General features: G+C 47.4%; 1 protein-coding gene and 1 non-coding gene across 2 annotated transcripts; one reads left to right on the top strand and one right to left on the bottom strand.

Annotated features, from left to right (window-relative positions):
* Positions 1-13845: 13845 nt before the first annotated feature.
* Positions 13846-13985, bottom strand: LOC144756889 (U4 spliceosomal RNA). The gene has a single exon (XR_013595377.1). It is a non-coding gene; the product is annotated as a U4 spliceosomal RNA (small nuclear RNA).
* A 39533-nt stretch (positions 13986-53518) lies between these two features.
* On the top strand, positions 53519-133584 carry LOC144756380 (bile salt-activated lipase-like). Its single transcript, XM_078646159.1, has 11 exons — positions 53519-53624; positions 68535-68688; positions 78095-78217; positions 79537-79734; positions 86431-86561; positions 94535-94642; positions 101091-101208; positions 104272-104458; positions 105533-105736; positions 110695-110892; positions 133282-133584. The coding sequence occupies exons 1-11, from the start codon at positions 53559-53561 to the stop codon at positions 133472-133474; spliced, it is 1680 nt and encodes a 559-aa protein (XP_078502285.1). The 5' UTR covers positions 53519-53558; the 3' UTR covers positions 133475-133584.
* The last annotated feature ends 10595 nt before the right edge of the window (positions 133585-144179 follow it).

Genomic DNA, 144179 nt, shown 5'->3' with positions numbered 1-144179 from the left:
CGTTTAATATCGAACCAAGTAACCCCCACAGTTTACTTGACTTTAATGGTGGCTCTGTTGCATCCCGCTCCTGTAGGACAGACACGTACCTATAGAAGCAAATAAGGCACCACAAGCCCACTCGGGCCCTAATTCGGTGGGGGGAGTGGGGGGTGGGGGGAGGGTGGGGGGTCGGGGGGGGGGGGGGCGGACATTGAAAGAAAGTAAAGTTTTTACAGAGTGACACTAACAGGACACCTAAAAGCAAAACCTCGTTTAAATCTGTTGAGTGTTGAAATCTCGCCCCACAAAGGTACCGTACAGGCACAGTAAAACAGGCACTAGCCCACTGTGTTGTACAAACTCCACAGGGCCTCCGACTTTATCCCTGCCGACTCCGCGTTTACCGCCCCGTGTCTCTCCCAGCTTCACTCACTCAGACCCTCGTACCCTGGTTTCTCTTTACGTGCGCACGACATACAGTCTCAGGGTTTCCCTTTGTTCACTCACGGGAACCAGAAAACAATACATTTACATTTTTCTGTAGAGTACTAAAGTAAGCGCTTGTATTCTCCGCTTTGTTTCAGACATGCTGCGCCGGCCAGGGCTGGGGTTCATGTAAGTGAGGGGTGCCCCTGCTGCTGAGGGATGGGGAGTTAAAGCACATAACACACGTGTCTGGACCCTTCCTCACCGCCAGACCCCCCACCACCAGCCACTGCCCTGCGCATAAGCGGCAGCTGTGGGCCCTGCAAGAGGAGGGGGGGGGGGGGGGCTCACGCGCCAGTGGCATAACAAAAGCTGAAACGCAGGACTGGCAGCTCGGAGCTCCGGAGCCCCCTGCCCCCCACCACCACCACTGGCACGTCCCTAGCATTAGAACTCAGGACTGGGCACTAGTAAGCACTATATAAATATAATATACAAATTACAATTGACACGCATGACGCTGTGCCGATCTGCTATTGTATTTGTATTTATTGAGCGCACAGCTTCCCGAAGGTTTCCTCTCTGAGCTGCTGGAACTGGTCTATGCATCCTCAAAGATGGAGCACTAAAGGAGGAGAACGACAAGAATCAGCAAGTTGTAACATTCAGTGAAGAGCTGGTCCCGAAATACACAAGGCACAATTTTTGCATCAAACCAACAGTACACATTCGCTAGGTAGATGCCATTGCTATGCAATATGCCCCAGTTGTATTAGCCTCATCATCTGATGTGTCAATGTTGTGCAATTGTCCAAATAAACTTGCAGGCCCGCTACTTTTCTTCGAAGCTTGCCGTTTAAAAAAAAAAGTAAATCATCCACTTTATTTTTGTATGCATTGTTTCTGGAGTGCTACTAATCACTGTTGAGCTACCTAAAAGTGCTTAAGAATAACGAAGCATAGGGTTACTCGCAATCATGCATTGTACTATAAAGGATAGAAAACCCTGTCCTATTCAAACTGCACTAAAAATCATGCTTTGAAGGGAGGAACACGCATTTAAGATACAAACTCTTATACGGTCCCATCTGTTTCACCCTTAAGTTTTTACCGCAGCCAGCCTTCTCATCCATGAAGCTTTATCGAGTTGTTTCACAGAGTAGCATATCTATCACTAGAAGTATTCAACAAAACAATGTCTTCACCGCTGTTTCACGAGCTGTTCCACGTGTAGCTGCAGGCTGTCGATCTTGTCCCCAAACTCCTGCTTGAAGAGCCTGTTAGCGTCCTCTGCTGACTGGCGATCTCGCTCTGCCTGTCGCAATCTGGATTTGAGCCACATGAACTTGTGATAAAAAACAAAAGCCATGGTGGGGAGGAAAAACGAGTTTTAAACAACAAAAAATAATAACCCAAATGAAATGGCGTAGAGGGGAAGAGCAAGTAAAGCATGGGAAAAAACAAGCAGGAAAGTTTGAAGGAAATAAAGGTAAAACGAGGACACGGGGGGGGCGGGAGAGGACACGAACGGCGGGAGGGGGGCGGGAGAGGACGAGGGGGGCGGGAGAGACAGGCACATGCGGAAATGACATTTCTTTCCACTGGGGGCTACTCCACAGGAAAAACAAGCACCTACGAGGACAGGGGGGGCGGGAGAGGACACGGACGGCGGGAGGGGGGGCGGGAGAGGACGAGGGGGCGGGAGAGGACACGAACGGCGGGAGGGGGGCGGGAGAGGACGAGGGGGGCGGGAGAGGACACGAACGGCGGGAGGGGGGCGGGAGAGGACACGGACGGCAGGAGGGAGGCGGGAAACGTGCACAGGACAGCGAGGGGAGGGGGGACGGCGGGAGGAGGGACACGGAGGAAGGCAGGACAGCAGCAAGCACGGCCCGGCCGGACCAGATTCGGGGGCGTTCCCGGCTTTTGGCTGACATAGCATGACGTAGCCAAAAGCCCAAAATTCTCGGGAACGCCCCCGAATCTGGTCCGGCCATGACGGACGCCTCTCTGTTCCAATGGCTAGCCTCCATTTATGGAGCTAGCCAATGAAACAGAGGGCGGATTCCAGAGCCACATACTGTAACTCAATAGATTTCTCCTGCGCAAAAGCTGCTTGCGCAGCTTTTTGCAGTCGAAACCTAAAAAGTAGGCCTCTTCTACGTTAGGTGCGTAGATTGATGCAATGATAACTGACTGTCCATCCAATCTGCTCTTAACAAGGATGTAGCGACCTTTCGGATCAATGAGAGAGTCCACTATGAGGAAAGGGGTGCCTGGCCTAACCCAGATTAATGTTCCCCTAGCATACGCCGAGTATCCTGTGGCATGGAGCTGCCCTCTCCTCCTCCTCTGTAAATGCTTTACCTCAGACGCTGACAAGCGATCTGTATATGATGGCGTTTCAGATATGAATAGATGAGATATCTGCGGGAAGGGCTGTGTATGCCTCTCGCATTCCACGTACCTATCTTGACAGGGGCCAAGGCATCAGGAAGAGATGAGCCTGTGGACCATGTGTGGTCCAGGGGTCATGAGGACCGGTAGAGTTCATGTCTGGAGTAATGGGTGATTGCAGGCTCGTTGAGTGACTGGTACCCAATGGGCATCGACCTAGTGCATGACAGACGAAAAACCAGCAACTAACTTTAACATACAAAGCCAAAAGGGCGAGAATGCAGCATGCAGTCGTCTAAACAATACAAAGAAACGACATTTCGTCCAAGACGGGGGGGTTCCCACACAGGTAGGGTGCTGTTACAGAATACTAAGCGATGTATGATAAAGACTCACCCTCCCCGCAAAAATAAACAGATAGCCTGGTCTCTGCAGCTGTAGGTGAAAACTGTTAGCGTATAGAAAACCATAGAGTCTGGGGCCTAGATCTATGACATCCCGCACCCTGACTCCCAGGCCGCCCTCCTCTACAGACTATAAAGAGCCCACCTGTACAGTAAAGAAATAGTAGCATCATGAAACAGTGGTAACAATGTCCAGGTATACTTGCAGGACCCAGGATATATAGTCTGGGCCCTGCAAAGACAGAGTGCGTTCGTGAAGTCTTCACTATGTCGTATGCAGTCTGAGGGGTGACCACTGGGATGTTCTCCGATTTGTGTGAGTACAGGGTGTTGTCCGATAGATCTCCTTCACTTTCACACCCCTGCATATTAGAAGCGGGAGATGCATCACCTGGGGTCCCGCTGATTTCAACCTCCGCCTGGAGAGCATTACGTTGATCCTGGATCATCTGGTCAAGATTAGGGCCAAGGCCCTGGGATGAGTGGGTCTTCCTGCGTCTTCTTTCTGCTCTGCGCCGACCTGGAAGACCACCATGACTTGTGTCGGCCGATTCCACCGCCAGGGGGGCGACACCCATAGAATCTCGAATGTCCAGTCATTCTCCTGCCGTCCCAGGATTGTCAAAGAAGTGGGTTTTGCCAATTGTGATCACCCGCAGGCGTGTTGGGAGTACTTAAGATCCTGTTGCCGTAGGCGGAGCTTCTCCGCCATGTAGGAGTACAGCTGCTTCTGTACCAGTGCTGTGTAATCAGGAAAAAACATGATGGTGTGATTCTTCACTTGTACACTAGGCATTTTCCTGGTTTCCTGAAGGATAAAGTCCCTGTAGTTCATCACTCGTAACAAGAGTGGTCTGAGATTGGCACCTGGGGTGGGGGGGAGCGCTTGTCCGGAACCCTGTGTGCGCATTCGATGAAAAAGTGAGGAGATTGTGACCCTTACGGCAGCAGGTCTCCTAGCCAAGCTTCAGTGTATACCACCGGTGTCCTTCTCCTCCGCGCCTTCCGGAAGGCTCACCATGCGCACGTTGGTTTGTCTTGACAGACCTTCAGCATCTTCGACACAATGTTCCAAGAAATTCAATCGGTCAGCAAGGTCGTTGTGGCGTTTCTTCGCTGCTGTCACCTGAGGGGAAATTATCTTCATGGTGTCTTCTACTGCAGAGGTCCTGTCCGCAAGCTTGTGGTGGTCCGCATGCAGGGGGTTCAGGCCAATGGCCACCTTATCTATTTTGCTTTCGAGGGAAGTGCGCGTCTGCTCCATTGTCTTTCCCAGTTTCTCCACCGCCGCCAGAACAGCATCCAGTGTGCTGGACATTGGGTCAGTTGTCGCCACCCCGGACATCTTGTCAGACTGTGCACGTGTCAGGGGGGGCTGAATTGGTGGCCCCCAGTGCCAGCCCGAGGTCGTACCCTGTGTGACATAGGAGTATTGCAGAGCGTGCGATGGTGGCCACCTCAGAGTGTAGTTTTAGAGCAGACAAAAAGGAACTCGCTCCCTAGTTCAATCCGTCGTCCAAGTTATGTTATGTTATGTTATGTTAATTAAAATTTATTAAGCGCGCATACGCCCAAAGGCTTCTTGGCGCTGGAAAGAGATTAAAAAACATAACAAGGGTGGATCAAACGAAAGTCTCTATTTCAGATATGCCTGTGTGAATAAATGCGTTTTGAATGCCTTTCTAAAGGCAAGAAAATCCTTGCACTGCCTAAGAGCTGGCGGCAAAGAGTTCCACAGGGTTGCTGCTAAAAAATGAAAACTACTGCCTCCCTGTCGTTTCTTCTTAAAGCGAGGTACCTCAAGTAGGTCTTTGTGGGCTGACCTCAAGCTGCGTGAAGGAACGTATCTGCCAATCAGCTGTTTAATAAAGGAAGGGCCCTTCCCTTGCAAAGCCTTAAAAATAATGCAGCCAGCTTTGAATTCGGCTCTTTGAGCCACAGGAAGCCAATGCAGGGTCTCTAAACCAGATTTGATCGAGACCCATTTGGGAACGTTACAGATCAGTCTCGCGGCTTGGTTCTGCAGGTACTGCAGTCTTCTAAGTTGGCCTATAGGTAGGCCTAGATAGAGACTGTTGGAAAAATCAATGTGGGAAAGGATTAGGGCCATGACCACCTGGATTAGGGCAGAGTGGGTGAGGAGGTGTGCGATTTTCCTGATTTTTCTTAATTGGAAAAAACCAGAAGAAACCACCGTGCCGATCTGAGATTTTAAGGAGAGGTCCTCACTAATAGTTACCCCCAAGCTCTTTACTGTTTGTGATTTCTTTGGGGGAAGGCCCATGTCCATGGGCCAAAAATTAGGGCTCCAACCGATTTCACTCTTACCAGGCAGAATAAGCTCGGTTTTCCCCGGATTTAATTTAGGATGATTTAGAGACATCCAATTCTGGATTAGGGTCATGGTCAAGTGGTGCTTTGAGGGAGATATCCAGGTTCAGCCCTGCCGTATTAATACAACCGGAGGGTGCCATGGGTCCCACTCAGTGATGCTGTTGTCAGTGAAGGAAGAGTGCCCAGGAAAGGGGGCCTCTGCAGTTATACCATGCAGTGATTCATTGTGGTCACGTGGCTATGAGAGCGATGGGCTAATGCACCGGGGGGCATCCCCTAGCTGACTGCTCACCACCACCGATATCCAGCTGCTGGCTCATCACTTGTGCCCCAAAGTCTGTGTTGCCCCTTCCATTAGTGGCTATACATTTGCTTTGCGATGTCCCTTGGGTCACGGTCCCGTTTCTTACAGAAACCACGCAGGTGGTGGAAATCACAAGCAGGCATCAAGTCTCTGGTCCACCTCAACGCATCAGGCCTCCCAAGACATAGAACCCCAGTGCCTCTGCTCACACCCAATGTTCCAGGCCGCTTGGTAGGGCTTGACTCCACTGATCTCCGCAGGGGGCCACCAAATCCACTGCACCTCGAGACGGGCTCCTCTACCGTCATCCGTTCAGAGCCTTGGTCCCAATGGCCCTTAATTTTCCCACTCTCCGCGGGTCCGTCGATGTGCAGCGGAGCCCAGGGCTGCGTGCCCCCAGCAGTTTATCCCTCATCTGTGTGATGGCCATGTGTTCAGCAGGGATCACCGCCGACCGCCATGCCACGAGGCCGCCATATTGTGGGTTTTACAAGCACTCAGGCGTGGTTGGTGCCCCAGGGTGTCCACGCTCGTGTCAATAGAGCTAGCGGGTCTCCAATTGATCGCCAAAGTGTGTTATTAGTACTGTCCTGCCCCAGGAACTGAAGGATTCAGTACCTCTGTTCACATCTAGTGCCGTGGCCCGGTGGGCAGGGTCTATCACCGGTGTTTCCTGCAAGCAGCTGCCGGCCTTGTCGTGTCTCCAGGCAGCAAGGCCGTACTGGGAAGCTAAACTGGTCCTAGAAAACTGCTCGGCCAGCTCATAGGAGGGGGGAGAGGGAGGTGCGGCCGAGCTGTTAGTTAGTGCCGGTTTCAGCCAATTTTGTTTCTAGGGGCCTATATTGACGGCCCCCGGTAAGAAAACCAGACCCAACCCTGGCGGCCCACCGGGAAACGCCCGGGGCCTGCTATGGCCAGTCCGGCCCTGCCAGTCAGGTGCCTCCTCCCCTACTCGGCTGTAGACTCAACGATTCTCGTCTGCTGCAGCCCAAATGGCACAGCATATCGCAGGTCCTGTCAGGGATCAGCCAGCCCATGTGTGCTGCCTTCTGCAGCACACATAGAAGCAGAAAATCACCTTCCTGCACGTAAACAATCGTTTGAAAAATGACGATTTGCAACTTCTATGTGTGCTGCACAATGCAGCTCACATAGAAATTACAATTTACCATCCATGCTGGATTGGTAGTGTGCAGGGAGGGACACATTCCTACACATAAACAATCATTCCCTCAATGCAGGCACCCTTGCCCTATGGTGCAAGGGTGCCTGCGTTGGCTCTAGGGAGAACGTAGGGATGTGCTGTACCACTGTAAATACGGTGAGTCCCTGCGTTTTCAGAATGGCAGAACGTGGCATTAGCAAGATTTGATTAACCCCACATTTAACCATTCCCTTGTAAATATGCTCAGTAGTTTGGTGTGCGTGCAAATCCTGCATTGCCGATCCCTGGTAAGTTAGACTACTACTGCAGAAACAAGGCCAATAGAGGTACCAATGGGTGAGGCGGACTGGCCTCAAGGGTCCTGTGACCTCTTGCTCTAGGGTGTGCTGCGTCGTAGGCCTGCCCACAGCACTGGAGGTGAACTTCAGTATGGATTGTGGTGGACAGGCCTTCAAGGTGCTAAGACACCAGGGCTTCTAAGGTCCTGTGGGGCCTGTCTAGAATGGGAATGTGCTTCCTCAGGAGAGTGGTCTGGTGGACTGCTCATGAAGGCAGAACCTGGTTCCGCAGTTCCAAATTCGGCAGCTCTAGCCATGGCGCCACATCTTCTCCCCCACTGAATACCATACTGACCGAAAGAGAGAAACTTGCACTGCCTTAAGCTACAAACCTATAGTGCCCGGCTATAAACACCTGGATGCGACTCAATTCAAATTATGCGGTAGACAAGAATAATAAGCTGCCTAAAAAAAGGGAACATCCTGGAAAAAGCAAACACACATAGGGAATGCAAGATTAAGTAAAGCATGTGAAATGTAAGCAGGAACAACATGGTTACCTTAACGCTTTCACACTCATTCAGAAATCAGTGAGTGCTTTTGCCTGAAAACTTAAGGTCATGATGACTCCAGGGCCTGGAAGGGACCCGTTTCAATGTGCATTGCTTATATCCTTACAAAGCGTGAGCAGCTGGGTTTAAAAAGACAACTAATCAAATGGGGTGAAAACAAACAGGGTGAGCTATGGCGCTCACCGTTCACGGTGTATCAAAAAGGGCCTTAATCTATGTTGTGTGCTCTAAAAGAAGGAGGAGTCACCATGTCCCTTAACCCCATCGCTGCGAGCCACGGTGCTCGTGTGCTCATGACGAACTGAGCTCGTCATAACGGATCCAACGCTCGCACGCGGGGCTAATTCCCCCGCTGTGCTGAGCGTCCCACACAAATGGGTGTGGCCGTGACGAGCTCAGCTCATCATGAGCACACGAGCACCGTGGCTCATGACGAGCTGAGCTCGTCACGAGCACCGGGGCGCTGTGTGCGCCCCCCCGCCCTCCAGCACAGCGGGGGAATTACCCCCGCTGGGAAGGAACTAAATTCGATCTCATGGATCACTGTAACAATACATAAACATTCCCTGTGTGCTCTGTGAATGTGTATGTATGGTTTAAAAGACCACGGGGTAGATTTACAAGCCCCATGCAGCGCCGGTGCATCACGTTGCATGACGCACCGGTGGCACAGCCTGCTAAGGGATATTTACAAGCACAGGTAAAATCACCTTGCTTGACTTAACCTGTACTTGTAAATTTCACCCTGTTCAAGCAGCACTTTGCATGTTAGGGGCGGGACATAGGTGTTGCTGTGGGTGCTCTCACGCAACACCCATGTCCACTGATGCATTTCCAGATTTACGAGAAAACGTAAACCTGGAAATGCGTCAGTTTGCTGCACCACCATAGGGGTGGCGTAGCCAAGCAAAACAAGGAGAAATGTTTTCATTTCTCCTCGTGTTTTCCTCTTTCAGTGCGTGCTGCATTCTACAGCAAGCATTGAGAGAGGAAAATGTCTGCAGTGATTGCTTTTGTGCAGGAAGGTGCCCCTTCCTGCACATAAACAATCTCCCCATGGCACAGGCATCCTTGCACCATGGTGCCAGGGTGCCTGTGCTGGCGAATGGCAGCTGTTCCTGCGCCAGCACTGGGGAGAGCACAGAAATGCAACATATCATTGTAGATATTTCGCATTCTTGTGATTTGAAAGTGCTGCAGCGTGCCGCAGCCACAGGGCTTGCGGTGCCGCGCTGCGGCACTTTCTTGTAGATCTGCCCCCACATCCCTGAACACAGAGCCCCAGGTACACATTTTATAAACTAAAATAAGGAAAAGAGCTGATAAGGATCACATTAAACGTTTTTTACTTTATGCACCAACCAGGCACATAGCTGCCATTGTTGCAGATTGCTATGTGTGACATTTTCATAATTTCAGTTTAATTATGAGTGACATTCAACGACTATGAGTGACACTTCCTGTGAGAAAAATCAAGCAGTGAAGATGAGGGAAACATAAACAAATCTGAAATTTCACCCATTTGAGCAACGAGAAACTCTAAGAAGATCTTAAAACTTCGGCAAACCACCTTTAATGGAAGGGCACTGTGAGACCCGACCCTACCCAACATGATGTGAGAGGCCCCAGCGCCCATGATCTCACCTGCCTGCTAATAAGTTATCATAAATACTCAGTCACGACAGCTGATTTGCAGAGAGAGTGAGAGGCTGCACACACAGAAGTGAATTAAATTAAAAAGAAGATACCAGTTACTCTGGCCCTTACTAGATTAAAACCAACAAAGGGGCATATTATCAAGGACCGGCGTTAAAATTATCGCTGGTTTAGCGGCAGAAAACTGCAGCTAAAACGGCGATAATGGGCTTGATAATATGCCCTGGAAAATTCCCATAGAAGCCCAGGTTCACACCAGAACATGGACTTCTATTGGAATTCTCAAAGGCATATTATCAAGCCCATTATTGCCGCTTCAGCTGCAGTTTTCTGCCGCTAAACCAGCGATAATTTTAACGCCGGTCCTTGATAATATTCCCCAAAGTTTTGCCCATGTGCCTAAGCAAAATGCGCTTTACAACCGAGTTCAAATGAACATCACTGCACGATGTATATAACTAGTCAAACATATTAACCTACAGCCATATATGGGACAACATTTTGAAACTCGCAATGCGGTGAATCAGCAACGCTGGGCCTCCGTTGAGTCATTCATAAGAAGACTTCATTTCCATCTCATTTGTTCTTAAGAATAAATACATAGATTTAACTTCCCATCTGCGGTTATGTGCACAAAAAAGACAGTAAAAAAAAGTCAGCTTTAACCACAAGTAACGGAGTAACCATATTAAAAATACTTGCCGCTGACTTCGTAATGAAGGCGCAAACTCGGCTAATGACTTCTACATACTTCTGGGAATAATTCAACCCATTTCAGGGCCCTCAGGGCCGCTTGGCATTCACTTGAGCTCAACCTTGTAAATATGTATTCTATACCTGTATTAACCTCGTTTTGCCACCGCTAATATTTTTTTTACTATCTTGAATGTATTTGTAGCTTGTTAGAGTGTTTAGTGTATCTTGTGTACCTTATGTAACTTACTTGGTTCTATTGTAAAGCGCTCTGACACCTTTGGGTAAGTCTGCACTATATAAAACTGCATTTAATATATAAATAAATAAATAAATAACTAAATACATACAAGTACCTCCTCCCAGAGTCACAACGCCCTTGATCGGACACAACCCCAGGGACGGCCACGACACGGGGCTGGTCAGCAGCATGTACAGGCAGGAGGGGGAAACATCCTTTACCACGCAACTTTTACCACGCAGTGCCTTTACAACGCAGGTTTTACAACGAAAACCATTACAACGCATTGCACTGGGGGGGCGCTCTAGGATATGGAATAGTTTTAATTTACTATCCAACACCTTCCCTACTATCCACGGGGACTGGAGTTGGAATAGTAAATTAAACTATTCACTATCCAGCACCCCCCAAAGCAATGCGTTGTAAAGGCTTGCGTTGTAACAGCATGCGTGGTAAAAGCATGTGTTGTAACAACGTACATCCGGCAGGAGGTCGAACACATTCACTCCACACCGGAATGCAGCTGCAATTCCAGGGGGCCCGCCGGGCAGGCAGGAAATTGAAAAAAAACATCTTGCCATAGCCTACGTTGACCGGGACACGCCCTTCAGCCATCAGCCAAACACAAGTCTGAAGGCCCGAGTTCAGGTCAAACTGGGGTGTCAGGCAATCTGAGTGATAATATTTCATATTTATTAAAAGCAGTGCAGTGCGACCAGTAGCACTGACTGCACACAGTCTCTCAGCTGTGCACCAGAAGAGTCACACAGCAGCGCCCGGGCGGCAGGACGGCTCAGGAGGCTGAGTCCAGGGCTCACAAACCTCCTGCCAACCCTCCTGAGCTGCAGCCCCGGGGACGGCTGTCCCTCCAACAGAGCACTTGGACACTGCGCTGCTGTAATCAAAGCAAAACCAAAGGGGATGATGGACGGAGTGTTGAACATTGCAAGCGGGCTAAAGAATGATGATGGATTAAACCCAGATCAGTTGACTGGGGGTGAGTGCTTGCAATGTTCAACACTCCGTCCATCATCCCCTTTGGTTTTGCTTTGTTCGCCCTTAGTTGGCAGGGTATGCCCAGACGTGGGTCCCTCACTCTGCCATTCATGATTCGCGACTAAGTGCTGGATGTGGGACCTACTGGTCCGCAGGGTAGGCCTGAACCCTCATTCACATGTCGCAGGCTGGCGTTGAACAGGGTTAGTGGCACCTCCTGTGGCCGGCTGGCGTTGAGCAGGGTTAGTGGCACCACGTGTCGCAGGCCTGCCATAGGGAAATATGCCTCACTGATCGAAGGGAGTCTGTTGCTGTGGCCGCTGCCACTGACTTGGGGTTACTGCCATTAAGGACTCAGGACACAGTTCTACATGTGGGACCTACTGGGACGAAGCACAGGTCGCTGGGCTGATGCTTGGAGCTTGCACCGGCACGTGGTGGGCCCACTTTGACACACGCCGGTGTAGGCAGGTGAGTGGTGCGCTGGGGCAGGCTTGACGGGTCTGGGGACCAGCGGCCCGGGATGCAACAGGTGCTCTGGGACGCAGTCCCCGATGTGCCGCGCTCAGCGCAGGACTCGTGGCGGGCTGAGAGGTGCCGCCCTGGCTGACGCGTGGTCCATTCCGAATGAGAACCACGACCAGTGCGACAGGCTTTTTGTTCACACCTCTACGCAGGCCTGGCGTACGCAGGTCCAACCCACTACACACGCGCATGCAGGGGCGGACATAACGGGTGACATTTCCACGTTCTGCCCCACAGTCTGTGGGGACATGGTAGCGTCCGCTGGCCACTACACTCCATGCACCAGCAGTTGCTCTCCACATGGCCATTTCCGTGGTTTGCACCCTGTGGTCTGTCCAGCCCCTCCACGCCACACCTGGCATTGGGTAGGTTCACTTGCCCCGCTTTCGCACATGCCTGCTCCATGGCTCTCCTCACATCCTGCTATTGTGTGTCTGTGGTGCCATGCCGTGTTTGGGTTGTGGGCATGGCAAGGCAGGATTCCCAATTGAGTCGTGTTGTTGTGTCTGGTCGGTTGGCATGTTGTGTGTCATGTTGGATGTAGTTGTGCTGCGTGCCCATTGGCAGTGTTGTGAGTTGATGACTGTGGGCGGCAGGAGCATTTCAGGTGGGTCCGCTGTCTTTGTGTACGCTGCCTCTGTGGTGTTCCCGCGGGAGGGAGAGGAAATGGGTCCTCGGGGTGGTGGCGGGCCTAGGGTGGTTGCAGTGGGTGTTGTGGCCGTCCTGGGTATCCGCGTTGCATGATCATTGTCTCCATGGCATCTGTGGGTCTTCAGGTGTGGCTCTTGGCTGGGCTCCCTTTCATGCTGTGGGTAGTTGTCTTGCTTAACACCAGCAAAAGGCAGGTGTTAATTCCTTGCTGCTATCGCGGCTTATCGCCTGTTTTTTGTTTCGCATCGCAGATCTGGCAGTTCGTTGTGAAAGAGGTGGTATGGTTTTTCCGTGTGTTTTTGCGCGGGAACGCCTACTCTGCATCTCATATGGGTTAGTTGATGGAGTCCACCGTGGTGATACATTTTGGGGCAGTTATCACAGGAATACAGGCGATGCCTGCAGTTTGCATCAGCTTGTGGATGGGGTGTTAAATCTATCTCCACTTTTGATGCGTTAAGGTGGGGATAAATCAGAGATAAGTCCTTGTGAGTATCCCCCTAAGAGTGGTAATGCAGCTGTTATGAAGTAGTCATCAATAGCGCCTCCTTCTGGGCGGCTGCAACTGATTTTTTATTGTATCAAAATATAATTAAGTGCATGCACGTTTGTCATCAGCACTCCATGAAACTGGTGCCACAGCATGCGAGGGAGTGCAGTGTTTCCATGGTATTTACAAGCATGTGTGGCAAACACCTGCCTAAGCAGTGCTGTGCTGGGTCTGCCTCTTTCCTATGCTGGGCTGGGGATAGACTACACACAGCACAATAGGACGTGTTGTAGGAGAAACAATCTCTTCGCTCTCAAACTTTCCTTTCAAGGGTCACGTGTCTCACGTGCTCACTCAGTGCATTTCTACTTGGCTCTTTCTCCCCTGCCACGGTCCAATGGTAGCGTCCACCGCTGCGCGCGCCAAAGGTCACTATAGCGACAGGGGCTTGAAATTCAGTCAGGTAAGGGGTGTCCCCGTCTCTCAAAGGTACTGGGGAGTCTTGGGGTGCTCTGCGGCAAGAAGAGATCCGGGAAGCAAAGGTGGGAACAAAGATTAAGAAATAGGAAAAACGTTCATTGAATAAACACCGCGTAGAACACCTACCAGAGAATATCTAAATGCATAATTGTTATTTAATAGACATATACCATCTCCATGTAATCTCTGATCGATGCACGCTCACATCCGCGACTAAATCGAAGTTTTACTGCTTTCACAGGATTATTCAGTCTCCTTGGAAACTGTCAAAAAGTGCGATAGCGACTGTATTTCAAGCCGCCACAGCAGGGTATTGGGTCAAGCTCTCAATAAGCAATAATCGCGCCTCGGTTAGACCTCATTGGCTACGATACTGCCACTGCGCAAAGCTGAGGATGTCTTTGTGAATTACATGACCCCTCGCCAAAGGTACCTCGGGGCAGATTTACAAGCCCCTTGCGCCGCTTTTACGCCGCCGTTGAGTCACTTTTGTGACGCAGCGGCGGCACAAAAGATGCACCATGGTGCGGGGTATTTACAACATGACGCATCTCCCAGATGCGTCACGTTGTAAAGCCCTGCGCCTGAAGAGGTGTACCATCGCAGGGGGAGGGGTTCCGGCGCAGGAACGCCCCCCAAAAGTGGCTAGATTTCACTCAGTCACTTTTGGGCCCATGCTGTATCAAAACACTGCGCCTGCTTGAAGCAGGCGTAAGGATTGACGCAGCATTGTGCACATAGGGCCCACCTGATCATTTCTGGAGCTGCGTCGTGCTTGCGACGCAACTCCAGCAATGCGCTGCTTTTACGGCACAGATGCATGACGCATCTGTGCCGTTTTTGCCCCATGGTGCGCCGCATTATAAATGTGGCGCATCATGGGTGGTGGAGCTGCTGCGCACAATTACTGGCGCATCCCTGCTGATTTGCAGGGATGCGCCAGTAATTGTAAATCTGCCCCCTCGTATTACAGAGAGCACGGAAACCATGTAAACCATGTATCAGTGTGAGGGCTTAGTATAGCACTGTTGATTTATAGCAGTCAAAATATTGAATGTGGTGGCGTAATATCTGCAATTTCGATCAGCTCTCCGGAGCCAAACGTTTCCCTGAGACGCGCAGAGGACTCTGGGAAATTGCATTGTAAGTAGCTAGTTAGCCCGAGCACTTCACTGGTTCCAATGCCTCATGTTGGTGCTTGGAGCCACATGTGCATTGTAGAAATGGAAGCAGCAGCTTCGTCACGGGCACAGAGGGCCCGATTCACAGAACTAACTTAAGACAAAATCCTAAACTTACTACTTTTGGTATTCACAGAAGTTAGGATTTTGTTTTAAGACAAATTTAAGACAAAATCCTAACTTCTGTGAATACCAAAAGTAGTAGGTTTTGGATTTTGTCTTAAATTAGTTCTGTGAAGCGGCCCCACGTTCCTTAACTAGGTACCAAAGGATGCGTGATAATAATAAAGCGAAATATAAATAATGCTGCAATTTTTCGACATAGCCTTTACTGCAGGTGAGCCGCCTCACGGAGCTATACTGCTGAACTTGCAGCATTTCAGTCTCAGATTTAAGAGGAAAAGTTTTGGCTTCATTGTTTTCAAATAATTACTCCTCCAGATCTAAAACTCAAGAGATTCATTTTATTAAAACGGTATATTATTAGCCACCTAAGAGAAATAACTGTGGTTTATATTGCAGATTTGTTTAGGCCTAGAATTCGTGCTCGGTTCAGATATGTTGCATCAGGGGTCTCCAATCACTCAGCAGGACCTACTGGCAGCTCGCTGGCACCCTTTGTGCAGTGCGTTGCCACCCGTTGCGCAGCTCGCTGTCACCCTTTGGGTGGCAGCTGGCAGTCACCCTTTGGGCAGCTCACAGTCACCTTTTGGGCATTTCACAGTCACCCTTCGGGCAGCTCGCTGGCACCCTTTGGACAGCTCGCAGTCACCCTTAGGGCATCTCACAGTCACCCTTTGGGCAGCTCGCAGTCACCCTTTGGGCAGCTCGCAGTCACCCTTTGGACAGCTCGCAGTCACCCTTAGGGCATCTCACAGTCACCCTTTGGGCAGCTTGCAGTCACCCTTTGGGCAGCTCGCAGTCACCTTTTGGGCAGTTCACAGTCACCCTTCGGACAGCTCGCTGGCACCCTTTGGACAGCTTGCTGGCACCCTTAGGGCATCTCACAGTCACCCTTTGGGCAGCTGGCAGTCACCCTTTGGGCAGCTCACAGTCACCTTTTGGGCATTTCACAGTCACCCTTCGGGCAGCTCGCTGGCACCCTTTGGACAGCTTGCTGGCACCCTTAGGGCATCTCACAGTCACCCTTTGGGCAGCTCGCAGTCACCCTTTGGGCAGCTCGCAGTCACCCTTTGGACAGCTCGCAGTCACCCTTAGGGCATCTCACAGTCACCCTTTGGGTAGCTTGCAGTCACCCTTTGGGCAGCTCGCAGTCACCTTTTGGGCAGTTCACAGTCACCCTTCGGACAGCTCGCTGGCACCCTTATGGGCAGCTCACTGGCACCCTTTGAGCTGTTCGCTGGTACCCTTTGGACAGCTCACTGTCATCCTTTGGGCCGCTCGCTGGCACCCTTCGGGCAGCTCGCTGGCACCCTTTGGGAAGCTCACAGTCACCCTTAGGGCAGCTCACAGTCACCCTTTGGGCAGCTCGCAGTCACCCTTAGGGCATCTCACAGTCACCCTTTGGGCAGCTTGCAGTCACCCTTAGGGCATCTCACAGTCACCTTTTGGGCAGCTCGCAGTCACCTTTTGGGCAGCTCGCAGTCACCTTTTGGGCAGCTCGCAGTCACCCTTAGGGCATCTCACAGTCACCCTTTGGGCAGCTTGCAGTCACCTTTTGGGCAGCTCACAGTCACCTTTTGGGCAGCTCGCAGTCACCTTTTGGGCAGCTCGCAGTCACCTTTTGGGCAGCTCGCAGTCACCCTTAGGGCATCTCACAGTCACCCTTTGGGCAGCTCGCAGTCACCTTTTGGGCAGCTCGCAGTAACCTTTTGGGCAGCTCGCAGTCACCTTTTGGGCAGCTCGCAGTCACCCTTAGGGCATCTCACAGTCACCCTTTGGGCAGCTTGCAGTCACCCTTAGGGCATCTCACAGTCACCCTTTGGGCAGCTCGCAGTCACCCTTAGGGCATCTCACAGTTACCCTTTGGGCAGCTTGCAGTCACCTTTTGGGCAGCTCGCAGTCACCTTTTGGGCAGCTCGCAGTCACCCTTAGGGCATCTCACAATCACCCTTTGGGCAGCTTGCAGTCACCTTTTGGGCAGCTCGCAGTCACCTTTTGGGCAGCTCGCAGTCACCTTTTGGGCAGCTCGCAGTCACCCTTAGGGCATCTCACAGTCACCCTTTGGGCAGCTTGCAGTCACCTTTTGGGCAGCTCACAGTCACCTTTTGGGCAGCTCGCAGTCACCTTTTGGGCAGCTCGCAGTCACCTTTTGGGCAGCTCGCAGTCACCCTCAGGGCATCTCACAGTCACCCTTTGGGCAGCTTGCAGTCACCTTTTGGGCAGCTCGCAGTAACCTTTTGGGCAGCTCGCAGTCACCTTTTGGGCAGCTCGCAGTCACCTTTTGGGCAGTTCACAGTCACCCTTTGGGCATCTCGCAGTCACCTTTTGGGCAGTTCACAGTTACCCTTCGGGCAGCTCGCTGGCACCCTTCGGGCAGCTCACTGGCACCTTTTTGGCAGCTTGCTGGCACCCTTTGGGCAGCTCACTGGCACTTTTTAGGCAGCTTGCTGGCACCCTTTGGGCAGCTCACTGGCACTTTTTAGGCAGCTTGCTGGCACCCTTTGGGCAGCTCACTGGCACTTTTTGGCAGCTTGCTGGCACCCTTTGGGCAGCTCACTGGCACCTTTTGGGCAGCTTGCTGGCACCCTTTGGGCAGCTCACTGGCACTTTTTAGGCAGCTTGCTGGCACCCTTTGGGCAGCTCACTGGCACTTTTTGGCAGCTTGCTGGCACCCTTTGGGCAGCTCACTGGCACCTTTTGGGCAGCTTACTGGCACCCTTTGGGCAGCTCACTGGCACTTTTTAGGCAGCTTGCTGGCACCCTTTGGGCAGCTCACTGGCACTTTTTGGCAGCTTGCTGGCACCCTTTGGGCAGCTCACTGGCACTTTTTAGGCAGCTTGCTGGCACCCTTTGGGCAGCTCACTGGCACTTTTTAGGCAGCATGCTGGCACCCTTTGGGCAGCTCACTGGCACCTTTTGGGCAGCTTGCTGGCACCCTTAGGGCAGCTCGCTGGCACCCTTTGGGAAGCTCGTAGTCACCCTTTAGGCAGCTCGCTGGCACCCTTTGGGGACCTCGCTGGCACCCTTTGGGAAGCTCGCAGTCACCCTTTGGGAAGCTCGCAGTCACCCTTTGGGAAGCTCGCAGTCACCCTTTGGGCAGCTCGCTGGCACCCTTTGGGCAGCTCACTGGCACCCTTTGGGCAGCTCACTGGCACCCTTTGGGCAGCTCGCTCTCACCCTTTGGGAAGCTCGCAATCACCCTTTGGGCAGCTCGCTCTCACCCTTTGGGAAGCTCGCAGTCACCCTTCGGGCAGCTCGCTCTCACCCTTTGGGCAGCTCGCAGTCACCCTTTGGGCAGCTCGCTGGCACTCTTCAGGCAGCTCGCTGGCACCCTTTGGTCACCTCGCTGTCGTCCTTTGAGCAGCTCTCTGGCACCCTTTGGGCAGCTCGCAGTCCAGCATCTCCCTTTAGGCCTGTTTTAGTCCATTTTTATTGTTTCGCTTAATGTAAGGCCCATGTGCAGTACTTGCCGCCCTCACCCAAAACAGCTGCTCGGATTGGATGAATTTAGCTTAGCCCTGGGCGAGGAGGGGTGAAGCGGGTGATGGCAATGTCAAACCCCAGCACAAGCAGCATTAGACTGCCCACCGTAAACCACCCTGCCTGCCTTCTGCAGCTCGACACAGAATTTCTATCCTGCACTACCAGTCCTGCCAAGTACCACGCATCAGGCGTTAAATTAACGCATTTTAATGGGGTGGTCTGAATTACCACATTGAAATGCATTGATCACGCACTTTGAGCTGTGAGTGGTGAGGCAGGGTGGCCTCGACCGTCTAAGCTGCATTTAATTATAGCAGGGCAGCGTCCAAGCGCTCTGCTTAATGAGGGACAGCCGTCCCCGGGGCTGCAGCTCAGGAGGCATGGCGGGAGGATTGAGAGCCCTCGAGTCGGCCCCCAGAGCCTGCGTGCCTGCCACCCGGGCAATGCTGTGTGAATCGTCTGGTGTGGCATGGCTGTGAAGACGCGTGTAGCCCGGATGCATTTGCGCACCCAGGGGCAGATTTACAAGAAAGTGACGTATCTGTCTGGATGCGTCACTTTCCCTGCGCCACCATGCAAAACTCATGTGCCACCATGGATGCGCCGTATTTACAATACGGCGCACCATGGTGCAAGGATTGACAGATGCGTCAGAAATTCTGATGTATCTGTTGATGGAAAAGTCATGCATTGCTGGAGTCGTGTTGCAAGCATGATGCAACTCCAGCAATACGTGTTACAGCCTATTCTCAATAAACTGCGTCACTCCATACGCCTGCTTCAAGCAGGCGTAAGGTGTGACGCAGTGGTGTCCTAAAAGTCACGCGGTGAAATCTTGTAGATTTCGCTGCGTCACTTTTACGAAGCTTTCCTGTGTGGGAATGCCGACCCTGCATACATTATACCTGACGCAGGTATAGTGTCATGCAGGGCTTTACAACGCGACGCATCTTCCTAGATGCGGCACGTTGTAAATGGGCCTCAACTTTTACACCGCCGTTGCATCACAAAAGTGATGCAACTATGGTGCAAAAGTGATGCAAGGGGCTTGTAAATCTGTCCCACAGTGTGTTGGGTGGCTGCTGCATGGTGGTGCTAGTGGGCGCAGTAGGGCGTGGCCAGAATGCGGCTGTGCTCAGCTCACCCGAAACCAAGAGGTGAGTGCATGGAACCGCAGCAACGCCTGGCTGGGTGGTTGAGTGCATGGTGCACTGTCCCTCATCGTCAGTTGTGACTTCTGGCTGCCAATGAGCCTATGCAGCAGGGCGGTGATTGGGTAGGCCGTGCTAGCAATGGCTTAACTGAAGACACACACACAGGGTCTTGGATGGTGCTGAACTGCCCAACTCTGGGCTCCTCTCTTCTATTTATGCCCTTGGGTCTTCTGACCTCCGGAGCGCAAACATTTCCCACTCTCAAGGCTAGCTAGGTCATACAAGTTCTTATCTGCAATGACAGGGTACCCTTCACCCACAAAAGGTCCAATCCACAGATGCCACAAGAGGCAGTCCCTCACCCTCAGGACAGTCGTCTTCGCCTTCATTTCTGGAAGCCAACCCTCTTTACGCACAAGACCATTAATCTGCAGTTACAAAAGGAGGGTTGTCCTACCCATGAGACAATCCTATCCACAGTCACCACTGGAGGGAGCCTTTCACTCATGAAACACTCCCCACCTGCGATCACCACCAGAGGGAGCCCTCCACCCACAATATGATTGTATCACACCAGCGGGCATCTCTCACCCACAAGATGCTTCTATCACCGGCAGAAGGTACCTCTCAACCACAAGATGTTTTCAACACCCCTAGAGGGAGCCCTGCGCCCAGAAGATGCTCCTGTCCCCAGCTGTTGCCAGCGGGCACTGTAATGTCTGACCCACTCTTGGAGTGAAGCGAGTGGGTCATTTAGAAGGGATGTTTTCCCTGTTGTCCCCCAGGGTTCTGAGAGTGGTTGTATAGCCCCAGGGCACAAGTCCTAAAAAAAGAAGTGGTGGGGACTATTCAAGTTAGGCAGTATGCAAATGACATCATGACGCATGACATCTCCTTGCGTGACATCACGGCACCTGACATCGCATGTGGAATCACAGGAAGTGGCATCATAACCCATGACCTCATAGGAAGTGACATCAGATCTTAAGACCTCTCACATGTCATATGTTTTGCAGGTCTATCATGAGTACATTTAAACACATTACAATATTTAACAAATGAGATTTTGTGTTGGAGTTGTGCCAAAAAAGTGACACAACTCCTAGGCAAAATCTGGGCCTCAATTTGTACACCTATTTAAAAAAAAAATACCCTGCCACAAAGAAATTGGCAACAAAGAGAAATGTGGCAGTAAATCTGTTCTGCTTAATTGGTTGTAAAGTCTGCATTTTAAAATATCTTATGGGGTTAAGGCAGCTGCAGAGAACTTTGTGTTCCAGCTAAATCTTGGAATAATAATAATGTTAAGATAACTCTGGAGGTTAAGGTATTTGAGGAGAGATCTGTGTTTTGTCTAGTCACAGTTTTGAATCAAAGTGCTGTAGAAGTTTAATATGTCCTCCGCAAAGCACTTCATGTGACACACAGATGAAGGATTTTTATTTTATGTAAATGGGTAACTGCTTTTAACACAGAGATCCTTAAGTTACTTTCAGTTCATAAACTGTAAAATGATAATCCTTTTAATGCAGCACGGTGAGGTATGAAGGACATGTGGTTCCTACATCTTGTAACCCTCACTATCTTATGCAACACATCCTTACATTGATTTACACACATATGATTTATTGCCAATTTATAATGTGTATGTGTGATGTAAAGCACTTTGACACCCTGCCAGCCGCGGTGCGTCCATTGGGGCGTGGGGGCGTAGCCCCACCAGCCACATGGACCCGCATCGCGGCCGCCGCCGCAATCCTTTCAATAAATTACTCTGTACCTTGCATTGGGATGTGTAGCACTATAGCACTATAAAACAAATAAAATAAAATAGTGGTATTTAAATTGTTATTTGTGTAAATGCTGGGACAAACCAACACATCTGATATTCTTACAGTATATGCATATCTCTTATATACAGGGAGTGAAGAAAGTGTAAAGCATGCCTCGCTTAACTACCTGTGAAGTGATTAGCTGTGTGCCTTTGTTTCCCCTCCATTGTATTGCGTGTAAGGCTCCAGATAGCTCTCAGTTAGGAAATTTCAACAAATATTTTTTTGGCCTTTTTTATGTGCCCAGCTGGAATCTGATGGATGTATGTCGTCACTACGCATGCTTTTACAACGCATGCCTTTACCACGCAACTTTTACAACGCAAGTCGTTACAACGACTTGCGTTGGGGGCGCTGGATAGTAATTAGTTTAATTTACTATTCCAACTCCAGTCCCCGTGGATAGTAGGGAAGGTTTTGGATAGTAAATTAAACTATTCCCTATCCTACAGCGCCCTCCAGCGCAAGTCGTTGTAACGACCTGCATTGTAAAAGTTGCGTGGTAAAGGTAGTGCGTGGTAAAAGTTGCGTTGTAAACGCTGTTTACCGAATCTGATAAGCCCTCTCCCACGCCTGCATGTTGCTGCTTGAAGGAAAGCAAACAAGGTGCAGGCACTACTGAATATGTCCTGGTGTTTGAAAGTTACACCGTGACAAGTTCAGCATATTTCTGTGGGTCCTAACCTCGTGCATGGTAGATAGTGTCCACCCTGTGAAAAGAATGAGTAGACACCATCTACCGGCAAGTGACTTGTGCCCTATTTAGCTCCGAAGTTAAGGGATTTGTGGCCAGATGTACGAAAGCATTTAGCATTTCTTAACATACCGAATCGCTATTTCAGACCGTTAAGAAATGTTAAATGGGTTTTCTATATTTACAAAGGCCATTTGGGAATTGCAAAATGTGATTTCTACAAGATAGATATCGCATTTTACAATATTCAAATTGGAAATCTCAAATAGGGATTTCCTAAGCACATGTACAAAGCATTCCCAAAATGCGAAATGTGCATATAGGAAATGCAATTACAATTGACTCCAAATTGATGGTAACCATGTGCAATTAAAAAAAAAGCACCCAATATGCTTTTTTAAAAGGGTTGTAAAGGGTATGTGTCTACTTTACATGTGCACCACTTTGTACGGGGTGCATCAAGGGGGTCCGTAGGCCGATAGTCCCCCTTGCTTTAGCATTTCTTAATTTGCGATTTCCTATTAGGAAATCATAAATTAGGAAATGTAAAACCATTCGTTCCTATGGGGCGAACGAATGGTTGGGTATTTTTTAAATAGCGATTTCCTAATAGCGATTCCTACTCTCTAGGAGTCGCTTTTTTTGTACATTCCATTTTGCATTCCTTAAATAGCAATTTCTTAGGATTTGCTATTTAGGAAATGCAAAATTGGAATTTCGTACATCACTAAAATTACTTTCATGTTTCATCATACTAATTCAACACTAATCCTGATGGGTTCCAGAGTAGCGTGCTACTTGCGCTTCAAAACCCCATCAGGGGTAGCAAGCGCTATATAAATACAAACCTCTTTCCCTTCACTATCCCGCCACCTACCCTTCTCTACCCAAATAACTGAATAACATATCCAGTACTCAAATTACTTAATATTTTACTATACTAATTTTCAACACAAATCCTTTATGGGTTCCGGAGTGGCGTGCTATTAGCCAGAAAAGCGCTTCAACATCCATCAGGGGTAACAAGCGCTATGTAAATACAAACCTTTGTTCTCCTCTATCCTTCTGCTATCATTCCAAATCCAAATAACTGATTAACCTATCCACCACTTCAAATGTACTTGCATTTTTCACTATACTAATTCAACACAAATCCTCTATGGGTCCCGGAGTAGCGTGCTACTCGCCGAAAAAGCGCTTTGACGCCTCGTCAGGGGTTGTAAGCGCTATATAAATGCAATTAGAATACAATACAATACAGAGAATCTAACTGAGCCCTGTGCCCCGCACCACAAAAGACACCTCTCAGCCACACGATATTTTCACCACCACCAGAGGGAGTCATGCACCCAGAAGACGCTCATGTCCCTAGCTTCCACCAGAAGTCACTTCTCAACCACAAGGTGTTTTCGACCACATTCATCTCTGGAGGCCAACCTTCACTCATGAGAAGATTCAATCCATAGCCACTACCAAAGAGGGAGCCCCTCACCCCCAATATGTTTCTGTCACCACCAGAGGGCGTACCTCACCTACTTAAGAGTTCAACTGCCTGTTACAATCACAGGGCAGGGCACACCCACGAGACGGTCCCACCTCCACTTAAGGGTCCCTCTCACTCACAAGATTACCCATCATCACCACCAGAGGGCGCCCCATCTAGGCTGCCCTTCTTTTCCCAACACATTCACCAGCTCCCTCTGATGTTGCTGCCTTCTCAGAGCCATTTTTAGGGTGATTTCCAAGATGGGGAATGTTGAGGTCCCCTCCTGCGCAAGAGGTAAGAGGTGCATTAGACGGAGACCTTGGGGCTCAGCACCAACTGTAGTGACCAGGTACCCCGGAGAATGCTCCGTGTACTTCCTGCTTCATTTCCATGCACTGGGATGAATGCTCACATTTACAAGTGTGCCCCACCTGCCACACATTTATGCACAGGCGTGCCACCTCACATTTACTGATCCATCCCCAGGGTTATACTCCCATACACCCAGCTCAATGCAGCCATTTTGAGCATACTTAGTAATTGTGAAGTTAAATGGTCTCTGATGGTGCCGGGGAACAGGAAGATGCAGCAATTTGCCCAGGATCACAAGATTTAGTCGAGTGGGGCAACCAGGACTCAAAGGGAGGGACTGTGGCTCTTAAGTCTCGAGATGAACCAAGAGACTACATCCATCTCCTCCTTGCGTTATTTTCATACCTACAAACAGTTTATAAGTAAGGTGGAGAGGTGTGGTGCAGCGGCCAGAGCGGTTGACTCCGGAGCATGAGGCTCACTGTTCGATCCCTATCCCCGGAGGCTGCTCAGCTCAGCACCCTGTGACTCTGGGCAATAGCTCACTTAATCTCTACGACGGTCCCCAGTTCCTTGAGACTCCTAGGGGTGATTAGTTTGTGCTTTACAAATACCAGATATGGGTGAACAGACTTTTAGAACCAAAACAACAGGACAGTCCTAACAACAGTAATAGGACTAAATTTTGGCCCCTAGCTAGACGAGGAAGTGTCACAATGACATAGGACTACATGGAGTAATATACAATTATAGTACAAATGGTACAATAAAACATAAAAATGTGTTTCAGAAGTTGTGCACCTCGTTCCTATCCAAAAACGTAAGAACTGCTCACATTCAGTCCGATTTATTTGCATTCTGGGACTTGTAGTCCTGTTTATATAATTTTATAAAAGAAGACTACAAATGGAAAAAAAAAACAGGACTGGTAAGCTTCCATTTGTGTTCTGTAAGCAGGGCCAGACAGGCCGTTGCGGGTACCGGGCAATCCCCCGGTGCGCCGCAAGGGTGTGGGCGGCTTTGGGACCCTGGGGGCCGTTTCGGCCCTGTAGCAAAATCGGCCAAAAACCGGCCCCGGCAAAGAGCTCGGTCGCACCCCCAACGGCCCCCCTCCACCCGGTGGGGGGGGAGGGTGGAGGGGGGCGAGCACTTTGCCAACGCCGGTTTTCATTCCCAGTCCGGCCCTGTCTGGAAGAGGGAGTTAGTGGTGGCTTCGAGATGGGCGGTTCACCCCACATTCCCCACTGAGATTCTTCCTGCTCCCCGTGACCACGGCCCCCCCACCTGCCTCAATCCCGGAGCTGCTCTGAGCGCACCCAACTCTGTCATTCACATCCTTACCATGGTGGGTAGCGTCCCAGGGCAATGATGCACTTGTGGTAGATGATCTCTGAACCCCAACATTTAGACACCCCAAAATATAGATCACCTCAAATTTACTTTTGGCGATTCTGCTCCTTACACTTGATTTTGCGATAAAAATCATCATCTTCAAATTCAGACCCAACAATAGTTAGCAGAGTGATACAATAAGTAACTGGGTCCACTCAATAACTGAGTTCAAGATCACAGAAAAGTTGAATGGTTTTATTACAAAATCTCAAATATCAAGCAGCACAGAATAAATATTAAATGCCATGCAGACATAAAACTAGAGTACGTAATCAGAAACTAGAATAATTTGAAGTCTCAATGAACAGTAAAATCATAAAAGGAATGAGGCAGGATCCCGAACTGCAAGATGTTGAGGAAAATCTCTGGCTCAACCCCAAAACCAATGGGGATTTTTTTCACATTTTCAGAATAATTGAAAAAAAGCAAAGTCTGTATTCTTGCAGTGGCACGACCAGAGATAACACATTTCAGGCAAAGCAGAACATGAGATGTAATTATTTATTTATTTATTTATTTTATTGTAAAAGTTTTATAGAGCGCGAAAAAGACCCTTGCGGATATCAGAGCGCTTTACAGACATTGAGGTTACTTATACAACAAGTAGGATACTTATACATCAAATAAAGCATGTAGAACAGGTATACATAACAGCTTGTGCAACAAAGCAAAGAGGATGTCATTGCATTAAGTCCCACTTTTAAGAAAGCGTCAAACAGCTTCTGCGTGCTTGTTGTCCGGATTCCACAAGTCAGCGTGCTATATTAATATGGACAATGACCCATACGCTAGAGCTTTCTTGCCGGCCACATCAGAAATGCAGTGGAAAAGACCTTGGGCCTCATTTATGAGGCCGTGCGTCACTTTTACGCCGCCGGTGCGTCACTTTTTGTGACGCATCTGCGGCGTAAAAATGTGCCTTGTTGCACCATATTTGCAAAGTGACGCATCTAGATAGATGCGTCACTTTGTAAACCCCTGCGCTACATTATACCTACGCCAGGTATAATGTATGAAGGGGGGCGTTCTGATGCAAGAAAGGGTCATAGAAATGACGGAGTGAAATCTATAAGATTTCACTGCACCACTTCTAGGACACAAATGCGTCAATTTCTTACGCCTGCCTCACAGCAGGCGTAAGACTGACGCAAGCCCTTTCACCTGGGGCTTGCCCCAGGTGAAAGGACACATTGCTGGAGTTGCGTCACTTTTGTGATACACTCCAGCAATGCGCCACTTTTGCACCATTCAGATACGCCAGAAATACTGGCGTATCTGTAACTCCTTGCGCCATGATGCGTCATACTGTAAATATGATGCATCATTGGTGTCGCAAGGAGAGCGCAGTGAAAATTGACGCATCGCTGTTTTCACGCAGCGATGCTTCACTTTTCATAAATCAGGCCCCTTGGACTTTAGATACTGTTAGAATACGACGAAAAGTCAACTTACAGTACATGCAATGTTGGGCCGGGTCCCAGGCACAGCGCTCCACGTGCTGATGCGTCGCTCTTGCTCCTGTCTTCTTCTTGCTTTTCCCCCATTCTCACTGTTTTCCTGTTGCTTTTCCCCAGGTTTTGAGCACCTTCTCCTTGCCAGGAAATGACTCAAGACCTGGCTGTTCGAATGAACAGATCACCACGAAGCAGTTAGCAACTCCAGCGCCTTGAGACCCTCGCGGGTGATTTGTGGCGCTTTATAAATCCTCGATTGGTTGATGCACTCTCATGAAAATAACCAGTCACGTCACAGTCTCGCTTGCTCTGCGAGGAGTGTGGGGAGAGAAGGTACGCAGGGGACGTGAGAGGATAGGGGATGAGCAGGAGCGATGTGAAGAGAACATCAGAACAGCATCCATGTCATTAACATGATGGCTTTGTGAAAATTTGGCACAACTAAAAAGCATTAATAAACACTTCTAAATGTCATATTCAATTTGTTTTCAGTGCAATGTTATTAATTCATTGTTTGTGTCTAGAATGCATTATAAAATCATCAATATTCAAAGTTAATTTCTGTAAAAAAAGCCTGGACACACTGGATACAAACCTTCTTAACACCTGCTCTGCTCCGTGAACGGGACAGGACACTCTTTGGGGCTTCTTTACAAGCCCCTTGCCTCACCGGTGTGCCACTTTTTGTGACGCACTGGCGGCGCAACCTGCTGCCCGATATTTACAAGGCTAGTTAAAGCCACCCTGCGTGGATTATTGTGTACTTGTAAATATGGCCCCTTTACATGTAACACTTTGCGTAAAAGAGGTGTGCCATGGGTGTTGCTGTGGGTGTTCCCACGCAACACCCATGGCTTCTGCTGCATTTTCAGATTTACAAGAAATCGTAAACTTGGAAATGTGTCAGAATGCTATGCCTCCCCTGGGGAGGCGTGGGGAGGCGCAACGAGGAGAAATGTTTTCATTTCTCATTTTCTTTCCCTCTTTCTATGTGTGCTGCATTCTGCAGCACACATAGGAAGAGGAAATCACCTCTTGTGATTATTTTTGTGCAGGAAGGGATACCTTCCTGCACAAAAACAATCACCCCAGTGACGCAGGCACCCTTGCACTATGGTGCAAGAGTGCCAGCATCGGCAAAAGGCAGCTAACTGTGTGCCAGCTCTGGGGAAAGCAAAGGGATCTGTCATATCATGGTAGACTTCTTCAGATCTCAACTTAATCAAACCATAAATCGCCCCAAGAAACTTTTCGAAATTGTAAATCAACAATCGATCAATGCGCCCATCTGCACTGACCCGGGTGAAGGCACTCCTACTTGCGATGAATTGGCCGCCTTCTTCATGCAATATCACAACAAACAGTGGAGAGAGGGTCAAAGGGATACACAGTTTTAAGACCCTTGCCTGGTTCAAATCCCCAGCTACACGATATGATCAACACAAAAGAACACAGGGGGTCTGGAAGCCAAATAATCTGGCTTGGCTGTCTTTAATGACTATCAAGTCAATTGGTACCCGGGTCACCACCGAACAACCTCAGAACAGGGAATAACTACCAGTTTGGCAACACATGAATCACTCAACAGACACGAAATGTATCCAAAGCTGGTCGACAAGATCCATACCATCAAATAGTGGATTACCATCAAAAAAGACTTAGTGATCAGTCATATCATCTGGCTGTCCACCTTGTGAATAGGCTAGTCCCTTGATCATCGAGACTAAATGCCACACAATCAATTAATAGTATTGGATCTGGTCCACAGGTATCTATGAACCGCCTTCGATTAGCTATCAGAAGGTGGTTCATAGATACCTGTGGACCAGATCCAATACTATTAATTGATTGTGTGGCATTTAGTCTCGATGATCCAGGGACTAGCCTATTCGCCTTCTTCACGCATCAATATAGACCTAGAATTAAAAAGGGCTCTTCTTCCAAATTCTGGACGCAGTGCTCCACCTAACCACCAGGAGCTGCCCGTACTCTCTAGTACTAGACCCAAGAATAATGCCGCTTGGCACACATTTACACCCATCAGTGAAAATGACATCTATAACACTCTTCATGCGATCAAACATTCCAACCACTTCAATCACCCTCTACGTCTCCCATATTCAAAGAAATTAAAGCTGCCATCCTACTCATTTGGACAAAGATTGTTAATGCTTCTTTACTGCAAGGCATGATACCCGACTGCCCATAAGCAGCGCAAGCATCCCCCATTCTAAAAAAAAACAAACGCAGACAGTTCTGATCTGAATAACTTCGGTCCTATCTCCAACATCCCCACACTGGTGAAACTTTTAGAAAAGTGTGAGCAATCTCATTGAGAAATTACAACTGTTGGATCAATATCAATCAGGCTTTCGGAGAGGCCACAGCACAGATTCTACACACACTCACATCCTGGTTGACATTTTAAAGTTGCTAGACCAAAATGATTCCTGCCTCCTTATTCTCCTTGACCTATATTCTGCCTTCGGCACTGTTAACCACAGCAAATTACTTTCCATGCTAGAAACCCGGATGGGTCTATCAGGTGTGGTTTTGCAATGGTTCTCTTCCTTTCTCCACAACAGATGTCAAAGAGTCAAAGTGAATCAATCCCTATCTCAGCCGGCTACAGTCTTAATGGGGGTTCCACAAGGGTCTGACTTTTCACCCATACCCTTCAATCTATTGCTGGAACCTCTAGCTAATGCCCTGAATTCAGCGAACATTCTCTTTCACATGTACGCAGATGACACTCAACTTTATTTGAAAGTCTCCTCCCCGGAATACTTCATTTCACTCAATTCCATCTTGATGATCTCCCAAAACTGGCTCACTGAAAACTACCTCATGCTCAACACCTCCAAAACTGAATTCCTTCTCATTGCTCTCCTTAATCATACCCCCGAGATTGACCTTTGGATACATCATCTTTCAGCCTTCAACTGCTCCCCCCACATTATCGAGTCTGCTAAATCTCTAGGAATCACCATTGACAGGCCCCTGAACATGCAGAAACATATTAGAAATGCATCCAAGGGTGCTAAACACCAGATGAGGCCAATAAGGAATCTCAAACCATTCCTCCCGCAGGGAGACTTCAAATGGGCGGTTCAAGCTTTAGTATTGCCAAGGATAGACTATGGTAATTCCACGCTTTGCGGTCTCCCCAAACAAAGCTTGGTTGCACTTTTGGCTTGCATTAATGCCGCAGCCAGATTGATTACTGGTACAAAAAGAAATGATCACATATCCCCAGCCTTAAAATCCCTAAACTGGCTACCTTATGAAGCTAGAATACAACTAAAGATCGCTTGCTTGACTCACAAAGCACTGCACTTCTAGACCCCCATCTATCTGGCTCTCAAATTAGAATGATCAGGGGGTGGCCATCCGTCTCGAAGTGCAAACTCACTGCTCCTGAAACCTCAAATTTTCCACAAAAAGAGAATGAGTTACAGAGCATTTTCAAGCATGGCCCGAAGATTTGGAATTCCCTTCCTCTGGAAGTCTGCTGAATCCCATCCACCGCTTCCTTCAAAATAGTGAAAAAAATCATAATGCTGAAGTTCCTGCCCTAAAGCCCTGGTTCAACTACTTCAATACGGCTCTCTTCTCCGATATGATGACTGTCCATTGCAGTTATACTCCTGGAATTAACAGCGTGAACAGGCCACTGCACAACTTTGTATGTTATTTATGGAATGTTTCTCTCCCATAACCTTATTGTTGTCTTTTACATTTGTGTAACCCGGTCATTAATGGTGTTGGCAGGCTATGATTTCATTGGTACTGTTTACATTGCCTACTCCTCTCTATTATTGGATCCATCCAGTCTTGTTTTTTAAATGCTCTGAATAATGTTGTTGTCATGCTCTTGTCTTGAACCTATTTGTAACGATTATGCTTGTCCCACTTTGGTATCCTGCCTACGTCAACTGTGAAGAGCTCTGATACCATTCTGGGTCTTGTTCGCACTATACAAAGATTTATAAATAAAATAAAACAAATGATGCATCCCTTTGCTTTGGAAATAGCGTAGTGTGGTGCAGCCAAACGGCTAGCAGCACCGTTCTGCGTTAATTCCTTGTAAATAAGGCGCTTTGAGTCCTGGAACTTCTAGTTCTCGTGTGAAAAGAGGGCTGGTGAAAATGTGAGCCTGACCCTGTCGATTCTTCAGTACACATCTGGCTGGCTTTCCTCCCTGTCCTGGAGGGCCGTCCCTCCACTGTTTAGAATGCCAAATCACTCGATTTTACCAAGGACAGCCTTCTTACCTGCCAAAGCCACATCGCAGCCAAGGGCAAGAGTGCCCGATGCCAGCTACAACAGCTGTGAAGAATCAGACAACTAATCCCAAAACAGGAACCTAAAACACAGTTGTTCAAGACTGGACTGCGGGGTCGCAGTTGTCTCACTCTTCTACCGAGTTTACCTACAGTGGCATAGCTAGAGCTTTTGCTGCCCGGAGCCGTCCCTGAGTTTGCCACCCTTCTTACACACCAAAAATACAATGGTGGCACTGACTGGGGCACTGGTCCATGGACCATGGGGTAAGTGCATAGGCACTGGGTGGCTTTCCTGTGACAAACGGAGGCGGCCAGAAGTATATCAGTGAGACTCGATTGCTTGCTTGGAGGCGGCTGCCTGCTCACTGGCTCCCTCTGGGAAACATTGTTTACAACAAAACTTTTACCACGCACTACCATTACAATGCAGGAATTCGAAAGTCGTTACAACAACTTTCGCTGGAGGGCGCTGTTGGATAGGGAATAGTTTAATTTTCTATCCAACACCTTCCCTACTGTCCACGGGGACTGGAGTTGGAATCGAAAATTAAACTATTCCACTATCCAGCGCCCCCCAACGCAAGTCGTTGTAATGACTTGCGTTGTAATACCTGCGTTGTAAAGGCATGCGTGGTAAAAGCATGCGTTGAAATGTCATACATCCCTCCCTCTCTTGCACTGCCTGCACGCCCGCCTACACTCACCTTCTCCCTCATACCTGTCTGAGGAACTGAGGGGCTCATTTACAAGCTGCTTGCGGCAATTTTGCGTTATTTTTAACATGGGAAAAGTGACGTACGAGTGGCACAAGGGGCTTGTAAATAAGGCAGCCTTGACGAAGTTGCCTGAATTGTCTCTTGGCAACGAAACATGTTGGCTTATAATAATTGATCATGGTTTGATGGGAACCACTTATAATTTGGAAAGCTTGCAGCACTGAATAAAGTTATCCCTAGCTAGTTAGCTTTACCAATTTTTAAAGGTGAGGATTATCTATCTACATTCTCATGGGGTCCAAAGGGCATGCACTGCAGAAGTGGAGAAGTGTGGCTCAATGGTTAGAGCGGCAGACCCTGATGCAGAGGTCTAGCCTGGGACCAGGGTTCAATTCCCCGCCTCGGCGAGTCTTGGGCTCAAAATTCCACGGACCTGATAATTCTCGCCTCGGTGCCTATTCCAATCATGGAGTCCCACTCTGCAACTCTGGGCAATAGCTTGCTTAATCTCCACAATATCCCCCACAACGCTAAGGATGCCTGGCCTCCACCTTGGGGGTGCCCAGGAGTGGACACCTCACAGGGAAAGCCAGGATGGGTTCCACAGCGGTATTTGTACAAGCGCCTTGAGACCCTTGCGGGTGAGTAGTGCGCTATACAAGTATCAATTTACATTACTTTACAATTTACAATAGCGTGCATAGATAGTGCATTCACATTTAGGTCTTCATATTTGTTTGATTTCATGGATTTGAGATTTTGTTTATAATAACACACACACATTTCTTTCTTTTTCTTCTCAGAGAGAAGGTAACCAATGATGATAAGTGGACCTGCTGACGAGTACCAGCCAGCGGTCCCTTTGGTGTTGTTACCGTGAGATGCTTTCTCTCTGTCCCACACCTTTTTCTTTGTACATAGGTGGGTCTATGATAGTAGATTATTTTAATTAAGACACACCACAACACAGTGACTTAGATAAGTCTGTGAGGGAGTTATAAGAATTTTAGGCGACCCCTCGAGTGTTGAAAACGCAGATTTGGGTGTAATTTTGGATGATCAGGCCTTTTGTTGGTTTGTATAGCTTGTAAATAAGGCCCTGAACACTTTGGGTGGCAACTGGGGCTCTAGAAATGCTCAATCTTTTCTCCTCGAGTCTGCCGCCTTCCATCGAAATCGATTCGCGAGCCCTGCCACCGTCAGAAAATATCTGGAAGTATCCACTGACTTCCTCAGGGCAAATGCGTAAATATATTCATATCCTCTCAGACTCGAGACTCGAAATCAATAGATGTAAGAAATGATGTTTCCTCAAAAGGACTGCCATTGAATCATGAGGAGCACTCTCCTGGAGGATTTCATTTTGAGGACGCATAATTTCTTACATCTTCTGATTTTGAGTCTAGAAAATGAGAGGATGTGAATATAATAATGCTTTTCCATAAACGTTGATGCTTTTGCCCTGAGGAAGACAGTGGATACTTCCACAAGACGAAACGTGTTGGCTGAAGTTGCTTTCTGATGGAAATTGATGTAACCAAGCTGAATTTGGAATAAACAAGATTGAAAACCAGAGAAGATCTCAACGGAATACTCTGTGGACTTGTATTCTATTTGGACAATTGCTCAGGATATTGACCTTTATTGTTTCATATATTTGTAGACTGCTGTCTACAAAGTTAGTAACGTCAGGTGGCCGTTACCCTTTATCCTTTGAGTAACCCTGGGCGGAGTATGCGGAGTGGTGCTCCGGGCGGTTCCATGGAATTTAAAAAAACACTCAGTGGAACTACGCTCCGCGCCCTCCCCCCTCCCAAAGTAATTAAAAATAATTAAAAAGGCACTTACCAGCCGCGTCTGCCTCAGCTGCCTCCTCCTCGCAATGGCTGCTCACTCCTGCTTCCTCCTTACAGTGAACAACCCCTACGTTGTACATCTTGCACATGTGCACGCAAATTTGCAAGACATACAACGTAGGGGTTATTCAGTGCGAGGATGAGGCAGGAGAGAGCAGCCATTGCGAGGAGGAGGCGACCGAGCCAGACATGGCAGGTAAGAACCTTTTTAATTATTTTTAATAAATTTGGGAGCGTGGAGGGGCCAGCTAACTACACTCCGCTACGGAGTCATAGTTTCGCCAGAACTCCGTGTTTGCAGCGGAACGCGGAGTAGGCAATACTACGCAAACTACACCGGCGGAGTGTAGTTACCCACCCGGGTTTACCTTTGAGCAGTTTTGGGGATATATATTGCTTGCTGTGTGACTTTACATGACCTAGCGCAAATTGTACCCAGCCTCCAACCTTTTCTAAGGTTATAGTCTCTATATAGGCCGTTCTGATGAGATTAAATATTAGCTTATCTGTGTGGATTCTTCAGATGCTGTCAGAGGTTGCAGTTTAGGTTCCTCTGTTGTCATGAAACATTAGATTCCTGTTGAGAGATTCTGAGTTACAGCATTGGTGGCGGAGGCCAGCGATAGAGGCTGATGGTGATATAGGGTGGAGGCCAGTGATAGAGGCTGCTGGTGATCTAGGGTGGAGGCTAGTGATAGAGGATGCTGGTGATATAGGGTGGAGGCCAGTGATAGAGGCTGCTGGTGATATAGGGTGGAGGCCAGTGATAGAGGCTGCTGGTGATATAGGGTGGAGGCCAGTGATAGAGGATGCTGGTGATATAGGGTGGAGGCTGGGAATAGAGGCTGCTGGTGATCTAGGGTGGTGAAGGCCAGTGATAGAGGCTGCTGGTGATCTAGGGTGGAGGCTAGCAATAGAGGCTGCTGGTGATCCAGGGTGGAGGCCATTGATAGAGACAGCTGGTGATCTAGGGTGGAGGCTAGCGATAGAGGCTGCTGGTGATCTAGGGTTGAAGCATTAGGGCCTTGGCCTTCAAATAGCAATTGAGGCAACGTCTAGTAAAGTTCTACAAGGTAAACCTGTGCCATGTAACTGGGCATTGAGGCACCACCCGTGTGCCATAGCTGTCTGCCGTGTTGACCTGTACTAAAATTGGGAGATGCCTCAGCTGCAGTGTTCTGACACTGACCTGTCATGACATAGGCTGCTCTTGAGGGTTTTTATATAGACCTGTGGGGAGAGGTTAGATGGCCTCGTTGGAACCAGTTTGGACAACTGGACATCATCGCCTCTCTGCTGGCTGCACTGAACATCTGCCCCTCTCTTAGGCACTGCTGCTCCTCTGGTGCCTACATCACGACTGCTTAAGTAAATTATTTTAAAATAAGTGGCTCTGAGATTTGTAGTTAGAGGTCCCCTTGTAAAAATGGATTTCCAGAGTCTTGAATTTGACAATCTTTTTGTAATTTTCAGGTTCACTTCCCCCATGCAGTGTGTGATGGGCTTTTTCCTTCCACGCCTGGCTGTACTGTCAGAAGGTTGACAGTTTTAAGTTGGAAAGAGTCTTGAGCCAGGAAAAATAGCTTTTTCATCTGTAGCCACATGCATTGGACATGTCAACAAACACCCTTCCGCGCATTTGGAATGGATGCCACTGGCACTGCGCGTATACGCTGGTCGCGGAGGCGCGCCAGGTCAGAGGGTTCTGCACACGGTAGAGCTGCCAGGTACTGACTGACGCCAAAGACCCTGTTAGCTGAAGGACAGGGGAGTCCAGGTGACTTGTTCCCATTGGCAGACAAGTGCGGGGCGTGGCCATTATCAGCGAACCTCATTGGCTGCTTCATATCACTGTTAAGCGCTGCTTTCTGGATATTAACCTTTCCATTGCAGCAAATGAGCAAGACACAAACTGCTTTTTTTCAATTGTTCTGACATTTTCAAAAGAAATGTAATAAAGTATTTATTTTAAAGACAAACCATATCCTCGTGTTTACAATGCATTTTTTTTATTTGCCTTCCTCAGATATAAAGTACGAGGTAAATGTTCTTGTGAAATGCTTTCCAAGACCCATTCTCCACAGGTTCCTGGCTACAGTGGTGGTGAAACTCTAGTTTTAATTCTTTACCACAATATCTTAACACATCTTCCCACTGATCCCGGAAACTAAGAACCACAGCACCCCCAACAGCTTTTCAACTGCACCCCCATTCACCCAAGAGCATGTTGTTGCTACTAATCTAGCATTTTTGGGACAATCTGTTAGTGATAGAGATCGCAGGTCACCCGACCAATATTTTCACCACTTCGGTTTCGGGCCCATATACTTTAATTCACCATCTACATTAATCAGATGACCTTACAATCTACTACCAATATTTATGAGTCCCTTTCTACTATTTCCAGTGTACCCGACTTACCAACCACTGTTACGGGTACCTATGACCACGATGGGTCAGGGAGCTAGCTGTAAAAGGAAAGGCAGAAAATACAAACCCAACATTAAAACTTTGATTTTCTATAAAAGGACCACGGACAACTGGAAGTTTTAAAAGATTTATCTAGATTTCAGACTCTGCAATCATACAGTTTACAGTAATAAGGCAATCTATAATCAGAATAACGAAGAGCACATAACCATATAGGAAGAATATACAGGCAATCATCTAAATCTATGACGAGAATAACTGGAAATAACGAAAAGTGAAATTCAAGGGTGTATACTAATGCTAGAAATTATTATGCACGTATTAGAATTTTACCATAGGGGCATATGAGTAAGACTCTAGGGAAACCTATACATCTATAGGAAGGGCAAAAAGTGGAACACGCTATAGTTCTAACGTTATTACTTCAATTCAATATTTAGGAAAACACATTTAATTCATAAACAGTATGGAGAAATTTGTACTCTAAAAGGTAGGGTAACATAGGAACACGCAATAAAATTAAATGCAATTGACTTTCATGATATGCAATAGTTGCGGAAGGCATGGAAAATTATCATATGCAAAGGTATGTCTTTATTGAAGCAAAGACAGAAAAAATAGAAAGGTGCAGTTTTAAGAGTTTCAGTACGATATTTACCTAGACTGGTGTGAAAACCAACCCTGGCCACGGGTCAGTTAAGGACAGGAAAACCCTCAAGGATGGATAACCCTCAATGGGACAGCAGGTGCAGAATGGACACCCCAGGACAGGATAGGAAAACCAGATTAGGATCAGGACAGGACCACCAGGACACGACCAGCACCCGCAGTTTGGAAGCAACGCCAGCACTCCACCCTCTCTGCAGCTATCAGTCAGGACCCCGAATTCCCCAGCAAAGTGCTCCGCCAGCACTTAAGGTTTAGTAAAACCTCCAGAGTCTATGGTCAAATTCGGACAGAGAGCTCCGCAGCACCTCTGTATCAAGTCACCTATTGAGAGCGTTGGGTCAGTGACAGGTCAGCTATTCGGACAAGTCGGACAATTTCTCTAGCTAAACCCAGGCTAGATATACTGTTTTTGGGTCAGTGTACCACCCCCCAAATGTTGCAAAGTGTCAGAATCCACAATTTCGATTGGTCCTAAGGTGGGATGGGTTAACACACCAATCAGAACAGACTTTTACAAGGCACAATTTGCATTTCATGGGTCTGCCTAGCAGATTTGGGGTTCCCATGACCTATTCTTCAGAATACAATAGCAAGTTTAAACAATGTATCTCATGTAGTACATTTCGATTTTTCTTGCTGGGTGAAGGTGCATCTTCCCAGGCGCATCTTGGCTGCTGCTTCTGGTTGGCAGTCATTCAATACCATTTTCCGCACATTGGTCATGCGCAACAGGGACCTTCAAGATGGTTCTAGTCTCACTCCGACCCCCCCCCCAGTTATCGCGGTACATGAAAAGTAAGCGAAAACAAATTAAAACATAGAAATAAATGAATGTACTACATCTTATATGTGGGTACTTTATATTTCACTTTATAAAAATATACTATGCAATTATAGATTAATGCAATACTGTTGCAGGGTTTCTGTACTCACACAGAACTGTGCACAGAGGAGTGGAACCTCGGCAAATTAGGATGTCCCAAAACTTACCTTAGCAACCAACTCACCCCTTACCGAGCTAGCTACAGTGTCTCATTGGACATATCAAACACCCAATGTTTAGACAAACCAGAACATGAACTTACAGTACCTCAGGGTACGTGGGACTCATGAACACTCTTTCGTTATATTATCATTACAAACCAGAACATGGAGTAAAGAAGACACATGTGCATTTGAAATGTTTATTTACTAATGCCGTCTTCTCAGGCGCAGTATCTTTGATAATACAAGTATACTTATTATCAGTAGCAAAATTATCAGCATAGTTACTAAGACATAAAAAGCGAATGGTGACAGCATGTTAACATGCTGTAATGAATAAGAGTTAACAACACTTATATCTCACCCTCCCTAACACATATATTATATTATTATCTAAGAAGGTCTCTTTGGGTTGTTTTAGGGCGGGCCCATACCTTAGTGTCCTAGCATGAAGGAATCACATCAGCATACACCAGCTCTCTCTGCATGTGCACCGCATCAAGTGTGTTAACAATTCTCGTGCAAAGCAATATCAATCCCGCCTCAAGCCCAAGTTGGCAAAGGCTGCACTTGTGTTATGACTATGAAGGCGTGGAGATCAGACCTCATAACAATTCCATATCGTGTTGCTCCTGAAACTTCAGCACTCTCCGTGCAGACATGGTTTATTAAACAAGACTGATATCAGAGCAATAACATATTATTCTCACATACACCACGGCAAACCACTAGGTTGAAAGCTAAGTCAACAATTAAGGGTCGTGTGCAGAAGTTGCAAGAAAGGAAAAATGGCGTTTAAATCTGAAATGTACCTATGCTAACTTAACACGATATAAGGATATATAGGAGCTATACAACACCCCCCCATGATCCGAGAACGGACTAAATAAGGTAACAGAAGTGCCATCACATGAGAGCAGAATCCTTTTATAAACGAGCATGAATAAAAATTCAATTATAAAAACTAATGCTAAAAAAATAGCCCACAAGTATAATGTGGCTCAAGCCAATAGGCAAGCAAAAAAAATGTCTTGACCAAAAGTCAATAAAATCAAGGAAATGCTATCAATCAGCATGTCAATTTGAGGCAGTGTCTATGATAAGACTGTATATGAAAAGTAAGCTGCAACAGCCTCCAGGAGGAAGTCACTGTCCTCATCCGAAAACAGTTCAGCCATCCAATTTAAAAGATGAAAGGAACATACGTGATCTTCCAGCACCGCATCCTCTATAACCATCAGAGGACAGCTCGGTGGATTTTCAAGAAAACCTTGTTCCAAGAAACTTTGCGCTGCCGACAACACATCCCAGGGACCCATTAGTCCATGTGCCACCGCCAAGGCCATAATCCTTTCGTCAGAACAAACCAACTCGTGAGCAATGATAGGACTCATCAGTTGATCAAAATCGACGTCAGAAGATATTGGTCCGCAGAGACACAAATCAATGGCCCAAAGGAAATCACAGGTCAGGCAGTGAAATACAGGCTGGACACAGGTGAAATAGGAGAACCGAAAAGATAATCCAAACGCCGTGCTTAGAGTCGCCAACGGCAGTGTGCCATAATAATCAAGCATGCGGTTGCGAAACCGCGTCAGTAGCAGCTGAGCGTGGTCTTGCACAGGAAGGGCATCCATATTTAAAAAGGCAGAAAACCACCAATGCGCCAGCCGCTAATGCAAGTAAAAACGGGAACCCTCCAAACAGGGATGAAAAAATAGAATGGAAGAAGGCAGGGATGACTCCAAAAATCTTCTCAAAGGAAGTCACGAGACCACCGCTAACAACTTTAAAAAAATGTGCTAGGCCCGTTGTGGAGGATGCGTTAAAGATAGAACGGACCATGGCTCCGAAATGCAAAGGCAAATCAGTGTTTAAAAGAGCCTGAACCTCCGTACGGGTGTTAGCAATGTGAAGCACGAAAGTTTCACGGGCCGAGCTCAAGGCCACCTCTTTCTGGGACAATAGAGCTCTTATTCTAGCCATGCCGCTGAATTCTGCTCCCAAGGTCGGTATCTGTGGCCAAATGGAAGACTCCCTATGTTCACGTGTGGGAGGATAAAGAACATTTCTGCAGCAAATAACTCGCTCACTAACCGTTACTATGAAAGCTATACCTTTAATTAAACCACAGCAGTTTTCATTATTGAGCATTAAATAACTACCATTCTCTAACAATTTAAACGTGGGGATGATAGCAGGAACTGGCGTGCCCTGTAAAACGCAAGCCATATTCGGTCTGTCCCTGTTACATGAACCGTGTAACTGTATGTGTCTACACATTAAAGAATGATCTGGCGTCTCAGTACACTCATCCCCTGTTAGATAAACCTCTTGTTCATCCTTGAAACACCTGTATGTGTATGGGAGTGACCAGACCTCATGAAGAAAACCGCTACCTAAGGGTTCAAAACGACCTATTGGCACATATTTCATACAATTTGAAAACTTATATAAAGCAAAAGGCAGCGTTATTAAACCGTGGATAAGCCACGTAGCAGCAGTGGTCTCTGCCACAGAAAAAGGTAAAGATTCCAATCTTTCAATATGGAGCATAGAAAAGGAAGCATCACGCATTGAAAGCAAGCGTTGTTTGTCTGTCAAATTAAATGGTGCAAATAAAGAGGAAACGTTCATGTATCCCCAGGGAACTTTACCCATTTTTAGAGTCTGTAGTGTCCATGCAAACTGCATGATTGAACGTAATTGATTTTGACCATGGTATAATACAGACACTTCATCATGCACAATATCAACAACAGACGACACAATATTATCTAATGTGTAAATTCTAGAGGAAAGCACGTTAATGCTATTGTCAACCACTGCAAGCACTTTCTCAAGATTTGCCTGATCAATAGCCCTAAGGCGTGAAGCAGCCTCAATCTGTGAGAGTTTCCAAATTTCATTGTAAACACCATATAACCACCTTTTCGACCTGCCACTAGCTGGGCCCTTAATGAAATCATTCAAATCCACGTCTGCATTCAGTTTGGAAAGGTGATACTTAACCGCAGGTAAAGTTGAATGTTTCAGCCAAGCATGACACAACTTGCCAACAGAGTAAGAGGTGACAGTATGACTCAAATCAAAACGGGGATCAGATCTAACAGTCTTAAAACCGTCAGTTATATTTAAAAATCTCTTTTGGCAAGAATCAGCACCACGGTGCCAAAGCAGCCAACCCTTGGGATTCATACTGGAAATGTTAAAGGAGGAATTCAGAAGCAGAGCCTGTATATCTCTAATGGACAATTTAGTAAAATTACTCCAATTCTCATATTCCTCCAACTCCGGGAAAGACGGGGTGTTTAACCTTTTAGATGTAGCCAATCCAAAGCACGTGGTCTGGGAAATGGTTTCATTTAAAAACCACATATGATTTGGGATGAGACATGCACGGTGCAAAGCCTCAGTGCCTCGTACCTGCCAGGCCCTTGAGCCCCAAACTGATTTAAGGTCTATGGTATCCTTCCATAACTCATACCCTCCAGTAACTAATTGATCCAGGAAGGCCTTTGAATATAACAATTTTGTATTTGTAAGTCGAACCTTGGACAGTGGCTGTTTGTGAAACTTAAAATAAAAGGACTCGGGATTGGACTGATTAAAGTCAGTGAAATAAGTATACTTTTTAAGAAACGTTTCTGAACTCCCTTGTGTTGGTGCTGGGCAATGTTCCCACTGAGTAAAATTAACCGCATCCCTTCGGGAAGATGTCTTGTGTAAGAAGTGATTGCCATAATGTTGGTAACAGAACAATTCACCATAATTAGCAGATTCTAAATATAAATCCTCAGCATCAAAAGCAGCATAATATTTCAAATCAGAAAACAAACTTTCCACAGCATTAACATCCCAATCATCAGAACGAATGTTTTGTTTCACCACATCCCCCATATTAACTCTTAGTACATTAGGGACTTTAACGACTTCCGTTGGACCATGAATCTGAAAACGAACTGCATCCCACGCGATTCCATCCAGAACAGGCCACGCTGTGATGTTAACCAAAGTCAAATCTCTTTTTAATCTGTGCGTAGAATGTGAAGAGGAAAGTGGGGCCAAAGTTCCATTCAAATGAGTAATGCAAGTTCTCTCCTCGACATAGTGTCCATTCATAATCCGAAAAAAATAAAACACAAAACCAATTGACATAAAAAGGTAAACTGAAAAAAGGACCAGCCAAATGTATATCCAAGGAGGTATCAAAAAATGTTTTTTAAACAGGCTAGCATATAATGCAATTTTAGAGGGTTTTTTCGAGGCAAGGGAAGCAGAGTCAAATGAAAATCTGGATTCCGTGGCTAAACGAGCTTGCAGGTCAGGCATGGACAAATCAGTGGGGTATGTATAGTCTGTCTCATCAAGGTTAGTTCCTGGTAAATTATTCAATAATGGAGTGGAAACAGCAGGTAATTCGATGGCCACCTCAGGTTCATTATTATAAGCAGTGGGCATAATTGAATTTCTCACAATGGAAGGACAGGAAACAGCCGGTGTCATGCTAAGAAGAATCGGCCACTCTGTGTATCTTGACATTGTCAATAGAAATAAACCTGTTTTCCTTACGACCTGGAAGTGGTGGTAAAATGACTGTTCTTGTGCCCTTCACTCCAAGCACTGGGACCGGAGCTCGATAGGAGGGACCAAACTCTTTCTTGTTGTCGATCTTCTCTCGAACCAGTTCTCCAACTTGGGGTAGCCAGCCAACTACCGGGATCTGCAACGCATCATCCGACGTGGAGGGCAAATGTTCCTTTGCAAGAGTGTCTCTCGTCTTTTGTAGATTCTGTAAAACATTGCAATGTTCATCTGCGTCAAAGGAAGTGGCGCGAAACACCGAGTCTAGACCGTCAAGGTCAGGGACGAACATCTTGATGCCAAAGAGCATTTCGTATGGGGTCCGCCCACCCAGAGACCTTCTAGGGAGATTATTAAGAGCACGCTGCACGCCATAGAGGTGAGCCAGCCAATTTCTGCCAGTGCCTATAACTCGGGCTGTCAAAGATTGCTTTAAATCACGGTTCATTCGTTCAACTACACTATTACCCTCGGGTCTGTAGGGTGACGAAAACTTGACTTGGACCCCCATCGAAGTCATGGCATCCTTATACGCCTTAGAGGCGAAAGCCGGACCCTGATCCGAATGGAAGGTACCACAGGCAAAAATCCCTATAAAGATACGCAAATCTCTGATGACAGTCCGGGAATCAGCGCTGCGATGTGGCCATAACCACACAAAGCGTGTGCATGAGTCAACTGCTACTAAGATGTATTTATACGCAGTATCAGATGAAAATGGACCGCAGTGGTCTAAGTAAACACAGCCTAGTGGTTTATTAGAAATGTACAACTGAGTCTGAGGCGGACGCGTAGCAGTTGAAGGTTTAATCTGCTGGCATATGTCACAAAGAAGGACATAATCACGCGTCTGTTTGTACAGTCCCCGCCACCAGAAACGTAATTGTAATTGAGTTACAGTGGCCGAGACGCCCGCATGCGCAGACGCCGCACCTTCATGAGCCGCTGTAATCAAGTCTGCTCTGCGATCCGAGTTGGGAATCAGCCGTTCCCCAACATCAGGAATTGTCACAAAAGGAACCTTTCCGGGACTTAAGTGGTATTTATACTTCGAAGGGAACCCCGCAGGATGTATACTTCCCTTCTCAGAGGCAGCAATCGCTGCCAAGATGTCGCTGTCAATCTTGGTTTTAGACCTAGTAACTGCTGCAACTAAGTATGTAGATACTGCTGATTTCGCCGCTTCATCAGCAAGCGAGTTGCCAACAGCGTGAACTCCCACGCGCTGATGACCGAGAGTATGAATCACATAAACGAGTGGCAACATAGCCTTAAGCTCTGCCACTCGAACCCAGATCATTTTATGTTTTATTGTGCTACCCTTGGAATCATGAAAATCATTTTGAATCCAAAAGAACAAGTTTTCATTGTAAGACTGGACACAGTAGTAAGAATCACTTACAATTAGAGTAGTAACACTTGGATCTGCGTACTCCAAAGCTAGTAAGAGAGCACGAAGCTCTGCCAATTGTGCGGTGCAATCACCCAGGGGCAACGTGTGTACCTCCCTGGAAATGAACTCATCATTCAACATAGCACCGACCACAATGGCGCATGCGGAAACGTAGGCATGTTTAGAGCCATGCGCAACCTGCGCCGACCCATCAGTGTAAATGATGCAATGGAAGTCTCCCAAAGGTCGCATCGCCAGAGGAGCAGGATGAACGAATTCATACTGCAAGTACTCCTGCGACCGTAAGGAAGCGTCAAAAATAAACATGACATCTGCGGATGACAATGACGCAGCCCACTGAATCCACCGAGGGTGCAAAGCCTTTGAATTTGGTACACTGGCTTTCGTGACTGCCTCTAAATGAGGACAGGGTGTTACCACTAGCATGCGCTTCCCCTGTGACAGAGCACGTTCTTTTAGAATTGCCATCTGTACAGCAGTTAAAACCTTTTCCACTGTGGGAAACCGCATCTCAGCCGAGGTGTACAAGTGCGACTTGTAAGCAATAGGTACTGTGTCACCTTCATTAAAAGTGAGGTAGGTGAAACCCACCGTCCCAGGAATTATTCTTATGACCAGGTTGGTGTGGTTATCACGAGTCAGTAAATATTTAGAAGCGAGCAGATCAGCCTGCAAGGATTGCAAAATGGCTGAATGCTCAGGCAGCCAGCATGATTTTGAGAAAGTTGGTTGTATCAAAGCATACAAAGGCTTGATACGCTGGGCATATTCCGGAATGTAAGTTCTGCCGAAATTCAAAAAGCCCAGTAAGGATTGTAATTTTTTCAGAGTTGTTGGTGCGCGCAATTGTGCGCACTTCTCCAAGAAGTGAGGAGCCAAACCTCTACCTTCATTGTTGAGCTCATAGCCCAAAAACAACACTGTGTGTTCAGCAATGTGCGATTTTGCAAAGTTGAATTTGTAACCCATGTCTGCGAAGTTGCAAACAAGAGAATTAACACGACACAGATGCTCCCAAATATCGTCGTCTGTGAGATATATGTCATCCACATACGAAAAAGCATCAGGGTCGAGTGCCTCCAGAATAGAGACAATTCGAGCGGTAAAAACCCCAGGACTATTCTTGTAGCCCATTGGAAGACGCCGGAATTGCTTTTGGACTCCAGCGCTTGTAAAACTGGTCCATTGGGAGCTAAAGCTGTCCAATCTGTGGGCATAAAAACCATTGGATATGTCAAGCGTTGTCTTGAAACGCTTACGCACGAGACTATCCACCAGGGCAGAGCCGTGGGTATTCTGTACTGCACAGTTACGGCAATGCGAGTTCAAATGCCGGTAATCCAAAACCAAACGATATGATCCGTCAGGTTTATTCACAGTAAAAAGGGGATTATTCATCGGTGACACACACGTTTCAATAACTCCCTGATATTCCAATTGTTCAAGGATTTCCGCGACGGAAGATTTTGCTTCACGCCGAATGGGATATTGAGGTTGAGGCTGCGGCTGAGACCGCAACGGAATTTCGTGGCAAGGCGACAATTTATCCCAACCACATTGGTTACGGTACAGAGCCGGCGCGAGAGCCCGAGCCCACTCTTCTGCATAATGCTGCGCATGCTCTTTCGAGACAGTGTTCGCGAAACTGGGTAGGATTACCTCCTCCCCTCGCGGCGCCGCGAGCACAAAAGGTGGGGGCCAGTCAGCCTCCGAAAGTAAAATATCATATGTAGAAGACAGATTCTCCCAAAATACACCTTTAACGGTACGCTGTATGTCACCTTCAATTAACAGGACAATTTCATATAGTCTTTCAGGGGGAGCGAGTCTAGTATCCGCTGTTTCTATCACAACGTAGACATCAGTCGCTGTCACCCTCAGTAGTGGACGCAGCGCCTCTCTGACTATGGTTATCTCCGCCGCGCTGTCCAGCAAGGTCAGAGCCCACGTCAGATTCCGAAGCCGCGTTCTCACTATCTGTGGCATATCGATGCGCTGTTAAGGCTGCGACTTTCTTTTTCGCAAACTGCGGACGCCTAGGCGTAGAATCCTCCTGCTTCACCGCGCCGTCCGTCTGGCGGGACTGGCCACGTCCTTGTTGGCCACCACGTCCACGTCCACCCCCTCCTCCTCCACCGGTCTTCGGGGCCGATGTGTCCTGAAAGGAACGAGGAGAGCGTTGATCAGAACCCTGAAAACGATCAGGCGATTTAATCATCGCGCGGTCGCGCAAATCATAAACTTTTTCGGGTGGCGCAGGAGCTTGTATTGCAGGAAAAGTACCCTGAGTCTGCGTTGTCTGCTTCCCCTGTGTCTGTTTTTTAGGCCAATTTTGTTTCTTGGACTTGGGCTGGGCATCTGTCACTGCAGATTGTCCCTGTGGTTGTTTTTTCTCCTTCACTGGAAAATATTTCAGACCTCTACTTGTGCGGCCAATCGTTTTATAAGCGGCCACCACAATTTTTGCTAACTGGCGGGGTTTGTCGGCATCGGGCAGAGCAGCCAAAGCATTCGACACCTGAAAGTTAACTGCATCTCCTTTAACATTGGAGAGAATGAGATCACTTACAATCTCAAAAGAACCACACAGGCGCATACCCAATTCAACCGCTGCCTCTGGACCGTGATCATTCTGAACACGTCTAACGATTTCAGGCAGGGCAGTCATAGACGGGGTGCCGAAGCACCTTGTATAAACTGCCGCAAATGTTTTTCCCCAGCTGTCACAGTCAGCAAGTTCAGGAGTAATATCCTTCGGTAGAGTAATCGTCAACATTCTATGTTTATCAGCAGGAGTAGAATTCGGAAAAACCGCCTCCAGTTGATCAAACTTCTCTGCTAGCCAGAATGGGAAGTCATCGTTGTCAACCGGACGCGCACCAAAAACCGAATTTACCATCACTGGATTGAGACGCATTCCGCCTCGTTCCAGGGGAGCGGCCGCACCCCCCTGGGGACCACCAGGAAGATGTCGACCGATGTATTGCACTAAAGCACGAATCACGGAAATGGAAACTACATGCAGCCTGCGAATTTCTGCCAGGGTGCAAGCCCCGTGATTCGGGTGCGGGGTAAAGCCACCCAACGCAGGCCAATTAGTACCTGGAATTGAGAGTGGGCCTAACCTCGCAGGGGACATAGAGTGGGGGAGGGCGCCATCAAACCAAACTCGATGCTGCCAATGATCAATAGGTATTTCCAATGCCCTGTACGGCGTATATTCAGCTGGGACATCTGAGGCGGTGTAGGAGTGGAACAAACCAGAATTAGCGTCCACAGCCGGAAACGTAACCCAAGAGTAAAACAACTCGTAAGGAAACGCCGGATCTGCACATACCACGAAAATCACAGCCATCCCATCTACTGGGACCTGGTACGTCTGAAGATGGTTGCGTACCGCTACGCGACTATGCTGCGCAATAGCCACCGCTGCCGCCATTACAGAATTGGAAACAAGAAAAAACAAAGAATACTTTGTAGCACAACTGGGTAGTAATTCAAAGAAACCTTTTGAGAAAGAATCAAGCTTGAATAAAGACCTATTTCAAAAAATAGGTAGGTTTCACCGACACCCCGTTTTCCGGAAACGGATGTGAAGGGGTTAAGGCATGAATGATAAACTACTCGAGTGTCATGATATAAGACCACCGAAAACCGTTGGGCGCCATGTTGCAGGGTTTCTGTACTCACACAGAACTGTGCACAGAGGAGTGGAACCTCGGCAAATTAGGATGTCCCAAAACTTACCTTAGCAACCAACTCACCCCTTACCGAGCTAGCTACAGTGTCTCATTGGACATATCAAACACCCAATGTTTAGACAAACCAGAACATGAACTTACAGTACCTCAGGGTACGTGGGACTCATGAACACTCTTTCGTTATATTATCATTACAAACCAGAACATGGAGTAAAGAAGACACATGTGCATTTGAAATGTTTATTTACTAATGCCGTCTTCTCAGGCGCAGTATCTTTGATAATACAAGTATACTTATTATCAGTAGCAAAATTATCAGCATAGTTACTAAGACATAAAAAGCGAATGGTGACAGCATGTTAACATGCTGTAATGAATAAGAGTTAACAACACTTATATCTCACCCTCCCTAACACATATATTATATTATTATCTAAGAAGGTCTCTTTGGGTTGTTTTAGGGCGGGCCCATACCTTAGTGTCCTAGCATGAAGGAATCACATCAGCATACACCAGCTCTCTCTGCATGTGCACCGCATCAAGTGTGTTAACAATTCTCGTGCAAAGCAATATCAATCCCGCCTCAAGCCCAAGTTGGCAAAGGCTGCACTTGTGTTATGACTATGAAGGCGTGGAGATCAGACCTCATAACAATTCCATATCGTGTTGCTCCTGAAACTTCAGCACTCTCCGTGCAGACATGGTTTATTAAACAAGACTGATATCAGAGCAATAACATATTATTCTCACATACACCACGGCAAACCACTAGGTTGAAAGCTAAGTCAACAATTAAGGGTCGTGTGCAGAAGTTGCAAGAAAGGAAAAATGGCGTTTAAATCTGAAATGTACCTATGCTAACTTAACACGATATAAGGATATATAGGAGCTATACAACAATACATAATAACACAAAAGCATTTGCGCAAGCTTTCAGCACGTTATCACAAAGCGCGGCCATTTTATGGCTATTACGCATGCGCACCCTTTTCCCTCCAAGAATCTAACTACGTCACGTCACGTGAGTATGACTGACGCATGCGCAGAAGCAAATTCAAAAGCAGCGGCCATGTTTACGGACAAGAGTTAATGGGTTTAATAAAACACATAGGCAAGCATCTCTACGATACACGCATATCCCAAAATAGATGAAATTAGTGAAACAAACAGTTTGGGGTTACCTGGTTAGAACGGATTCGAGGTTCATGACTCGAGCAAGACGCGTAATATGCGAATTCTTGCTCTATCATTAGGAACACCCGCTGAGTTCAGGACAAGGCAAGGTGTGGGTGTTTGTTCTATCCAAGGTCAGAGGCTTTCTACAGAAGGAGTTAAATATAAACAGGAGAGTATCTGAAGGGTGGGAGGAAAGCAGGACAGCAGCTGGTTGGAACAGGCAGTGAACAGGAGATTGGAAGTCTGCAGGGGAAACTGTGTAATAAACACCAGAACAAACAAGAGAAAGGTGAAATTTGGGACCCAATGGACAAGCTGTCAAAAGTGATAGTTTGTCTCCTGCTCCTTGGGTGTGATCTCCCTGCGAGGTGCAAAAGATCTGACAAGAGGCAAGGAGCAGATTAACCTCACAGGGTTCAGGGAGATGCCCACAGTTCCTATAGAGAAGGAGTCCTGGGTGCTTCTCTGTGCCAAAGGTACAAGCCTTGGAGTCTAACTGGCAGCCTTGGAAGCAATGAAGCCAGAAACAAAGCAGAACAGTGGAGAGGATTCAGAAATAGGAACTGGACTCTGTGGTAATATTTAGAATTGTATGATGCAGCAATGATGCAGTGGAATTACATCACAGAGAATGTTCTAATGTTGACCAGTATTGGGTTGTACTGCTGATGGTTGCTGCATGAAACTTGTACTCCATTAAAGATACTTCAAGAACCTATAAGAAGCTTTCTGTGTGGATTACTTCATATTTTGGCGACGAGGATGGGATACATATGGGAAAAGACTCTGGGAAAATATGCGATGGAATAAGGGTCAGGAACAGGACTGGAATACAAAAAACTGGGGGCCTCATTTATGAGGTTTTGCCGTAGGGCAGCACAGCAGGCCTTCCTTCTGCGCTGCCAATGACAAAAGAAAAGGGCAGGAATATGCCCTATCTACCAGATACAGCGCATTCCAGTCTTTTTCCCCTGCTCTAGTGCACAATGTGCTGCCGTGCGAGAACTCAGGCATCTTTGCACCATGTTGCAAGGGTGCCTGCATTGCGGGGATGATTATTTGTGTAAAAGAAGGGAACCTTCCTGTACAAAAATAATCACAAGATGCTTTTCGTCTTTCTATGTGTGCTGCAGAATGCAGCACTCCTAGAAAAAGGAAAAACGAGGCAAAATAAAGATATTTCTCTTCGTTGTGCCTCCCTGGGGAAGCGTACATTTTTGGCGCTGCCTCCGATTTACGATTTCTCGTAAATCGGGAGCAGTGACAAAAAGCCATGGATGGATGTTTGCTGGGAACGCCCCCAGCTACACCCATTGCATGCCCCTTTAACGCAGAAAACTGTGTTAAAGGCACCAATCATTTTCAGGCAGCATTAAGCCAAAAAAGTGGCTTAGTGCTGTCTGATAAATATCACGCAGGATTCTGCGCTAGGGAACGTCATGAAAAGTGACTTTCTGGTGGCGCAAGGGGTCTCATAAATGAGGCCCTGAATATACTAGAAACCTGCACATTAGCCCCTTCCCCGCGGGGCTAATTCCCCCGCGGTGCGGGGGGAGGGGGGGCGCACGTGGTGCCGCGGTGCTCGTGACGAGCTCAGCTTGTCACGCTGCACAGCAGAGCTGTGCTCATGACGAGCTGAGCTCGTCACAACTCCGCCCACTCAATGGAATGGCCCCCACAGGAGGGGAATTATCCCCGCGTAGGCGTTCCGCGGCGGTTATGACGAGCTCAGCTCCACTGTGCCTCATAACGAGCTGAGCGCGTCATGCGCGCCAAAAGTGTTAACTAAGACAGAACAGGAATATGCTGTTGGAACAGAAGGACAGAAATACAAGACAAGGAATCTGCATACGGAAGACAGGTCTAGACGTATGCCGTCAAAACTGAAAACAAGGCAAACAGAGGAACTAGGAGGCAGGATCAACAAGAAAAAGGCAACAGACAGGATAACTAATCAGAATAGGAACATAGAATCAAAAACCATGAAAACAGAAATCAAAAGGCAAGCCTCTAATAGTAGTAGGATCAAACAGAGTGCAAGGAAACTCTGGAAGGGTCAGTTGTGAGCCGCTGCATCCTGGGCTCACCGGGCAGGAGTAGCAGGAGGCCCAGGAGAGGAGCACAGGACAAGAAGAGAGCCAGATGCAAGGAATCAACCAGGTGCAAAGAATCAGGGAACCACCGATGAAAGGGAAGAAGAACTGGGACTTGGAAAGGGAAAGACCAGAGAAACCAGCAGAAGCAAGACCGGACATGGGAAATCCAGGAATGGATTACGGATCAGAGGCAAGAGAGTGAACAGTTCAGAAGGCAGATGTAAAGAGGTCAGAACAGCCATAGGATCCAGGAATGAAGATAGAGAATAAAGTACCACCACAGGGTGTGATTGGGGCAGGGTTTGGATTAAAAAAAGACGGCAGGGAATATAATGCATCAAGAAGGTGGTGCAGAAGCCTGGACTGGAATGTGAAGTGTATCTGGGAATACATGTATACAATCTTATTCAGGGATAAAGGCAGAACCCCAGAGGACATTGAGCACCACCTGGTGGCCAGATGGTAACATTCTACAAGTTATGTGTTGCGCGTGCTGCATCGCCGTAGGCAAATTGTTTTATTTATTTAATTACTTACCTTACTCCTGTCCATCGCATGTCAGACTCCACTATGCAGAGGTCTTGCCCAGAATGCCAGGAGCGCTGCGGCTTGGCAGCACGGTCGGCTTCTGCTCTCAATGTTGTGGATCACACGTAGTCTGTTCTGCTGTCACCATCCATGGTGGGTTGGAGACCACTGGAGGAGGCAGAGTGGAAGACTATCCAAGCAGCTCGAGGCCTGACTGGGTCCGCGCCGCTAGAGCAGGCAGGACACAGGGGGAGCAAAGGCCCTGGTAGTGTCTTTCATCTCAACGCTACTTACTAACCGATCACTAAGGGGCGCACTTACAATCCCTGTGCACCGCCGGAATGCCACTTTTTGTGACATTCTGGCAGCGCACAGGGCTTAGCTACATCGACAACGCCACTTAAAGTCACACTGAGTGGCTTTTCATGGCCCTGTAGATATGGAGTGAGGCAACGCAGCAGAAGTCGCTGCTTTGCCTTGCACTGCAATGGCAAGGCGTGCCATGGGCGTTACGGTTTGTGTTCCAATGTAACACCCATGGCATTTACAACAAGCTGTCAGCCTGGGAATGCTTCAAAAGCCTACGCCTCCCCAGGGGTGGCGTAGGAGAGGCGCAACAAGGATAAATAACATTATTTCTCCTCATTTTTCCTTTTTACCATGTGAGCTGCATTCTGCAGCACACATAGAAAGTATAAATCACCTCCATTGACTGTTTCTGTGCAGGAAGGTGTCCCTTCCTGCCCAAAAGCAATCATCTATACAATGCAGAGTTCAAGTTCAAGTTCAAGTTCAGGAATTTATAAAGCGCACTACTCACCCAGAGGGTCTCAAGGCGCTAGAGGGAGGGGTTTATTGTTTATCGAATAGCCAAGTTTTCAATTCTTTTCTGAAGGAGATGTGATTCTGAGTAAGGCGGAGGTGGGTGGGGAGTGAGTTCCAGGTCTTGGCAGCCAGGAAGGAGAAGGATCTGCCACCCATGGTGGTTTTTCGGATGCGCGGGACTGCGGCGAGGGCTTGAATGGATGATCTTAGATGGCGGGTGGGATAGTAGAAGGACAGTCGGGTGTTGAGGCATTCTGGTCCTAGATTATAAAGGGCCTTGTGTGCGTGGGTAAGAAGGCGGAAAGTAATTCTTTTGTGGACGGGAAGCCAGTGGAGGTTTTTTAAGTGACCGGTGATGTGCTCTCGGCGCGGGATGTCTAATATGAGTCTCGCAGATGCGTTTTGGATGCGCTGGAGCTTTTTCTGCAATTTTGTTGTGATTCCGGCGTAGAGAGTGTTGCCATAGTCCAGTCGACTCGTGACCAGTGCATGGGTGACAGTCTTTCTTGTTTCGAGGGGGATCCAGCGGAAGATCTTTTTGAGAATGCGAAGGACGTTGAAGCAGGAGGACGATACGGCGTTGACTTGTCTGGACATTGAGAGAGAGGAGTCTAGAATGAAGCCAAGGTTACGTGCATGGTCAGTGGGTGTGGGCGCTGATCCCAGAGCGGACACCCTTGCACCATGCCGCAAGGGTGCCTGCGTTGGCGCACGGCAGTCAATTGAGCGCCAGTGCAGGGAAAGAGGACAAGAACGATAGATACGGTGCATTCCTGCCCTTTTTCTTTGCAGTAGGGCAGTGCAGCAGGAAGGCTTTTGGTGATGCCCTACGGCAAAATATTGTAAATGAGGCTGTTCATGTCTTTTCTCATACTCTTATCTTATTAATAGCTGCCATAGGGCTTCATAGGGGGGATTTACATATATCCTTAAGGGAAGTGCTGGCTTTGTCATTAGGTGTTATGGAAAAGCCAGACTAGCAGTGTAAACACTACCTTTTCAGTCTGTAGTGGCGGGCAGGGGTCCACTTTGTCTTTGTCACATGCAGGGAGGCAGAAACAGTGCTGATGCCCCGGGTACCAAATACTAGGGAGCTATAAGCAAGTCATTATTTGCCAATTGGGTGTATCCGATTTAAACTACTTTTCTATAGGGTTAGAACACTGGCACTGAGTCGTGGTTAGCAGGCCTCGGTGCACTCTCAGAGTCGAAAAACCAGCAGCATCAGTCCAGAAATGTGGTGGCGAACATGCAAAAAGAGGCATTTTCTTACAGTACAGATTTACCCTAACTCCCCCCTCACCTTCCCTCCCCATAGCCAAGTGTTGATAATAGAAGTGGTACAAAATAACCTGCCTTCCTCTGGACAAGAACTTGGCCCGCAGCCTGAAATAACAGCAGCAGCTGGCGGCCTCCTGGTATCTTCCCAGCCCTGAGATTGATGGACGGCTCCAGATAGGTACATCGTGAGCACTCCTTATCTGGAGTGGGCGTGGTTATGTCCCCTTTGATGCTAAGCATAGTTGTGGAAGTGTATAAAGTGTTGTCTGTAGTTCACATCTTGCGATTTGGTTGTCAAGCAGTCGCCATGGCCACCTGGGGGATGCGAGCTGTGGCACTAGCCTGCTGCCTGGCAGCAGTGCAGGCCACCACGGTAAGTCCATGGAAGGGGCACCACAAGCTCTTCACCCAGGGCTGGTGCATTGATATGTTCTCTGGGGTCTTTGTGTGTCCATGGCACAAGACTGTAGAATTTGCAATGCCAGCTGGGCAGGTTGCCTTAGGTTGACTGGTTACCCCTGCATTCTGCTGCCACTTCCAGATCTAGAAGGAGAGAATGAGTTGGGTAGGGGAGGAAAGAAGAAACGGGTTGTGAGGTGTCATTGGGGTTGAGCATCAGCCACCCTACGTTTGAAGCTCTTGAACACTACTAACTTACGATTGTTTAAGAATGGGCACTTCCTATCAGTGGGGGAGGGCCACTAGCCCACCTCACTCTATACCACGGGTACTCATAGTATGGCGTGCGGGCCGCCAGCGGCCCGGCGAGCCTTCCTTGGCGGCCCGCGGACCTTGCAGACATCGTACCTGTGTTTTTTTTAAAGAGTGTCAGCAAACATCGCCTGTTGCAGCAGCGCAAACTCTGAGAGACTCTGCTTTATGGGGGACGGGCGATACCAGTGATAGTGTCTCACAGTGGTGTGGCTCACTGGTTAGAGGCGGCAGACCTGAAAGCAGAAGTCGGCCCAGGACAAGGGTTCGATTGCTGACGCGGCAGGGTTGTGGACCAGGGTCAGCGGACTCGATAATTCTCGCCTCGGTGCCTACTCTAACCACGCGGCAACTCTGGGCATCAGCTTGCCTAATCTCCACAACGGCCCCCTTAACGCCGGGGATGCCTGGCTCCACCTTGGGGATTCCCAGCAGGGACCATCCCACAGGGAAAGCCAGGATGGGTTCCCCAGCGGTATACAGTGCCAGGACGCCGGCTGGCAACAGTGCGTTTTACAAGTATACACATTACATTACATTACATAAGAGTGGAGATTCAGGGGCGCTAAGAAGAGGTGAAATACAACAAAGCCTCATTAACAAGTAAATGTTTTTTTAAAGACCTGTGAAGTACTCGGGTGCGACTGTCTGTGTGCCCGGGAAGCTGTCTCAGCCTGGGCTGCCGCCACACAGGTGGGGTGAGGTGACAGAGGGTGACAGAGGACAGCAGGGTGTAAGAGCTGTGTGAGGTGACGTAGGGCAGCAGGGAGTGAGAGCCGTGTGAGGTGATGGAGGGCAGGAGGGAGTGAGAGCCGGGTGAGGTGACGGAGGGCAGCAGGGAGTGCGAGCCGGGTGAGGTGACGTAGGGCAGCAGGGTGTAAGAGCCGTGTGAGGTGCCGTAGGGCCGCAGGGAGTGAGAGCCGGGTGAGGTGACGGCGGGCAGCAGGGAGTGTGAGCCGGGTGAGGTGACAGAGGGCAGCAGGGAGTGCGAGCCGGGTGAGGTGACGTAGGGCAGCAGGGTGTAAGAGCCGTGTTAGGTGCCGTAGGGCCGCAGGGAGTGAGAGCCGGGTGAGGTGACGGCGGGCAGCAGGGAGTGTGAGCCGGGTGAGGTGTGCGCTAAGAGCCTGTGATGTGATGATTCCTGCCAGCCTGTAGTCAGAGGGTTGAGCCAAGGCCAGGGAGCTCAGGCCTGGTCTCCGCTCTCGCAGAACAGCGCACAAATGCTCGCCGCCAGGTTGGCACTTTATATAATTGATGCATGCATACCTACCCGGACGGGTGACTGGAGCCAAAGGGGGGCTTTGAGCTGACAGCTCGGGGTGTGAGTCAGAATTAAAGCCAGCGACAGATGTAATCCCAGGCCCAGTGGTGGGACACAAACCCCACGAAGCAGCAAATTCAGAGAGATAACGAGCTGGCTTTTACATTACACAGGGAGACAGGGGAGTGGGGGGCTGTCTCTGGGCTAGTGACGGGGACGTGTAGACACAGTACGTGTGCACTGCCCGAGCCAGAGAGACAGAGAGAGACAGAAACAGACAGAGACAGATAGAGATAGAAATAGAGACAGAGATAGACAGAGACAAACAGAGGCAGGGACAGACTGACAGATAGAGACAGAGAGATGGAGAGGGAGACAGAGGGAGGGAGAGAGAGAGGGAGGGAGGGAGGGAGAGAGAGAGAGAGAGAGACACACACACAGAGGCAGAGCGAGATGGAGAGGGAGAAAGAGGTAGGGAGTGGGAGGGAGAGGGAGGAAGACAGATGGTGACAGAGGGAGGGAGAGGGAGGGAGACAGAGAGAGAGGGAGACAGAGGGAGACAGGGGGAGGGAGGCAGGGGGAGACAGTCAGAGGGAGAGGGAGACAAAGGGAGGGAGACAGAGAGAGATAGAGAGAAGGAGAGAGGGAGGGAGAGAGAGGGAGAAGGAGAGAGAGAGAGAGGGAGACAGAAAGAGAGAGAGAGAGAAAGAGGCAGACAGAGAGAGAGGGAGGGAGACAGAGAGAGCGAGAGGGAGGGAGAGAAAGAGAGAGAGAGGGAGGGTGAGAGAGAGAGAGAGAGAGAGAGAGAGAAAGAGAGAGAGAGAGATGTGTGTATGCCGGGTCTGGTGGCTCAGTGGATGAAGGCATCCGCTGCAGGGGCCTGTGTTCAACCTCATGGTCACAGTTTTTTGTTTTGCTCCAGCCCCGCCCCCTCCCCTACTGACCCCAACGGTGCGGCCCTCCGCCACAACCAACCACACTGTAAATATGGCCCCGAGAGAAAGTTTGTGAGTACCCATGCTCTATACCATATTCCAATAACTCCCGATTTCGGGAGTTGCTGCAGATGACACAGAGGTTATAAGGCAAATGCTTCACTACATGAGAAAGAGTCTAGAGTCCACTTGGTGTCACTTGAGTGTTTACTTGACTGGCAGGACCTAGTCGATTCTCTAAAGCTACTCTCACATGTGAGGTACTTATAGGCCTGGGCGGTAAATTCCTTTCCGTTTGCGGAATTCGCGTTCCGCGGAGAACGCAAAATTGCCCAAAATTCAGCATTCCGCGACTTCGCGAAATTTTTTGCTTGCTCGTGTTCACAAAATGCGTATTCGCGAGATATTTCCCCCGAGCACGCAAACAGCGATTGCGAACAGTAAAAAAGCTTCCCGAACAAGCAATTCCACATGTTCGCGGAATTTCTGCGTGTTTGCGGAGATTTATAACCGTTTCGCGGAGATTTGTGTAACGCAATTACGCAAATTCCACCCACCCCTAGCGCACAGTTGTTTTGTCAGTTCTCTCTAATGTATGTCCTGACTCACTAATCACAGCCTACATTCCAAGTCCCCTTACAGATGTATGTAGATGGTGCGTTGTTTACGTTACGATCAGTTCAGAGAGTAAGATCTTTATTGTACTGGAGCAATGTGTAGCTGCCATGCAGTACTGTAGAAACCTAGACCCTTATTTATAAAATATTCATGCAGCGCAATGCAGCAAGCCCCTATGCTGTGCTGCGTGTAGGAGCAGCAGTGAGCTGTATTTACCATTATCTGGTGCATTCGTGTCCTTTCCTAGCACTGGACGCCTAGGTAAGTACCCTTTTGTCATGTTGCAAGGGTGCATGCGTTGCAGGCAGGACTGGTTTTGTGGAGGAAGGAGCACCTTCCTGCACAAAAACAACCTTTAGAGGTGTTTTCCTCTTTGTACGTGTGCTGCAGAATGGTTAGATAGAGGAAACAACAATGAGAAATGAACATATTTCCCCTCATTGCACCTCTGGTGGGGAGGCGTACCATTCTGACGCATTCTCAAGTCTACAAGTGTTGGTAAATCTGTGAATGTGTCAGAATCCACGGGTGGTTGTGTGGGAACACCCACTCTCCACCCATGGAACGCCGCACCCACTCTCCACCCATGGAACGCCGCACCCACGCTCCACCCATGGAACACCGCACCCACTCTCCACCCATGGAACGCCGCACCCACTCTCCACCCATGGAACGCCGCACCAACTCTCCACCCATGGAACGCCACACCCACTCTCCACCCATGGAACGCCGCACCCACTCTCCACCCATAGAACGCCGCACCCACTCTCCACCCAGGGAACGCTGCACCCACTCTCCACCCATGGAACGCCGCACCCACTCTCCACCCATAGAACGCCTCTCTGGGGCAGAGTAGTGCAAGGCAGCAATTGGTGCCTTATGTTCCTCTAGATTTGTCCAGCCACATATGGCCACTCAATGTGGGCTGGGGTGGCTTGATAAATCTCATTTAAGTTTTACGTTGCCCTTGTGCACCCTTGTGTGGTGCAAGGGCAAAGCAAATCCTTGATAAATCTGCTCCCTGGCCTAGGCTGGCTGCCACCACACGGTAATAAGACTGAACTCACGTTCCATAGCCACAAGGGCCAACCCGGCTTTAGTCCTTCTCCGCTGTTTGTCAATCCCGTCCTCAATCTCTGAGGCAGGTGACAACTTGGAGTTCGTGTTACGTACAGACGTGTCTCTTCCTCTAGATTGGAGCCATCGCTTCTAGTTGTGGTTTCCAGCTCTGCAAGTCAAGGTGGACCCTTCTTTTCTTCTCTAACGCCTACAAGGTGATGGAATTGGGCAGCAATGTATGCTAGCGCCTAGACTACTGCTACTCTCTCTAGTCTGGTTTGTGTATGCACCTTAGGCAGGAACTACAGCAAGCCCAGAATGCTGCAGTTTGGAAGCCGTCCTAATGAAAGGTGTGCAGTAGATCCGAATTTAGGAGGGTTCGAAGGGCTTACAACTTACTAAAGTGGACATCCTTAGCAGGAGCACATTCTCACTCTGGCTAGAGACCATTCATCACCACAGACCTCAACCAGACTTCTATCTGTGAGCAACGCCAGAACCACTCCACACAATCCAGAACAGACCACATACGTAGCAGAATATATGGTTTTTACGGATCGCCCGCTAGCACCTCACAAGCATGTCTACAAATATGCCTCTTTTTCCCGCAGCCTTTCACCCCGCATGTTGTTACAACGCGGTTGTTACCATGACGCGTTGTAACAACGCATACCATTACCCCGCAAGTCGTAACAAAGACTTGCGGAGGGTGGGCGCTGGATGTTGGAATGGTATAATTTACTACTCCAACTTCAGTCTGTGCGGACAGTAGGGAAGATGTTGGATTTTATATCCAACACCTTCTCCCCCTCAACGACTTGCGGGGTAACGTTATGCGTTGTTACAACGCAGTCATGGTAACAACTGCGTTGTATCAACGTCTACCATCTCCGTGTCCAAGTCGTGAGCAAGTCTTCTTCAGTGCAACGCCTTCTTCTGAGGATTCCAAAATGATCACCCCTGCAGCTCTTCACAGAAGGTCTGCGCTGTCTCAACCTCTCCAGACCCGCCCCTCTGCCTCTCACAGCTGCTGCTCTGACGCCCAGGCCATGAGTTACCCCAAACAATCACATGTTGAGTTACGGTAGACCCAAACACCAATCAGGGGCCAACCCACAACCCAGCCACACCAGCTGACACCTGGACAGGACATTGCTTACGTCGTGAAACATCCATAACAACACGGGCATTACCCTGCACTGCTATTACAACGCTGCTATTACAACGCAAGACGTTACAACGACTTGCGCTGGAGGGCGCTGTAGGATAGGGAATAGTTTAATTTTCTATCCAACACCTTCCCTACTGTCAACGTAGGCTGGAGTTGGAATAGAAAATTAAACTATTCTACTATCCAGCGCCCCCCAACGCAAGTTGTTGTAACGACTTGCATTGTAAAAACTGCGTTGTAATGGCATGCGGGGTAAAAGCCCACGTTGTAATGTCATACAACTCTACCTCAGCGTCTTTCAGGTACCTTTGTAGGACTACCCCCTCCCACCCTGGCTCCAGAAAGCGTGCAATGTCACCAGAGATACATAATAACAGGAAAATTATAAGCACAACTAGTTTAGGCCTCCAGGCTAGCACACCAGAAAAGAAAGTATCTATCACACAGAAAACTCACTCTAAGACCATGCAGTGTGGAAGGAGGGGGCATGCAGCCATCCCACACCTTGGTACCCGCCAGCAGGATATTGGGGTCATTCGTGGAACCAGGCCATTTAGCACTACGTAAAGAACCCTAGTCAGCCAACACCAGCAGGTCACTGACATTGAATCTTTCAGGCTCCCCATGCAAAGTGAGATCTTCCACTCAAACCTCCTTCGTGGACCCAGAAATCTCTGTAGAATTAGAAGTATCCCCTGACCCGGAAACGTCTCAAACGCGTCATTGAATCCTTCAGCAGAGAGCTGCTTCTCCACAGCCACCTCTCCCACATTCCACAGAACCACCACCCCAAAACCTCTCCAAACACCACCTTTTCTGCACAGCAGGCCCTCTCCAGCAGGTGTTGGCACCTTGGTAATCAAACCAAACTGACACGCGAGCACCTTCTCGCTCTTTTATTACACAGGAATGAATCACTCAGACTGCTTCTTTGTGTAAACTACCAGCTCACCAAAGCCTTGCTCAGTTGTGCTAGGCTCATGCAGCACACTCCTCATCACAGATGGAGATTCAACTCCACAACCCCCAGGGCCACGACAATATATTTTGGACCGGCTGTGGCCCGGACCACCTCCTCCCCCATCTGCCTGTTTGAGATCCCAAGAATATGACAGCATCCCTTCTGGACTCATCCAATGATGTCCAGAGGGGATATTGCCATCTACTTACTGTTTATACTCAGACCCTACTTTAACTTACTGGGTTACCTTTGATTTTCACCCTTTTTTTAACACCTTTGCTGCGGTGTAAATTCCGCCGCGGTGCTGGAACATTCCAATCTCGGGCGTGGCTCGGACGGCCCCAGGCCGTCGTGCGTACACGCACACCGTGACTCATGGCGACCGGGGGCCGTTATGAGCATGGAAGAGGTTAAAATCGCCTCAAAACCATCTGGTTGGTAAAGCGTCAGCAGCAAACACAGCCCATCACACGAGCTGACACCCGTAAGCAACCAGCAGTGAACTAAAGACAACATGTTGCTCTCCTGCACCACCAAAAACCAACCCAAAACCTTAGAGAATGCCCTCGCGACCCTGTGACCTGGAAGCACTAGACCTTTACACATAGCATTGTCCGGCTCCTCAACACCTGTAATTCAAATAAACACACCAGAGACTCAGAGATCTATCTCAAGACCTCAGTACCACAAACACAACAGAATGCATGAACCGCACCAACCTGCATACTCGTGCAAGCATCAGAGCACAAACACCCCACCCACCCGTCCTGATGGAACTCCATTGGCTCCCCTTGCCAGCCTGCCCCATCTTCAAGACCGGCTGCAACATTTACAAAGCCATCATGACCAGCACCCCGCTTATCTTACAGAAAATCTCCCCATATGTGGTGGTTCTTGGCACACCCGCAGCCAGGACACCATTAGGCTGCAGACTAGGATGTGTAAAAACAGAAAAATACAAGACAACAGGCGTTTTTCATCTATGCACCCCAGATCCTGAACAACATCTCCATACCCATAAGGACCGCCCCAACGCTGCTCCAATTTAGGAAAATTGAAGATTCACCTCTCTAACCTCTTCGCTGCGGCGCGAATTCCACCGCTGTACTGGGACATTCCAATCCTGGGCATGGCTCGGATGGCCCCCGGCCATCGTGTGCACATCGCCCACCAGGGCACGGAATAGGTTAAAGAATCATACATCACAAAGCATCAACCGACTACAAACCAGATACCTCTCCTTTCACTTGCTGACTTTAGACTTGTCTTTGACCCTGTACCATGCTACGCTGCCTTTTGGCTGGGTCGGCTCTAGAAGTCCCATATAGATTCATGCATACAGTATTGTGGGGTGGAGGGGGTTGGCAGTGTGTTGGCTTTCATTACTTTCTTCTTTGGAGTTATTTCCCGCAAAGCAATGAGTGGAGTTAGGAATTTTAAACGTACTTTTATTTGGTTTTAGTCCCTATATAAAGAGAATTGACAAGCGTTTTTCAGGTGGGTAAGAGAGGGTATGTCACATGAAAGTATGGGCACTCTGCTCTACTCTCACAATATCTACTACTCATATAAGGTTTAGTTTCTCCAAGTCCCACTGGCTGGTCTGCACTGCTCTTAGATGCCTCTTGTTTGGTGCCACTTCATGCTCTGGTTGCTAAATTGACTGTTCCATTCTTGTGGGGGTGGTTGTGTGATCCCCTGGGGGGCTCCTATTCATCGAGGCCATTGTGTGTCCTGTATGTCCTGGCTCAGATGTGAATAGGACTGCCTTTTCTCCAGCTTGCAGGGTTGATAAACCTAAACATCTGTAACAAATACCATATTTTAAGGGTTTCCCTACATTTTGAAGTATTTGGTTCAAAACAGACAAAGCTTTACGCGGATGGCAGCGTGCTGGACCCTGCAGAGGCATGTTTAGGGCAGATCACTGCACTGTGTCTCATGACTGCCCCATCCCTCAAAATGATAGGCATCAGTACCACTGTCGCCCATCCAGATATTCCCGCAGGTCATCAAGTGGTTTCTCTGGTTTAATGATGGAACAACGCACGGAAATACTCTGCATGCCTTTACCACGCATTTTTTACCCCGCATTTTTTGGAACACACATTCTTTTACAAAGAATGCCTTTACCACGCATTGTTTATATATATATATATATATATATATATATATTGCATATTCGTTACCCTCAAGACGACGCGCCCGTAGTCCAGAGCCATCGCTCCAAAGGAAAAACGGAAGACCCAGATGCAGTGAGTTACTTTATTTCTTAGCACGCCACGGCAGCATAACGTTTCAGCCTACACAGAGGCCTTGGTCACATGGCGCACAGACAGAGTTACGTGAAATTTAAAGTGCAAATGCATTCAAAAGACAACAATTTGATTGGTTAACCAATTTCAACCTAGGGGAATGTCCTTAAAGCCATACACAGCGTAATGCGTTTCCTGTTGGACTACAAATTTATCTTTTTTTATCAGCTATTGCATTGATAAATGTTTTAAATATATATATATCCGACACACTAAACAATTATTTACATATAAAAATATACTGTCATAATAGAAAAATATATATATATGTCTATCCAAAGTATTTCATATATTTACAACTATTTACATAATGTGCAAATAATGATTACTTTTTAAAAAAAATAAGTTAATGTGTACAATTCATTATCTCAATTGCTCGGATATATGTGCAAAATACGCTGTTTGCTGTATTAGCAGTTTGTGTTAAACCTGACAAATTTGGAACCCATTGGTAAAATCCAAGAATTGCCATTTCAGCATCAATGGTTAGCACAAAGCAAAACCCCTCTTACGTTGTAATATTAGAATGCATTACTAAACAAGTGATTAAAAACAAATGTTTTAGCTCAGTTAGTTTTTTGCTTTATATTCTTAACCAGCTATACCTCCAGGTATGGAACACAGTTTCTTAACGGATGTGGATCAAACAACTAAGTTCTTTCTTTCATGTGTGTTTGTCCTAGCCAACTACAATTAAACTTATAAGGGACATAATTACTGAAGCCAATATGCAAGTAGGAGAGATGGAAGAAGATAGTCTGAGAACTAGAGGCAGGTGTAAAAATCCTCAGTGGAATTGAGACCATTAGGAGCCTTACTATCCATTTCAAGGATATATCTAGTCTCAAGTGCTCTTAAAATACCCTCTCTATTGCCGCCTCTCCTAAGAGGACCAACACAGTCTATGGCAAAGTATCTAAGGAGTCCACTTTCATTATTGTGGAATTCCCTAAAATGCCGGGCCACTGGATATGCGGTATCATTTGTGTTGATGGCCCTTATGTGCTGGAGTACCCGCTTGTGCACCTGCAATTTGGTGCTACCAATGTATTGCAGACCACATGGGCACTCCAGCACATAAACCACATATTCTGTCTTACATGTCAACTGTTTGTTGATTTTCCTTGGCACTGAGGAGAATGCTGTTAGGTACTCTGTTTTATTCAGCCCCTGTGAGCATGCCTTACAGCTGGAGCACTTTTTAAAGCCTCGACTTGCTGCTAGCCAGTTTTTGGGTGGGATTACCTCCGGACTCGATTTGACTAATGCATCATTTAATGAGTATGCTTTGCGGTAGGTAATAATTGGCTTGTTAGGCATGCGTTCTCCTATCACCGGATCTAGTTTAACCAGATCCCAGTGATGGTTGATTATTTTGCGTAGTGCCATGTGTTGACTATTGTAAGTCCAGATAAGTCTGACTGGTTGGTTGGCCTCATCTTTACCAGCCCTGTCTTTTTTCTTTTTGTGGATCAGTGCATCACTCCGAGACAGGCCATTTGCTTTCCTTATAGCTGTATCAATAAGGTTTTCTGCATAGCCCCTAGCCAGAAACCTTCGTTTACTGGCTGCCTGTGCTGTTTTGCAGTGAATATCTGTACTGCACACCCGCCGAATTCTGAGCATCTCCCCATAGGGGATGCTCCGAATTAGGTGAGGCGGATGGTGACTTCCTGCATGCAGGATAGTATTTCCTGCAGTCGGCTTTCTAAAGAGCTTTGTTTCAAGCCTGTCCTGACTGACCTCCAAGGTTATATCCAAAAAGTGGGCTTCCTTTTGACTGATATGTGATGTGAAAGACAGATTGAAATCATTACTGTTCAAGGCAACAATGAAATTTTCAGCTTCTTCCCGTGTTCCCCGCCAGATCATCAAAATATCATCGATGTATCTATACCATCGTATGATATTGCGAGAGCACAGTTCATGGTGAATACCATTGAGGACCTGTCTCTCCCAGTATCCCATGTGAAGACAGGCATAACTGGGAGAGAAGCAGGCCCCCATGGCAACGCCCCTGACCTGCTGATAATATTGGTTCAGAAACATGAAATAATTGTTGTGCAAGCAAAAGCCAATCATGGTGAGCAGCATTTTGTTATGCTCGACCAATTCAATTGGCCGCCTCCCCAAAAAGAACTCAACAGCCCTTAATCCATCTGCATGCACAATACTGGTATACAGTGATGACACATCCAAAGTAATCAACCAATAGTCACTGCGCCATTGCAATTCTTCCAGCTTCCTTAGGAGGTCACTGGAATCTTGAACATATGAGGGAAGTGCCAACACATGTTCTTGAAGAAACAAATCAATGTACGCAGTGGCTTTTTCCAATAACCCCCCACACGCCGAAATAATTGGTCTTCCCGGCGGCTTAGCTGTGTCCTTATGCACCTTGGGAATTAGGTACAACACGGGGGTGATAGGGTGATCATTCTTTAGACATTTAAGTTCATCCATGCTTATGAGTCCACCAGATCGCCATCCCATCAATAGCGAATGGAAGTCTATTTGTGCTTTTTTAAGTGAACCCACATCACAGTGTCGGTAGCAGTTTGGATCATTTAATTGGAGGTAGGCCTCTTCCAGATATAATTTCCTTGGCCAGAGCACAATGTTGCCTCCCTTGTCGGCCTGTCTCACCACTATATTGTTGTCTTTTTGTATTTTTTTGACCAGATTCTGATATTCAATGTTGCCCCTTTGTCTGTGAAAATCAGATTTGAGAGTTTTTACATGTAACGCCTTCACTTCCTTGACAATTGCATCTTGAAAAATGTCTATATTATCATATGGTGTAATGGGGGTAAATGTGGAACGAGGCTTAAATTCACTCAGTCCTCCACTGTAGGTCTGGGCCACCTCCTGTGTATTTTGGGAACTTGGGGCTTCTGCCCGCAACATTTCCAGATCTTGTATCAGGGGGATGTCATTTGCTACTAACCCTGAAGTGGTTCGTGCCATCACAGACTTTCTACAAGTATTGCGTGTTTTACTGTTGGAAAAATGCTTCTGTAATTTAAGCTTTCGTGTGAATTTAAAAAGATCGATCCTTGTATCCACATAATTAAATCTATTCGGTGGACTGTATGATAAACCCCTTGATAAAATGTCAATTTCCAAGTCAGTGAAGGAGGTATCCGTTAAATTTAACACAGAGAGTCCATGCTCCACCATATCAGAAAGTTTATTTGTTTGTGGCACTTGTGTTATTACTTTTTGTTTGAGTTCCATCGCCTTTGATTTCTTCTCTTGGGTTTTGCGTTTTGCGGAGCTTTTCCTACGCTCTCGTCGCCTTGTGTTTGGGGTTTTCTTGGGCGCAGTGTTTCGCGCCTGTCCTGCCGGATACATTCTAATTCCTGTTCCAGAGTCAATCGTGTAAACCCCAAACGGTCTGAAATTCTCACTGCTTCTGTTTCAGACCCACTGTCGATATTGGAACTCAGATCAATGCTACTTGAGCCATCAGGGGAATTATGACGCACGTGGGTCATTGCTCTTGCCGAGCTCTGTCCTGCCTGCAAATCTGATGATTTGGATGCTTTAATTGCGTCATATTTGCGAGCGAAAGTGAAGATGCGACCTTCACTATAGTCGGTTTTGTCGCGCTGGAATTTGAAGGCTTTACGCTTTCGAATAATATCCTCCTCCTTTTGTACTTTCTGCTCCATTATTTCCCGATGCTTTTTACATGCCAATGTATTTTCCACACTATCTGCACATAAATCAGTTATTTCCTTCTCAATTGCATCAATTTGTTCTTGAATATTTACTCTGTCCCTTTCCGCATGGCGTACCAACAGTGTCACCAAGCGTCTTGATGAATCTAGGCTCCACTCTGCCCAATCCTTCAATAAGAGAGGGTCCATATATTCATAGGTTGGAGCAAGCATTACTCTCAGCCCCCTCGGTATCCGGTTCACATCAAGATACCTACTGAGGGAGCGGTGCTCCCACCATTTGGACTGCTCTCGCTTTGACAATTTTTCCAGCAATTTAAATTTTTCACGAAGGCTAGGAACCCCACTCACATCCGGTTCCTCGGAGGTGCTGGCTGCCGCCTCCCCAGCCGGGGAGTCATCAAAAGCCTCAAGAGCCGCAACCTCTCTCCCTTTGCGTGCGCCAGCTGCCATGGCGTATACTCTGATTTCAAATGTCAATATCGTACTCACTCAGTACGGGGATGCCGCCTCAATCGCCGCTCGTCCTCCGACTGCGCACCAAACTCCTCCACCGGGACAATTCCACAGCCGCTGTTGTTAGAATGCAGGCGCACCAGTTCAGGACAGCCGTCCTAAACAGACACCCGACAAACACGACCTCAGCTTTTTTCCCCGCGGTCCCAGGGGCTCGAGCAGTAACTCCCCAACGGGAGAAATAAACAACTTCCGGGGTATTGAAAGTCACGGTTTCCTGCTGCTCAGCCAGCTTGCGGAGGAGGGGTCTTCCAACACCGGAGAAACACTCAACCGGTTTGAATTATTGCATATTCGTTACCCTCAAGACGACGCGCCCGTAGTCCAGAGCCATCGCTCCAAAGGAAAAACGGAAGACCCAGATGCAGTGAGTTACTTTATTTCTTAGCACGCCACGGCAGCATAACGTTTCAGCCTACACAGAGGCCTTGGTCACATGGCGCACAGACAGAGTTACGTGAAATTTAAAGTGCAAATGCATTCAAAAGACAACAATTTGATTGGTTAACCAATTTCAACCTAGGGGAATGTCCTTAAAGCCATACACAGCGTAATGCGTTTCCTGTTGGACTACAAATTTATCTTTTTTTATCACAGCGCGCATGTGAGCAAGGCCACTGTCAGTGGACATAAGATAAGACAAGTAATAAACACCTATGCATCATAATACCTTGGAGTCTGCGCCTGGTTTACTGGAGAGACGGTTTCGGGATTTGCTATTCTATATATTTATATATATAAACAATGCATTTGTGGGGGGAGACCCCCCAAACTTACCTTAAATGTGTGGTAAAAGCATATGTTATAAAAGCATACATGTTCTAAAAATATTTGCGGTAAAAAAAGTGTGGTAAAGGTACAACATGGTAAAAACCACGTTGTAAAGGGTATTTCCCCGTTTCTCCCTGCACCTCCCCTTCAGATTGCTGCTCATCAGGACCCCCTTAAATACACCCACTCATCTGGTCACTGCTCCACTCCCATCATATATATACAACTCGCTCAGCTACTACTGCTTCTTTAAATTGCACACCGATCCCTATAACTGAATATGCACAGCTCATTATGTTAAGGTTGTACCCACTGCACAGACAGCTAGTCATCAGGTCTCCTCAAATGCACCCTATTATTTAGGCTAATTCAGGTGTTGCAAGTCCTGGGCTTAGTATTCTGAAGATGGTGGCCTAGAGCCTGGAATTGAAAGGTAGTTCCAGAAGATGTTCAGGTCTGGGCTAGGAATAATCAAACACTTCAGAATCTGAGAAATCCACGAAGTGGACAGTGGTGTAGGAAGGATGCCATTGACTCTAGTACAAGCAGGGGGAATTGCCCACTGACCCATGTTTAGGTAGTAATCATATTTCCATTGGTCTCTCTGATCCCTAGTGCCAATGCACTTGCTGCGCCATTGATGGCTAACCCCTTACCACAGACCACCAGGAACATTCCATTGTGTGTCTAGGATGAAGTAATGGGGACTAATAAAATTGAGTGATGGTGTCATTGAACCTTTTGAATGTTGTTGTTGGCTTCCCCCTGTAATTGTAGCCTTCAAAAATATATGAAGAGTCTAGAATGTGTGTGGATCCATGCCACGTTTTTAAGGTATCCTTATAGGTTACCTACCCCACAGTCCCAGCCTGGCATGTGGTCCTTGGGAGGGTGTTGGTTGACAGTGGGTGGATGGAGGTGGAACTGTGAGGCAAACAGTGAACTGCAGTAAGATATTACAGAGGAGCAGGGGTGTCATTTTCTCCTCAAAGGTGAGTAGCAATGTCTCAACTAAATGTTAACAAGGAATTGGTTGCAGGTCTTAGCACGTGTACTTCCAACATTTATGTTTAACAATAATGTTTTGAATATTATGAAGAATGATAAGCATTTGAGAGGGAGGTGTTGTTGGCTTCCATCCTGAGGCATGAAGTCCCATCACTGCAACTTGATACTACTCTAAGGGCCTGATGTATCAAAGTAGCTTACCCATTCTGTGACTATGGGAAAATGTGTTAGTACACATGGGTCTAAATCTCTCTTTTCCGCCCACTGTGCCCAGCTTGGAGTCGTATACACAGAAGGAGGCATGGTCCAGGGTACCAACAAGAAGCTCGGACTCCTATTTGCCGACTACATTGATATTTTTAAAGGAATCCCCTTCGCTGCTCCCACTAAGACCCTTGAGAAGCCAGAGCCTCATCCTGGCTGGCAAGGTAAGAACTTCCCACCTATCTGACTTATTCTCCAGGGCTTACTCCCATTTCACCTTCTCCTCAAAGCTGCACCCTCGCTGGAAAGAACTGATCCTAATCTGTCGGACACATTCTCAAGGGCTTGATCCCTTTTTGTCGTCCCTATCTGGGCACATCCCAGCTGGAAAGGTAAGAGACGGCCACCAACCCAGCACCTCCCCCAGGGCATGGGTTCCTGTTCACTGTCACCTCAGACTCGCAGCCCAGTTAGAAAGGTAAGAGATGACCACCTACCCAGCATATTCCCCAGGCCATGGGTTCCTGTTCCCTGTCTCCTCAGACCCACAGCCCAGCTAGAAGGGTAAGAAATGCCCACCTACCCAGCACCTTCGCCAGGGCATGGGTTCCTGTTCACGGTCTCCTCAGACCTGCAGCCCAGCTAGAAAGGTAAGAAATGCCCGCCTATCTAGCACCTTCGCCAGGGCTTGACCCCTTTTTTCCATCTCCTTACACTTGCCGCCCAGTTGAAAGGTAAGAGATGCCAGCCTAATTGGCACCTTCTCCTTGGCCTGGTCTCCTCTCGCCATCTCAACTCCTGCAAGATTTATCCTGGCTGGAAAAGTAAGAGATGTCCTTCTAACTGGGGCTTTCTCCTCGACCTGGCATGGTTTCACCATTTCCGAAACCTTTCCTTTATTGTTCTGTGGATATAGTGGGCAACTGACAGGCTCCCAAGAGTATGGCAGCATTCATTAAAAACGAAATTTAGAGCATGAAAGAAGTAGAGGCCCAAAAAGTGTCAACTCTTTGTGTGAGGTGACAGCTACAAAATATTTGACTCTGGTAGATTTTATGTTAGCGCAGGGATCTTGGTGACACCGGGCTCTAGAACGTCTCCCTCACCATCTAAACTCTCTGGCTGGCATCTGTCCATGGTTCTAGGTCCATCAAGTTCTTTCTTGCCAAATCTCTCCACCTCACACTGCTGAACGATTATTGCCTTCCATTCTTAGGTGGAGTCTTGGTTCTCAATGTCCTGGAGTTCGCCTCCACCCACCCCATGACTTCTAAATATCTTCTGCTTGAAGTCCTCTGATGGCTCCATTATCTCTACTCTCTTTCCCTCATTTTAATCACGAATATTAGGTTCTAAATTTGCTGAACTGAAAACTGGACGAATATCTCCTATACTTGGCTGAAGAGTGTCTTGCTTTTATCCCTACATTTTTCCTGATTGTAGTGTCCTCCGGGTGTGGCTCTCAAGTGTCTGAGTTGTATCTATTCCACTCAAAACCTCTACCCCGGCATTCTATGAATTTCCCTAACATAATTCACTTATTCCTAAGAGACCTGATGCGCAGTGTTGGCTGCTAGGAAATGGTGGCGGGGAGAGGGTTTAAAAAAAAAGATGACTTGCTGGTCGCCAGTCAACGCCTCTCCTCTGTTCTACCTCTGTTCTTGGCTCCCGGCAGCTCTCAGACTCCCCTAAGCCAATCACAACGCTGCTATCACCAGCATGACAGCTGCGTCATGATTGGTCTGAGCGACCTGTTTGACTACTCAGGCAGGGCCTTGGACAGTTCTCCACTAGCTGTGCAGCACAGCCAGGTAGAGAAATGCTAAGTGCGCATGACGGTTTGGCCAGCCCCAGACGGCCTCAGAGAGTGCCCACAACTGATCCTCCCTCTGACAAAAACCCAGCCTAGCCCCGTCTGAACCTGGCTTCATACTAAAAATAAAATGATAATAATGTTGTGTTGTTTTCATTTGATTTTTTCTTTGCACTGCTCAGAGAGCAGTGGGGCGACGCTCCTCTTTCTTTGTGGAGCAGCCGGATGCGGCATGCACCAAGGAAGGACCAGCAAAGAAAACCAGTCAATGCAAGCAGACGTAAAGCCCCTTTGCGCTCTCAGGTTCTCTCTGCTGCATTTTTTATACAGAAAATTGCAACTGCATCAAAATAAAAGGAGGGTGAAAAGGGCAGTTCTGTGCAAAGAATGTTTAGAAGAGTTTAACTCCAGCTAGAGAAGCTGCCCCCTTTCTAAAATGATGCATCCCCCCTGAAGGTCTCCAGAAGGATTTGAAGGCAGCCAGCAGTGCGCATGCTCAGGGCTGACACCAACACCCCCTTGTTTATTAACAGTGAACTTAGAGGCATCCAGCAAACCTCACTTGAGAACCTGGGCTTTCAGGAATCGGGGGGCATAAGAAACCCCCTGAATGGAAATAAAGTGATCTGTTGTTACAATGCAATGCTCCAATGAAAGTCCAGTAGCCGAGGTGTAGGTTATAGGTGATGATTTCTTGGTCTCAGTTGCAGGTAAGTATATTTATAGGTTCTCAGCTTAGTCCTTAGGACGGCCCCGCCAGGAGCAGCCTCCCTGCGGCTCAGCCCATACTCCAACTTACACTCAGCCCATCACCAGGCACTCAAGCATTCCATTGCATCAGCATGCACAGCGGCATTCCACACAGCACATTCACACTGGCTGAGCAGCAAGCACCAGAGAGCATGCACAGTAAAGTACACAAGTCATAACACGTGCAGGACCATAGAACGTGGCCAAGCCGGGAGCCAAAATCAGAAGCCACCGGCCATGAAGCAGCTTCTCGAGCAGATGCCGACCCCCAAGTGATCTGTTTACAGACCAGACTCCACTGTCCCACAAAGTGCACCGATCATTGATGCCGGAAGAGGGCGCAGTCACTGTGCTTCCAAGGAAGGTCTTTCGGAGACTCGAGTGCCATCTCCACCTAAGGAGTTCAGCGTTATTTTCACATTGGACAGCTCTGAAGTTTGCACACAGGGAGTAGGGAATAGCACAGCCTTTGTGTATTATGTGGAGTGGTGTGGCTCACTGGTTAGAGGCGGCAGACCCGGAAGCAGAAGTTGGCCCGGGACCAGGGTTCGATTCCCGACGCGGCAGGGTCGTGGACCAGGGTCAGCGGACTCGATAATTCTCGCCTCGGTGCCTACTCTAACCAGGGGTCCCACTCGGCAACTCTGGGCATTAGCTTGCCTAATCTCCACAACGGCCCCATCAACGCCAGGGATGCCTGGCTCCACCTTGGGGATTCCCAGCAGGGGACCATCCCACAGGGAAAGCCAGGACGGGTTCCCCAGCGGTATACAGCGCCAAGACGCCCATTGGCAACAGTGCGCTTTACAAGTATACACATTACATTGCATTACATTGACCACAATATACAATATGTGGCTTGAGGCTGGCTAGCTGCCAGGGTTTCTTTACCACTCCCTTCCTTTCTACACAACCCTACCCTTGGAGAGTGACTGTGCCTGGAGGGAGCACTCCTGGGCTGAGGGGGGGCACAACAGACACAGGCACCTCATGCTCCTCTGACTGCCTTCTCTCTCACTTGAGACATCCCCTCTTATATGTGAGTATACCGGGCAACCCCCTCCCCCCCTCGCTTCGGATAGGACGCATGCTGCAGCGATGGACAGCCGTGAGTGACCCAGGCAAGCTTTGCTCCTTCTTTCCCAAGAGAGCACCAGACATTCTTTGCAACCCTACAAGTTGTCTATATATCATTAACATAAGAGATGGGCACTAGCAAATTAATAAAACAAAACATTTACCAACAGATGGTTGCCATTAAAAATGGAACAGTAGTGTTCCCAACAGGGATGGACGTCCATCAACTGACTTGAATAGTAGTAGCTGGCAAGGGGCATCAGTGCAACCTGGGCTGCCCCCATTGATGTAGGGATAGGTTGGTGCACACGTGCACCACTTTTCCCCCTACACCAAGGGGCATATTACCAACAACTAGCGATAATTATCGCTATGTTGGTTTAGCGGCGATATTTTTATCGCCGAGCTGCGGCGATTTTTATCGCTTAGGAACCTTGCTATAATCAAGGTTTATCTCCTAAGCGATAAAAATCGTCCGAAATGCATGAATATTGCTGTAAAGTCAGCGATATTCATGCATTACCGAGCTAATGCTCTTAGCCATGTTATCCACCTCCCATTGGATAACATGGCTAAGAGCTGCTCAGGGGCAGGTGTTAGCTTTTGGAGATATTCACGCTTAGCGCGAATATCTCCAAAAGTTGGTAATAGGAGATAGCGATGTTAGGGACTGTTTCCAGTCGCTAACATCTTGGCACGCCCACTTTGCATGTCATTAGCGATAAATATCACTGACATGCAAAGCGGGGCCCAAGATGGTCGCTATCTCCTACTAGCTGTCGCTAACTGGTGTTAGCGACAGCTAGGTAATAGGGAGATCATTTTATCTCCGCTTTCTTGGCTTTTAAAGCCAAAAAAGCGGAGATAAACCCCCTTGATAATATGGCCCCAAGTTCGGGACTCCCTTCTCGAATCGAAGTAGTCTGGATAAAGGCAGTGCCGGGCGCGTCAGGCAGTCAGTGACACTGACAGGGCTCTCACTATGAGACACTCAGCAAATCTTTACCAAAAAAAACCACTTTCGACAGCGGTACTGTTCATAATTTGTGCACGCACACCTTTCTGGAAGATTCTGTGGCCTGTGAACTGTAATCCTTCCAATGTTCACCTGTGTGTTCCAGACCAGATACATATCAACGGACAGAGCCCTGGGGTCAAAACTGTCCTAGTACAACCATAACAATTATATAGCAATGTCAACAAAAAATGTAGAAATGTAATTTGGAAAGTCCAACACATTTCAGAAACAGTGCTTAGACTGAATAACTTCAACAATCTATCAAACAGTAAAACAAGCATTAGCAATGCCAACGCGCCAGGCTGCATTGTAATGCGTGCCTGTAATACTCACAGACACAGGGTAGCACCATTATTCTATGCATGCAAAATTGTGAAAAAGAAAATGGCTTCAGGAACTTTTTGCACCGTAAGTAGGTATCTGTGATGTACTACGGCGCTGCTGTATTGATGACATTAGCACTCGCAGCTGACAGCCAAAGCAGTTTGCAGCCAGACTCTAAAAAAGCATACCATTCAAAGTAGTCCGAAACAATCATAAGGTGGTCACACAAATTGGGATTTTATCAGTCTGGCATTCATTTTCATTAGTTTGAAAAAACAATGGTAGTTATGTATACCAGGCGACCACAGCACGTGCCCTTGTCAAGAGACAAGAGGGCGCAGAGTGAATGTAGTGTCTGTCTGTCTGTCTGTCTTCCGGGACACGTCATTCACTCAGGCAGCTGCCTCAGTGAGAATGTATTTCCACTAGGCTCAGGGTACCAGAACTGGGCTGTTTTTTTCGATAATCACAACTGGTGCAAAATGTACACATTGTGCTGCCATAGCTTCCTTTTTATGCTGTAAGGGGCAGATTTACAAGCCCCTTGCGCCTCTTTTACGCCGCTGTTGCGTCACTTTTGTGAGGCAGCGGCGGCGCAAAAGATGCACCATGGTGCGGGGTATTTACAACGTGACACATCTCCGAGATGCGTCTCGTTGTAAAGCCCTGCGCCATAAGGAGGCGTGCCTGCGCAGGGGAGGGCGTTCCGGCGCAGGAACGCCTCCTAAAAGTGGCTGAGTGAAATCTACAAGACTTTTGGGCCCATGCTGCGTCAAAACCCTGTGCCTGCTTGAAGCAGGCGTAAGGATTGACACAGCATTGAGGAGATGGGGCCCCCCAGAGCATTGCTGGAGCTGCGTTGCGCTTGCGACGCAACTCCAGCAATGCGTCGCCTTTACGGCACAGATGCGTCACGTTTTTGCCCCATGGTGTGCCGCATTGTAAATGCGGCGCATCCAGGGTGGCGGAGCTGCGCCACACAATAACTGGCGCATCCCTGCAGGGATGCGCCAGTTATTGTAAATCTGCCCCAAAGTATTTTGTTGGCATTACAAGGCAGGCGAGTGTTCCCAAAGTAATCATGTAAAATACGTTAACTATTACCCTGTGTCTAGCAGCGGATTCAGAGTCAAGGGCGCTTTGAAGCAGTGCTTTAAATGGGCCGGTACTCACCAGTACTGAGTACCGGCACTTCTCAGTTTTCTCCCCTGAGTACTGGAACTTGTTTTTGAGCAAGGAGAGTACCGGTACTCCCAGAAGCAGCAGGGCTTGGGCCCTGAAGTACGTGTACGTGCAACGCAAAACTACTGATAATGACCCTTTCAGATGGAGCGTGTTTATGTGCTGCTCTGGCAGGCAACGGGTAGTGTATTCCTGCGCTGGGGTGCTCCTGTAGTGATAGGCTCTAATTGGCATCGCAACAAGAATGAGGATGTGGCCAGAATGAACTGGTTCTATATATGATACATGATTTTTATTTTTTTTGCATTCCTTCAAATATTAGGGGACTCATTTATGAGGCTGCGCGTCACTTTTACGCCGCCGGTGCTTCACTTTTTGTGACGCACCAGTGGCATAAAAAATGCGCCTTGTTGCGCCATATTTACAAAGTGACGTATCTAGGTAGATGCGTCACTTTGTAAACCCCTGCGCAACATTATACCTGCGCCAGGTATAATATATGCAAGGGGGGCGTTCTGACACAAGAAAGGGTCATAGAAGTGACGCAGTGAAATCTATAAGATTTCACTGCGACACTTCTAGGACACAAATGCGTCAATTTCTTACGCCGCAGGCGTAAGACTGATGCAGGCCCTTTCACATGGGGCTACCCCATGTGAAAGGACACATTACTGAAGTTGCGTCACTTTTGTGGCACACTCCAGCAATGCGTCACTTTTGCGCCATACAGATACGTCAGAAATACTGATGTATCTGTAACTCCTTGCGCCATGATGCATCATACTGTAAATATGATGCATCATTGGTGTCGCAAGCAAGGCGCAGTGAAAAGTGACGCATCGCTGTTTTCACGCAGTGATGCGTCACTTTTCATAAATGAGGCCCTATATGTGTAGATTTTAGTAATAACGAAATATTAATGAAATAGGATTGAAAATTTACTTTTTTATTACTATATGTGTTTATCATTGCCAAATGTGCTTTTATGGTCTAATATATTTTTGATCGAATAAAGATGAAGAATTTAATTGAGGATGTGGCCAGAGACGCCAACAGTGGAACTGGGGAACCAGGTTCGATTCTTGACGTCGGCTCAGCACCCTGTGATTCTGGGCAACTCACTTAACCACTGGTGCTTAAAAAAAAAGTAACACTTTGATGCAAATGTTCTGACTGTCATGTAGAGCACTTAAATGACAATGGCCCAAATTCTCTCAATCTCAAACTGCCAAAAATTAGGCCCTGCACCTATGACATAGAAGCTGGTGCTCGCCATGTCTCCTATGTAAAGAGGCAGTTTGATATTGCACGAATTTGGCCCATGAGCGTCCAAGTGCTTTACATGACTATCAGAACATTTGCATTAAAGCTTACTTATGTGGCTAGTGTTACATTCCTAGCTCATACCCACACCCCTCAGACACGCCCCTGACGGCTAACCCAGTCTAATTAGTGAGTACCAGCACTTTTCATTTTCCATTTAATGAGCTCGTCACAAGCACCGCGGCGCCGCACGCGGCAACCCCTCCCCCCTGCACCGTGGGGGAATTAGCCCCACGTGGAAGGGGTTAAAGCACTGCTTTGAAGCCCATGTTTTACACACGGTGTCTTTGTTGGTGACATTGCCCTTTGCTTTCATAAGCAACGTGGTTCAGTGGGCTTCTGGGAGCCCAATGCGCCCACCTGGCCAAGCCCTAGTCAGTGTCCGTCTGGGACTGACAACAGTCCAGGAATTAAAATAAAAGAGGCCTCAGCTTGTGAGTCCAGTGGTAACACTAGTGGCCACACTTGCAAATTGAGTCAACTCTGAATGCTTCAGGCGTGTTGTTTGGATAGTCTGTGAGGAGGGAACCCAAAACACCTGTGGTAATATTAGGGACATACAGTAGTGATGTTCACTATGCTCTGTGTTACTATCTTTCACTCAGGGGCTTCTTCCTAAATTAATGTACCCCTGCTTTCTCCAGTCAGGGGCAGTGACCTTCTTTCAAGTACCAGCCCCTCTGCTAGGTCCCTTAATGTGGAGGGTGGGTACGCCTCAGGGCAGCTACCGCGCTCTACAAATTTTCTTTTCATTTCATTTCATAATGGGAAACTAAACTATGTCCCCAATTTGCCCCAGTGTGGCTCCTCTGCTGCTGCATCCTCTTCACCTCCTTTAGAATCGACCCTCCTTGGGGTCGGGTACTTCTAGAAATGACAACCCCACAGGCGGATGAGTGCCGGTTATCGCCACCAGTCATGCCTGGTGTGGGTAGGTGAACCCTTGTTTGCACTGTCTCGAGGGGAAGTGGACCTGACTCAAGTACACCAACCACCACAGACCAATCCACTTCTGCTGGGCATGGGGGGTTTGGGGCAATGAGGTGGTATTGGGCAATGGGGGTAAACGTCATTTACAACGCGGTGTTTACACCGCACAACCTTTACCACGCTGCCATTACAATGCAAGTCGTTACTACGACTTGCGCTGGAGGGCGCTGTTGGTTAAGGAATATTGTAATTTTATATTCCAACACCTTCCCTACTGTTACGTGGACTGGTGTTGGAATAAAAAATTATAATATTCCTCAACCCTCGCCCTCCAATGCAAGTCATTGTAACAACTTGCGTTGTAATAACCGCATTGTTAAGTACCGTGATCTAAAAGATCGCGTTGTACTGACATACATCCGGCAATGGGTATCCCCTGGTGCATTCAGAAGCTTGCCTGAGTGGGAGTGAGTTAGAACCACTGGCCGGGGCACCATGATCTGATATGGCTCCTTCCATACCTCGCGTGCTGCCCACAACATGCTGTTCTGTGTCCAGAGGAACGTACCATTTCCTGCGCTGTGCCGCCTGCTGCTGCATTCTAGTCATTATAAAAAGCTATTCAGAACAGTCACAAAACTGGCCCTTCACACCATAAAACTGGCCCCACTCATCCTCAAGAGTGTCCTACACACTGTCTGGTCAGACAAGTCCTACTCCCACTGCCAGATTGATCTGTAGGCCAGTCCGAGCCTGGCATTCCTTAGCAGGCCCTTTTGACTAGGGGTGGACGAATAATTCTGCTCTGCAGGTGGAGTTCGCGGAGTTTTGCCCACTCCGAGTTCCACTTGGAATATGGAGTTCCAGCAAAACTCCTCCACCTAGCGTGTGACAGAGTTTTTTCTCTTCAAATTAAAATTGGCAATCGCGTGCGAGAATTTGCATCCCTTGCGCAATTTCCGGGTGCTAGGATGCCTACAGGCGAAATTTCTCAATGCAGGTGGTTGTGGCAGTTATCAACCGTTCGCGTTGAGAAAGCTGCCGCTCAAGTAGAAAATCTACTTGAGCGTCCTCTGGCGCACCATGCAGTTTCGTTCCTGCTGATTTTACAGTGCAGAACAGCTGGCACTGAAAATCAGTATCAGAAGTGCGACGTGCAGAATTCTGAAAAGTGTAGTTGTCGTTTTTAATTGTCCTTTTGCTCTTTTTTCAGGAACGCTGAAGACCCAGAAATTCAAACCTCGCTGTTTGCAGGCTAAGATAGACCAGTCCGATGCATTTGGAAGCACCGACTGCCTGTACCTGAACATCTGGATCCCACAGTCCAGAAAAGGAAGTAAGTGGTGGTGGAGATCACCGGGCAATGACTATGGCCAAGAAACTGTATAGTGTACGCTGCGCTTTACAAATACTTTTCACATCACATCACATCCAGGCCTTCAAAGACCGCTGTCTCTATCTCCATGGTGGGGAGGAGGGAAGAGTCCAGGCTGACACCAGATGTGACTTCCCGTTCCAGACGGACAGAACCTCTGAACTGCGGATCCAGATACACAAAGCCCCTCAGTTCTTGATTCAGGCTTATGTAGCTCATGTTTTCTCGATCCAGGCTCATACAGCCATGTTTTTTGGGTCAAGGGTCATACAGACCACTCTCACGCATCCCATGTTCTTAGGCTCCAGGCTCATGTAGCCCGTGTCCTCTGGATCAAGGTTCACACAATCTATGTTTTCTGGATCCAGGCACACACATCCAATCTTCCCTGGATCCAGGCTCATGCAGCCCATGTTCTCAGGCTACAGGATCACACACCCCATGTTCTCTGGATCTAGACTCACACAGCCCCTGTTCACAGGCTCCAGGGTCACACGGCCCATGTACTCTACATCCAGGCACACACAGGCTTGTCTCACACGGCCCACATTTTCAGGATCCAGGCTCATGTAGCGCATGTTCTCGGCTCCAGGCTCACACATCCCATGTTCTCTTATTCCAGGCTCACACATCCCATGTTCTCTGGATCCAGGCTCACACAGACCATGTTCTCTGGATCCAGGCTCACACATCCCATGTTCTCTTATTCCAGGCTCACACATCCCATGTTCTCTGGATCCAGGCTCACACAGGCCATGTTCTCTGGATCCAGGCTCACACAGGCCATGTTCTCTGGATCCAGACTCACACATCCCATGTTCTCTGGATCCAGGCTCACACATTCCATGTTCTCTGGATCCAGGCTCACACAACCCATGTTCTCTGGATCCAGCCTCACACAGCCCATGTCCTCAGCCTCCAGGCTTACACAGCCCATGTTCTCAGGCTTCAGGCTCACACATTCCATGTTCTCTGGGTTCAGGATCACACAGCCCAAATTCTCTGGACCCAGGCTCATACAGCCCATGTTCTCAGGCTCACCCAGCCCATTTGGTACTTACCCTTCAGTGCTCCCGTGTCTTCCACTGGTAGCAGCATGCCCCGTTTCGCAGCAGAACCGGATGAAGCATGCCACCCAGGGGTAACCCCGGTGGGTGACGGTTATACAAAAAAGCCTTACGCTTTTCCCATCTGTAGAAGCTTTAGCACTACTCTTCCACAGTCTCCACCCACATGCCCTAACTGCAGGGGGCGCTGACACCTCCTCTTCTCTCCTACAGTTTCCACCCACATGCCCGTCATGGTCTGGATCTACGGGGGAGCCTTCCTGCTGGGGGCGAGTCAGGGAGCCAACTTCCTGAACAACCACTTGTACGACGGTGAAGAGCTGGCGGTGCGCGGCAACGTCATCGTGGTGACCTTCAACTACCGCGTGGGACCACTGGGGTTCCTGAGCACGGGAGATGCTAACGCGCCAGGTAAGGGTCACCATTCACAGTGTACCACCACACGGGCGACAGTCACTACTGATGCTTGTGGGAGTGAAGGCTGGGATGCTGGGGTGTGGGTGGGCAGAGCAGCTATTGGATGGCTGGGGAAAAGTCCAAGCCACCTGCCACATCTGCAGCAATGATCCCTGGAGGTTCTTGCCTCTAAATAAATTCATGAAACGCTGCAGGAATGATGGATCTTGATGGTGCAGCATCATGAATTGCAAAGCAGCATGGAAGCTGCCGCAAAGCGCTGAACTGTTGTCTGGAGGGAGCAAATGAGGGCAGAGCCTTGTTGACAAAATGATCTTCCTTTAACACATTGGCTGGGGCAGGAATTCCGCGCCGGTGCTGGACATTCCGATCGCGGGCGTGGCCATGACTGCTCCTGGCCGTCATCAGCACACGCCCACCGTGACGCATGATGACTGGGAGCAGTCATCAGCACTGAAGGGGTTAACATGAGTATTCACAGACTGAGCTGAAGTGCTTTGTTGGTATCTACAGCCAGCCTTAGGCAGCTGGTTAAAAATGTAATGGAGCGGAGTGGCATGGGCGTAGGAAGTGTGGGGAACACGGGGGATATAGCTCCCCCAGACAGGGCCGGACTGGGAACCCAGCAAACTGCTAGGCCGGCCTCCCTATGGGGGAGGAGGGGTGCGGCTGAGCTGTTTGCAATCGCTGGTTTCGGTCGATTTTGTTACAGGGGTCCGGCATTGCCGGCCCCGGTAACAAAACCGGCCCCCATCCTAGCGGCCCACTGGGGAAACGCCCGGTGCCCGCTACGCCAGTTAGGTTCTGCCCCCAGATTTTGGATTGGGGGGGGACATGGAAGAAAAGGGTGAGGGGGATGAGGGGACAAAACTATTTCTCTGTGTCTTCCATGATTCGCAGGGCTATTAGCGTGCAAAAGCGCTACCTATAATGGCCCTGCACTTGACCTGCTGACCTGCCTCCAGGTATCAGTGACCAATCAGATGGTCACCGAATGAAGGTGAGTCAGGAGGCCATCCACGCCCTGAGCCCTTTTGTTTGTGCTGTTTACACCTGCCCTCGTTCTGCGTGTGGCAGGACAAAGACAAAGGGGGAGTGAAGTTGAAAGCAGTGTTTGCTGGTTGCTGTCTGCATCCTGCAGCTCTCGGCCGTACCCCACCTGCCGCTTTGAATACTAGTCCTGCAGGGCAATGAGAAAGATCTAACAAGGGAGACAGGAGATGGGCACTTACGTGGTGAACGCGCGCATCCACCTATCTGATCCGGCCTGCAGGTGCGCGTGCCCATCTCCTGTCGCCCTTGCAAGCCCTTGAAAGCAGAGTCGACGACTATAGGTCTCGCTGGCAACAGGGCTTTGCGCTGTGTCGTGAGGTGCGAGACCTAAAAAGGGAAGAGTCCCATTCAGCCTGCAAGATAAAAAGGAGGATCCCTGAAGTATAACATTGTCTAGGATCACACCTTTTGGTGAAACAGGGAAGCCGAGATTGGGCCCAGATTTTACATTTTCACATGCAAAATTCAACTTCTAGAAGAGTATCTCTATCTGACATATACGCTTAATGTTTTTCACCTAATTAATGAAAAGTTAGATTACAGCGTAGGTGACAGGGAGAAAGAAGCCACAGTTTATTTTGGGTAGTTTTGCCTAGCACTATTATTTATTTATATTGTTGTCATCGTTACATACTTGAGCATATAGAAGTATATTGACATCTTTTTTAATATTTTTGCTTGACTTGCATTTTAATTTGTTTAATTAATTTTCGGATTTTAGGAGTACAGACAGGAAAAGAAAAAAATCAGCAAATAAGAAATAATAGCAGTCACATGTCAGGATAAATTGGTGATACTTGAGCAAAGCATCAGCAATACAGGTTCCATATCAATGCATCTGCATTCGTCTGCACACATTTCACAATGTTACAGGGAAATACAGTGAGTGCAGTCCAAGCACATAAGAGCGAGTGCAAAAGGCACTAAGGGCTAGATGTAGGTAATTTAAATTTACTGACTCGAAAATACCGAATTTTTCCGATTCGGTATTTTCGAATTGGTAAATGCTATGTAGATAAAAAATTGGTTAAATTTACCGAATCATTAAGATTCGGTAATTACCGAATCGGTAATTACCGATTCGGTAATTGTCATTCATTCTTATGGGCCTGGAGGCCCATAGGAATGAATGTCAATTACCGATTCGGTAAAATAGGGAAAGAGTCAAGGGTGGCATGGTGTCACTTTGACACCCTGTTGCACCCCTGAATAGTGCTTGTGTGCACATGTGGCACACATACATGCCCTAAGGGCATGTATGTCTGTCACATGTCACAGCTGTAAATGCACAGATTTGCATTTACAGAGGTATTCATTACTTACCACCAACTAATAGTTGGTGGTAAATAACGAATCCTGTAAGCACAGAAGCACTCTTCAAAGTGCTTCCTATATTTCATTTAATGATTCGGTTAATACCGAATCGGTAAATGATGATTCAGTAAATACCGAATCGGTAAATGATGATTCGGTAAATACCGAATCGGTAAATACGGATTTGGTATTTACCGAATCGGTAAATTTGCCACCTACATAGGAAAAGCCTATTACTAGTCGGTAACGGCTGATTTCGGCCGTTACCGACCGCTAATGGCCTTCCTACATTTGGCCCTAAATAGCAAGACACAGTTTGACCCTCACAGTGGTTAGATTGCATATTGAATTGTAGTCTGTCAGATAGATTTCTGTATTTGCAGCACATATATCGCTGGCATAGAGTACTGACTCTGATGTGTGGGTTTGGCTAGGGGAGGTCGATGGTTCAACATCATAGACTTAAGGAGCGTGGAATAAAAAAGGTATATAGTGGGCCCCAGATATCTTTGGGTCTCAAAGGAGGGGGACGGTTGTAGTTCCACATATATTCAACTTCTTGTGCTGTAGAGGGCAAGATCTCTTAGCCAATCGTTTGCCTTGTATCATAACTGATTCATCATGAACAGGAAGACAATGAATATTGCATCTCACACCGCGCCCCTCCACGTGATATAGGAGCGGCAGACATGCGCAGTCCCAGGAAATGGGGTATGGAAGCTCAGTGTGCAGGTTTACCAAGCTTTGCACGTTGCTATAAGCAGAGCCACTGCAATTATGTAGGAAGAGAGGGCCACATTATGCATCAGGGTTGAGTACATTATTCGGCAACAAAAAGCTAATTATGCAGCATAATGTGGCACATATTTTTAATAGCATTACTTCATTATTTTCTCATTTTTAAACCTGGTAACACTATCTGGACATTATTTCCACCTCTTTAGTACCAGTTTAATACCCAACTATAGTGCCAACAACAGAAAGGTGTCCAGTTCAGCTTTGCAAAGGGCCTTCCACTGCGTGGCAACACATGGCAGTGCATTTTTAGTAACTTTTGAAACGTTTGAGCTAGAAACACATTTTTTGGGGGGGGGGGTTTAAATCTGCAGAAGATGGTGGATTATGTGGCAAATGAAGCAAATCTATAATTATGTGAAAATTGCAGTGGCCGCACAATTGCATAATTCCAGTGGCCATGGTTATAAGGCTGTTCCCACCCTCCCCCCAGCAATTTATAGTCTCTTACGCCCCTGCGGAGAGGCAAGTAGAGACCATAGGCGAGAAACGAAGGAACGAGAGAAGCGAGGGCATAAATATCAAAAGGAACAGACATCTGAGGAACCAGGCTGGCCAGAAGGTGGAAAATCACAATAACCTGGAGAAGAGATACTGGAGGACCATAGAAGGAGCTCCAGGAGGCAGGGGGCTTCTATTCTCCCTTCTCCCACAAAGCGTGCTGCAGTCCTCTTTCATTCTACCTCACCCTGTTAGATGCATTTACCCCTGCCCCACAGCATGGACCTCAATAAAGAGTGACTAGGGGTACTGGCTGCTACCCCTTTGGTGCCCCTGGCTTAGCCATTGCTACTCATGGCAAGATTTAACTCAGCACTATGTATATGCATATATCACTTAAGTCAATTGACAATCCAGTCGTATGCATGCTCAATTTTGATGTGGCTACAATTGAAATCAATTTCATATGGATCCTAGATGAACAGAAGATTTAACTATGGGCCAAATATTGGACTGTTGCATACTTTCTTAACTGAAGATGCATATGATGGGATTGTCAAGGTACTTAACTGTTTTATGCACATACCTTTCTGGAAGGGGCAGGTAAGGAATAATCATGATGGGCTGATGCAAGTTCAAGAGTTTCAGATGCTGAGAGACCAACAGATACCTTATAATAATCAGCACTGTCAGGCTGCCAAAGGGCATCAGACACCCAGACAAAAGTAACACCATCAATCACCAATAGACAGAGAGCAACAGAAACCACCAGAGATCCAGACACCAGACATCACCCACAGATAATGAATACTATCAGACACCCAGACAAAAGTAACACCATCAATCACCAATAGACAGAGAGCAACAGAAACCACCAGACATCACCCATAGATACTGAATACTATCAGACACCCAGGCAAAAGAAACACCATCAATCACCAATAGACAGAGAGCAACAGAAACCACCAGAGATCCAGACACCAGACATCACCCATAGATAATGAATACTATCAGACACCCAGACAAAAGTAACACCATCAATCACCAATAGACAGAGAGCAACAGAAACCACCAGACATCACCCATAGATACTGAATACTATCAGACACCCAGGCAAAAGTAACACTGTCAGCTACCAATAAATAGAGAATAACAGAAATCACCAGAGATCCGGGGAGTCGAACACCTGACGTCATCCGGAGATAATATCTGGCAATTGGAGACAAGCAAACATGCCGAGATAATGGACTCAATCAGATACCCATAGATAATGAACACTGTCAGACACCCATAGATAATAAACACTGTCAGACACCCATAGATAATAAACACTGTCAGACAGCCAGAGATAATAAACACTGTCAGACAGCCAGAGATAATGAACACTAGCAGACACCCATAGATAATGAACACTAGCAGACACCCAGAGATAATGAACACTGTCAGACACCCATAGATAATAAACACTGTCAGACACCCATAGATAATAAACACTGTCAGACACCCATAGATAATAAACACTGTCAGACAGCCAGAGATAATAAACACTGTCAGACACCCATAGATAATAAACACTGTCAGACAGCCAGAGATAATAAACACTGTCAGACAGCCAGAGATAATGAACACTAGCAGACACCCAGAGATAATGAACACTAGCAGACACCCAGAGATAATGAACACTGTCAGACACCCATAGATAATAAACACTGTCAGACACCCATAGATAATAAACACTGTCAGACACCCATAGATAATAAACACTGTCAGACACCCATAGATAATAAACACTGTCAGACACCCATAGATAATAAACACTGTCAGACAGCCAGAGATAATAAGCACTGTCAGACAGCCAGAGATAATGAACCCTAGCAGACACCCAGAGATAATGAACACTAGCAGACACCCAGAGATAATGAACACTAGCAGACACCCATAGATAATGAACACTAGCAGACACCCATAGATAATGAACACTAGCAGACACCCAGAGATAATGAACACTGTCAGACACCCATAGATAATAAACACTGTCAGACACCCATAGATAATAAACACTGTCAGACACCCATAGATAATAAACACTGTCAGACAGCCAGAGATAATAAACACTGTCAGACAGCCAGAGATAATAGACACTAGCAGACACCCAGAGATAATGAACACTAGCAGACACCCAGAGATAATGAACACTAGCAGACACCCAGAGATAATGAACACTATCAGATACCAGAGATCAACAGAGAGGCAAATGTAATGATGACAATCAGAGACTCAGAGTTAATGAACACAATTGTACTCCAAGAGACCAGCAGACACCCAGACTTTGCACTGTTAGACCCTAGGGGGCTTTATTTACGAGAGGCTTGCTCCATAGAAGCGTTACTTTTTTAATGATTCGGTGCAGTCGCAGCTCGTTGGTGGTGGGGATTCGTGAGGGTGGAATTTAAAAAGAAATAACTTACCGGGTCCAGTGCCACCTCCGCTCCTGGCCCGGTCCTGCATCAGGAAGCAGGCATCCTCCCGCCCCTCCCCTAAGCCAATCACAACGCAGCCTACATAGAGAAAATGCAGAGTGCGCATGACTGGTTTGGTCGGCCCCAGAGGGACGTCCAAACAGGCAGGGCCCACAGCATGAGAAGCAGAAACATAAAATGCTATTTAAAATACCATTTTATGTTTCTGCTTCTTGCACTGTGAGAAAGCAGTGGGGCGACGCTCCTCCGCCCTAATGGAGATGAGACGTCTCTCAGTATATGTGAATTTCGTTTAAAATGTACTGCTTTCAGTGCCCGTCTCTTCTAGTTTTCATAGCGGGGGGAGGGGTGGACTGTGAGGCAGTGGCATAGCTACACCTTTGGCTGCCCGTGATGGTAAGTGCTTTTAACGCTCGGCCACAGGTAAGAGTGGGGGGAGGGGGCGTGGCCCCAAAAACTCGTGCCACTGGGGGCGGATCCCTCCCGCTATGCATCTGCTGTGAGGCAATAAGGAATTAATTTTTTTCTCAGGAAAACTGGTGCTTTTGAAAGTCTGGTCAGGTTGGGCCCGGTTTTAGATTTTGAAATGCATTTGTTTTTTGATCAGGTAACTATGGACTCTGGGACCAGCACATGGCCATTTCCTGGGTGAAGAGAAACATTGTTGCCTTTGGGGGTGACCCGGATAACATCACCCTCTTCGGGGAGTCTGCCGGGGGAGCCAGTGTCAGTCTACAGGTAAGCAATCTGCGGATTCCTTCCACTGGCGATAGAACTGATAGGACTGCGTTGTGACGGGCTTCATCCATTGCCATCTGAGAACAGAGTACACTACTGTGGTGTGGTGTGAGACGAGAAGGGCAAGCGGGGCTTGTATGGGCATCAATTCACCAAACTGCCAGGGGTAGCGGAAGTGACATCACACACTAGTTGATCTTTTCTTTGTCAGACACACATTCTTGAACAGACACACACATTTAGACACTCTCAGATAAACACATTCAGACAAGCATGCATACAACATACATTTAACCCGTTCCGTGCTCAGGACGGCCGAGGGCTGTCCCACGTGACGGTGGGCGTGTGCGGAAGATGGTTGGGGGCTGTCCGAACCCCACCCACTGATTAAAACTCCTGCACCGCGGCGGAATTCACGCCGCGGTCAACTGGTTAAAAGCATTTTTTTCTTACCTTATGTCTCTGATAGGGTCAAATTCCAGCTAATTATACTCCATTTCTATTACACTAATAGTGAATAGTATTATTCACTATTTGGGTAATAACAATTTGACAGAAAACCATGAAAATGGAGCATCAAATGACGTCCATTAGGGCGATCTGCTCCTGTGTTCTAGGCACTGATTTTGCCGCCAGGGGTTGCAAGGCAGTGCCAGGTGTAGCAAGGGTCAAGCCAGGGGTCGCAGCTGCAGCCCCCGGCGACCCCTAAATTACATCAATGGGTGCTTGTAAATATGTTCATGTATACATAGGTATTTGTTGAATGCAAACATACCTGCAAAGCAACGCCCTCAGTGGCGGTTCACGGTTGTCTACGTTGAAACCAGATGTTTGTAGGCGGGGATTCCTATCAAGCAGAGCTGTGGTGTTCTCTGAAGCAGTGGGTGTTCAGCTCTTTTCTGAACTGCAGTAGGGTTGGTGACGTTTTGATGTTGATTTCATCTTCACACCCTCTTTTCACTTTTCTTGAATGACCTTCCTCTTGTATTAGTAAATATATACCTCATTCACACACATTTGCATAGATTCCAAACTGTAACTAGCATGCTTGACTGACCATTCCTCTGTGCACATTGCAGAGTTGCCAAAGATTGGATGACCATGTATTCTGAACACCTTTTTGCAGTAGCGGCTGCTACCGGACGGGGGTGGTGAGGCGGGCGGGAGGGAAGGTAAATTAACAGCAACCAATACCACACTTACCTTAGAACGGCTGGCCGGCTGCCGCCTTCCCTGCATCCTGTTCCTTCTTCCAGCAGTCCCGGCAACAGGAAGCACCCGGCACATATGCTGCCCTGAGCCAATCACAACGCATGGATCGGTGCTCAGACTCAAACAGGGGGCCCGTGCATGTTCCTCACCAGGCTGTGTAATGCAGCCTGGTGGGAAACATTCAAAGTGCGCATGATGGTTTGGTCGGCCCAAGATGGCCGCCCAAACAGTTCATGCGCACTTTGGGAGTGCACACAACTCCTCCCCTGCTCTGGCCAGCCCCGCTCCACACAGGCCACTGACTGCATGCAATCAAAAAAATAAAATGACCATAATGATACGTTATTGTCATTTTATTTTTCCTTTCTGCTCAGTGGGGCAACACTCCTCCGCCTTAGTGGAGGGGCCGCCACTGCCTTCTTGAACCCCTGACTGGCACTATAAGGAACTCGCACTGCCTTCAGCTCAGTTTTAGACCTCTCAATCGTGACCTGGTATTAATACTTGGAAGTGACGCAGTCTAAAGTGAGCGCTATACAAGAGTGATCTACTGCCTGAAAAAAATTCTAACACAACTTCCTGGAGAAAGCACACACCGTTAGGGAATCCTGAATTAAGTAAAACGTGAAATATAAACAGGAGTGACACAGATTAACTTAAGCTTCTTTAAATTCCTCGTTTAGCAATCGATCTGTGTTGTTGTGTTAAGGAGATGAATACAGGGTCTAAAAACGACACATTTTAGGTACTACCAGGACTGAGACCCGGAGAGACCCGGCCCACTTAAAGCCCTGATGGAAACCATCACTGGGTTTTGAATACGTCCTCATCTGGATGTTCATTAGGGGAGCCAAATAACTATTGTAGCCTTGAAGTTCTTTTTTTTTTTAGTAACAACATCTGTCTGTTAGCTGCATTAAGTATGAATAAATCAACCACTGTCCAGCAAGAACTGTGGGGAACGTTTCCCCAGGTGGGCACATTTTATTATTTTTGTGGCACCAGAGCCGTGGGTCAAAGCTGCTTGTTAATGGGGAATTTGTGTGGCAATGATCTTTCTGTAAAGTTTATCAGATGTATTTGTCTTTACTGATGGCAGACCGACACGGTATGACCATGTTGTGATGTGTCATCACGAGACATGAATGCACTGACACCACATTATTATAAATCAGTGGTTCTTAACCTTTTGACTTTGGTGGAGCCCAACTCAGTGGCGGCTGGTAGGGAACGGGTGTGAGGGGTCTTGGGGGCATAAAAACAAAATCAAATTACCTTTTCTGATGGCCACGTCTCTCAATCAATCAATCAATCAATCAAGAAATTTATATAGCGCGCTACTCACCCAGAGGGTCTCAAGGTGCTTTAGGGGGGGGGGGGGTCTGCTACTGCTCGAACAGCCAGGTCTTGAGTTGCTTCCTGAAGGAGAGGTGGTCTTGGGTCTGACGGAGGTGGATGGGGAGAGAGTTCCACGTCTTGGCTGCCATGTAGGAGAAGGATCTTCCTCCCATGGTCGTCCTTCGGATGCGGGGAACGGCTGCGAGGGCGTGGCTGGTCGAACGAAGCTGGCGGGTGGGAGTGTAGAAGGTCAGGCGGTTGTTGAGGTACCTGGGGCCCAGGTCGTGGAGGGCCTTGTGTGCGTGGGTGAGGAGTCGGAACGTGATTCTCTTGTTGACGGGGAGCCAGTGCAGGTCTCTCAGGTGGCCGGAGATGTGGCTGTGATGGGGGATACCCAGGATGAGTCGTGCGGAGGCCTTCTGGATGCGTTGGAGTCTCTTCTGCAGTTTGGCTGTGGTACCGGTGTAGAGGGTGTTTCTGTAGTCCAGTCGGCTGGTGATGAGTGCCTGGGTGACCGTCTTCCTGGTTTCGGTGGGGATCCATCGGAAGATCTTCCGGAGCATGCGTAGGATGTTGAAGCACGAGGACGAGACGGCGTTGGCTTGTCTGGTCATCGAGAGGGATGAAGCCCAGGTTGCGTGCGTGCTCCGTTGGTTTGGGTCTCTCCTCTGCTTCTCTGCTCCGGAAAAAGCTGCAGGAAGCACCCGGAACGCAGGCTCCCCTGAGCCAATCACAAACCTGCAATGCAGCGTTGTAGTTGGGTTGAGCGCGGTGAATCGGCGCTTAGATCGCAACAGGGAGCCTGTGTATATTCCCCACCAGACCGTCCATTGCAGCCTGGTGGGGAATATGCAAAGTGCGCATGACTGCTTGGCCAGCCGAAAACAGCCAGCCAAGCAGTCATGCGCACTTAGGGGCCGATTATGATGGTGGACGGACCTTAGTCCGTCCGCCACCATAGAGTAGGAGGGACAGTCCGCAGGGGCAGTGGCGGTCCCTCCATACAGATTAGGATGTGACCGCCAGGGTGGCGGTCACTTCCTCTATTTTTAACATTGCGGCGGGTGCAGCTTCAAGCTGCACCCGCCGCAGTGTTAAAAATGCATGCACGGCATTTGCGTGCACAAAGCGGCAGGCACCGCGCGGTGCCTGCCGCTTTGTTCACGCAAATGCAGGGGGTTACCATAGGTACCCCCCATGTGCACCCCCACCCCTCCTTCACCCAGGGGGCCCGCAACGGGCCCCTGAAGTGAAGGTCCGTATGCTTTTCCACGGCGGAAAAGCCGCCGTGGAAAAGCATACTTTTTACTCTATCATAATATGGCTGGCGGTGTCTGATAGACACCGCCAACCATGTTAATGCTTTTCCGCCGCGGTCGAAAGGTGACTGCGGCGGAAAAGCGGCGGACAGATTCAAAGACCCACCAGCCATCCTAATTTGGCGGTGGGTCTTTAAAGCATCCGCTGCAGTTTTCCCGCATCCTCCGGGCCGGCGGTGGCTTCCGCCGGCCCGGAGGATGCGGGAAATCCGCGATCCTAATGAGCCCCTTAGTGTGCATAGTCCACTCTTCCTCCCACCCTGAACCACCAGCCCCTCCCGCCCTGACCCAGCCGACAGAAAACAAAAATAAAACGATAATAACCATGTTATTATCATGTTATTGTTTTCCCTTTTCACTGCTCAATGAGCAGTGGGGCGACGCTCCTCCCCTTAGCGGAGGATCCACCACTGCCTCAACTTAATCACTACTGGAACCTGGGGACCCCCACTGCATCATTCCTGGAATGCAGGGACCCCCACTGAGTCATTACTAGAAGCTGGAATCCAGGGGTCCCCTCTGCCTCATTACTGGAAGCCAAGGACCCGACTGAGTCATTATTGGAATGCAGGGAACCCCACCCTAATGTGTTTTTGATGATTTGAGCTACAAAACAACACACATAAAATTCAGACAAAATATTTCATCAAACAAATACACAAATGATGAAATATTTATTTAATTCACAAATAAATATTAAAAAAATTAAATGTTTAATTTTAGTGGGAATGTTGGAGCTTTGCTAAATTTAATCGGGCCTCTCATCATCCATACTATAGCTTGTTTGATGCACCTGCACTGCTCTCACGAAACAATCTGAGGCTAATCATTTTTAGCCTCCAATTTCACATTTGGTATCTTTATTTACATTCACCTTATTTATCTGTTACTATTATTAGATTTTCTAAGCAGCCACAGACCCCCCTGTGTAGGCTTTGCAGACTCCAGAGGTCTCCGGACCACAGGCTAAGAACTAGGCATATATTCGGGTACGATTCCACCCCCACTGCTGCTCCGAGTCGGGTCTGAATGTCCTGAGCTAGCCTTCCTGACTCCTGGGCACTTGTCCTCATCCTGCAGAGCCATAGCCGAGAAAGCTCAAGCGTACTGTAATGTGGGCGTTTGAAGGATGCCAAGCCACGCCCCTCAATCAATCAATCATTGCATTTGTAAAGCGCACTACATACCCGTGAGGGTCTCAAGGCGCTGGGGGGAGGGGAATGCTGCTACTGCTCGAAAAGCCAGGCCTTGAGAAACTGAACACACCCCACAATTTGACCAGAAATTTTCTTATTGGGAGTGTTTTCAGTAGGTGGAGTCTTCTGGGATTAGACACTTTGGGCAAGAGTTAGTCTTTGCAAGAATAAAACAGGAATATTGAAAGTGGGGTAATAATCAAAAAAGACCAAAGACAAACATGGTGAAATGAGGAACACTATTTAGGCATTGTAAACAAGGTCACTGTTGGAAATGGGATCCCTGGCTGGCCAGGGCTTTCGCCAAAGTCAGTCAGAGACCACCACCCCCAAGTCAGGGCAAGGGAGTTACACGCCAAGATAACCCCTACTCACCCTCTAGGTAACGTGGCGCGAGCAGCAAGGCTAAACTTGGAGGCGATGTAAGTTAAGTATTTGCGCATGCACCCCAGCAACAACAACCAAAGGCCCACCACAAAGGAAACTCCACACAAGGTTATATAAAAATAGCCTTTGTATTACACCAAAACACATTAGATAAAACACACACTTTACAATGTGCCAGAGGCACGGGCAGAATTTACAAGGGGATATTTACAAGACAGGGCCACCTGGACCACTGTCAGGAATCAGAAGTAGCACTTTCAGAAATAGCACTTAGTACATAGAATATAGCACAAAATAGCACACAACCAGTAATCACTGGTAACAGGACCTCACTAGCACCACCTGTACTAGGGAGAAAACAACCACCTATGTATCACAATACCTGTAGGGGTGTAAGAACATACACATGATGCAATGCATGACATTCATTCAGAGGTGTAAAGGCACATGACGCATAAACAATACATTCAGAGGTGCATAGAAAGTACAATTGCGCCAAACTCACGTAAGTCACCACCTGTGACTGTCCCTAGGCCCTCTGGCCTTGTTGGGGCTAGGACGCCCTGTGTCCAATGTCCAGGAGCCTAAATGTAGCAGTTGCCCATAAAGTGCTGGGCAACTGGCGCAACAATGTTTGAGCCTGCCAGGGCTCAAGAACAACAATGGGCCAATGTGGGAACCTTGCTGGGCTCTCAGAACACACCTAGAACCATGGTGCCCTCTTGGAACCACGGGGCTCCGTGAACAAAGAAATGCCCTGAGCCTCTCTGGGCTCGTAATATGCCGATTGCCCCCAGGAGCCTCGGGGCTCCTCAACACGGATGTGGGCGGGGAGACCTCAGAACAACTGGAGAGCCACTCGGGGCCCCAAGAACAATGAGGCCGGATCGGAGCCTCTCCGGGCTCAAGAACAAACAAACGGAGTCCCTCTCGGGGGACTCTGCATCAGGGGAGGCCCCACGGGCCTCTGAGCACCAAGGGTCTTGCTCTGGAGGGGAGGGGCGGGCACCGACAATGTGCCCCGACGCCCCCCTCCCTTCCGCACTCACTCACCGGGTCTCTGGTGCTCGGCGGCGGCTCTCCTCCTCCACCGGGGCTCCCTCCTGGTCCTGGGAGCCCCGCGACATCCGGCGACTGCTTCCTGGCTAGCCCGGGGCTCTCCCCAGCTCACGGGATCCCCGGGCGGCCATCACTCCTTCGCGGGCTGCGGGGGCGGGACTTCCGGCCGGCCACGCTCTGATTGGCCGGCCGGCCAAGCACTTCCGGGTCGCACTTGGCAGCGGCCCGGCAACGTTTTCCAAACACTCCGGGCTGCGGCGGTGAAGTCCTGGGCAATGCCGGGTGGGCACCGGCCTTTATTACCATAAAGCGCGGTGGGCACGCGCTCGAAAGGTGGCAATGTCCCCGGCAGGGTGGGCACCTGCCAGGGGGCTCAAGACTCGTCACTGAGCGGGGCAAACGCCGGGTGGGCTCCGGCTTCCAAAAGTAAAAGCGCCCCTCAGCGCTAAATGCAAAATAAAGCGCTCGTAAGCGCTAGAAGAAAAACGAAGCGCTCCCAGGTGCCCTCAGGCAGAGTAGGCGCTCCCAGCGCTGGCAGACAAAATAAAGCGCTTCCAGGCGCTTCAGGGGAACAGCAAGTCCTTCAGGGGTCCATCAGCAAGCCAGGGGCTGGGCAGGGCTCAGGGAGGCAAGCCATCCCTGAGCCCAAGCAGCAGCACGCCCCTGGCAGATTCAAGCAGCAAACAAGAACATTTTCATGGGGTCACAGCCCCTCTTTTATACACCTTTTCCCTTTGTCTTTAGGTGCAGGGTGGGGGCAGAACCAGTCGCAGCTGGTTCTGGAGCACTCTTGATGGCCCAACCACCCATTCTATTCACTGGCAGGGCTTGGGTCATCAGTCACACCACAGGGGGGCGGAGCCAGCATTGTGTGGGGAAAACCCAGCCCATCCAGGACACAGGTACACTCCTCCCACACATCACTCATGCTAATCTCCCACTCACCACCGGGCAGACCCATCCAGACTTCCTGGAGCCTGGCATGCCAGCCAGCTCCAGCCAATCATGCGCCAGCACCCTCACAGCACACGTACAGCCATGTCTAGAAATGGCGCTTCCCTACTAGACACATACATGCTGCATACACCATCTCGCAGCATTCACTCCCCCGAGTTCACACATACCAAACTTGACCATGCACACCTCACGCACCAGGAACTACCAGGGACACAGACATTCCCCATGCATTCCTATGGGAGGGCAGGCCAATCTCACACACGCACTCAGGGAGAGCACGCACTTTACACTGCGCCACAGTGTCAAAGTGCGCAAAGACCAGAAATCACTATAATTTCAAGGCAAAAAGTTCAGGGGTGACCCTGCCAGAAGGCCCAAGTCCAACAGTCACTAAACACTTTATTGTCTTTAAAAGGTACCATATTTCTGTGTTTTGTAGGATGAGTAGAGAAATACGTACAATCCGTAAACACTCTTGTCTTTTGTCCCTCTCTGGACGCCGTAGACACTGACACCATACAACGTGGGCAAGTTCAAGCGAGCCATCAGCCAGAGCGGTGTTGGCCTGAGCCCCTTCGCCATCCAAAAGGACCCCCTCTTCTGGGCTACAAAGGTAAAGGCACACAAAGTCAAGTGGTTTGGGCCATGCAAGGGGTAAGAAAGCGCTGTATAAATACCAACACAATGTTACACCAGGAGCAAAGACCAATAGTTTGTCAAATAAAGCGGGCCAGATTTGTGGGTGTTAAGTGTAGCGGTCCATCCCCTTGCTGGTTCAGTATGTGACTTGTGTGAAGCGCCTGCTTGAAAAGTGTCATTTTGAGGATTTTAAGCTGTCTGGAGTTGTTTGAGGTACTCTTCTAGGATTATTTAACTGCAAGGTATCTGCAGGCGGGGCAGGGTTGTGGCAACCCATGAGACGACACTTGGGCCTGGCTCCTAGTTGGACTGATGCACGGTACACAGGGCTTTGGTCTGGAATCCATGTTTAACCAGGAACCGGTGTGTTTCATTGCCCATTCCATTCCATGTGTTTGTGCTTTTTTTCAGTTATGTTATGTTATGTTATTTTTATTTATACCGCGCACAGCTGCCCCAGCAAAGGGGCGTCCTGGCGCTTTGATAAGGCAAACACAACACAGCACTAAAAAGGAACGGAAGGGAGATGAAACACAGCATAAAGGCTAAACAAATAAGAAGGTCTTAATGGCCCGTCTGAACTGAAGGAGCTCATCAATGGTCCGGATTTGCAAAGGAAGGGAGTTCCACCAGCTTGCCGCCATGACTCGAAAAGAGCGGCCACCAACTCTGCTCAGTTTAAAACGCGGAACCACTGCTAAGTTCTGACCCAGAGATCTGAGAGTACGCGAAGGAACATAAGGTGACAACAGATTCTCTAGGATTTGGGGGGGTGTGCCCTTGAGAATTTTAAACGCAAAGCAAAGAACCTTGAATTTAATCCTCTGGTGCACCGGGAGCCAATGGAGGGAGCGCAAGGATTTAGACACCGAGCACCGCCTAGGCAAACCTGTCACCACTCGGGCAGCAGCATTTTGGACTCGCTGCAACCGAGAGAGTTCTGATTGATTAATCCCCGCCAGTAGTGAGCTGGCATAGTCCAACCGCGACAACACTGATGCTTGAACCACCAGTTGTCTCGTGGGTGCATCAAAGAATTTGAGGATGGGTCTGAGTCCTCTAATAATGCCATAGCAAGAAGCCGCCACCTTCTTGGTATGACAGATGAAACTGAGGGATGGATCAAGCCAAACCCCCAAATTTTTTATCTCTGATGCTGGAGATGGAGTCACACCCAATTCAGAAGGCCACCACTTGTCACCCCACAATGCCACCTGTTTACCGACTACCATAATCTCAGTCTTCTTGGTGTTTAACTGGAGACAGTTGGAATTCATCCAGTTATCCACTGCCCGTAAGCCGTCGCGGAACCTGGGAGCCTCCAAATCTGAGTCCCCACTCAGTGTGACCGCCAGCTGCGTGTCATCTGCGTAAGAGACCATCGTCAGGCCCCACCGCTTGACGACCGCAGCCAGCGGTCTCACATAAAGATTAAAAAGGGTGGGACTCAGCGATGACCCCTGTGGGACCCCCAGGTCTAGCGGGTAAGATGACGACTTACCGGGTGGGATCGCCACCTGGAATGACCTATCAGTGAGAAAAGATCGAAACCAGCATAGGGCGAGGCCAGAGACACCCACTTCCTCGAGTCGCTGAAGCAAAATCCTGTGCGAGACCGTGTCAAAGGCGGCACTGAGATCTAATAACAATAGTGCCGCCGTCCGACCCGCATCAAGCACAGAACGCAGATGTTCGATCATGGAAAGAAGGGCCGTCTCTGTGCTGTGGCCCGCACGGAACCCGTTCTGAGTAGGGTCAAGAATGTTAGTCCTAGATAGATGGTCTGAGAGAATGGCATTCACATGGGCCTCCGCGACTTTCGTGGCCCAAGGAAGTAAGGAGATAGGGCGGTAGTTTTCAGGTTTAAGGGGGTCAAGGGTCGCCTTCTTTAAAATTGGTGTGACTACAGCCTGCTTCCATCTGACGGGAACTACTCCAGAGGAAAGGGACAGGTTGATCAGAGACAGCACCGGGGTGCGACAAAGCGGCGCCAGATTCTTAAGTTGGGCCGGTTTCAGCGGATCTGCCGGAGATCCTGACTTAATTTTAAGGCTGAGAGAGTCAAACACCTCCATAGATAGGGAGGGCAAGATGGTAAGACACTCACTGTCTCCCAAAGTGCAACCAACCCGCTCTGGAGTTGGAGAGCCCATTGGGAAAGTACGATAGATGGCTTGCACTTTTTCACGGAAGAAGGAGGCCAGGCCCTCACAGTGGGAGTCCGAACATATTTCCGCCGTGGCTGCTCTCGTAGCCATCAGGTCCTTTAATACCTTAAAAATGAGTTTCGAAGGGTTTACAGTATTCTGAAACTCGTGGGCATAGAAGGAGGCTCGTGTTTGACACACCGCCCTGTGGTAGATTTTGATCTTAGCAAGATAACAAGCCTTCAATTCAGGGTCAAACGACTTCCTCCATAATCTCTCGGCCTGTCAGCAGGCTCTTTTGAGAGATGCTAAGGCACTATCGTACCATGGGCTCGGCTCCTTCCGACTACACTTGGACCAGCACATAGGGATCAGAGAGTCGAGGGCACCAGAGATCCACTCACAGAAGGAGTCATATCCGCGATCAACCTCAGTAAGAGGGCCTAAAGGAGCCTCCTCAAGCAGATGGTAAAAGTCCTCCAATCTTAATTTATTCCAATGTCGTTTGAGAACGAGCCTATCCTGAGGTATAAAAGGAGGTTCAGACAAGGGGCATGCCATTTTCACCAGCAAGTGGTCTGTCCAGACCAGCTGGGAAGAACCAAGAACTCTGAGTCCTTCTAAGTTTGTAAAGAAAGGGTCAAGAATATGACCGTCTCTATGAGTGGGAGTGGTAATCAGCTGGGAGAGCTGTAGAGCCTCAAGATCAGCTAAAAAGCTCCTAATGGAGGGTAAAGAGGGGCAGTCAAAATGGAGATTGAGGTCTCCAAGGACATTAAAATTAGCACATCCTAGTGCCTCTGTACTAATAAAGTCAGGGAGGGCAGCCCTGAAAACAGAGTCACAACCCGGAGGACAGTAAATTAATAAGCCAGAAAGGGTAAAATGGTGGCTAAACGAAATTTTAAAAAGAGAACTTTCACACCCTGAAAGTTTAGCGGCTTTCCACTCACACGGATAGCACCGTTTAATAGCCATGGCAATACCTCCACCTCTAGTCACCCGATTTAGGGTAAAGATGGCGTATTCTAGGGGGAAGGCCAGATTGATTGTAGAAGAATCCGAGTCCTGGAGCCAGGTTTCAGTCAGAAAAAGCACATCGGGGGAACCATCAGTAAGAAGATCATATACCTCCTGATAGTGCTTTACCAATGATCTGACATTTAAGCTCCAGATAATCAGGTTCCGCAGTCCTGCCTTCCTTTTATGTGGAGCTGAAAGCCCCAGTGATCGAATAAGGGAAGGGGGGTCTAGTGACCAAGCACCACAGCTACATTGATAGGAGCCACAAAGCGGGTCCACGGGCGGGAGATCGCAGCGTATGGTTCGATCACGGATGGCCATTGTGGTGGATTGTTTTGACAAAAACAAGTATTAAAATGGCATTCAGACTTCCTATATTTTGTCAATATTCCTGTATCAATCGAACCACAGGAACGTTGTCACTGTCTCGTTGGCTGTCTTTACACAATCATCTCCATTAAAAGTCATACATTTGTGTTTTACTCCATTAACAGTGGGGCCTGTTCTCAGACTGAACTTTGATATACCTCTAGTGGTACTGCCATACTACCCCAAAATGCTTTTCACAAACCTACAAGTGTAAATCTCCTGTCCTATCTGTGGGGAGAGGATTGTAAAAAACAAGGACCCCCTGGGGAGTAGCATAAGACAACTCCTAGGACAGGGAAAAGCAATGTCTGAAATAGAAGTTCCTAGGCAATTATATACTGGAAAAACAAGTGCCAAATAATGACAGCAAAGGAAGGACCCAAAAACGCGTTTCGGCGTACACAACGCCTTCTTCAGAAGCCACACAGTTTTAGTTATAGGTACAAGGAGTCACTGGATTTGTTGATATTTTCAATTTCAGTCCGTTGATAAAAAGGTTCAGGAAACGATATAGTCTTGACTTTTGTTTAAAAAAAAAAACGAATAGGGAAGACGCATACGGCGGACGTCCCACTCGCACCACCAGTAAAGGTCATATGGTTCCGTATGGTTCCAGGGGTAATATCGTCAAATCCAGTGACTCCTTGTACCTATAACTAAAACTGTGTGGCTCCTGAAGAAGGCGTTGTGTACGCCGAAACGCACGTCGAGTTTAATCGCCACTGCTTTTCTTGGACAACGTTCATGTAATTCGTTTGGTTGTCCATGATTTTATGATTAGTGTCTTTTTATTAAATGTATTATTTTTTATATTAAAAAATGTATTTGTCTGTTATCATATAGTGTTTTCCTTGTGTTTAACTATATGATTTTTAAACGTGTTTATTAAAATTATGTCCTTTTTTATATTAATTTTTTGGGTCCTTCCTTTGCTGTCATTATTTGCCACTTGTTTTTCCAGTATATAATTGCCTAGGAACTTCTATTTCACATATTACTATCTGTGGGGAGATCCTCACACATGTAAGTTTACTGCTAAGTACATGTGGGAGGACCAAGAGGAGTGGATGGAAAAATAAGCCCACTTACTACTAAATGGATGAGGATTTTAGAGTAGTAAGGAGTAGTTTAAGGATTGGTACGGAGGGGTTTAGGGAGAGGCATGCACCCACCCATAAAAGAGTAAGCACAAACTGCACTTCTAAAGTTACTACAGCCAAAAAGGGACCCAAAACAGTTGTAAATTACTCCAGCTCAGAACTGCAGTAAGTCCAGCATCACACATGACCAACCCCTGGTAGTACAACACTGTCCCATAGAAAATAATGAAGGTAGGGCGTTACAACCTAAAAAAAAAACCATGGAAAATAATGCTGAATTAAGTTAGTTAAAATAGTGGAATAGGGGAAACCCTTTGTGGGTAGCTGCGCGCCTTATAAGTGCTATAAAATAAATAAATATTATAACTGAATGTTGAAAATATCTAAATGTAAAAACATATTTATTAATTGATTATGGAAATAATTCAACAACCTTTTTTGAATCTCTAAATGTAACATTAGTTTCAAAATGTCATTATATTACTTTTAACTAATTATTTACATCACTTGCAAAAATAATAAATGCATCCTCTGGCCCCGCCTCTGGCCGCCTGGAGGAACGGCATGGACTTCTGTATGCGGTTGGACCAGCCTGTCTTCCTAGCCAGAGGATGCCCCCGTAAGCACTTTCGGATTTGGAAAAGGTGGGCGGTCTACAGGGGGCTGGACCTTGACCCCCCCCCCCCCCGGAAGACGACTCCAATCTGACATTTTAAACACTAGGGAGTGCTGGAGCGCGTTGGTAGTGCTCTGACGGTTTGGCAGATGGTCATTGTTTCTCTTATTGGTCTCAGTACACTAGTACATGGTAGCAGCGCAACCGGGGGGGTGGGTGGGGTGGGGGTGTGGGGATGTTTGTATTATATAAAAATGTCTGACACTGCTGTGCCTGCTTCATTGATGTATGCAACAGAACCCGGTGACCGGGGCTTTGCATTTATATTCATGCAGACTAATAAAAAGTGTTGTGAAAAAAAAATGCATAATAAAAAAAAAAATGTTAACTTCAGCTGGGGATTTACTATTTTTAATTTAAACTTCGGGAAAATATTTTTTGTTTACTTTAATGTATTTAAATTAATAAAGATGTCATTAAAATTTAAATAATCATTTTGTAGATCTTTTATTATGTTCTACAATTAAAAGAAATAAACAACATTAATTTATGTTAATATCTATTATACATTTTTTAAACAATTATTTTTCGACTGAAACTTTTTTTTACTGTTACTTATACCTTACCATAGGGTAACTCTAGTCTCTCCCTATGGTAAAATATAGGGAAAATAAAAAAAAAGTGTATTCAACCTTTAAATAAATTAGTAAAATATTTTAATATTAATGTAATGTAAACATTATTTTCAATGGGATTTCATTTTGAATCCCTACCTCTTATTTTCTATAGAATGGTTTTGAAGTATTAGTGGCTGGCCATGTGTGATGCTAGACTTACTACTGTTTCTGTTTTTGCAGCAGTAACTCACACTCATAAATTCGTCTCCATCCCCTTTTTCAGGGCGTGAAGAAGGGTTAGTTTAGAGTTTTAAGTAACTTTATACTCAGATTTTGTAAATAGCCAAAAGCAGTAAAGTTATTCGAAAGTGTAAGAGTAAATTACATGTATAAATTACTCACAAATGTACGTAACCTTTGTGAGTGGCCCGAACGTGTTTAATCGCCTCGTCAAATGCGCAAAAAATAGACTATCTCTCTAAAGTGACACACCAATGCGAGACCTCCATGGCCTTTGACTTGTCTGTGACATGGTTTTTGCTATTTTCAGATAGCAGAGAAAGTGGGGTGCCCGGTGAGCGACAACGAGGCCATGGTGAACTGCATGAAGTCCACAGACCCACGAGCCATCACCATGGCGCACAAACTGGTCCTTGTTGGCCTGCAGTGTAAGTCTCTCCTCCCAAACCATCTCCTTGCTTTGCTTTAGAAGAACATGCCTATTTCACTCATGTGGTTAGTTTCCAACCCTGCTTTCTTCCTTTGACACTTTTTCCTATTTTCCTTTTTCTCGCTCTTTCTTCCCTTTCTGCCCCCTTCGCGCTCTCTGTCTCTCTCTGTCGGTCTTGCTCTGTATTAATCTCTCATGATGAAACATTAATCCTGCTCCCCCGAAATAAGCACGAGTCCCCCCAACAGCAACAACCAGCCCAAATGAAGACAAGCTAGTGTGTCTGTGAGTTGCCTAATGGAGGCCTGACATGGTCAGATGTGCACTTATTCCATTCGGTGGGTGGAGCTACTACTGTTAGAAACGTGGAGCCAGATGTAGAAGGAAGCTGCAAGTTTAGTTGGTCAGGGAACTAGGTGCTAGCATAAAACCCCAGGTTAAAATCACAGAGGGCATCCTTCCATCCTTAAGACGTTGCTCAACTGATTATGAGCAGGCCTGGGCGAAGTTCGCTGAGTTTTGCTACGCGAAACTCAGCGAAGTTACAAAAAAACTCAGCGAAGTTCTACGAGTGGTGGAGTGCAATGCGAACTGCTGTTTGTGCTGGTATTCCTGCCGCAGCTCGTGCTCCTGAACTTACCGTTCGCGATCGGGGGAAAAAACTCTGCTGCACATCACAAATCGGAGTTTTCTGCACTCCGCGAACTCCGTGGAGTGCGAAGTGCAGAAAACTCCGCGAACGGAGCGATGCTCACTGCCCAGGCCTAATTATGAGTAAATTGGGCAATCATGAGCCACCTGGAGCCAGGAGCACAATTGGGGTTAACACCTGTTTCTGTTTTCTAAAGGCAGTTTTATATGTAGTATCAGTAGAAACTGAGATGCCTGCACAGTGTCAAAGGGCGTTCCCATCATAGTGGGGGTGTGGCAACATGCAAATGAAGGCAACCTTTCTGCTTGTGCGCTTGTTCTATGTTATTAAAGTGAGGGAAGAAACAAAAAACGTACTGTGGGTGCGCTAAATGCGTGTAAATAAACCTACCACCAAATCTTTGCCCATCCCCCTTGTCCTTATGGAGGGGCATGGATGGTTACAGAAACCCTCGCTCGGGTGTCCTTCCCACAGAGGTGGAAGTGAGTAGGATCGTAAGGGCACGACGTGCCCATACTTTTTTTTAATTTAAGTACAACAGTTCCCACACTTTGGGTGAAAAGAGAACTCTCCTGGGATGTTAATTCTGACAGTTGAAATGGTTGAGCTGAAGTGTAAGGCTGGGGGTCTTCTGTGTTGTGAAACCAAGGGAGGGGCAGACAGCTAAATAAGCCTTCTTGCCAGGGTGCCTGCTGCCTGAAAGAAATGTAAATGTGCGCAACTGGTCAGTCTGCGAGTGTAAAGGGGGCTCGGAAGCCTACCTTCTACTGTGTGTAATGCAAGTTTAATATAATGTCTTGCACACTCACAGTACTTTCTGTCACAGACTGGGACCTCGTAGCACTAAACATACACACGTCACTGTTCTCCACTGCACCAACCAGGATTCAGTTCTGTGGCTCTCCATTTACAGACACAGACCTCTGCAGTGCACTAATAGGGGTTTCATAATGTACGAAAGTGCATATCTCACTGATTAACTCAATTTGCATTTATTTTTCCTTAATTTATATGTACTTACCTGAAGGTGAAACACTGAAAAAAAGATGCAGAACATTTTGTTTTTTTAGCCACGCCTTTGACCCCGCGACCATGCTCATCCCGCTCCCATTTAGGTGTAGTATCTCTGGCCCATAGTTTTTTAAATGCACTTCGATCGGTGCCTTTGCATAGGGTCTCAGGCTGAGCTCTCTCAGAGGTTCTTGGTCCCCTTCAAGAGGACTGGAGGTTCCTTGGGCCCGATTCACAGAACTAACTTAAGACAAAATTCTAAACTTGCTACTTTTGTTATTCACAGAAGGCATTTAGTAGTAGTAAAGTTAGGATTTTGTCTTAAGACAGACTTAAGACAAAATCCTAACTTATCTGTCTTAAATCTGTCTTAAGTCTGTCTTCAGTCAAACCTAAGACAAAATCCTAACGTTACTACTACTAAATGCCTTCTGTGAATACCAAAAGTAGTAAGTTTAGGATTTTGTCTTAAGTTAATTCTGTGAATCAGGCCCCTTGAGCAGAGAAGTCGGTATCTGCGTGGCTTCCAAGGGGGTGTGGCTAGGAAGACCACCACAGTAGTGAGTGCAGCCTTTTAAACCACTCACCCACGTGTCATCCTTCTGTGGGCCCCTTAACTGTTTAGGGTTCCAGCAGACAAACGTTAAGCGGTGAGTGTATTTCTGTGCCACACTGTGTGCTCCACTGTGTTCTACCCATATGCAAACTCCTTGAGTAGCACATGCTGTGAGTTGCTCTCTTGTTCTCCTCAGCAAAACGCACACAGAAAAGTTTGCTTCCCCCCTCTTTTAATAATCGAATTTATGTGTTTAACAGCACAATCAAGCTTTGAGACTTGGGCAACAACTGCTATATAAAAGAAAAGTTAATGTTCTGGTAATGTAGCAATACTTACTATTTTCTTTTTAAAAAATGGTGGTTTCCTGTTGCCTTTAAAAACGCGAACCCGCTATTGATCTGATTCAACAGGAGTTACAAAACTTGGTATACTTGCAACTAATAACAGCGAAAAGGCTCCACCTCTCCATAAATCCACCATTTAACTTACCTCTCTCTTTCTTTGTGCTCATCGTCAGCTGGCATTCTAAAAACAAGCGCAACTTCCTGTGAAAAGACGCCAAATAGGAAGAAAAAAAATAAGCCCAACTGAATTATCATACGTTTGAGTAGCAACGAGAGGAGTGAGCATGAAATTACAGATTTGTTGCTGTAAACACTTTGACACCCCTAGAGGCAGCTGAAGGTGCTGTGTAATAAGCTAATAGGCTATAGTAAGGTTTAACATTGTCGAAGCATCGAACCAAGTTTGGCCAAGCGCTTTACCAAGGTCCAGTGTTTCTTACTGGCCTTTTGCTATTTACTCCCCTCATCCCTACTCCTGGTATTTCTCTCCGACAGATCCCTTGATATATTATATGCCCTTCGCCCCGGTCATCGATGGCGACTTCATCCCCGCGGAGCCAGAGACCCTTTTCAAGAACGCAGCCAACGTGGACTACTTGGCGGGATTGAACAACATGGACGGCCACCTCTTCGCAGGCATCGACGTGCCTCAAATCAACCAGCCCCTTCAGAAGATCAACCCGTAAGGAGATGAACCCGGGTGCGGGTGGGGGAGATACTGTCATTTTAAGGATTTTGGGGCCCTGGGCAAGACACATTTTTGGGGGCCCCTGTATGGTAATTTTTTTTCTTTACTCATTCCATCCTAATTCAAACCTGCATGATGCCAAACTATTACAAATAACAGGTTAAACTTTAACAGGGTCACAAAAAAACAGTCGTAATATGTCTTGCACAGGACCCTAAAAATCCTAGTGGATATACAGTTTGCACCTGTATTTTGGGGCTCATTGCAGTCAGGGGCTGTGTGCCTGGTGCGCTTTGCTGGTACAATAGAGGGACTCCGAGGATTATACGGTTACGATATGTAAATGTAAATGTACAGGAATTTATATAGCGCAAATCACCGAGCGGTTTCTAAGCGCTTGCTTAGGGAACCCGTCCTGGTATTCCCCTGTGAGATAACCCCGGCAGGGTATCCGCAAGGTGAAAGCCAGGCATCCCGCCGCGAGGGGCCGTTGTGGAGATTAAGCAAGCTATTGCCCAGAGTCGCAGAGTGTGAACCCGTGAATCGAGTAGGCACCGGAGCTAGAATTGTCAAGTCCATGGACATTTTAGGACTCAAGACCCTGCCGAGCCGGGAATTGAACCCTGGTCCCGGGCTGACTTCTGCTTCCAGGTCTGCCTCCTCTAACCAGTGAGTCACACTTCTCCACTATACACTATACACGATACACACAAAGGTTTCTATTTGACGATTTCAAAATGGGTAACTCAATTGTGGCCCACTTATAAACATGTACCCTGAGTGCATCCGTTCTGCAACCAGCGGGAAATGCATAAATCAAAGACCTCACTTAGATCTCGGTGGACGGGTTACTCTGTCACAAATAAATCCAGTTATATCGTATGGGATTTCGATTTTGGCGGACGGGGTATCCTTCACCGCTGTGACGGACGAACCCTCCGCTGAAATCTAAATCAGGCCCAAAAACATTTTGGACAGGCTTCTTTGTTTTAAAGGACTCCTCGGCGCCCACCCCCAACAGCACCCATTTCCTTTTGTAAGTGTTTTACTTTCTCTTTATGTTTGCAGGGACACTGTGTTAAAGCTGGTAGAAGACCTGACATTAGAGAAGGGGGTTCAGGGTGCAAATATGGCCTACAACGTGTACACTCAGGCCTGGGCCGTGTCACCCGACCAGGAGACCATGAAAAGGACAATCGTGGATTTGGAAACAGACTATTTGTTCCTGGTTCCGACCCAAACAGCCCTGGCCCTGCACCACCGCAACGCCCAGTGAGTATTATGTTATTCAGAAAGGTCAATTTTTTGTGTCATGTGATTGTGAATATATGTCTTTGCTTTTTCCAGATTCAGTGAGTTGTAGGGGGCATCTCGAAGTGTCAAAGGTGACCCTGAATGTCTTTTCTAGACCTGGGTGACATTTTTATTACACCGGAGTAATCTGAGTAATTTCTCTTTACTCTTGTAATGTGGAATTAATAAACATTATGTGATTACACCCTCCTGCCTGTGTAAATCAGAATAATTTGGAACAAAAATGCCTATAGTGAGAGCACAGGAACAGGGTGCAAGTGGCTGCTACTGTTCGTGTTATTTTCCATTTAGCTCTATTTTGTCAGCATAAAATGCATCCTCTGGTCCCCTTTGGACGCAAGAGTGGATTTTGCACTAAGGAAATAGCGCTAAACGCTGGGTTACGTTCTTCGTGTAATTCTGCATAATCTCATGTAATATTGCTGTAATTTCGTATTATTCTAAAGTGAATGGTGCAGTTATGCCACCGGCACATAATTCTGCACAACATGTTTACTCTGACGCAAACAAAAAAGACCCCCTGCTGCAATTTACCTCCTCAGTGCTCCTTTCCTCATATTCATGTACAACTTTACTCTCTCTCCATTGCCTTCTCACATTTTCTTGGTCGCTGCTGCTCTGAAATCCAGTATTTGTATTTGTAAAGCGCACCATTACCTAAGGGTGTCAAGGCGCTGTGGGCCGTCTTGAAGATTAAGCGAGCTCTGCCCTGGAACCTTCTTCCACTATCTCGTACTCATCAACTTTCATAGGTTTCATAACTTAGGAATTCAAAGCACCGTCCTGCTGTGGGTTACATCCTACCGCGCTGAGCAGATGCCTCACCACAATTCTTCACCCCTTTTCCTTTGCAGAGTTGAATTCCTTCAATGGGTATTTCTCAAGACTCAATCATGACTCCATTTCTGTCCAACATCTACTTTATTCAACCACCTACCTTGAAATTCCTATTTAATCTCAACCCCTGTAACTACGCTGATGAAATGCAAATCATTCCAAACTTAATCTGATCTTGGCACCAAGCCACATGGAAATCCCAAAAAGTAGTGATCTCATGATGTTTGGAACCACCTCAAGGTCAAGGGCAGAAAAATGGAGATTCCAACCTGTGACCACTAGATGGACCACCAAATAAAGTAGACAACACTGTCGCTGTGCACGGAAAAACTTTATTGAGGACAATCAATGTCCGTTAACCGTCTGTCCCCCCTTCCACCATCGAAACTTCCAACCAACTATTGTCTTGTGCAGAGTACTGCATGGGGACAACAACCACACTTCTCCTACCTTTGCACAGCACAAAACTAAACAAGTTAACTACAACTAAATAATCTTACTTCTACATGAATTATACATATAACTCCATACAATATTCTATACCTAAACATTATAAGAGCTATTGTGCATAAAACAACAAAACTCTTCCGCATACACATAAAATGAACATGCGGTAATTAAATATTCACTGTGCAACAAAATCCTCCAATCTCTCTGGTGGTACAAGTGATCTCCCCCTTCTAGTAACCTTCCTTGGGGGAATAGATGTATGACCTACAGAATTATTCATGTCAAAACACTTGGATGCTTGGAAATCTCCTCCTGTCACAACCTCAGACACAGCTTCCTCTTGTACACACACAATGCTTTCGCGCTCACGTCTCAATGCCACTCTATCCATCAGCCACAAATTGTAGACCAGTATAACTCAGCAACACTTTAGAAATTCCTTCTCTAAGGAAAACGTTTTCCAGAAAAGATATCGCAGCTTGGAATCCATGTTAGACCAAATCTATTTCTGGTCACTTCAAAAACAAATCAACTAGTACCACTACATACTTAGGAGTAACATAGAAATCTAAAACAGGTCCCAAAACGTCAACAGCCAGAAACTCACATGGACCTTCCAGACATTGCATAGGACTAATTGGTAGTCTTAAAACATTTCAGCTTTTGTGTGCATTGGTACTTTGAATACAGTCACACAAAAACCTATCTACCTCAAGGTCAAGTGCAGGCTACCAATATGAAGCCTTAGCCCTCAATTTTGATTTGATTACTCCTGCCCCTTGTATATCAAATTAAAAAATCCCAACTTTCAGACTGCAACGTGGAGCTGTCCTTCCTCCTCTTAAAATAAAACCATGTTTATCCACAGAAAGTTAATTCCTCCCTTCCCAGAATTTCTAAAAATCCTCATCCATTGAACTTCTCTTAGGCCACCAAATACTGATGTACCCTTTAATTGTATTCAAAACCTGGTTGTCATTATACTCTACTTTCCACTGTTCTTCCAAAATTGCACTTGCAACAGAATAGATAACATTCAACAGTGCCACATAATGCTCATCACATCCATTATGTGCATTCTCTTCCATGGGCACCAGAGACCTACTCAAGAAAACTGAAACCTAGTTTTATGTTCCTGGATTATATTCAACAGCATAGTTACCACCAAGCAACAGCAATGACATTGTTGCTATTACTGGAGATGCTTTCAAAATACCAGAAGTGGTGAGTGGTTTATGATCTGTGTGCAGTGTGAATTCCAAAGCCCACACATACTGTCTGAATATATCTATAGTCCACATACATGCACGCATTTCCTGCTCAATTACTGAAAATCTCTCTTTGGAAGGGGAAAAGAATTGTTAAGCAATGGACAGGGTACATTCCTCACCATTTTCCATAACATGTGAAAGCAAAGCATCCAACCCCTTTCCATTGGCATCAGTCAAAATCAGTGTGCAGAACAGTCAACATTCTGCAAGGGAATCGCCCTGCCAATGTCATTTTTGATAGACTCACAATCCTTTTGTAATGTCTCATCCCATTGGAATACTTGTTGAAGCTTGATTAACTGCCTCAGCCCATAAGTCTTGCTAGCAAGGTCCTTCACAAACTTAACTCTACCAACACTAAAAAAGATCTAATTTCATCTTTACTCGTGGGGGGTGAAGGTACCCTTATAGAGATGAAAGTCTCTATCTTGGGTTTAATGCCTGATTCACTAACATCATGACCAAGATACGTGACAGACTTCACAGCAAATTTTCAGTTTTTAACTCCTGCATTCAACCCTCTCTCCTTTGGAATACCCAAAGCGCTCCTTAATTTTCTGTCATGATTTCCTTGCTCTTTTCTATAACAAATATATCATCCTGGAAAGAGATAACCCCTTTAACTTCATTGAATAGTTTGACCATCATCCTCTGGAATGTCACTGCTGTGGAGGCTAACCCAAAGGGCATCTCAACAAATCTAAAGTAACCAAAAGAGGTAACAAAGGCAGTAAGGCTTCTACTTTTGGCATGTAGAGCTTTATGATTGTATGGCGAGGTCGGATCTATTGTGGAAAACGATTTCACACCACTGATCTCTGCCAATATCTCATTTACCTTAGGCAGTAAACTTCTTAATGATAATACTCCTAATTAGGTCTGTAAGGTTAACGTATAACCTCATCTGTCCACTCGCTTTGCAGACAACAACCAAAGGGGCCAACCATTCGTACTATTTACGGGCATCTCAACAAATCTAAAGTAACCAAAATAGATAACAAAGGCAGTAAGACTTCTACGTTTGGCATGTAGGGCTTTCTGATTGTATGGCGAGGTCAGATTTATTGTGGAAAACGATTTCACACCAATGGTCTCTGCCAACATCTAATTTACCTTAGGCAGTAAACTTCTTAATGATAATATTCCTATTATGGTCTCTAAGGTTAACGTATAACCTCATCTGTCCACTCGCTTTGCAGACAACAACCAAAGGGGCCAACCATTCGTACTATTTACATACTCTAAAATACCTTTCTTCAACAATTTGTTTAATTTAGACTGAACCATTCCTAAGTCCCTCTGATACACTCAATCCAACAAAGATGGTCCATATTCAGATACATACAGCTTATACCTATGCGGGCTAGTTTTAAATACAAACTTTTTAACTAATTGTGTGCACAAACGTGGAGAATTTACAACTATTGCGAATTGTGGAAAGCATTAAAACATGGCCTACTTAGCCATATACCAATAATAAGCAGAATATGAAATATAGACCTTGGGAAGTATCTACTCACAGCTTTGTCTCTTACTACTCTCCACATCACAGAATACTGATGCATAGCATATGTGGAGCATAGCATCAAACTTCAAGTAACACGGTCAACAACTCCCCCAAGGACCATACTGAATCTAAAATTCTCCCAACCATTCCCTCTGAAAAGGGGCTTAGGAACCAGTGGAAATCAGAATTTTCTGTAAACAACAGGTTATTTGCCAATGTTTTGCAGCTTGATGCACAGCAGACACATCTAGATAAAGTGCATTCTGTTACATACTTGTGAATTATACAGGTGTGGCTGTTTTATCTAGAAGTATGGGTACTTCCACCCCCAGCTGGCCCTAAGCCTAAATATTCTATTGCACCATTTCTATAGTGTTTTTCTACCCCAGATAAGGCCTGACAGCTCTTTCTGGGTGTACATGTAAAGGAGCTGCTCAGTTTGCTGTGCATGGCTGATAGAGTGTTGGCTTCAGGTATGGTCTGGGAGTAGAATGCTTTATTGTAGTGTGTAAGGTATCTAGGTGTGCTCCGCCATGTCACAGCTCATGTTAGGGTGCACCAGAGAGGGGGGTAAGGTCCGCCTTAGGCATGCACATGGCTGTATATTATTAACTGGCTGCCTGATGCTTGTGTTCCACATAAACAATGCAGTCTTTATGGGTTTTTGAAATTCTAGATGGTTTTTTATCATCCCTATTTCTGCTGGAAGGATGTTTTAAAACTCTGAAGAGCATTTGGCAACAGCCTTGCCATTGCCTCAGATGGATGCAGATGTGGTGCTCATACTTAGGGTTTTTGATGGTGCTGAATCCTGTGTTTGATACTCAGTCTCTCCTTTCACTTTATTATAGGAACGCTAAGACCTACAGTTACCTGTTCTCCCACGCCTCGCGAATGCCCATTTACCCCAGCTGGGTAGGAGCAGACCATGCAGATGATCTCCAGTACATCTACGGCAAGCCCTTCACCACCCCCCTCGCCTACCGGCCTAGGGACCGAGATGTCGCAAAATATATGATCGCGTACTGGACAAACTTCGCAAAAACGGGGTAAGTACCCAGACCACTGCTCAAGCACCGACCTTTGGCTGCATGTGGAGCATTACTCCTGTAGAGCATATATATGTCTGTCTGTCTATCTAGCTCCCATATAGGTGTATATATGATGCAGAGAAAATAAATAAATATATATATATATATATATACATATACATATATATATATATATATATATATATATATATTTATATTCTACAGAGACCATAAATATGGATAATAACATGGTATTTAGAGCATCTGTATCAATAAACACGTTCACTCTAGTGCTACCACACTGCAAACTCCAAATTCTTGTTTATTACCACAGTACAGCAAACTTCACGTGAGAAAATAGCATATTACATTCCGTGCACCAACATACAGGGCCAGATTTACCAATTTCTCATGCAGCGCGTTACAGCAGCTGCATATGCCTTTCAATAGGACCCCTGACAGGACCATAACTATACAATGGTTATCATCCACGAGAAGGAGAGAGCAGGAGTGCACCATATTTGCTGAAATAGGGCACTCTACTCTCTTCTCCCTAGCGCCGGTGCTAAAATGAACTGCCATGTGCCACAGCGCCACCTTTGTGCCATAGTGCCCGGGTGTCTCCGTGAGTCAAGCATAGGTTTTGTACTTGAAGGGTACCCTTCCAGGACAAAATACTATGCTAGACTAATTTAAAAAAATGCTCCCACTTTGTATGTGGGCTGTGAAGTGCACCACACATGCGAAGTCAGAAAATAAAGGAGAGAAAAGCAATTATATAGCGCTTACTACCCGTGATGAGGCGTCAAAGCGCTTTTTCAGCGAGTAGCATGCTACTCCGGAACCCATAGAGGATTAGTGTTGAATTAGTATAGTGAAACATGCAAGTACATTTTAAGTGGTGGATAGGTTAGTCAGTTATTTGGATTTGGAATGGTAGCAGAAGGATAGAGGAGCGCAAAGGTTTGTATTTATATAGCGCTTGTTACCCCTGGTGGGGTGTTGACGCACGCTATTCAGGAAGCCCATAAAGGATTAGTGGTGAATTAATATGGTGAAATATGAAGTAATTTCAGTGGTGGATATTAGTCAGTTATTTGAAGTGAGAAGGTTGTCACTCCCCCCATCCACCGCCACCATATGGCGGCTCCGCTTGACAAAGCTGCTCTAAACTTGCTATGCAGATCAGAAATTGGATTCACTTAATTGAAGAGTTTCATGCAGATTCATCGAATGACGCAAAAGTGAGGAAGAAATCCTAAAATGCCTTTCAATAGGACCCCTGACAGGACCATAACTATACAATGGTTATCATCCACAGAGCGTAATATTCTATTTACTACCATTGTTGAGCCTAGGGAGGGGCTACGGCTCATGAGAAGCACAGTCGTGAGTAGGTCATGAAGCCCCCCTCCACCCTCAACAATGTTTATAAATCACTATTTACTGCCTCACATATTGTATTTTACAATTGCTTTGCACATAAAACAACTCTCTTTATGGTCAAGTGACTGTGACTTTGTCTCTGTTTTAATTCAATTTATTGCGTCCAGGCTTTGGTTAATTATCATTTTAAAAGCAAACATAGAAAAATACCACAGCATAAGCAATATGGGCAGATTTACTAAGATTTTACACCTTGTTTGCATCACTAAAATGACGTAAATCGATGCAAAATCTCTATATCTAATTTCCTTTCCAGCGCTAAACTTGTTTAGCACTGGAAACAATGTGAAAATAACGCGAAGCAGCAATTACTTAGTGCCAAGGGAGCGTACCATGGGTGGTGCATGGGCATTCCCATCCAATCAGCCAAGGTTTCTGACGCTTAACACAATTGACTAAATAAAGTAGGAAGGGATAAGCATCAGAAAATAGCGCAACCTTCAACCAGGCGCTATGAAGGAGAAATGCAATTACAATACAATACAATACATCAAATGTGTGATGAAAGTTGCACTTTACTCTAGAACAGCGTTTCCCAAACTGTGGTCGGCGGACCCCCAGGGGTCCGTGACACATTCCCAGGGGGTCCTCAGGACTCGAGTACCTGTCGTAGTGAAAAATGAAACACCCATGCGTCCTCACAGCACACAAGAGCTGTGAATGTTGGCGCAGGGGCTGCGAGACCACAACAATACAATCGGGAGGCGGGGGCAGCGAATGTCCAGTGGGCAGTCAGGGGGGCAGGGCCGCAGGGGGCACAGCGGCTGGGGAAATGAGCGTAACAGAAGGCAAAAGGGGCACAAAAACAAGGGAAAACAAGTGGCACAGAGGGCACAAGGGCAAAAAAAAATGAGAGGAAAACGAAGTGGAACAGAGGGCAGAAAGGCACAAAAAACAAGTGGAACAGAGGGCAGAAGGGCACAAAAAACGAGGGAAAAACGAGTGGAACAGCGTAGAAAATCATAAAAAACGAGTGGAACAGAGGGCAGAAAGGCACAAAAAACGGGTGGAACAGAGGGCAGAAGGGCACAAAAAATGAGGGGAAAACGAGTGGAACAGAGGGCAGAAAGGCACAAAAACGAGTGGAACAGAGGGCAGAAAGGCACAAAAAACGAGTGGAACAGAGGGCAGAAGGGCACAAAAAAACAAGGGAAAAACGAGTGGAACAGAGGGCAGAAAGGCACCAAAAATGAGGGGGAAACGAGTGGCACAGAGGGCAGAAAGGCACAAAAAACTAGGGAAAAACAAGGGCAGAAAGGCACAAAAAACGAGTGGAACAGAGAGCAGAAGGGCACAAAAAGCGAGGGAAAAACGAGTGGAACAGAGGGCAGAAAGGCACAAAAAACGAGGGAAAACGAGTGGAACAGAGGGCAAAAAGGCACAAGAAACGAGTGGAACAGAGGGCAGAAAGGCACAAAAAAAAAGGAAAAAAGAGTGGAACAGAAGGTAAAAGGGGCACAAAAACGAGGGAAAAACGAGTGGCACAGAGGGCAGATGGGCACAAAAAAACGAATGGCACAGAGGCAGAATACAGAAATATAGGGGCAGCTAAGAACAGAAGGCAGAGCGAGCAGAGGGGCACGGGGGCAGCGAGGGGAACAGAAGGAAAGACTGGGCAGAGAAAGCATGGGGACAGCGAGGGGAACAGAGGGAAGAAAAAGGGGCACGGACCACGTACAGGCAGCGGGGGAAGACAGACAACAGCAGTCACAGACACAACAATGAAAATACAGGCAGTACAATAAAAGCAATAAAACGTTGAAAGGCACATGTGTATAGGTTACCGTTACTTGGCAGGCAGGTAAAAATAGATGCAGCCAGGATCAGAGGTAGGATTTTCGTGCTGCTGTCTGATTGCTCACTTTCCACAAGCCCTTGGATACCACTAAATAATACACTGCTGTATGCATACATGTCCATGCCAACAGACCCAATTCAGGCTGTCTCCCTCTTGAAATTGCCTCTGCTTCAAAAGGCGTTTTTAAAAAGAAATTTACATTGTACAAATTGCTTGGGTGTCCCCGGCTTCCAGTACTGATTCAGTGGGGGCCCTCAGGAGTCAAAAGTTTGTGAACCACTGCTCTAGAAAGTGGGATTTCTTGGTTTGGTCTGATCCTGTTCAGTAGTTTCCTAAAATTTTGCATTTAAAATATTTTGGTGAACTTGAAAGAGTTACAAATAGATTTAACTGACCTTGCAAATGTGTATTTTTGGTGTGTTTATAACGTCAGTGGTGTTTGATACATTCACACAAACGTTGGCAGAGGCTCATTATATTTAGCTTACGATTGGTATTTTAAATTTGTTTACATTTGTCAAGGGGGGCACAGTTAAAAGAAGGGGGTGTAAAAAGTGTTCATTTGGTATTTACTGTTGCATCATCGGATACATTCACAGGAAAGATGGCAGACGTTGGGCGTCTGTGGGTATGACAAGGTTGATGCAGATCCATCCGGGTGGGGGGAGGGGCAAATTAAAAAGGCAGGCACAAACATTATCAGTGGCTAATACATGTGGTGTTCTTAAATAAATCTGCTTCAGATTTGGCAGGCTGGCCGCACATTCAAACCCTGTGCAGGGATCATGAGTTTCATGCAGATAGGACTGGGGGGAGGGGCACAGGTAATCTGGGGCAAAATAAACCATTGAATTGCTAATACCTCTGGTGCAGTTTTACTGATCTGCTACACTTTGCTCCCTTTCGAAATGTTGAGTTTCTGCAAATCTGTTAGGGGAAGGGCTCCTAATCGGATGATAAAAATCAACATTTCCCACTTTATGTCAGTAGGGTTATTTGCGCAGAAAAAAACCTGGAGCGGAATTACACCCAACATGAGACATGGTATGGTGGAACTCTGTCCAGTTTAAAAAAAAAATGCATTAATAGATGGACCATTAGTTTGAAGATCGTCCTTAAATGTGGGTTTGTAGACCGTCTGCGGGCATACATTTAAAGGAATAAAAGACTCCCACATTAGACATTGAGACTATTTGTTCCTACTGTCCATTTTGAAAATTGTTTTAAAAAAATGCTGTTGCAGGCCACAGCTAAAGCTAACCCCGCTGCTCGGTTGGTTAGAGCACACGCGCTTCCAACTGTTAGAAGTACTATATAATAAAAAACCACAGAAATTCACTGGAAAAAAACAGAAGGTTAAAATGAAGGTTTGGTAACCTTTGGTAACAACACCTCAGCATATATTTAAAAATAGCCTTTGAAATTCACTTAAACATCACAGTTAAAGTACTGTTATGGGTGGAAGACATGATAAAAGCCTCTGAAGTTTATTGCTCAAGTGCAGTTATGGTTACAAAACAAAACCTTAAAACCACTGAAATTCACCACTTATGGTTAGGTAAACGTCCTATAACTCATGAACCATCCACTCACTGCTCAGGAGCCCACATCTGATTCCACTGGTGACGTTAAATGGCATCAGTGTGACGTCATTGATGACCTCATCAATAATGACCCATCAATATCTTAACTTTTGGTTAAGAAACTTATTATGATATTGGAAGGGCGAGATTTTGATCGATACCTTATCACTATTGATCTAAACCCCGATCTGGTCGACTGAACCTTTGTTGCCTGTCATTGAGGGAAGAAAGTGCATCTCTTACCAAGTTAGTTCACCCAATAAAGGACTCCGCTCCAAAAGATCACAAACAACTTCTAGCTTTCAAAAGTTTATTGTAAGGTTAGGATAAGCTGCAAATACAGGCATCTCAGAATGAGATTCACGAGATACACAGGTCCAACTACATACATGTGCTCTCTGAAAGCCCTCAGACGAGCAACGGAAATTACCAGCACAAGTTCTAAGAATAATAAAGCTATCAGCATTGACGCATATTGAGATCTCTCCTTCATTTAAGTTGGAGGAAAAACACACAGGTTAGGCTGTCCCTACCCTGCTCTAGATGGTATCCCTACTTAACCAAGTCTCAACCTAACAAAAGGTGTCAGCAGTGAATGACCCCCAAGGGAAGTCACTCACTCTTAGTCTCTTGGTGAAAACCTATAGTTCTCCAGTCATGACCCCTCTCTGCCTACCCATCCGCTCTCTAAAGGGTCCTCAGGCATCTGCTCTAACCCCACCCAGGGGTGCTGTCCCTAATACAAAACAGTCAACAACATTTGAGACGCCCCTCGTGAGACGCCCCTCACGTGGTGTAGCTTCTGGCTTTTTCCATGCTGCTTTGTATTGGGCCTCATACGTTGGAGTTGACCTTGCTTCTCAGACTCTTCTCCGGCCCGCTGATACCCCTTAAAACATTCCGGAACCCTCCTCCATGTCTGGGCCGTCTTCTGAACAGACCTCTATTCATATTATTTATAATTGGATCCCCCCTTTTCTCTTGCAGACAGACATCTGCAGCCAAGATCCCAACTCTCATAGACTTCCAAAAAGTTTCGCAACATTTCTCGGCCCAGACCAGTACGTGTAAATCAATGTTAAAACATTTCAGGCCTACAGCATTTCTCATAATAATTATAGCATTCAACTTCTTCATTAATTAAAGCATGTTAATACTTTTATTCTATTATTCAGTAAACACATCTATAAATCATGGCCCATTAATGCAATGACCAAAACATTAGTGAAATCCATGTCGTGAAAAGAAACACCTTCCCCTTCCCTTCTAGCTCTGGCCCTGAGGCCTACCACATTCTGCGTTTAACCACATGCCATCTTACATTTTAGCAGCTACACGACATGGATTCAGGAATAATCACATCTAATAAAATCATATAGTGTCACACATTTCTGTATTAGTTCCACTTCTTCTTAAATCTTTACATTAGCTATACATTCAGAATATAATTGCAGATACTACTAGCACTCATGGCATTTCTCCTCATGATTTGTGCTTACTACGGGTAAGTGTGATGCACTCATACATTTAGGTCAGTTTGCGCTCTCTCAGTTCCCCCCTTTGATGACCTCTCGGGGTCATCACTAACATTTAAACTGCAGTTATTGCTAGCATAACTTGTCTCTGCGTTTCCAGAGCCCTCAGACTCCTGTACTGATTATCTTGTATGGCAGCCAATCTCTGCAGCTGCTCTCTTTGGGCCCTTTCCGACCTTTTTGCTCTGTACCATTTGAATACCCTCACCAATCCCCACAATATGATCCCACAGATCAATATTATGATGATAGGTTTTAGTATATACCACACAAAGCTTTTGCCTAGGGTGGAGATCCACCCTCCAACTTCACTCATTCCGTGGCCCACCTTTTCCCAGACATTTTCTCTACTCAAGTCTTCGATCTCCTTGTGAATATCAGTTATGTTCCTAATAACTTTCTCAAGGGGCTTTGAATTGTCTGGAATGTAGGTACAACATTCCTGGACCTTCAAAGCCTTACAGACTCCGCCCTCTTTTGCTAGTAGGACGTCTAACGCAAGACGGTTCTGAAGAACCATAGCCCTTATCGATTGCATCTCTCCTTCTACCAGCATTAAGGACTGAGCAGTGCTGGCAGACAACCTGTCGACGACTGTTGCCAGTCGTCTAATTTTAACATCATTAAGGATTAGTCCCAAAAGAGGGAACACAGCTCCAAAGACATCTCCAACCATTTCTGCATCTCCTATATCTCTCCTTCCCCTCGATGATGTCTTGCCCTCGATGATCTCTAAGTCTTGTGCATGATATATTTTGGGAAAGACAATTGCTAGGTAACATGATCCATACCAGTTGTCAGGTAGTCTCACGTAGGCATTTCTTCCACATACAAAATACACATTTGGAATCACTTGCATTCCCTTCAGGAAATCTTTAGTATAGTACTCTATATTGAAAGCATGTTCACAGCTGACTTCTCCCACGTATACATTTTCGTAATACGTTTTGGCTCGGTGAAGACATAGCTTTCCTCTCTGCGTCTTATCTAAAGCTATTGGACCACTACTACCCTTTCTCTTGTGTGCCTTCTCTTCCTCGGTCCAATCTGTTTTCCATTGTCCTGATTTTTTCAAAATCTTTTGTCTCCTGTAACGATCATCCACCTGCCCTATGAACTTCTTCTCGACTTCTGACACTTTGCATGTCAGGTTATTTCTACGGGCATGTGAAGTATCTAAGGTAATCCAAGGAATGAAGAACTTGGCCAATCTGTCTTCACTCTTCCAGTAGTCCCATTTGTTCATCTGCTTATAATTTGGGACTTCTGGCAACACTGAATCATAGTTGGAGAAATAGTATTCAAAACTATCTCTCCCATAAAATATACTAAGCAATAAGCTACATGTAATGCCATATGTCAGCGGGAGGTGATGATATCTAATGCCTTCATCTACAGACGCCGGCAACTGCATGCAGACGTAACAGTCCTTAACCTCCATGGCATCCACGTATTCATATAAGAGTTTAGCATAAGCATTTGACCTAAAGTCTCCTTGGGACTCATCTACGTGTAACCTGCGGGCTTCTGTAGCTAATAACGCTTTCTCGTGAGTGTTTTCCCCTTTCTCACCAGCAACAGTGGGTGTAAGCGTTTCTACAGATTTCACATCAGTTACCTTCGCCTCTTCCTCATGTCCCTTTACATAAGAAATTGTCACCACTAAAGCTATTAATATTATCACTCCTACTATTAGTGTACCTATTATACATTTAGCTCTGCGGTTCTGGGTGCCGGCTTCCATTTCGTCAGACAATATAGCTCTCTCTTATCTTGGCACAAAGTTCTTTCCTTCTCGTTCCTTTACAGTCTCTTTTTACTCCTTTTGTCTTTAGAATCCACACAACTGGAAGCTGACAACCTTCTTCGCAAAGGTCCTTTAACAGTTCAATAAAGACAACCCTAGCCCTTCTCCATCAACTCAAGGGAAGGTCCCTAATATTCTCTGCTTCCTGGGCGCTAGGTAATCTTCTTGTTCTGCTCGCTTTATTTACAAAGTCCTTTAAGCATCTACTATCAGGTTTGTGCCTGCAGCTTCGATAGCAAAGTTCAGTATTTCCAAACGAAGATTGTGCTCTTCATGGGCTGTTATCGTTGTACCAAAGTCGGGGAATTGCAATTCTGAGAGAAACATGTGTTTTAACTTGCTGAGGCGGGGAGGTCTGGGGAGCATGAATGTTAGTGACCCTTCTTGTTCGACTCCGGGTACCAACAGTCGTATTTCCACGGTGACGATGGGCTCAGAACTGGACACCACCACCGCTCGAATCCTCCCTGTCTCCTGTTTCAAAGACATTTGTCGCCAGATATGTCCACTCAGGGGTGGAGTATCTTCTGCTAGGCACACGCACTCTTCTTGACCTTCTTCGGTCCGGTGCTTCAGCGCCCTGAGCACCTTCTTCCGGGTCTGAGTCTTCTGATATCGGAGGAAGGGTTATCTCTGGAGTTGACCTCAGGCTAGAGCTCCTTCTTTGCGGCCAATTAGCTTCTCCACGTGCCCTTCTACTCCTTCTCCTTCTTGTCTGTTCTCGCTCTCTGTCAGACCTGTCAGTGTCTGACTCGTACTCCCAGCTACTTTCTCCTTCTGTAGCGTCGTCTGTTTCGCTGTTGTACTGACCGTCCTCAGCTTGGTCAGACTCGTTCCCTGCTTCCGCTGGCACCTCTACAGCTTGGCTAGCCCCCTCTATGGCTTCTCGGTCCTCTGCTGGACGTCTATCCGAGAGAGGAGCTGTTTCTTCCAGAGGTGCTGGAACCCTTCGCGTATGTGACGCGTGGATCCAATTGGGCAGGCCTCCCACCTTCACAGCCGTGTTCGCGATCAGGATGATCTGGAAGGGCCCACGCCAACGAACATCCAGGCAGCTTCTTCTCACATGTTTTTTCACCAGGACCCAGTCCCCAGGATACAGGTCATGGCACGGGCCCTGGCACGATGGAACCTCGGCAGCCTGCACCTGAAGGGACACAGAATGAATGGCGTCAGACAGCCCCTTACAATAGTCCAGGATCATATCATCTGTGATATTTAACAATGCAGTAGTTGGGACAGATGGCAGCCTCATTGCTCTTCCCATTAACACCTCATGTGGTGACAACCCCGTTCTTCTGTCTGGGGTACTACGAAGGCTCATGAGGACCAATGGCAGGGCGTCAGGCCAACTCAGGGTCGTTGAGGAACACACTTTTGCAATTCTGGCTTTGATCGTGCCATTGATCTGCTCCACAATTCCTGAGGCTTCTGGTCGGTAACTGCAATGCAATTTCTGATCTATGTTCAGAGCCGCACAAATCATCTTCACAAGCTCGCTGTTGAAATGCGTTCCCCTATCTGATTCCAAAGAGGCCGGCACCCCGAAGCGCGGAATGAGTTCCCTAAGCAGTAACTTGGCCACTGTGAGGGTGTCGCACCTACGTGTAGGGTATGCCTCAACCCATCTGGAGAATACACAAACAACCACCAGGACATAGCGGAGGCGGTTGCACCTCGGCATTTCAATGAAATCTATCTGCATTCGATTGAATGGACCTCCAGACCTTCCTATGTGGCTCAGTGCAACTGGTGTTCTTTTCCCTACGTTCAGCTGCTGACAGGTCACACAACGCTGGCACACTGCTTCTGCTGCTATTCTAAACTTAGGATTGTACCAGGTCTGTCTAAACACTCTCAGCATAGCGTCTCTCCCTAGGTGTACGGGACCATGTATGTGTCTGGCCATTGGGCTCACCATCTCATTGGGCAACACTGCTCTGCCATCTGCTGAGACCCAAAAATGGGACTCACCCACTACACATCCTGCCTTTTCCCATGTTTCTTTTTCAAAATCAGGAGCATTTTCTTGCATGTTTGTCAGTTCGTCCCAAGTATCAACAGTTTCCAATATCATGGCTAATTCAGTCCTTACATTTATTCCACCCACTTCCACCTCTGTGAAAGAGTACCCTTGTTCCGCGCAATACCGCGCGACTTCGTCGGCATATCTATTGCCTTGCGAGACGAAGTCCACATTTCTGGTATGTGCGGTGCACTTTACAACTGCGATACCTGCTGGACATTGCAACGCCTCTAACAACAGGCGCACAAACTCTCCATTGCGAATGGGAGAGCCTGAAGAGGTCATGAACCCTCTTTGAGACCATAACTGCCCATAATCATGAACCACCCCATAACCATATTGGCTGTCGGTGTATATGGTGACTCGAATTTGATTGCTTGCCAAGCAAGCACGTGTCAAGGCAATAATCTCGGCTACCTGAGCGGAGTGTACTCCTTCCAGGCACCCAGCTTCCACAACTCCAGTAATTGTACAAACAGCGTAAGCTGCTCTCAACTGCCCAACTTCGTCTCTTACACATGAGCCATCGACAAAGAAAATTTCGTCTGGGTCGGTCAGTGGCTCATCTACGATGTCGGGTCTGGGTTTGGTGCATAGTTCAGTCACATCGAGGCAGTCATGGTCTGTACATTCATCATCATCCTCGATATCATTTGGGAGTGGCATCAAGGTGGCAGGGTTCAAAACAGAGCATCTCCTGAGGGTCACATTCTCTGCAGCAAGAATAACTTGCTCATAGCGCGTGAGCCTGCTGTTGGTCAGATGCTGTGTTTTGGTCCTGGTCATCAACAGTTCAACAGAATGGGGCACGCACACCTCTAACGGGTGCCCCATGACGATATTTTCACATCTCTCAATGCTGACACCCGTTGCAGCAACGGATTTGAGACATCCGGGCAACGCTGCGGCTACTGGGTCTAAAGTAGCCGAGAAATAAGCAACTGGTCTACGGGCATTCCCATGGATTTGGACTAACACAGACAACGCGCAACCTTCTCTCTCACAACAGTAAAGCAAAAATGGTTTATTGTAATCAGGCATTCCCAATGCCGGAGCACGACACAGGTCCTCTCGCAGCTGTAGGAATGCCATCAAACAGTCTTTGTCCCATGGTACCGGATCGCTCACCTCCTTATGCGTCAGTTTTTGCAAGGGCTTTGCTTTCAGTGAAAAGTTCGCGATCCACTGTCGGCAATAACCCACCATCCCTAGGAACATCCTGACCTCTCTCTGTGTCCTAGGCGCATTCATTTTCATGATCGCCTCTATCCTGTCTGGTGACACCTTTCGTTTGCCTTTCTCTATTCTGTGTCCCAAGTACTGCACTTCTGTCAGGCAGTACTGCAACTTTCCCGGGGACACCTTGTGCCCATTGGCAGCTAGGTGATTTAACAAAGCAATGGAGTCCTCCCTGCAAGCTTCTTCTGTTTCTGACGCCACGAGGAGGTCGTCTATGTACTGGACCAGAACTGACTTCTGGGGCAGCACTAGACTTTCAAGATTTTTCTTCAAAAGCTGGTTGAAGATCGATGGGCTTTCTGTATACCCCTGAGGAATACGACACCATGTTAGGACGCGACCTTCCAGCTTAAATGCGAAAAGAAAATGGCTTTCTTCGTCCAGAGGGATCGAAAAGAAAGCCTGACAAAGATCAATCACAGTGAACCACTCAGCTTGGAATGGAATCTGAAACAGTATCACTGATGGATTCGGTACCACTGGACAACACGAAACGACTATGTTATTAATCTTTCGGAGGTCCTGCACTATCCGGAATTTCCCATTTGGTTTCTGCAGACCCATAATCGGGGAGTTGCATGGACTACCCACGATTTCTTTCAGTATTCCCTGTTTAATCATAGACTCGATCACGGGTTTTATGCCTGCAATCGTTTCTGGAGTCAATTTATATTGGGGTGTTCTTGGGAACTCAGCATGCGGTTTCACTACAATTTTCACTGGGTCCACCCCTTTGACCAATCCAATCTCTTCCCCAGTGAAGTCCCATACTTCTGGTGCCACGGTCTCTCTCAAGTCCCAGGGGAGCTCATCTACTGTCAAAGTAGGGTACAGCTCCACGCATATTCTTGAGTTTGCAACTTTGAAGTCTGCGTCATCATCATTGGTCAATACCTCCACTCCCTGAGGTGTACAGTATATTGTACAATTCAATTTACACAACAGGTCTCTGCCTAGCAGACACACAGGACTTGAATCGCAAACCACAAACTGGTGCTCATCGCTGTACTTCCCTATTTTCACCTGTACCGGTTCTGTCAATTGGCTGGTTATTCTCCTGTTTGCGACCCCCACCACTTGTATGGTCTCTCCAGACATGGGCAGGTCTGGAACTGCAGCTGATCTGATCGTGGATCTAGTGGCTCCTGTGTCCACCAGAAATGTCGTGGGGCACCCTGCTACTTCTGCTTCGACATAGGGTCCCCTCTGGTCCACCTCTAAGGCTGCCCCGAGGGTGCAGTCTTCTCTTTCCACTCTCTGTCCGGTTAATGGGTCCACATAATAGCACTCTTCTCCTTCTACAAACAGGGGCATCTGTCTATAGGTCTTACCCATAGTCCCTACTCGGGGAGGTTGCGGGAACTGGGCTCGGGGAGGAGCCCCCCCCCCTTTGAGCACCTTTCCCTGGTATGGCGTCACCCCTCTTGTAGGCGCGCTCTGGACCTCTTCCTCCTCTATCTCTTGTTCTCCTATCTCTACATTGTAGGGACACTCGCGTTTCCAATGTCCCACCTCGTTACACTGGTGGCACCTAGTCGTTTTCTTCAAGGCAGCTATGTCTATTCTGGGTCTAAAGGTGGAACTCTCCTCATTGCCCTTGTTCTGACTGTACTGCTTCTTTCCTCCTGTACCTGTTCCTTGCTGCTGTTGCTGCTGTCCCCCCTTCCCTGCTGCCTGCATCTGTACCACCATCAATTTTTCTTTTAGTTTCTTAGCCTTGGAGTCTATCTCATCACAGCAGTACCTGGCATATCTCAGTATTTCGTCTAGGGGTTTATTTTGCCAACAAATCAAGTGTTGCTGAATCATTAAACTAATATCCGGTCTCAGTCCCAGGACGAACTTGGACACAAATTGCCCTATGTCTTTTGGATCCATTACATCCAGGCCGCTATACTGTTTAAACGCCTTCAGCAATCTCTCGTAATATTCGTGGACTGTCTCTTTGGGTTCCTGTCTAGTTCGGTCTATTCTGACCCAATCTATGTCTTGCATTGGCACTTTCTCTTTCAGCCAAGTCATCACTCTCTCGAATTTTGCCATCACAATCTCGGACGGCCCATTAGTCTTAGCATCTCTCTCCGGCTCCGTTGTGGGCCACTCAGCGCTAACCTTGCATGCTGTCCACAGATCTCCTGGTACTACAATGTCAAACAGCGTGTTCAAATCTATCCATAGGACCTTTGAGATTTTTACAAATCTCTCAACTTGCTTGTACCACTCCACTGGGTTTTCCCGCAATTTGGGGAAGGAGGTGGTAAAAGCAGCTAAATCTCCCCTACTCCAAGGGACATGCACATAGTTCCCATTTGCGACTTCACGCAAAGGGTATGCTCCTATTCCCTGCAGCCTTCCTGGTGTCGTACCAAGCGTGCTTCTCCTGACGGTCCCTTTCTTGGACCACCTCTCTTCCCACTTATCTAGTGCCCTCCATGTCCTTATTCCAGTGATCAGTTCCCTTATGTGCGTTTTCAGCCCGATCGTTCTCCTCTCATCTAGGTCTCGATCTGTGTAATGTAGCCTGTGGTTACCCTGTAATGCTTTGGTTCTTGACAGGTCCACCATATATTTGCCTGCTAATTCGACTAACTTCTCATGGATTGCTCTCGCCTTTCGAGTGATGTCCTTTGCCATATACAGTATTTCATCCTGCTCATACATTTCCATTCTCTCTAAAGGCAGGGTACCATCTACCATGTCATCCAGGTCTGACCTTAAGCTGGCGACATCGAGTCTCTTGGCTTTTATCTCAGCTCGCAATATGTCTTTCGAAGGGGGCTCACTGGTCTCCCTACCATCCCAACTCCGAGCTCTACGTTTGGGCTCGGGAGAGTTAATGAGTGCTCTCCCTTGCTCCCATCTCTCCAGGTCCCATGCTCGGCCATCCGATCTTGGAAGGTGATGGAACACGGGCCTGTTACCCCCACTCTTGCTCTGCCCACTCTCTCCTTCTTCTCTCCTTTCACCGTACGCCTCTCTGTTATTTTCCCTCTGGTCGCTACTCTCCCTTTGCCTAGTATCGCTCAGTATCCGATACGATCCTTCCTGGTTCCCCATATTCCCTGGGCTGCGCTCGTGTCCGTCATCACAGGGACTATGGTGCGACCTCTCACAACTCCCATTCAGTTCTCTGGTGCCGGGCACACAGTGGGTACACTTAAAGCTGTTTCTGTACTCTTGCGTTCTCCTCTCCCCTTCACTGAGTATTGGGCGCGCCACCCCTCCACTCCCGGGGCCCCCGTTTTCCAGGTCCGTTCTATCTCCACTCCGGGCCCAATGGGTGACTCCCCTACTATCTCTCTCTCTCCAGTCCCACTCCGGGCTGCTCTCCCCAGCCCCGCAGTGAGTCCGAGCTCTGCTGTCCTGACTTTCCCTTTCAGCTTCCGCAGCTATGATGCTCTTGTGAGCCTCCACTGCCTCATCCCACTTCTTCATGTACTCATTTAGCTCTTGAAAGGATTTTCGTCCAGATCCCCTCATATCCACTGGCCATCTAGGGCCCCCAGGATCCCCTCCTGGATCCCCTGCTGTGTGCACCGGGGTGCTCCACTCTCTTGGTATCGGCATCTGACTTGGGAAATTGATCGTATCGTTCCTCCTTGCCGTCTCTGCTCTTTCTCCGTCCTTCCGTACCCGTTCTTCCCCTCTTGCTCTCTCTGGGTCATATATCGATATTATAGGACCTATGGTAACAGGTACCTGTAGTGCATCTGGTAATGCGTAGGATGTGGCGCACTCCGTTTCCGGCGCTCTTTGTACCACAAACCTCCCGACTACCTGTTGCACCTGACTAGGCTGGGACAGCTCTTTCTTTGCCTCAGGATCCCACTCTGAACTGGGAAGCGGTCCATGCTCTCCTGCATTGCCCCCCTTTTCTCTTTCACTATGCTCGACCTCTCCCCCTGCTCTATTATACGGGGGTGGCCTGTCTGTCAATAATCTGTTTATCAGGCTGTCCTCTGTTTCGCTCTCATCATCTTCTTCTAGGGGGCTTTTATTTCCGGGCACCTCTAACACTGGGTACAGTTTATTGACTTCCATGTTATGCACTCTCCATCTTTTAGCATCCGCATCCCATCTGGCATCCTGTACTGCCCTTACCGATCGTTTCACCCTTTCTTGTCGTCTGTTCATATTCTTTACATGCGCTGCCCTAATCCATGCATCAAGGGCTTCAAACTGGGTCGGTCTAGGCAAGGGTCTCATTGAGGTCATGACTGATTTTAATCGATGTAACACCTCTAATCTGAACGTCCCGTACTTCGGGAACGTCAGTTCCTCATTTCCTTCCGTAATCTTACTCCACTCTGTTATCCAAAGGATCGTATGCAGCCCAACATTCACTGCCATGTAACGAGCCGGCGTACCCTCCGGCGGGGCTTCTTCCCCTTCATCCGATCCCCGCTTCTCTTTTTTAAACGCCGCTCTCAGCCATTTAAAACACTTCATAATTATACGCACAATATCCAGCCTCGCTACTCTGTTTACTTCCTGATGACAATCCACCAATCCTAGCGCGGCTTTGCTAACTTGGCCTATCGCAGCGCGGTCTTTCTCCGGTCGGCCAATCCCAGCTCGACACTTTCTGACGTCTTTGCTAGCTGGCCTATCACAGCGCGGTCTTTCTCCGGTCGGCCAATCACAGCGCGACACTTCCTGACGTCACTTTTCTCCGCTTCGCAGCAGCACCCCTCCTTTCTCAACTCGTCTCCCGGTCATGCATGCGTCCCATTCATACACCGAAAAATGACTACTTCCGACCAAGCGGTCACTTCCCTCGACTGTACGTCCACAGTCTATATGTAATTGTCAACACAACTGACGAAATGTCTATCGTCTCTCTGATAGGTTGCTTACACACACAGTAACCTCCGACCAGCGTCCGTTACTCACGCACTCACTCTTACGTTCCCCCTATCTCGGTCTTTCGGGTGATCAATGGTACCTCATGACCCCCTTCACACTAGTTGACAATTACTCTGGGTGTCCGATACACCCGAACCACTTAAGCTCTCCTTGAACTTAAGATTTCCACCGGTTGCGCGCGCTCACAACCTGTTCCACAGTCACTCTACAGACATTCAACTCCGCCAGACATTACAACATAGATACAATACAAAAACACCGCAATCTAACACGCATGACCCTTTATACTCACTCTCGACCGATACTGCTGCTTTTTCTGTCTCACGTCATCCGGATCTTCTTCGGCGGGCGGTTCTTCCGATCATCGATCTCTAGGGGCCTTGGGGTAAGCTAACCTGGCCTAGGTCACCGTCCTCAAGAAGGCAACCATCCTCTATAGCTACCAACTGGAAGGGCGAGATTTTGATCGATACCTTATCACTATTGATCTAAACCCCGATCTGGTCGACTGAACCTTTGTTGCCTGTCATTGAGGGAAGAAAGTGCATCTCTTACCAAGTTAGTTCACCCAATAAAGGACTCCGCTCCAAAAGATCACAAACAACTTCTAGCTTTCAAAAGTTTATTGTAAGGTTAGGATAAGCTGCAAATACAGGCATCTCAGAATGAGATTCACGAGATACACAGGTCCAACTACATACATGTGCTCTCTGAAAGCCCTCAGACGAGCAACGGAAATTACCAGCACAAGTTCTAAGAATAATAAAGCTATCAGCATTGACGCATATTGAGATCTCTCCTTCATTTAAGTTGGAGGAAAAACACACAGGTTAGGCTGTCCCTACCCTGCTCTAGATGGTATCCCTACTTAACCAAGTCTCAACCTAACAAAAGGTGTCAGCAGTGAATGACCCCCAAGGGAAGTCACTCACTCTTAGTCTCTTGGTGAAAACCTATAGTTCTCCAGTCATGACCCCTCTCTGCCTACCCATCCGCTCTCTAAAGGGTCCTCAGGCATCTGCTCTAACCCCACCCAGGGGTGCTGTCCCTAATACAAAACAGTCAACAACATTTGAGACGCCCCTCGTGAGACGCCCCTCACGTGGTGTAGCTTCTGGCTTTTTCCATGCTGCTTTGTATTGGGCCTCATACGTTGGAGTTGACCTTGCTTCTCAGACTCTTCTCCGGCCCGCTGATACCCCTTAAAACATTCCGGAACCCTCCTCCATGTCTGGGCCGTCTTCTGAACAGACCTCTATTCATATTATTTATAATTGGATCCCCCCTTTTCTCTTGCAGACAGACATCTGCAGCCAAGATCCCAACTCTCATAGACTTCCAAAAAGTTTCGCAACATTTCTCGGCCCAGACCAGTACGTGTAAATCAATGTTAAAACATTTCAGGCCTACAGCATTTCTCATAATAATTATAGCATTCAACTTCTTCATTAATTAAAGCATGTTAATACTTTTATTCTATTATTCAGTAAACACATCTATAAATCATGGCCCATTAATGCAATGACCAAAACATTAGTGAAATCCATGTCGTGAAAAGAAACACCTTCCCCTTCCCTTCTAGCTCTGGCCCTGAGGCCTACCACATTCTGCGTTTAACCACATGCCATCTTACATTTTAGCAGCTACACGACATGGATTCAGGAATAATCACATCTAATAAAATCATATAGTGTCACACATTTCTGTATTAGTTCCACTTCTTCTTAAATCTTTACATTAGCTATACATTCAGAATATAATTGCAGATACTACTAGCACTCATGGCATTTCTCCTCATGATTTGTGCTTACTACGGGTAAGTGTGATGCACTCATACATTTAGGTCAGTTTGCGCTCTCTCAATATAATTAACATTGACTGCGTAATTCCAATATCCAAACTTATCTCTCATTCATTGCTAAAATGTTACACCACATAACCTGCCTATCAATGCACCCTATAATAAAACAAGCACTGCTACATAAACAGAATTCTTTCATGCATGAATGCACCTACATTCAGATTAAAAATTGTTTGTATTAAAACACATACAACATTAAGTAATAAAGCAAGAGTTATTATAAACCACTCTATAAAAGTCAACAGACACCGAGTATTACTGCCAATAAATCAACCACCTCAACATGAAATAAAAAATATACCACACAATTACTGTAACAATTAAAACACTTATTATACAACTTCAACGCACCTACCATACTATGCAAACACAGCCAAGTAATACAACCATACAGCCATAGTCACTATGAAATTCAACCACAAAAACAACAGGGAGTCGTTCAAAGTCCTAGCATGAACAGCCAGAGAGACAGTACCACCTCTAACAGAGTCACACACCTGCTGCCAAACAGACACAAAGGTGCTGACATAACCCGCTCAATGTTATGTTATGTTATGTTAAATCATTTTATATAGCGCGCAGCTGCCTCAGCGAAGAGGCGTCCTGTCGTTAGAAGCAGTGTCAATGAAGAGATACGGGATTAAGCCACGGGAAAGAGAAAGGTCTTAACGGCCCATGATCCCACAATACATAAAACTACAACTTAAAAGTGTTGTTGCAGATTTCTATTCTGCATATTGTGTGTTTATCGGTCATGCATGGTACACCTCATGGGGGACTGGGGTAGAGGGTCCCTGGAGTCAGGAATGTCCAGGGAACCTCGAGAGGGGAAAATCAAGAGTCACAGATGAAAGGAAGCGACAAAATGATGTCATGCCAACATGGGGACAATGTGACGAGACCGCGTAGAAATGTAATCCAGAATTGGAACATGCTCCTATGCAGACTTTTTCAAAGATTGTCAGTGTTGCTTTATTGTCTGTAAACAACTTTACATCTGTTCTGTTGTTTTTCTAAAGGAGAAATACAACAAACCCAGTAGTTAGCAATCCACTGCTGAGTTGTTCACACAAAATAATTGCAAGAAATTGGAGTAAAGAAATTTAAATAAATATTGATACAGCCAGTACATATCACCCATGACACCGGGTGGCAGATTTATTGGACTTAACCACCTCTTTTTAGTTTGGCCCTTGTTTACTATGGCAGAATCCATTGTAAACCATTGTAAGATGGTCACCCATGTGTGCGCATACACGGTGCCTATCTAGTAATGTTTTTTCTTAAAGGAAAGGAAAATGAATGTAGACAATCATATGCACACTCACAGAGTCCACCTTGAAACCTTGAAAACATTTTCAACAAAAAAAAAGAATTCCAAGATGGCCCCCATGAGCATGTATGCACATGGGGGCCATCTTTGAAGGATTTGAAAAAAACATTCTGTGATGGCCACCCGCCGATACAGCAGTTGGCAGCGGGATGAGCATGGACTGAAAGAGAGGGTGGAGGATCAAGGGGTGCTGGGTGAGAAAATTATTTAAATTCAGCGAGGTTTGAGAAAAGGGGATGAGGAGCATGTAGGGCAAGGAGTGTGAGAGAAAAAAGTCTCTCGTGCAGTTCAGTGAAAGGCCTTAACTTCACCGGTGGAATGATGCAACTCCTCCAATCAAAACAATGAAACTGAAACAATCTTTGGGTGGGACAAACACGAGAATAGGGAGGAAATCCATCGAGTCAGAAGCAGAGACCTGAGACACAAGCATAGGATTGAATCATTGGCTAGGAACGGACCCCACGACCCCTCTAAGTCTATATAGATATATATATTTTTTCTCGAGTTTTATATAGCACAAACTAGACTCGCGACATCAGGTATCAGAGCGCTTTACATGAGCACCAGTTTCCTTACATGAGGACACATTCATTTTTGATTAGGCACGGGGAGATTAAGTGATTTGCCCAGAATCACAGGATGTTGAACGTCGTTGTCGAGACTCAAACCCAGTTCCCCAGCTTCGAGGTCGATCATTGTAGCCGTAAGGTTACATCCTCTCCCCTATATCGGGCATAAGAGGTCTATTGCCAACAGGCAGCTGCAGTGGTCTGTAGGCAAGACCTAAAAAGCAAAACACATTCTTTTGTGGTATCTTTCTTAAAGTGGACAGTGCATTAAATGGAAATAAAAAAGTGTAGGTACTTTCTACTGAGAAATGTTGGTACTCTTCCATTAAAAGTGTTGCCCCTCCTCCGAGAAGTGCAGTAACTCTCCCCTTCAGAATAAAGTGGTGCTGGTACTCCGCGCCAGTCCATTTAAACTAATGCACTGATGGTGGAGTAAAACGTCTCAAAAGGTTGTCTGAGGCGGAGTTTAACTTCACCGACCCAAGTCCCTTACATCTGCCTCGTTTCACCCAGGATGGACAGTAATTCAAGAAGCAAGGAAATAGCTGCTTAATAGAAGCGGGGACCAATAGGTGCCTTGCGGCAGCTGCTTTCACACCATCCCCTGCTGCCAGACCGCTAGGTGGGGTTGGGAGGGAAGAGGTCTAAACTTCTGGAGGCAAGGAACCGAGCTGCTATGGAAGACAGAATTCGATAGTTGAATGTAAGTAGCAGTTGCGACACACTTTCTGCCCTGAGGAGAAAGATCGTTTTGCTCTCTCTCGTAGGACCTATTTTTTTTAGGTCTTGGCTAGACAGAGCATGCGTTGTCTCACAGAGACTAGTCGTTTTCAATCTGTGAGCTTCAGCCTGCCCATAGGCTTACCATTTGCTCGCTCCATCGTCGCTCTCATATCCTGTGTCCTCATTTGTCCATGGCACGCATGCGTCATGCCTCTTCTTGTGTTTAGTCAGCCCCCTGAGCATAGACCAAGTACCTGTGTCCCTCCACTGATCCCATTTTGAGAGCTACTTTTTCCTTTGTGTTTGAGCGCTCCACACGAGTGCTTGTGTTTTTGCAAGCTTTGCCTCCCCCACCCGGGCTTCATTTTGAACAAAACAGTTATAAGGAATCTGAGCACAAAGGCTCATTTAAAAAGGGAGGAATGATAATAAATAATCCACACTTGTAAAGCGCGAACAATCACCCGTAAGGGTCTCTAGGCGCTGGAGCCGTCGTGAAGATTAAGCAAGCTATTGCCCAGAGTCACATGGTGCTGGGCTAACCTGCCGCCGGAGCCGGGGATCGAACCGTGATCCCCAGATACCGGAGTCAGTAGCCCTGGCCGTGGCACCACACCTCTTCCTACAATGGTTAAACACTCTGCTGTTGATTAGTTTAAAAACTTTGCGCAAACATAGTTTTCAAAGTTTTATTTGGCTGAGATGTCGAAGCATAATTTTAAACATGAATGAAGGGGCATTATGACGCTCGATCATTTCAATTTGAGGTTTGTGGGTCCCTCTAGCGTCTGACAACAGAATATCCTGTCACATTCTATTTGCGTTACTCAGTACAGGCTGGGTCATAGCGCTTTTGTACATGAGTTTCAGCCATGCTGAGCAGGGGCCGTTCTGCTATTCAACATGGCTAAAAGACATTGACAACGCCATTTGTTCTCGGATTGCAGAGACCTATTGTTTTTGCTTGTTTTTACTTTGCAAGCTGTGCGCTACACAAAACCAGCAAAGCTTTAAAAAAAGAAATTGAAAAGTTGGGACAAATTGAACTGCACACATTCTAGTACTTGCTGCACAGCGTCATAATCTTAAACTCTGATACTTTGTAAAGGGGAGAAGGTGGCCCCAAAGGCAGGACACATGGGCTCAGGGCTAATTCACAAGTCCTAGCCACAGGTACACACTGTGAAACATTAACACCTTGGGAGCTTCGTAAATAGACCTCCCCAGTGCTGCGCTGTCCATTATCCAGTGCTGAACTGGACATCCAGCGGTCGCACGCAGCACTGGGGAGGTAGTGCCCGTGACGACCGTTGGCCGACGGCAGCACTTAAGGTGTTAAAGCCAAAAGGCAAATACCACCGACATATGGAATGTCTGCCAAGTACAGGTGTGGGGTAACAAATACCAGGATTCCGAGAATAAATTAATGCTTTTCATACAGTTGTTGTGCATCGTCCCACATCTGTGCCGCTGGTCTGGGTATCTCATCTTTTCACTTGAGTTTCAAAGAAATGCACCCATTGGCATTGATCAATGGGCATTGCCCTTTGCGAATGGTTATAACTGCTCACCTCAGTCATCTTCCCAACTAACCTGTAGTCTTTCTTCACTCTTACAGCGACCCGAACCAAGGAGATTCGAAGGTACCGGCTCCTTGGCTGCCATACTCCCCAGAGCACCAGGAATATTTAGAAATCACTCACAAAATCAACCTGCAGTCCATGAAGAAATACCTGAGAAGGGACTTTGTGCAGTTCTGGGCACAATCCTACCAGAACCTGCCCAGCGCGTCCAAGCCAGAACCATACTAAGAATCACCCACAAAATCAACCACCAATCAATGAGGCAGAACCTGAGAAGGGACTTTGTGGGGTTCTGGGTGCAATCCTACCAGGACCTGCCCAGCGCGTCCAAGCCAGAACCATACTAAAAATCACCCACAAAATCAACCACCAATCAATGAGGCAGAACCTGAGAAGGGACTTTGTGGGGTTCTGGGTGCAATCCTACCAGGACCTGCCAATCTGTCCTAGCCAGGACCATAGTAATGTTAGATACAAAGCTTCAATAAAGGCATTTAAGGCACCAAAACTCTCTTGTGGTTTGTTTCCTTCAGAGGGCTGCGCAAACACAGGGACTTTGATATATACCTTCTGTGATGTATCTCCTGTGATAAGTTTCCTCCCGCAAGGACATGACAGATTTGAAAATATTAAAGAAATAAGGATAGAGATGAGGGTCTCTGGGTATATGTTTAACGACCTGGATACCTCCATACCCCAAAATATATAACAACAACAAGTCAGGGAGGTGTCCGGTCAAGAGAAAGAGTGTGTGTGTCCAAAGTTAGAAACTGAAGAACGCAGACCATCAAACAGCAACAACAAGGGCAACACCTGGTTGAGAAATTCCCATCAGCCCACCCTTACGGCGGAGCATCATCATGTGGGATTTATATGGCACATCCAAAGATCGCCCAACTCATCCAATTGATGGTGCGAAACTGGATACCAAAGATGTACTCTAACCAAGGTGTGTCTTGGTGGTACTGATGGGGTGCAGTGCTATAATGTGAACAAGTGAGTGAGATTAAAAATGGCTACCAAGACAAAAAATATGTTTAATCCGTATTGTCTGGGTGCCAACATTAAAAAAGCGCCTGATAGTCTGAGAGTATGACTAAGCAATGACGATGTGCAGAGGGGTCGACATGTTTCAGCCGGTTGGAAAACAGTGTCCGGCTTTCTTCAGGACCGATTAGATGTAAGCTACTGCATTTATACGTGAAAAATAGTGTAACAAAAATTGTGGTAAATAAAATTCATACCATACCACCAGGAACTTGGGTCCCCAATGTATTCTGGTGGAGATGAAGTACGTGTTACTCTTCCTATTGAGATAGTTAAACAGGAGAAGATGTAAGTATATCCCATAGAAACGTTGCATGTAAAAATTACCTGCACTCCACAAGGAACAACACAGAACACACACATGCGGAGAGCGTATCCACTCCGCTAAACAGAACTGTACTCAATTACTGTTCTACTCCATCCATTCAGTGAAAGAATTTTTTTTTGATATCATAATGTACTCACCCAGCTTTATGTGGGGAATAGCCTCACCTCACCCGGCAACCGCTCGGGAATATGAGGCCCGCTCTAATTATATAAGAAGAAATGGACAAGATCAATACAGTAATGTTATCGTGTCCGGCTCATTAGCATTCAATAGTTTTTATAACAAGTAAAAACCTAGTGATAAACTAGTGGAAACTTATCACTTAACCATGGGCTGAACTGACTTGCAGAAACGAGTCTGATGTAATTATATGAAAATGCTTTCATAAAGAGAGTTGTAAAGAAGGTTATTTTGGACCTATGACATATTATAAAGTTGGCTGAGCAAGCCATATAAAAAATATGAGCAGGAAATATGTCAAAGGAAATATGCCAAAAGAAGGTTACATCAGACGCGTTTCTGCAAGTCAGTTCAGCCCATGGTTAAGTGATAAGTTTCCACTAGTTTATCACTAGGTTTTTACTTGTTATAAAAACTATTGAATGCTAATGAGCCGGACACGATAACATTACTGTATTGATCTTGTCCATTTCTTCTTATATAACTAGAGCGGGGCCTCATATTCCCGAGCGGTTGCCGGGTGAGGTGAGGCTATTCCCCACATAAAGCTGGGTGAGTACATTATGATATAAAAAAAATTTCTTTCACTGAATGGATGCAGTAGAACAGTAATTGAGTACAGTTCTGTTTAGCGGAGTGGATACGCTCTCCGCATGTGTGTGTTCTGTGTTGTTCCTTGTGGAGTGCAGGTAATTTTTACATGCAACGTTTCTATGGGATATACTTACATCTTCTCCTGTTTAACTATCTCAATAGGAAGAGTAACACGTACTTCATCTCCACCAGAATACATTGGGGACCCAAGTTCCTGGTGGTATGGTATGAATTTTATTTACCACAATTTTTGTTACACTATTTTTCAAGTATAAATGCAGTAGCTTACATCTAATCGGTCCTGAAGAAAGCCGGACACTGTTTTCCAACCGGCTGAAACATGTCGACCCCTCTGCACATCGTCATTGCTTAGTCATACTCTCAGACTTTCAGGCGCTTTTTTAATGTTGGCACCCAGACAATACGGATTAAACATATTTTTTGTCTTAGTAGCCATTTTTAATCTCACTCATTTGTTCACATTATAGCACTGCACCCCATCAGTACCATCAAGACACACCTTGGTTAGAGTACATCTTTGGTATCCAGTTTCGCATCATCAATTGGATGAGTTGGGCGATCTTTGGATGTACCATATAAATCCCACATGATGATGCTCGGCCGTAAGGGTGGGCTGATGGGAATTTCTCAACCAGGTGTTGCCCTTGTTGTTGCTGTTTGATGGTCTGCGTTCTTCAGATTTGAAAATATCCCTTCTGTGATGCTCCATGGGAAAGAAAGGGGTGAGGTACCTGTGCCCTGGTCCTTAAGATGTAAATGTGTGGCACACAGTGCACTGGCAGCAGGTGGTGCTGGGGGCCAGGGTCCACACTGGCAGAGCTTGCTTGAGGTCAGGAGATCAGTTCAAGGATTTGTATAGCACACTACTCACCCAGAGGGTCTCAAGGCGCTTGGGGGATGGTGGGTGCGTTATTTATCGAATAGCCAGGTTTTTAGTTGCTTTCTGAAGGAGAGGTGGTTCTGTGTAAGTCGGAGGGGAGTGGGGAGAGAGTTCCAGGTTTTGGCCGCTAAGTAGGAAAAGGATCTTCCTCCCATGGTGGATCTGTGGATGCGCGGAATTGCGGCGAGGGCTTGATTGGATGATCGTAGTTGGCGGGTGGGTGTGTAGAAGGATAGTCGTGTGTTGAGGCATTTGGGTCCTAGGTTGTATAGGGCGTTGTGTGCGTGGGTGATGAGACGGAACATTATTCTCTTGTTGACGGGGAGCCAGTGGAGGTCTTTCAGGTGACCGGTAATGTGAGCTTGACGAGGGATGTCCAATATGAGTCTGGCTGATGCGTTTTGGATGCGTTGGAGTTTTTTCTGTAGTTTGGCTGTGGTTCCGGCGTAGAGGGTATTTCCATAATCCAGTCGGCTTGTGACCAGTGCGTGGGTGACTGTCTTTCTTGTTTCGGTGGGGATCCAGCGGAAGATTTTTTTGAGCATGCGTAGGATGTTGAAGCATGAGGATGAGACGGCGTTGACTTGTCTGGTCATTGAGAGGGAGGAGTCAAGGATGAATCCCAGGTTGCGTGCGTGGTCTGTAGGTATGGGTGCTGTGCCCAGGGCCGGTGGCCACCATGAGTCGTCCCATGCGGAGGGGGAAGATCCTAAGATGAGGACTTCCGTTTTGTCCGAGTTCAGTTTTAAACTGCTGTTCTTCATCCATTTGGCTACTTCTTTCATACCTTCGTGTAGATTGGTTTTGGCGGTGTTTGGGTCTTTGGTGAGGGAGAGGATCAGCTGGGTGTCATCTGCGTAGGAGATGATGTTGAGGTTGTGTTGGCGCACGATGGATGCGAGGGGGCTCACGTATACGTTGAAGAGGGTGGGGCTGAGTGAAGATCCTTGTGGTACACCACAGATGACTTCGGTGGCCTCTGATTTGAAAGGGGGGAGGCGGACTCTCTGGGTTTTCCCGGCGAGGAACGAGATGATCCAGTCCAAAGCTTTTCCTTGTATGCCGACGTTGCTGAGGCGTTGTATGAGGGTGCTATGACATACTGTGTCAAAGGCGGCGGAGAGGTCAAGTAGGATGAGGGCAACTGTTTCTCCGTTTCACGTTCGGATGTCGTCTGTAGCTGCGATGAGGGCGGTTTCGGTGCTGTGTTTGGCTCGGAAGCCGGATTGTGAGGGGTCGAGGGAATTGTTGGATTCAAGGAAGGCGGCGAGCTGGCTGTTGACGGCTTTCTCGATGACTTTGGCCGGGAAGGGGAGGAGAGAGATGGGGCGGTAGTTCTTAAGCTCAGAGGGGGCCGCTGTGGGTTTCTTCAGAAGGGCGCTGAGTTCGGCATGTTTCCAGCTTTCTGGGAAGGTAGCGGCATTGAGGGAGCAGTTGATGACATCGCGGAGATGGGGTGCGATGATGGAGTTTGCTTTGTTGAAGATGTGGTGGGGGCATGGGTCAGTTGGTGAGCCGGAGTGGATGGAGTTCATCAGACGGATGGTGTCTTCAGTAGTGATTGGGTTCCAGGCGTAAAGGTTGTGAGAGTGCTGTTTAGGTTCTGATGTGGGTGGAGTGGGTTGTTCTTCAGACAGGTTTTTAAAGCTGTTATGAATGTCGGCGATTTTGTTGTGGAAGAAGGAGGATAGAGAGTCGCAGAGGTCTTGGGAGGGAGTGATGTCGTTGGTGCCGGCGGTGGGGTTGGTGAATTCTTTGACGATGTTGAATAGTTCCTTGCTGTTTTGGGCGTTTTTGTCGAGACGGTCCTTGAATGCTGATTTCTTGGTGGATCGGATTAATTGGTGGTGTTTGCAGGTTGCGTCTTTGAAGGTTGTCAGGTTGTCAGTGGTTGGGTTTTTTCTCCATGATTTCTCGAGGGTACGACATAACTTCTTGGATTTCTTAAGGTCATCGTTGAACCAGGGGGCCTTTTTGTTACCTTGTTTGGTCTGGTGGTTTTTCAAGGGTGCTAATTCGTCAGCGCTGTGGGTGATCCATTGTGTGAATTTGGTGGCAGCTTGGTTTGGGTCCGATGATAAGGTGGGGGGATTATGGTTAAGCGATGTGAAGAGCTGGTTGGAGGTGATTTTGTTCCAGTTTCTTCGGGGAATAGGTTGTGGTGGGATGTGGGTCGTGGTCTTTTTGTAGCTGAAGTGAACGCAGCTGTGGTCCGTCCAACGGAGAACTGTGGTGTGATCAAAGGTGATGTATTTGCTGGAGGTGAAGATAGGGTCGAGCGTGTGTCCGGCTAAGTGGGTGGGGGTGTTAACAAGTTAACCAAAGCTCTTATGGCAATCAAGCAGACAAAGCAAGTCTTCACAATCCTCCCAAAGGAGCTCTCTTGCGACTTCCGTCCGAGTATCGATCCATGTATCCTTTCATACTTCCATGCACCGGCTCATATCCACAAATTCACCTTTGCATTCAACCATTCAGTCACTCTTTCGTATCGGTCAGTCTTGCACCATTCTGTCTGTCCACACATCCATGCTTATCCATCCATCAAACTTTTCCATCCATCCATCTTGCTCCCTATCCATCCATTCTTTCACTCATCCATCTCCATCCACCCTTTCATGCATCCGTCCATCCTTTTAGTCATTCATCCAACCATCCATCCGAGTTACCCTTTCACTCCATCCATCTATGCATCCACCATTTCACTCCATCCATTTATCCTCCCTTTCACTCCACTCATCCAACTATCCACCTTTTCACTCACCCTTCCAATCTTCAACTCATCTATCCATTTGCCCTTTCACTCATCCATCCATCCACACTTTGTCATCCATTCTTCCACTCATCCATCCATCCTCTCCTCTATCTCATTCACCCTTCCTTTCACTCAGATATCCATCTACTCAGCAGTCCATCGGTCCACTCATTCATCCACCCATCAACGCTTTCACTCACCCATTCATCCATCCGTCATTTCACTCACTCAACCCTTTCACATTAATGAAATAAGGAAATGACTCCCCACGCAGTCAGCCACCTGAATCCCTGAGTTCACACCAACTCTCATCAGTGTCCCGCATTTTAGTCTGGTAATTTTTAATAAAGGGGGCGAAACAGTGCTTTTTATTGCACAATGTGTCAGAGAAATGGGCAAATGGTCTTGGTATTACTGGCAGTTCAAAAGCAGCAGCCATGACATATGTTATTGCATGTGCTATGGCTGGGAACCTACTTGGAACGATTGGCAGGATTGGGAAGGTAAAGCTTTTTCAGATCCTGCAAGGTGAGGCCTTAGAGAACAGAGCTATTACCTGGGCTTGACAGGCAGGCCGGGCCAGGCAGCTCAGACAGCAGGCACAGCCCTTACATTACACCTGTTTCACAGGCATGTGTGGAGGCAGCAGAGCTACAATGCAAACCAGGTCATAAAAGACCCCGGTAAAGGTCATGAAAGGCTCCATTGACTCATGAACTGACCACTCCATCAGTCAATAAAGTTCTACTGGGCTCCTAGGAAGAGAGGCCAGACCATCAGGAGTAAGTGTCCCCGGTCTGAATGAATTACTCACGCCAGCAAAAATATTTTGGAAGTCCACTACTTCAGTCCCAAACAAATCAGTTTTTCAGTTTCAGTAAATGCGCCAAACTTTTCAAATTGCAGTTTTTAATTTCCGGTACATAACCTCTTGGACCATGCATAGTTTCATGTGTCTGGTTCTAGGAAACTAGTGGCATATTATCAAGAACCGCGATAAACAAAATTATCACCACTTTAGAGGCAGGAAACGGCGATAATGGGCTTGATGATATGCCCTTGTGAATTGCCATAGCAGCCCAGGTTAACACCATAACCTGGGCTGCTATGGGAATTCACAAGGACATATTATCAAGCCCATTATCGCCGTTTTAGCGCCGTTCTTGATAATATGCCCCTTAGTTTGTTACCTGGACCACTCAATTTTGCAGTGTGGACTTCTTCTAGATTTATGTGTTGCTTGATTCCGCCATCTAGTGGTTGGGACTGGAAATCCTGAATTAGTATTTTCTTTTTTGGCATCGATATATATAGGTGTTTGTTATGTTCTGGGGATATGATCCGCCCCTGGCGCCAGGGGCGTGCAGTGTTAAAGTCATGTGACCTGGTATAATAAAAAGAGGCCCCGCACGCACGTACGCAGTTCTGTAACGAGCACACGGAGAGCCAGCAACTTATTCCCAGAGTCTGTCTGTTATTTCTAGGGCCGCTTGTCAGGCCTATTCAGACTTAGATGCCCCGAAGTGTAGGTCCGCAGTTGTGGTCCCTAGGGCTATCACTCCCCTCCTTCAGGACACAACAATTGGCGACGAGGGTGGTTGCTGAATCCTCGCCGGGTGGGTGTACCTGCCTCTTGCCCCGTGGGGCGGCTGCGAGCCCGTTCGTTGGCTCGTGGTGCTCGTGCCTTGCGGTTTGCCCCACCCCCACGTGGAGCGCTTGGAGGGGCGACTTTGAGCGTTGGAGTCTGGTAGGTGAGCCGTGCTGTCCAGCGTCTACCCACGGAGCGCCTTGGTGTGTCTGCCCAGTCGACACACCCTCTCTCCCGTGGTTTCACCCCCAGCGCCGCACGGTGTCTCTCTGCCCGTGCGTGAAGCGCGCTTCAGTCCGTGTGGCCCGTCGCTCAGGGCGGTGCCCTGTCTCTTCGCACGCATCTGAGGGTCGCGCCGTGTGCCTGATCCAGCACTTCCCGGAGGATGGCCACGATTCCGCCCATCGAACCGTTTGTGGTGGAGGGTGCGCCTTCGGCTCTCGCTCCGAAATGGAGGGAGTGGGTGGACAGGCTCCTAGTGTTTTTCGAAGCTACGAAAACCCACAAGGAACAGAAACGGGCCATGGTGTTACATCTAGGGGACAAGGACATTCACTCTATCGCTCGGACCCTCACAGAGGCGACCCCCAAAACGCATCACACGTTAATCAATGCCCTCAATGCCCACTTTGAGCCCATGGCCAATCAGGACTATGAACGCTTTGTATTCCGACAAGCGCGTCAACTCCCTGAGGAATCACTGGACACATATCACACCCGACTCAAAAAGTTGGCGGTAACGTGTGGTTTTCAGGATACCACCGAAGAGATCCGTGGGCAAATCATACAGGGCTGTGCCTCGGCCAAATTGAGAGAACGGATTCTGGAGGAGTCTGGCAAGCCGCTGGCTGATATCTTAACTCTAGGCCGCACGAAGGAACTTTCCAAGGCCAGGGCTGCGCACATGGAAGCCGCCTTGCAAGCATCGGTCAAAGTGGAACCGGTTAACAAGATCCAGGCCTACACGCCCACCAAGTGGCACAAGAGACCGCCCACCCCGGGTGGAGCGTCGTCGGGACAGTCATGCGGCTACTGTGGAGGTCCGCGACACCAGATGGCAGACTGCCCAGCGCGAGGCAAGCGGTGTTCCGGATGTGGCAGACAAAATCATTTTGAAAAGGTATGCCGATCGAAGAAATTCCGCAAACCACGCCCCGTTGTGCAGGCCATAACGGAAGGGGAACAGAGTCACAGTGATATGGATGACGATGAGGAAGAAGAACGGTCGGTGCACAAGGTACACATGATCGGCACCGCCGCCCGCCGCACCAGGCCGCTACCTCAATGCTCTATACAGGTGGCAGACCAAGACCTAATGGCAGTAGTAGACACGGGTGCATCCATAAACCTCATGAGTGTCTCACTCTACAGAACCATGGCCACGCCTCCGGCGCTGTGCCCCACCCCCATCACCGTTTTTGCGTATGGACAAGACACCCCTCTCAAGATTCGAGGAAAATTCAGAGCGGTCATCCGCCATGGGAACAAGACCATCAGAGCCAATATCTTTGTGTCGGAAGAGGGCCAAGGCATGCTGTTGAGCTGCAGGACAGCCGAAGACCTGGGCGTGGTGACGTTTGCCTTTGGAGTCCATGAGGAGTCCGTCCAACAACTCCTCATGGAATACCCGGACCTCTTTGAGGGCATTGGAAGGTTCAAGGGTCGGGAGATTCACCTACACATTGATCCAACGGTGCAGCCGGTGGCTCTGCGACACCGTCGCATCGCTTTCCATCTTCGGCCGCTGGTGGAAGAACTCCATAAATTGGAAGCAGCGGGCATCATCGAGAAGGTTTCGGGCCCCACTCCCTGGGTCTCGCCCATCGTAGTCACCCGGAAACCGAAACAGCCTGGGGCGGTCAGGATCTGCGTGGACATGCGCCTTCCGAATGCCGCCATAAAACGGGAGCGTCACATCACTCCCACTATCGATGACCTCATCGGAGAGATGGCAGGAGCCTGCTGGTTCTCGAAGCTAGATCTACGATCAGGATATCACCAGTTGGTGCTGGATATGGAGTCGCGTAACATCACCACTTTTTCCACCCACATTGGCCTTCGAAGATACACGCGACTCAGCTTCGGCATTTCCAGTGCAGCGGAGGTGTTCCAGAACGTTATCCAAGAGTTAATTGCTGGAATTCCTGGAGTGATAAACGTCAGTGATGATATAATGATACATGCCCGCACCATCACTGAACATAATCACAGGCTGACTCAAGTGTTTCGAAGACTCAGAGGCAGGACTCACGCTCCACAGAGAAAAGTGCGAGTTCCTACGGAACAGAATAGGGTTCTTTGGATACATTTTCTCAGCCGATGGTGTCAACCCAGACCCTGACAAAGTGAAAGACATCAAAGATGCGCCACCCCCCAAGACAGAAAAGGGGGTGGTGATGAACAGAGTGTCTGAATTAAGCAGACCACTCTTACCCAGTCCAAAGATCAGGGCTTGATCCATCACCGTTATTTATCTCACTGCCCCATCCCAGCTCAGAACCTGGCTATATGCAAATTAGTCTGTCCCTGGCCCAGTGCATCATGGGAACAGGGCAGACCAAACTACAAAGCCAATTCTTCACCAGAAAGGAGACAAGCTACCGGGGACCGGTTTCTGGCATTTCAGCCTCTTCGGCCCGGCTTGCTTGAATCCTGATGGAGCAGTGAGAAAGGGACTCATGTCTGAGTATACCCTGCCACACCTATAGTGGCCAAAAACGATACAGAAAAGGGGGTGGTGATGAACAGAGTGTCTGAATTAAGCAGACCACTCTTACCCAGTCCAAAGATCAGGGCTTGATCCATCACCGTTATTTATCTCACTGCCCCATCCCAGCTCAGAACCTGGCTATATGCAAATTAGTCTGTCCCTGGCCCAGTGCATCATGGGAACAGGGCAGACCAAACTACAAAGCCAATTCTTCACCAGAAAGGAGACAAGCTACCGGGGACCGGTTTCTGGCATTTCAGCCTCTTCGGCCCGGCTTGCTTGAATCCTGATGGTGCAGTGAGAAAGGGACTCATGTCTGAGTATACCCTGCCACACCTATAGTGGCCAAAAACGATACAGAAAAGGGGGTGGTGATGAACAGAGTGTCTGAATTAAGCAGACCACTCTTACCCAGTCCAAAGATCAGGGCTTGATCCATCACCGTTATTTATCTCACTGCCCCATCCCAGCTCAGAACCTGGCTATATGCAAATTAGTCTGTCCCTGGCCCAGTGCATCATGGGAACAGGGCAGACCAAACTACAAAGCCAATTCTTCACCAGAAAGGAGACAAGCTACCGGGGACCGGTTTCTGGCATTTCAGCCTCTTCGGCCCGGCTTGCTTGAATCCTGATGGAGCAGTGAGAAAGGGACTCATGTCTGAGTATACCCTGCCACACCTATAGTGGCCAAAAACGATACAGAAAAGGGGGTGGTGATGAACAGAGTGTCTGAATTAAGCAGACCACTCTTACCCAGTCCAAAGATCAGGGCTTGATCCATCACCGTTATTTATCTCACTGCCCCATCCCAGCTCAGAACCTGGCTAT

The sequence above is a fragment of the Lissotriton helveticus genome, chromosome 5_1 (genome assembly GCF_964261635.1).
Source record: "Lissotriton helveticus chromosome 5_1, aLisHel1.1, whole genome shotgun sequence".
Classification (NCBI taxonomy): domain Eukaryota; kingdom Metazoa; phylum Chordata; class Amphibia; order Caudata; family Salamandridae; genus Lissotriton; species Lissotriton helveticus.
Note: the sequence above shows the minus strand (reverse complement) of the source record. Positions and strands in the feature narration are given on the sequence as shown.

Coding starts and splice junctions, on each gene's coding strand:
- LOC144756380 (XM_078646159.1), top strand. CDS start 53,559: ATGGCCACCTGGGGGATGCGAGCTGTGGCACTAGCCTGCTGCCTGGCA. Junction 53,625..68,534: donor CAGCAGTGCAGGCCACCACG/GTAAGTCCATGG, acceptor CACTGTGCCCAG/CTTGGAGTCGTATACACAGA. Junction 110,893..133,281: donor ACAAACTTCGCAAAAACGGG/GTAAGTACCCAG, acceptor TCACTCTTACAG/CGACCCGAACCAAGGAGATT.